Below are 121,469 nucleotides of genomic sequence, written 5' to 3'. Positions count from 1 at the left end.
TGACAAATAAGATTGTATGTTAGCAATACATGTGAATTGAATGACTTTATGCATCAGTGTGTTTGTAGTGCATTATTTATCATTTAATTAGTACATTTTAGGGGGTGTTAGTAGAAAACGGTAGTGATGGCCAAATGAGGCTTCCTGAACCACTGAGGCTTTCCAGCCCATTGGTTCGTCAAAAGGTTCAGTTACCCGAAGCCTCATGAGTGTTCTCTCTAGTGACACCTGCTGTGGAAAGCAATGTATTGCACACAAATCTATTCATTCTGAGCAACCAAATTGTCATGGTGTGGGCTTTATTTATTGCCTGTGTATTAAATAAAGTATTTTACTCTGCTTGTGTTAATTTGTACACACAACTCATACATACACAACTTTGTGTCCAACTATTCAGTAGTTCTTTGGGTTATTAACCGTGAATGCCCCGAATGAGTGTAAATAAATTATGAGTGCAGTGCTGACTGGGAATGCAATAGTGCAATGCTTATTGAACTGATGGGTGCAATAGTGCAATGCTTATGGGACTGGAAGTGTGAAACAGCAAACTGCAACACGGAAAAGTGTTTACTGGTTTTTATTTAAAACAAAAGTTTTTTAACAGTATTTGGATTGAAGCGGTTTCTCTTTTTAGAAAGCTCCTCTCAAGCCTTAGAAAACACCCTTTCACAGGGCACTGATGATGCTGGACAACATAAGAAGGTCAGTGCCAGCTTATATAAATTGGGATATTGGAGCTTCTGTTTGTTTCAATATCCCAATGGATCCTCAGTCCTCCTAGGCTATCCCTAATAAAGTCTAGTCTTTTTTTAATTATAATAATAATAATAATAACAACAGCAATACTATATATAATAATAATAAAACTACTACTAATAGGCGATATATATATATCATAATATATATAGCAAAATAATTACGTATTATAGGTATTAGAACTAGATATATGCTAATTTACTCTAATGATCTACTTTCCTAGGCTATGTATAATTTACTCTAATATAATCGTCAGTGTATATAATGTATAATACAGGCTATGATATATAATGATAACTATACTACAAACTCACTACAAACTCCACTACGTACAACCAACACCTCAACACCAATGCAAACGTACTGCAAAACCCACAAGAGGCGCGAGTTTCGAACCATTTTTATCCGGAGGCGATACTCAGAGTGAAGCAATGACGTATTCAACAGAAAACGAGGCCTCGTTTGTCATCGTCACGTGATTTTCACGGAAACGATACAAGCCTCGAATCGGGGCTTCATCTGGAACGCCCCTTTTTGCTCAACACAAGCTCCGGAGCTTCGCTTCAGATGTCACATCACTAGAAAACGGGTCAGGCTAGGACAAGCTGTGGATAACTTTAGCAAACACACAACAAACCACGAACAGCCTTTTATTGGTAAATTTCGTTTTCTTAATGCAGAGTCATCCATTATTGTACATATTGTGTAATTAGAGAGGCTATTAAATAACGTGATGGTGTTATAAAGTGCATATTTATGCATCAAACGTGTATGTTTTTGACACTGGTTTTGCTGGTTAATAAATTAAATAAAATAAGTTAATTTATTAATAACTTGTCAAATGTAGATTAGTAATCATTTAAAGTGATGATGATGTTATTTCCCATCAGATGTTTATATTAACAACAAAAAGAAAACTACACTAAGCCAGAAATATTATTATAATTTATAAATTAAACAAAGTGCTTTCCCAGCTAACAATTTTTGGTTCCAAAACGTTTTCCTAACGTTAGTTTTTGGTTCTAAAAACGTTCCCCTAACGTTAGTTTTTGGTTCCCATAACGTTATTTTTTTAGGTTTGTTTTTGGTTAGCCAGGAAAGTTTTCTTTACGGAAATAGAACGTTATTTTTAGGTTAGTTTAACGTTATGATAACGTTATAATAACGTTAGGAGAACGTTAGTTTTAGGTTAGAATAACGTTAGAAAAACTTTAAATTAACCTAAAACTAACGTTCTCCTAACATTATTATAACGTTAGAATAACGTTAGGGGAACGTTAAACTAACCTAAAAATAACGTTCTATTTTCGTAAAGAAAACTTTCCTGGCTAACCAAAAACAAACCTTAAAAAAATAACATTATGGGAACCAAAATCTAACGTTATGGGAACGTTATTCTAACGTTAGGAGAACGTTTTGGGGACCCAACATTTTTGCTGGGAGTATGCACAGTTGACATGGAACAAAAACAGTTTAATGATCTACAGGACAGTGCGCGTTGCCGCGGCTCCGTGCACGCACTGAAAGAGCGCGCAGAGCTCAAGATTCTAGGCAAGGCAAGGCAAGGCAAGGCAAGTTTATTTGTATAGCACATTTCATACACAGAGGTCATTCAAAGTGCTTTACACAGAGATGAGAAAACAATATATAAAAAAAGAAAAAGAAAATGTAAAATTAAGATATACACGATAAGATCACAATAAAGACAAAGAAACATGAGAATTTAAAATAACAATTAAAGAAAATAAATGTGATTTTAATAAAACAGTTTAAAATATTAAAAAGAATAAAACAGGAGTAAAAGTGACTTGAGTTAAAAGTGCAGTCAGTGTGAAGCAGCACAGTGCTCATTCAGTAAATGCAGAGTTAAACAGATGTGTTTTTAATCTAGATTTAAAAGTGTTTACTGTTGAAGCACATCTGATCTCTTCTGGAAGTTGATTCCAGCTAGAGGTGGCATAATAACTAAATGCTGACGCATCTTGTTTTGAGTGAACCCTTGGTATTTCTAACTGACCTGATCCTAATGATCTGAGTAATCTGTTAGGTTTATATTCAGTTAGCATATCTGTATGGAATAAATTTCCCGCCTAATGTATTGAGGTCACGGATTAAAAAATAATATGCATGAATAAAATAATAATAAGCGCAAATCAGAACTTTAAACAGATTTAAAGTTATATTGCACAAAACTGAAAAACGAATGCAAAGTTATCCAAATTGCATACAAAATGACGTTTTCTTTGATTATATTTTTCATTTTTTTCTTCTCTCTAATATATTCTGCTCATATTAATTTTTTTTGTATGCTTGTGTTGTTTTTCCCTTGCTCTTATTTCCACACTCTGCGCTTGCATTTCCAAAAGTTGCAGTTAGAGTTTCATGCAAATCAGGGCAGACTTTAAGTGTCGCCATTGGTCCGCTAGTTTTAGATTGACAGCTCCTCCTCTAGCCAATCAGTCGAAGAGAGGGTGTTGACGTCACTTCGGTGCGACTCAAAGCAGGCGATCGTGCAGGTGAAGATGGATAACCGTCAGATGGGCTTTGATAATTTCAGATAACTTTTTGTATATTCACCGGTAGTGAAGTATGCATGTACAGTTTCTTTAAATATAATTATTGGCATTTATAGAGTCCGTTTTGAGAGAAAATTGAATTTTTCTACTGTTATTGAGCTTAGTTACACTTAGCGGTTAGCGCTTAGCGTATTTACCTCAAAGTTTACTTCAGTAATATTACCTTTATTTAAGTAATAATAGTACAGTTTGCATATCAATCCTGCTTCTTTATGTTTATTCATGAATTTATGCTGTTATGTGAAGTCATGAGAGCTATATTTATTGTAATACGAGACATTAAATGACGTTATATGAATACTTTTGCTTTTAATGTGCTCATTATACACTCACAGTGGCATTTTTGTGCTGGATTTAAATGCATGTTTATATATTTGTTTTTACGTTTATATTGCAAACGTTTTGGCACAATATTACGTGGTCTTATTGCAACAGGTCCTATAAAACTGTACACTGTACACGTACCTTCCCGTGTACAGTTTGAAACACATGTAGCCTTTCTACAACCCTGCCTGTCACCTAATAATCTTAATATATGTGGAGATAAATAAACCTTTGCACTAAATCTGGCTACTTTGATCCATTTCTGTGTTCTGGCACTGACACATCAAGAGACATGCTGGAGATTTTAAACATCTTTAAACCAATCTCCTTATGTCCAATATTTATATATGTCCAATATTTAAAGTATATTATGTGTATCTATTTATTCACACACGTCATATGCAAGAAAGTAATGCAGTGTTTTTAAACTTATTTTCTTTGTATGCTGTCAGAATATGAATATTGGCTCAATAAAGGACTATTAATGGAAATTCACAATTCAGAGATTGTATATATTTAGTTTTATTTTGTGCAGCTTACTGGATTGGAGCTTAAAGCATCAGTTTATAATTTATGTAAATTTAGCATACAGTTATTTTAATTTGTGTCATTTAACTCGGTTAGGCAGTTCCTAGCACAGATAATAAACAAAGCCTTTTCTGTATTGTTGAGTTGTATTATTTATTATTTATTTGTATTAATACAAATAATGTAATGCCCGAGTAAACACAATGGGTCTGAAAATAAAACAAAAGCAATTGGTTTGAAAATGCTTTATTTCTTATCAATATTGGGAAATCCCCTACAGTAGTGTTAAACACAAAGCTTCCTTTTATAACATGTTATAACTACTGTACATTTATTCAAAATAAAAACCTGAAGCACCACACTGATATTCAGGCCGTTTGCTATTATGTTTTTTTTTTAGTCAAGATCGTTCAGATGTACAACTTGGCTGAAGTCTACCAATGGTAATTTCATAAATATATTTGTCCTAAAAAGCAGACAGCCATCTATGAAAGGTCTGAATGCTTAAGATGTCGTAATATTTTTTGTTTCATACTGTATACGTTTGCACATAACTTAACTATTATCACTTTATCATTATAGTGTACTGAGCATAGAATGTGTAAAGCCAATGTATGTAATTCATTTTAGCCTTAAACTGCAAAGACTCACTCCACTGCCTAAACCTAAACTAGCTAAAAGGATTCGTGTTAACAGACTTTCATTTACTTGGATGACACATTATCTTAAAGAACTGACAAAGAGTACTCACAACAGACATAAGTGTATTTCTGTCAAACACTAACAATATTTTGTTTAATGATATTTAATTGTCTAATATTTGCCAGCTGACGGTTATCCATCCTCTCCTGCACGACTATGCAGCCGGGAGTCGCACTGGAGTGACGTCAACTTCCTCTTCAACTGAGTGGCTAAAGGAGCTGTCAATCTACAACTAGCGGACCAATGGTGACGCTTAAGTCCGCCCTGATTTGCATGAAACTCTAACGGCAACTTTTGGAAAAGCAAGCGCAGAGTGTGGAAATAAGAGCGAGAATAAAAACAGCACAAGCATACAAAACAAATAAATATGAGCAGAAAATATTAGAGAGAAGAAATAAAGGAGTAATATAAACAAAGAAAATGTCATTTTGTATGCAATTTGGATAAATTTGCATTCGTTTTTCAGTTTTGTGCAATTTAATTTTAATTCTGTTTAAAGATCAAATTTGCGCGTATTATTTTTTCATTCACGCATATTATTTTTTGAACCGTGACCTCAATACATTTGGCGGGAAATTTATTCCATAGTTCTGTCATGTATTTGGGTCCTAAGCCATGAAGTGATTTATAAACGAGTAACAATACTTTAAAGTCTATCAAATGTGACAGGAAGCCAGTGTAAGGACCTGAGGACTGGAGTAATGTGCTCAGATTTTTTGGTTCTGGTCAGAATTCTGGCAGCAGCGTTCTGTATGAGCTGCAGCTGTCTAATGGTCTTTTTGGGGATCCCCGTAAGGGGTCCATTGCAGTAATCCACCCTGCTGGTGATGAAGGCATGAACAAGTTTCTCTAAGTCCTGTCTTGAGACAAAAAATCTAATTCTGGCAATATTTCTGAGATGGTAGTAAGCTGATTTGCTTATTGCTTTCACGTGACTACTGAAATTAAGGTCAGACTCTAAAATTACACCAAGATTTCTGACTTTATTTTGTGTCTTTAGACCCCTAGAGTCAAGGTATGTGTTAACTTTGAGAGTTTCATCTTTATTTCCAAATACAATGACTTCAGTTTTGTCTAACTGGAGGAAGTTTTGACGCATCCAACAGTTAATTTCCTCAATGCATTTACATAGAGAGTCAATGGGGCTGTAGTCATTGGGTGACAGGGCTAAGTATATCTGGGTGTCATCTGCATAGCTGTGGTAAGCAATTTGGTTCTTTTTCATTATTTGACCAAGTGGGAGCATATACAAATTAAACAGAAGTGGTGCAAGAATTGAACCCTGTGGGACTCCACATGTCATTGATGTCCACTCAGATTTATGGTTACCTATGTTCACATAGTAACCTCTTCCTTGTAGGTATGTTTTAAACCATTTGAGGACCATCCCAGAAAGTCCTACCCAGGTTTCCAGTCTATGTAAGAGTATGGTGTGATCTACTGTGTCAAAGGCAGCACTAAGATCTAGTAGCACCAGCACTGATATATTACCTGAATCAGAGTTTAAGCGAATATCATTTATTATCTTTATGAGCACTGTCTCTGTGCTGTGATGCTGACGGAAACCAGATTGAAAGTTGTCCAGATAGCCATTTGAGTTTAAGAATTTGTTCAGCTGATTGAAAACAACCTTTTCAATGATCTTGCTTATAAACGGAAGATTTGAGATAGGTCTGTAGTTGCTAAGTATGGTTTTGTCTAGGTTACTCTTTTTTAGGAGAGGCTTAACAACTGCTGTTTTTAATGACTCTGGAAAAGTGCCTGTGATCAGAGAGGTGTTTACTATTTTTAAGAGGTCAGTTTCTAAGCAGTTAAGCACCTTTTTGAGAAAAGATGTGGGGAGCGTGTCAAGGCTGCAAGTTGATGCTTTAAGATGTTGTACTGTTTCTTCCAAGGTTTTTATATCAATTATGTCAAATTCTGAGAGAATGGCTAATTTCTGAGGTTGTTGCAATGCTATCTGACTGACCACAGTACAATTTGAGGTCGTATTGATTGCCATTCTGATATTACTGATCTTCTCAGAGAAAAAAGTTGCAAACTCATTGCATTTGTTGTCAGAGAGCATTTCACTAGGAACTTGATTTGGGGGGTTTGTTAGTCTCTCTACAGTAGCAAAAAGAGTGCGAGTGTTGTTTATGTTGTTGTTGATAATGTTTGAAAAGAAGGTCTGTCTAGCTGTGCCTAGTTCTACATTGAAAGCACGAAGACTGTCTTTATAGATGCTATAATGTACTTCAAGTTTTGTTTTCCGCCACATACGTTCAGCTTTTCTGCATGTTCTTTTCATGCGCTGTACTGCTGTAGTGTTTCTCCAGGGTGCTTTACGTCTGCCAGTGATCACCCTGACCTTTACTGGAGCTATATCATCAATAGCATCTTTAACTTTTATGTTAAAGTTTTCAAGGAGAATATCAACAGAGTCTGCCGATATGTTTGGCAACATTGACATAGCATTCATAAATACCTCACTGGTGTTCTCATTTATGAACCTTTTTTTGACATAGACAAATCTAGCATCAGTGGCAGGACAGATCAATAAATCAAAGTAAACACAGAAATGGTCAGATAGCGCTTCATCCTTGATTACAGTGGATGAAATGTTTAGACCCTTGCTAATGAGCAGATCAAGAGTGTGTCCCCGATTGTGTGTAGGACCTTGCACGTGCTGGGTCAGATCAAAAGTGTTTAAAACATTTAACAGTTCAATCGCAGTATTGTTTTCTGAATTGTCTATATAAATATTGAAATCTCCAGCAATAACAAAATAATCAAATTCAGAGGAAATCGTTGATAAAAGTTCTGTAAATTCATCAACAAATGCTGAGGTGTATTTGGGAGGTCTATAAATAATTGTAAACAGAATGCGTGGTGTACCTTTTAGAGCAATACACAGATATTCAAAAGACTGGTAATCACCAAGTAACACTTGCTTGCACTGAAAGGCATCTTTGAATAAAGCAGCTATTCCTCCACCTCTTCTAACAGCTCTACAGACACTTATTAAAGTAAAGTTGTGTGGGGCTGATTCATTGAGGACTGTAGCACTGCAGCTGTCATCCAACCAAGTTTCATTTAGAAACATAAAGTCCAGGTTGTTAGTGGTGATAAGATCATTAACTAAAAAGGATTTGTTCTTTAGTGAACGGATGTTCTGAAGTGCTAACTTAACAGTAACTGGATTTGGAACTGTATCAATCTCAGAATGATGTATAATAGGCAGTAGATTAGATAGAATTGCTGTGCGGCTGGAGACGGCCTTCGTCTTTCTATCACATGTCAGGACAGAGATAGGGAAAGCTAAAGGGACATCGGGCGCCCGCTTGTTCTTAAAATATTTATGATTGTTACTGCTGACGTAGCGGGAACCCAACACACATCAGTTACCAGTGCTGTTTGCAGATGAGGGCTGGTGTGATCCCTGACGTTGAGGCAGAGGTCGGAGTGCTCTCTCAGAAAGAGGGGGAGGGCGGGCTGGGCCCGAAGGCTTTGGTGGATGAGGAGCCCGCCGTTTCTTGGTTGATATTTGGGGACTCGCAGCAATAGAGTGGGATAGCTTTGTTCCAGCAGATACCAGTTTCTCCATTTTCTCTGAAAAGCCCAGAAGTGGTGATGTTGGAGAGAGGGAGAGAGAGTGTGACGACATCAGCTGTGATTCTGGTGTTCCTGAAGGCTGGGGGGGAGTGTTATCAACAGAAACGTCCTTGGGTGTTGATTCACAATCCAGCTGTAGCGAGGTCTGTGGGCAGGGCTCAGCCTGAGCTGTGTCTGTGAACAGTAGTTGTGACTGCAGAGTTTTATCCTTGTCATCTGAATGTCCATCCAAGTGCTGGTGTGAAATCCTGTGGTCATTTCCGCTGTTCAGTAGTGGACTGGCACACTCAGCTGATGGATGATGCATGGAGAAAAAGATATTGTCTTTAAGCAACCTAGCACCTAGTTTGTTTGGGTGGATACCATCTGTGTTAAAAAGTTGCCTTTGACTCCAGAAGATATTGAAATTGTCAATGTAATTCAGTCCTCTCATAGTGCAGGTTTTTTGCAGCCATGAATTTAAGCTTAGTAGACGAGAAAACATATTTGTTCCTCGGGCTGGAAGAGGTCCACTGATGAAAGATTGAACTTTCAGTCTTGTAAGTGTTTCAAAAAGTTCATTGAAATCCACCTTAAGGAGCTCAGACTGCTCTTTCCGAATATCATTCTTTCCCACATGTATGACAATCCGACTGACAGACTTATGTTTCATCAGAATGTTGCAAAGTTCCTTGTTAACATTAGAAACCGTTGCCCGAGGAAAACAGTATGTACGGGTAGCCTTGCTTTCAAAGTTTCTGATAATATTGTCACCCACTATCAGCGTGTTTGGCTCGGCTGCTGTCTGAGCGGAGCGCCGCTGCCTGTATGATATTGAGCGTCTGTTAGCTCTGTAAGCTACTGGCTGATGTGATCTGTGTCCATTAACATTTGGGGAGTGAAGTATGGCACGTCTATTGGTACTGCAGTGAAGTATGGCACGTCTATTGGTACATTCCATATTGTGTTTTTTCTATCATATCTATCCAAAATAAGTTAAACAACACATTTCCATATAAAAAGGAATAAACCAATATATTAATAACAACATTTATAACAATTAAATTATTTTATTACTGAAAAAATGTCTATTGAAACATTAGATGAATAACACAGGTTATTTTAAATAAAAAAAACTCAACCCACCACACATTGAATTTAGATAGCATTGTATTTTATCAAGTATATAAATGACTTCAACACAACAAAGAAGACTTATAACAGATATTTATTGAAAATGAATAAACATTTAATTTACTTTGGATCAAAAAATCTTACCACATCAGTTAGCCGCCTCTCCATTACAATAATCAAAAACATCCTCTTTTCATATAGACGGGAATCACTAAAATATATATTAGTTCTCACATATAAGTTACTAAATGAAGAAAGAAAATAAACCTCTAGAATAAATGTTAGACTGAGGTAAAACCTATTAACAACAAATATATAAGCATTTCATTCACTTCAGGTTAACAAATCAGTTTAACGTTAGCCGAATAGCTCTCAGTTTTTACAACAATCAAAAGCTTCTAACATCACATTCTCCTTCATGGAAATCATTAAAATATATTTTCGTTTTCACATATTAAAGTTACTAATGAAGAAAGAAAATAAATCGCTTAAATAATGTTAGACTCTGAAGTAAAAACCAAATTCCAAATAAATAAACATTTCATTCACTTTAGGTAAAAAGATCTTACCACAGTTAGGCGGCTATTCGTTTATTCGACAATAAAAAGTTTCTAACATCATATTATCCTCATATTCTCCTCAAATCGATCGGAAATCACTCATATATACATTTTTTCTCACATATTTAAGTTAATTAAGAAAGAAAGAAAGAGAAAAAAGAAACGCTAATATAATGTATGTCTCTGAGGAAAGAAAACCGCTAACGACCGTTATTTTTTAAATTATGCGAATTCGCGTACAAGAGAAAGCGGGTGCTCGTGAAGAGCGCGAGGTAAGCGCGTGCTTTTACTTAATTTCCTAAAAAAAAAACATAACCAAAAAATAACCATTAGAGAACGTTAGGTATAAGTTATTTTTAGGTTATTTTAAAAATAACCACCCAGCAACGTTATGGGAACGTTATTTTATGGTTCCCAAAAAATAACCAAAAAATAACGTTCTGTATAAGTTATTTTTAGGTTATTTTAAAAATAACCACCCTGCAACGTTATGGGAACGTTATTTTATGGTTCCCAAAAAATAACCAAAAAATAACCAAAAAATAACGTTCTGTATAAGTTATTTTTAGGTTATTTTTAAAATAACCACCCTGAAACGTTATGGGAACGTTATTTTATGGTTCCAAAATAATAACCAAAAAATAACCAAAAAATAACGTTCTGTTTAAGTTATTTTTAGGTTATTTTAAAAATAACCACCCTGCAACGTTATGGGAACGTTATTTTATGGTTCCCAAAAAATAACCAAAAAATAACGTTCTATATAAGTTATTTTTAGGTTATTTTAAAAATAACCACCCTGCAACGTTATGGGAACGTTATTTTATGGTTCCAAAAAAATAACCAAAAAATAACGTTCTGTATAAGTTATTTTTAGGTTATTTTAAAAATAACCACTCTGCAACGTTATGGGAACGTTATTTTATGGTTCCAAAAAAATAACCAAAAAATAACGTTCTGTATAAGTTATTTTTAGGTTATTTAAAAATAACCACCCTGCAACGTTATGGGAACGTTATTTTATGGTTGCAAAAAATAAAACCTAAAAAGAACGTTACCAGAACGTTATTATTTGGTTCCCAAAAAATAACCAAAATATAACCAAAAACTAACGTTAGGGGAACGTTCTGTGTTTGCTGGGTTGTAAGTCTTTTTTTATGTTGTGCTTTGTATATTCATAAATTAAACCAGTATGAGTTACATACACAGCACATTCACTTTGTATATTATTAACAGTAAACGTACATTAGTACACAGTGTGATGCATTTTATAGCTTTAAAGTTACTAAAGGCAGCGTAAAACATGTTAACAAGGGACATACCAGCAGATGACCATACAAATCTTCCTAAATTGGTGAATTTAATAAGTCAAAAAACATTGTTTATATAACTACATAACAATACTACCTTCACATTTTGATGTGATATATAAATATTGTAAAAAAATATGTTTCTTGACTATAAATTAAGAAAAATAACAGCTCTTTGCCTCTAACTCAATGTATTACAATGGCTCACTATGGGCTTCTAGGAACTAACTGAAGTCTCCGTGAATCACGTGATGGGCGAGCTTCTGGACTTCCGGTGGCACAACTCTGTTTTTCAATAGCCGTTTCTCAAAACCAAGTACGCTGAACTCGGACTTGTGTCCTTCGTAGTTCGAACTTGTAAGTTCAGACTCGGAAGAACGAACTCCTGACGCGAAATGCATTCTGGGAAACTTCGCTGTCATAAGTCCACACAAGTCTCCTCTGATGCATCCTCGATAAAATGGGCGGATCAAGAACACATCCGGGGATTTTATGTGAACTTGGGCTTGATGCGAACTTTGAATTGGAACAGTACTTGGGCCGCGACTGATGACGTTTCACAAGTCCGCAAGAACACAAGTACAGACAAGAACGCATATTGAGAAACGGCTAATGGCTCTGGGTCACGCTATATTCAAATGCTGGCGCTCTGTCTTTTGCCACTCAGTGGGCGTAACCGCAGGCTTTCTTCTTATTCTTCTTCTTCTTCTTCTTCTTCTTCTTCTTCTTCTTCTATGGATTTATTGGTGGGTCGCATACCAACTTTTTGGTGCATACCGACACCACCTGTGCTGGAGTGTGAAGTGATTTCAGTCTAGTAGTATGTTAAAGATGTCTATATTCTATTTCTAAGACCACTATACTTAATACATTTTAAAATTGACCTTATAATTTCCCCAGATTCTAGTGTAGTGTTTAATATGTTGTTGATTGAAAATTCTTTGCATCCCATTTCATGTAGCTTTCTTATTAACTCATTCCTTTCCTGTTCATACCTAGGACAGAATAACATCACATGCTCAACTTTTTCCTTTACTTGACCTATTTCACATAATCCTGTTCCATGTTTTCCAATAATTTGAAGTGTTGACGGTGAGGGTATGCACGTGATGTCACCTTCGGCGAAAGTGCCTGCGGTTACGCCCACTGAGTGGCAAAAGACAGAGGCAGCATTTGAGTACAATGTGAATTCAGCGAACAAACACGGGGAAAACGCTTCTAAATGGGAAACAGCTGTTGTGCGATAGACTGTACGAACAGATTTAATAAGAATTCAGAGCTATCATTTTACAGACTGCCAAAAAACACAGAAAGGAGAAGTAAATAGATCGTTCATGCCAACATCCACAGACCACAGGTTGGTTGACAAGTTGCTAGGGTCACTATCAAGCAGAGGTTTTACTTTCTATTTAAAAGTATTTTTTCAAGTATTTGTATTTTATCAGTATTTTTCTTTGCAAAACATACATTCCAAAGAATATTATCATAATTTTTACTCATTTACATTTTATAAATACAAGTTTTTGTTTTACATTTAATATTTAAGTACATTACCGTACTTAAACTCAAGTAAAGTACACAATTTTAATGTAAGTAGGCAGAGGCGCGGGAAGATATTTTCGGTAGGGGGTGCTGGGGTGCGGATGCGGCGGCGGGGGGTGGCGGGGTATAGAGTTATATAATTCTAAAGTTGTTCACAAGCTTTTTATTCTGCAGACCACTCTACCTATGTTTTCTTTTAAAAACTCACCCGCAACTCCAATCCATAATGTACAGCTGAGCTGACGGTGCATAAAAACTATATAGCCTATTGCAACATAGTAGAGTTTAGATTATCTGCCAGGGTCGTTATTTTCTGCTACTATCCTCTGGCCGGGCCGGACCGTTGATTAAGCATATTTTTTATCATTACTTTATTAGCCTCATTGGGTGGGGAGAAAACTATGCGATATAATCAGAAATATTATATATAGACTATATTTAGGCCAAAGTAACAAATGTGTCCAAAAAGTTACACAAATTACAAAATGATTTGTAAAAGTTACAAAATGCAACGCGAGTCATGTGTGGAGTCTCCTCTGGCACCCATCACGCACGGGTCTGCTGTTCTGTATGGTGTATAGCTTAAATGCAGCATTGAGTTTGAAGATGTAAAGAAAAAAAAAGAAAAACAGGAGAATTAACTTTGAGCAAGTTTGGAGGAAAGTCGGAGGAATGGGACCAGTTATACATTCACTCGTGCCAGTATCCTACGCCGCCTTTTGTTTTCTTTTGTTTAAGTTTTTAATATTTATAAATTCTAACATGGAAACTTTATTGACATCACTCGAGTTAAGGTAATTAGTGGACCTTTCAATTCACGGGTTTCATTTAATTCTATTTTTTAAACGTAAATGTAATATTTTTGTCTTAAGTTTTGTTTCAGTTTGCCATGCCTCCTGCACAGCGGTGTAAAAATAAGATATTTTTCGACTTTAAAATTCAAACATCATATCCTAAATTGTCGGAATATATTCCATATGTATTAATTTGGATTTACAGATGTTTAACATTAAAATCGATGCATGGGAATAATTTATATTAATTTTTTTTAAATACCCACCACTCTTAAATGCGCATGTTCCTTATTGTACATCGATGTTTTACAATTTAGTTTCTTTCATGTCGTTTTAATAATTTAATTAAATCTTCTTTACTTTAAATGTTTACTTTAAATGTTCTGTTACATTTACATGTGCGTTAAACATCGCGAAACAATTTGGCTATATTTTTAAATAGTTTTTTGAAAAGATTAACTTTTTCTGATATGCAGGATAAGGAGTCATTTGGAGAAATAACGCTAGTCCTCGGGACTTTTGGGCTGTGTGATTGAAAAAAATAAAAAAATATCTTCTGAGACATTGCGAATCTGATAGATAGACTACAGATAGCCTAGTAATTTTACAGTTTTTACACTTCGTGCTATTTATAAGCATCTTCAGGAGACTGTATTGCAGCATCAGCTGAATCGCAATCACGTCGTCAAAACAAATCTGATTGGCTAACACACACTGAAATGAATTAAATCATTTTAAAATTACTAAATTAATAATTCTCTCTTCATCACACAGCCCAAACATGACATACAAAATGTCTGGAACAGTAACAAACAACAATCAGAGATATTTATAAGCTATCATTTTATGGGCATTGCAGTTTTAAATATTTGCCACCACGGGGGGCTGAAGCACCTCCAGCACCCCCACTTCCCGCGCCCATGTAAGTAGGTATTAAATAAATTTTAATATGCAATATTAAAGAATACACAGTATGATTCTATGCTTTAGAATGTAGTGAAGTGTCGGAGCCAATGGTGTAGTGGGCAGCGCTCCAACATGTGGGGCTTTCGCACTTTCTGCGACCCGAGTTCGATTCCCGGCTCGTGGCCATTTGTTGATCCCATACCCCTCTCTCTCCTCCCTGTACTTTCCTATCCTCTCTAAACTCACTTTTAAATAAAGGCAAAAACTGGCCAAAATATATACCCTAACCTAATCCTAACCCATATACAAAAAAAATTCCCAATACAAACACTCTAATAATAACAATAATAATAATAACTTTAATTTATATAGCGCCTTTCAAAAACCCAAGGACACTTAACAAAACAGCAAGGGAAGATGGGGGGGGGGGGTGGAGCTAAAGCCCAGGCCTCAGCGAAGAGGTATTTCTCTTACGTATTTCAGAAATCATTTAAACCTTTCTTTCTTTTTTTGGCACAGCGACATTCAGTACTGTATAACCAACCAGAGATGTAGAAGTAAACAGGAACAGATGAATATACAGCCCTTAGAAATACTTTTTCTTGGTGGTAAGTCTGTTGTTAAAATATATTTCCTTACATATGGATACAAAAATGACATTGTAAAAAGGGATACTTTTATGAGAGATTGTAAGGCTGGGTTATATTATATTATCTTAAATATATTGTACTTTGGGTAAGTCATTCTTAAAAAGAAAAATCATTCATTATCATTGACTTGCCTGTTGTTTTTCAGATCAACTGCTATTGACATTTTTTAATTGGGACCAATGACAAGTGATTTGGAAAAAAAAACGTTGGCAAAACATCCCTTCCAGGTGGCTAATTTCTGTCCTTTTGAGTTATTCATGTAAAAAGCAGTTTCTTATTGTAAAGCTGTAAGGGACTTCTAGTTATCCTTGCACACACCATTTGGCATAATTTCTGATTTCCTAAAATCTCCTTAACAGAGGGGAACCAGGGGCCTATACCATGAAGCCAGTTTAGTTGGTTAGCCAGTAAAGTTTTGGATTAATTTGTGCAAATCCTGGGGTTTGGGTACCATGAAATTAGCTTGTACCAATGGCCTGTTGACATTGGCTTGGTTTTGTCAACTTGAAACTAATCCTGTAACCCTGAGTTTGTTTAACCATTTTCATACAAGCCCCTGAAGTTATTAAGACCACAATAGACAAGCAATGGAAAATGCTCTAGGTTTAAATAAAACACAATTATCAAAGAAAACATATCTTTAAAGACACACAGGTTGCTTTATATCATGAGCCTGTTCTAATCCTATTTTCATTGTCACTTGGAGAGTGCTGTGACAGATAAAACTTGATGATGACACAGTCAAAGCTTTTAAAGGTAAACTGAGAAGTTAACAAAACTTTCATGCATGCATATCTATGCCAAAGGCAAATGTTCATTCATTATTGGTTAATTTTGTATGTATTCTGTTTCCTTTTCACAGTCCTTGTGATAAAGCGGATTTCAATTACTACAGTGTCTGAATTGTAAGAAGAAGTGACCCTCCACTTAAACATGTGACATCTAAACTGTTTTGTGTTCTGCTTCAGCTATTGGCAGGTTTATCTTAATTTGGTTTTATTGCACTTAAATTTTTTCAGTAACTTTTTGTGCAGTGAATTACAATAAGATTATTATATAATCATTGATTATATTTATACACTCTAAAATAATTTGTGGTAAATAGCACAAAAGCTCGTAATCATATGGGAACCATTTTTAGCGCTATAAAGCACTTATGAAGAACCATCCGGGGGTGATATAGAACCACTATAGCACAAGATTCGGTTCTATATAGCAACAATAGGGTTCTACACAGGTGCTACACAATTAGCCTACTACATAGGTGCTATATAGCACTTAAAATGGTTCCCCTATGATTACGAGCCAGTCAACCACTTTTAGTGCTATTTAGCACCATTTGTTTGTGTGAGTGAATTGCATATTCATAGTGTACTTTTCATTAATAAATGTAATGTTAATGTTGTACAACAAGTAGCACTGTAATTGCATTTCTCTGATATTTGTTTTATATTGTTTCTCTCTGGTCAAGAGATTGTGTATGTCTCTGTGCTTGCTTGCTTGATTAATTTACTTTAGATATTTTTGTAATGTACACAACACAATATGAAGTGTATTCAATTGTTCTGGATTCAGAATCTGTATGTGTGTGTCATAATTTTTTATATATTATATATATATATTTTGCATATTTTAATATAACTTTTTAAATATAAAAAGCTTTAGTGGTGATAGTAAAATAGTAGTGTAATACATTTCTATTAATGTAATGCTAGTATATTTCTCTTAATAGTGTAATGCTAGTATATTTCTAATATGCTGAAGTATCATTGAAGTCAGGGGCGTCGCACTTTTCCCGGTGAGAGGGTTCAACACCCACACTTTTTATGCAGTTTTGCAAGAACGCCTTATTAAAGTCGCTCCTCCGTTTCTCTGGCCGCTCTGCTGCGCTGCGCTGCATTCTCTCCCCCTCCCCTCTCAAACATGACGCCGGCTTTGAGTGTTACCGGCTGATGATTGGCTGTTCTAAGTCCCGCCTCTCTTGGTCGGATTGGTTGATCGGTCAGCTCGCGCTGAGGAGGCGGGAACTTTGTTTATTTACATCTCCCTTTTTCAGGTAGGCTACTTTGAATGAGTGTTTAAAAAACTTTATTAAACACTTTAATCAACTCTATGCTTTTGAGGTTTTTGAATAAGCTTGATATGTGTTTGGGACTAATGCTAATTGGGTTATTGTTCAGCAGCTGGCTAAATTCGGTCATGTAGACAATGTGGCATGCAATGTATAACCTGTGATGAAGAAGGCAGGGAATTGACGAGGATGAGGGACAAATTGCAATCGATTTGATATTTTGAGCATTGTTTGTTGATTAGCTGAATACTTTGTTAATACTACCTGTTGTGTATGATTGTACTTGTTGAGGAGAAAAAAATGAGAAATGATGACATAGTTCTTCAACAGGTAACTTATGCAAACAATGAAAGAAAAGTGTAGCCTATATTATTTGAATGTTAAAACGGTAAATTGTTACATCATTTAGACCACCAGAGAAAAAGCTTTTCAGGGCACAAGTAGCAAAATTTAGCAGTAACAGTCCTGTCAGACCCATGTCACTATCGAGCTTACCATTATCTTTTTGTCACGCAGTATCAATAAGATACAGAAAAAAAAGAGGCAGGAGAAGATTGACACCTTTTTCAAGAGAAATCCTGTAAGTGAAGTTGAAAGCTGGACGTTGATAAATGTTGACATTAAACAACAGTAGCCTATTACCATTATATATTTTTGCATTAATTTAATATATTACTTTTCAAGTTTCAATAAGGTTTGCTAGTACCACAGCCTTATTCCTTTATCACCTTGTTTAGAAGATGAGGTTGCTGGAGGCATCAGTTTAAAGAGAGAGAGAGAGACACAGAACGTTTCACAGGTGAGCAATGAAAAATGAATGTTACAGTTTGTGAAAGAGGTCTATGAAGGAAGAGAGGGTGTTGTGTCATGTGTGGTGCTTAATTCCATCCCAGGTGCACATACGCGTGTTTCTGGTGCGTTTATATCAAATTTAAAATTATATATATCCATCCCCCACACTTTTAAAAAGCTTGCTACGCCCCTGATTGAAGTGTACTTGATGCACAGTAAAATTAAGCTTTAAATATATTCTAACTGTATTTCAAGTGTATGAGAAGTGAATTTCAAATGAATTTTAAAGAAGTACATTTAAATTGCACTAAATGACAAGTTGTTCCAATTTAACATAATTTCAATATATTTGACGTTGTTTTAAAATAATACATTTAATATGTATTTAGTATAGTATCATTTAAATATATTAAGTATGTCCCATTTTTCACCTGGGGCTACTCTGTTAAACACGGATACCCCGGGGAGGCAGCCTTTTTGGGCTTTACCTAGCTTCCTCTTCTATACGTTGCTTTAGTAATACGTGCAATTATAATATTGAGTCATAGCCGCAGCAAATTTAACTGCTCATGCTATCATGTTTTTTGTTGTGCTATCTGTCGTTTTCTGTGCTTTTCACTGCTTCTATTTATGTAAAGCTGCTTTGAAACAATTGACTTTTGTGAAAAGCGCTATATAAATAAAATTGAATTGAATTGAATTGAACTTTTGTGCCGTCAACACAATGTTCTCCGCTAGGTGGCGTAAATATGTAAATTTTCTCACACGTGTCACAGTTGTGGTTAAACCTTGTACGACGCATCTCAGCGCATACTCGCGGAGAACAGCAAGTAAATCACAGTGCTCGGAATCCACTAAGTTATATATGACTTTGCATTCTTAAGTTGTAAGTATAGGCTACACTAAAGATTTTCTTTATTGGAGATATTTTATTAGATAATTATAAAGACTCCTTTCTTGGCAGCATTTTTCGATTTTAAAGGTAGGCTACTTCCAAAACTGAGAGATTAACTTTGAAGATTCGTTTGGATTGTGTAGCCAGTTCAACATGTTTTTATCTTAATACAATTTACAACCGATTGATGCTATTAAATATAACTAAAAACTTATTAAGTTTAATGTAGGCTAAGTCATAAAAGGTGAACACAATACATAGATATATGGTTAAATACTACGTTGGCTTTATGGGTTCGGTCACAAAATTATAAATGACCGAAGAAGTGTAATTTACCTTTATATAATAAATAAGACGACTAGTAAATGTTTTATTTTAGACATTTATGTAGTAATGGATATGTTTTTGTGATGTCCGGCGGGCACGGAGACAGCAAGATAGTGTAGTAGAGCACTGATTTATTTTTATTTTTAGCTACAAAACAGAAAAATTGTATCTCGTATCAAGAATTGCTTTAACAGATTAATCTTTTAAACATAGTCTTTGGTATGACTAGCCTATGCTTGGGTGTAACCTCCTCTTTCTTCCAAGTTCACAAAGTATTGTTATTGGTAACTTAGTATGGGATAGTGTCAATCTATGGAATAATCTTACAGTAGTAAATAACTAGGCCTGTTTTGCATATCTTGTTTTGCTTGTTTTAAATAGCAGTAGCCATTTTGTTTTCCTGTGTTTCTAGCTACTAGCCTACTAAAAGCTGTCAGTTATTTAAAAATCAATAATTTTTTATACAGTACTGTGCAAAAAGTTTTAAGCCACCATCACCAGCTTTGTTGTTTTAGCAAAGTTGTAATGTCCATCCATATTTATTTTTAAATCGTTTTATTAAGATACAAACAGAAAATACAGGAAATATGTACACAAAATTTAAAACAAAACAATTTTCAAAACTAAATGTCTTCTTCAGGCATCAGTCAGTATTTTGTGTGACCTCTCTTGGCACAAAACGCATCTAGAGCTTTTTTGAGCAGACTGAAGTCCTAAAGTCAATCGATTAGAATTGCCTGCTACTGCTCAAGTGGAGTTTACCCAAAATACTTAACTTGACACTTCCACTTATACTTTAATACTGTTTTAATACTACATACACATTTCCTGTATTTTCTGTTTGTATTCTATTAAAGATATATATTTATATATTGCACAGTAATATATATATATATATATAGTTTTTAAAATTGCTTTTGTTAGGGCAAAGTAGAAATGTTACTTTCACGATACATATCTGTATTCTGTTTAAACTATATTACGTGATTAATCTAGTAGTTGTACTCTGGCCAGCCAAAATGTCATAATTTCATAATAGCAGAGAAAGTTTTGTTGGACATGTGTTGTCCTGTGTCCCTAAAGTAAGTGACACAGTTTGAGTTCTTTTAACTAACTCTATCCGGCCTCTCCTCTGCTCTTATTACAGGTGACCGGCATTAAGGTGACACACCATAAGAGATAAAAGGTACCATGAATTGGGCTTTTCTTCAGGGTCTCTTAAGCGGGGTTAACAAGTACTCCACTGTGTTTGGGCGTGTGTGGCTGTCCATAGTCTTCCTCTTCAGGGTCATGGTCTTCGTTGTTGCTGCAGAGAAAGTGTGGGGTGATGATCAGAAGGATTTTACATGTAACACCGCTCAGCCTGGATGCCATAACGTTTGTTATGATCACTTCTTTCCAGTGTCCCACATACGTCTCTGGGCGCTGCAGCTCATCTTCGTCACCTGTCCGTCTTTTCTTGTGGTGCTCCATGTGGCGTACCGCGAGGAACGAGAGCGAAAGCACCGTCTGAAGTTTGGTGATGGCTGTCAGCGGCTGTATGAAAACACTGGAAAGAAGCGTGGTGGTCTCTGGTGGACGTATGTCCTTTCACTGGTATTTAAGATGGGTGTGGATGCAACCTTTGTGTACTTGCTGTACTATATCTACGAGGGCTATGACTTCCCATCCTTGATAAAATGCTCTGAGCCTCCTTGCCCCAACGTGGTCGACTGCTTTATTTCTCGGCCCACAGAGAAGAGGATCTTCACCATCTTTATGGTGATGACAAGTCTGGTGTGCATTCTGCTCTCCCTTTGTGAAATTTTCTACCTGGTGGTCAAACGTTGCTTTGAATGTGTCCAGAGGTTGCAGGGGTCACGACAGGTACACAAGGCAAAGTCTATCTCCAACATGAGGAGCTCAACTGCTCTCTTGGAATCAAACAGCAAAAAACTGGCCAGCAAAGACCAGCCAGCGCCTGCATACAGTGTGGTCATCTCAGATCATAATTGAGACTCTAAATTCTTCATGTTCACCAGAATGTCAGCTGAAATTGTACTGACTCAGCAGGCAGTTGGCATTGGAGGAACCTGCTTATAGGCTTGCTTTATATCCACTGGATTTTTTTCATGTTTTTGCAGGAAAGTTGTGGCATCATAAGCAAAAACTATGGGCATCAACTTTGTAGTATTCAGAATATTGTAATGTTTTTAAGTATGAGTAAAGCAAGGTAATTTATGATTTAGGTAAAGCATCTATTAGTCCGAGTTCCAACCAACAAGCAGTTTGGTTCTTTATACTTTTTATTTTTTTATGCAACACATACCAACGAACAGAACAGACAGGTCACTGGTGTATCACATACAGATAAGATGTTCATGTACAGTTAACTTTATGTCAGGGGTTGCTCTCCAAATAATATCGGAAAAGCAGTTTGGTTCTTAATTCAACTGTGAAAACAAAACAACCAACATGTGCCCAATAATAATAAGTTAATAACATCAATCACAACTGACACTAACTAGCAAAACATGACAAAGTGTTGCTAAAGCACACTTCCCTGCACCTTAAATAATTATACATTATAAGAGAGGCAATATCTTGAATAAGCATTGACATTAAAAATGTATTCTCTTTGCTGGATGTGAGAGGAGTGAGAGTTATTGTATTGTATATCAGATGGTGCCTAATCAAATTATTATGTCTTGTGGCAGGAAAATGCAGTATTTTAGGGTGCAAGAGTTTATTGAGAAAGATTTATAGTTCTGCCAGATGATCAATTTCAGGTGTACATGTGTTGAGTGTTTTCCTGTATACCTCAGTGGTAGAGCATTGCACAAAAGGTCATGGGTTCAAACCCAGTTAACACAAATACTGATAAAAATGTATAGCTTGTAATGCACTGTAAGTTGCTTTGGATAAAAGCGTTTGCCAAATTCATAAATATAAATGAGTGAGAGAAAGGTCAGTTTTCAAGTTCACTGATAAAGATGCATTTTTTTGTAAGTAAAAAAGTCAACCTTTCAATATACTAACAATTACATCCTTTTTACTGTGTTTGGAGTTGTTTACATTGTGAGATTTATTAAAGTCTGTTTTTTATTTTCTTATAATTCTGGTGTCTGTTTGAATCTGTGATGTCTTCATTTAAAGGATCAGGAAATTAATCACTCTTAAGAAAAATGGTTCTATATAGTACCAAATAAGGGTTCTTCAGCTTGTTACAATAGCAGCACCCTTTTTGGTGCTATATAGAACCTTGCCTTGAAAAGTGCTACATAGAACCCCAGTGGTGCTATAAAGAACCTTTAATTTATTAGCAGTCAGTTTTTTGTTATTTATGCACTTTTTTCAGCACTTAATAAGATTTAACAGTTTAAAAACAGAACTGCATGACATCAGTAAAAGACTTTTATTTTAACTTTTTTATTACATGAGGTGACATGCAATAGTAAATATGGGTATTAAAATCACATTGTTAAGTTAAAAATATACATCAAAATAAATATATGAATTATAATGCAAATATAACAAATCACTACTCAAATGAGATATGGATGTTAAATAACTGCATCAATATTAAATAAATTAATAATACAATTTGGCAAAGACAAGCATTGTAACTAGACAACAATTACATGAAATCATTGAAATCCTGACATATGCCATATGAAAATAAATACTAAATATTAACATATTAAAACATAACATTCAGATGTATACATTTTAGCACAAACAAAGAGGCAGCATAGAATACAAATTAATTGGATGTAAATAATTATTACTTATATTAATAAATTACTATAATAACTGTAAAAATAAAAGTCAATAGGATTGTGTCAATGTTTGTAAAAGCTAGCCAAAAAAGTCCATATTATATTGTTTGCTGAATCATTGTACAGAACATGCTCCATTCAATGTTCTTTGTTTTGTGGCAATGATGCTGAACATTTAGTCAGATAAGAGTTAAGAGATGGTCTGCTATTGTCATGTTGATCTTGAGACACAGGCTGTGATTACCACAGATTCCCATCACCTTGCAGTGGTCATCATCTGGTGTACTGTACAAGGTTGAGCATCAGGCTGAACAAGATTTGGGTCTGTCGGTCATGGGTAAAAGAATAAGACATACACTCCCTGACAAAAGTCTTGTCACTTAACTATTTTGTAGAAACACCTGCTATTAACCTGACTTTTAATAATCACTTGGTGTTAGAAATAGCTCACATGAAAAGCTAAAACTTTCCCAAATGAGGTTAAATGCACTGAAATAAATTAGTTTCACTGAAAAAGATTTATCATTTAATCAAGACAGAGAGGTCAAATTTTGGCAAGACAAAAGTTTTGTCGCCTATACAGAAATTGAACAAATTTACTGCAAATACAAAAATATGCCAGCAAATTAAGTAGTGGTGCTGTGAGATCCAAATGTAATATCTTGTATGACTTCCATGAGCTTGAAGGACTGCATCCATGCGGTATGGCAAGGATTCATACAATGTATTGATAAAGTCATCAGGAATAGCAAAGAAAGCAGTCTTGCATGCCTCCCAGAGTTCATCAGTATTCTTTGGTTTCGTCTTCCATGCTTCCTTTTTAATCCTACCCCACATATGCTTAATGATGTTCATGTCTGGTGACTGGGCTGGCTGATCCTGGAGCATCTCGATCTTCTTCGCATTGAGGAACTTTGATGTGGAGATGGAAGTATGCGATGGAGCACCATCCTGCTGCAGAATTTGGCCTCTTTTATGGTTGGGATTATAAGAGATAGCTAAGATTTCTTGGTATTTTAGACTATTGATGTTGCCTTCCACCCTGCAGATCTCTTGCACACCCCCATACTGGATGTAACCAGACCATGATTTTTCTGCCACCAAACTTCACTGTTTTCTGGGTGAATCTCGGATCCATGTGGGCTCTAGTAGGTCTCCTGCAATATTTGAGGTGACTGTGGTGTAATTCAATAGAAGATTAATCTGAAAAATCAACCTTCTGCTTTTCCAGCATCCATCCTTTTAGCTGGATGTGGGCCTTGGCAAATGCCACATGGTGTTTCAATTGTCTTTTGTTTAGTGCTGGCTTCTGGGCACTGATTCGACCATGGAGGCCATTTTGAGACAAAAATCTGACAAACTGTTCTGGTTGACACAGGGAGTTCAGGTGACCAGGTCTTGTGGAGCTCTCCTGCAGTGGAAAATGGGCTGACCTTGGATTTTCGAGCCAACAAACGGTCCTCTCGAGCAGTTGCCTTGCGGGGTCTGCCTGACCTGGGCTTGTCAAAAACATCTCCAGTCTCTTCAAATCTTTTTTTTATCTTCTGTACTTGATGCTGAGACACATCGAAGGTGTCTGCCACATCAGCAGTGGATCTGGTCTTCAGTCTCTTAAACCCTGAAGCTATTTTGGGGATTTTCGCCAGGATTTGGCCTACCCAATTTCAAAAGCTTCCCATACCCACATGCAGAGGTTTACATACAAAAGTTTGGTATCATTTTACAGGAAACCCTTGGAAGTTACATAAAATACTGTTGAAAGTGCTAAACATGGTTGTATGTGTTGTCAGTCCTCTAATAAACACAAAATTAAATAGGCGCTTTTTGATGTTTTTTTTCTAAAGTTTTTATTTGAAAGTATATAACTCTGGCCCTGGGTATCTCAGGTCCCTGCAGACAGTTTTGTTTGATTCCAGCAATTGTCAGCTTACAGAGGAAAAAGGAATTTTTTCTCTATCATAATAAATGCAAAAGTTATTTTACTCCAACTGAAGGGAGGAATAATACCCTTTTTGTATACAATTTCTGTCTAAAAATATTTGAAGTGTCCCCATAACCACATACAGTGGAATAAATGCAAAATCTGTATATCATTTTGCAGAAAACCCTTTGAAGTTACATAAAAAGCTGCGGTTTGTGACAAATAGTGTTATTTATGTTGTTTTACATATGATAAAACACCAAATTTTCTTTTTTATGTTGTAAATACTGTCTTTGATAGTGTATAACTCTGGTTCTGTGTGATCTAGCAGACTGCAGACAGTTCTGGTTGATACCAGCAGCAGACAGTAAACACCCAAAAAAAGAATGAACTCTTTATCATGTCGCATTCAAAAGTTATTCTCATTTTACTGAAGGGTGTGAAAATACATTTTTCATATAAATATTAATTTTTTGTTTTGTACATATAAAAAATAGCAAGGGATTATTAATGAACACAACCAAAGAAAATGCTGTGAATGGACTCATTGTTTAGAGTAGGACCTAAAATAAAAGATGGTGTATCATTTGTGGCTATCTGTGCTATGTGAGGCAGTCCACACTCAAGTTTCACATATGTTTACAAAAGACCATTTTTTACCTTATTGTTCATTCGAGGACTGTTGGATATGTGTTGATAATAGAACAAAAATAACACTGTAGCCTTATTCCTGAGAATGAGAGCTTTCATTTGATATAAGACTTGTCCATGTTTGTCATACTTGAAAAATATGAAATATGTTCTAAGGACAAAAAAATCTTCCCTCCCTGTTATCATATGAAATGTCCTGTCTCTTTTTTCTTTATATATCCATGTCTCTGCCTAGGAACAGTGAAAGGGGTATGTGCATAGATTCATGTAAAATCAAGTTTGTGGTTGCTGTTGAGTCAGTTACGTTCTAAAGGTGTGGCAACTCATCAGTCAAGTCCTTTTCAAAAATGCCAAGATTACACTCCCTGTCATTTACTCCTTTATACACCAATAATGTTTACAGCTGATAAACATACAGATATGTACATAGAAGGCTTGGTTAAATGCACAAAATGTACCTACTTATAATTTAAAAATCTAGAATAAAGTCTTAAGGTTAATAATTTCCCTGCATAATTCAGTGCAAACTATTGATTCCTATAAACTTTTAGGAACTTTTGATTACTAAACAACTGCAATATCTGCTCCAGTTTTGTTCTGCAAAGTTTTTCTTTTCAAACAAACAAGTTCGGACACATGAACTGAATTACTAAAACCAGACCATAGTTCCTTTTGTTTTTTGAGAGTAGTCTTAATGGCAACCCAAAAAATAAAAATGCATAACACATAAGAGTTCACATTTTTTATGCCTGAATCAGAAAACCCATAGTGGTATGGGTTTGGCATCCTGCAGACAGAGGTATTTATGAGTGAGTCAGAGGACCTAACACATGTTCAAACAGAGTCTCCCCTGCTACACTTTGATGGTAAAGAACTGCAGTCCAAGGACTGTGTTACAGAAACTTTCTAACTCAGAATCTTATCTGTTTAGCATAGTGATTTTAACTTAGGACTTATGACAAGAAGTTTCTGTAGTATTGCCCCAGTCCTTAATTAATCATACTACTATAAGAATGAAGTTATGAGGAAATTCAGCTGCCAATAGGAAACATTTAAAGTGACAAACATAAGGCAACAGGTGCAGAAAATAGATAAATTACACCTGATAACTAAACACATCTGAATTAGGCACAGAAGTTGTCTGATCGCAACACAATACTATATTGTATATTGGGCTAAATATTTCCGTTCACCCAGTTTCTCCTGTTCAAAAAACTTCCTGTCTCCACAGACCCACAGTCACATGTTTCTTAGGAACAAAACACCTCAGAAGCTGTTTTCAGGACAGGGTGTGGTCATTTACAGGATTGTAGACATTCATGGACAAGTCTGAACACAGAAAAGACATTGGGAACATCACAAATTAAGTAACATGCAAAGTGTGTACCTGACGGGTTTTAAACAACCAAAGTCGTATTAATAAGATGCAAATGTTATTAGGCTCTGTTTGTCCCATAAAAATGTGCTAAACAATTTGTAAATTAGTTAAATTTACAGTTACATCACATAAAGCTTACAGTATAACTTTAGACATAAGCTCCACGTATTTCTACATGTAACATTGCGTGTATAGGAGAAATGAGATTTGTGAGTATTTTACGCACATAAGGTTTGTTGTCCTTAAAGTTTTTTTACACCAACCTCCAGCCTACAACTGAACTCCACCCTCACTGATCTCTAGAGGCGTGTTAACAAATCTCAGATCCACAGAGAAGAGAACTTCAAAGCTGAGTTTACCAGACTTTTATATTTGAACAACTCGCACTCCAAAAGTAAGTAAATTACTTAAAATGAGTGTACAGATGCTATCGTTTACAAGCGTTTTTTTCAGTTCGTCGTCATTTAGTTATAAAAAATGCTTCTAATTCCCGCGTGTACCGCGCATAATTCGATTACATTTTGGTAAATATAAGTTAATCATTCATCTTTTCGCGTTTTAAGAATTGTATCAAAACCGAAACGACTAAAAGCCATAAGGAAAAATCTGTTAACACCGAAAGTAAAGGGATAATAGTATTACAGGCTTTAGTTTGATCTACAGTTTACACAAAACTCAACTCATGTCTACAGTTATAATTTGAAATTAGCTATGATGATGCACAAGAGGCCTTTGTAATCTTCATCACTTTTGTTGAAGAAAACTTTTTATGGTATATATGTAATTCAAGCAAGGCTCCAAAACTGCTAACTGTTAGAGAATTATTTTGGAATGCTTTCCTGATACAGAAAAAATGTCCCTGATGAAAACAATAAAAACCATTACAGAAATTGTACTTGTAATAGTTATAATGGGAATTGTATTGGTATTAATGGGAACTATGACAGTCTCTTTCTGTGGGTCACTGTAATATGTTGGATTCTATTGGTGGGATGTTATCCTGCTGATAGGAACCAACAGAACACAAAATACTACAGGAAATGACCCAAAACACTTTTAATGGTAAAACAACTGATGTCTTTTGTAATAGAAATCATGAGAATTTGTATTGACTGCCTCTTTGGCATACTTTACAACAATATTTTTAAAAAAGTCATGTCGTTTGTGCTTTTAATTAAAGCTGTAAGTTGTATTTGTGAGTGATCATTTTTTTCTTTCATTTTTTTAAATGTTTGGCTCCAGGATGCTATAGCGTTACCTGTATTTCTTAGACAAATACAGTGTCAAAGTGATTCAGCAGAAGCATTGAGAGACAACAAGAGCTTTGAGCCATGGACTGGAAGACGTTTCAAGCCCTACTCAGTGGGGTGAATAAATACTCCACTGCTTTTGGCCGGATCTGGCTCTCTGTGGTTTTTGTGTTTCGAGTGATGGTTTACGTTGTAGCTGCAGAGAGAGTTTGGGGTGATGAGCAGAAAGACTTTGACTGCAACACTAAACAGCCGGGTTGTGCGAATGTCTGTTACGACCACTTCTTTCCCATGTCCCACATTCGGTTGTGGGCCTTGCAGCTTATCTTTGTCACCTGTCCATCGCTGATGGTGGTGATGCATGTGAAGTACCGTGAGGAGCGTGAACGGAAATACCGGGTCAAACACGGCGAAAATGCCAAGCTGTATGACAACACAGGGAAGAAGCATGGTGGACTGTGGTGGACATACCTGATCAGCCTGTTTGTGAAGACTGGTATAGAGATCACCTTCCTCTATATTCTCCATCATATCTATGATAGTTTCTACCTGCCACGCCTTGTTAAATGTGATGTGTCACCTTGTCCCAACATTGTGGACTGTTACATTGGGAGGCCCACAGAGAAAAGGGTCTTCACTTACTTCATGGTTGGAGCTTCAGCGCTGTGCATCGTGCTTAGCGTCTGCGAGATTATTTATCTCATCTCTAAACGCGTTATTCTCTGCGCCAACAAATTAAAAAGAAACCACAGGAGCAGCACACCAATTCATGGACGATACAGAGATGAAGACAGTAACTGCACCCTGCCTATGCATGAGCTGGAGAGTAAACCAGAGTCTAAATCAGAATTTAGGTCTGAGTATAAGCCTGAGTCTAAAGCACAGTTTAAATCTGAGGCCAAGCCAACCTTTAAACCAGCCTACCGGCTAAATGTGGACATGAGAGCTTCTGCTCCAAATCTCTCATTACCTATGTATAAGATACAGTCGGATATACTCTAGAAAATCAGAGGATCATGGATGGAACTATATTTTGTGCATTCCTATCAACAATTAATCTGGGTGCCTAATCAAGCATATTTCTAACTAGTCTTTCATCCTGTATTGAGAATCAAAACTGCCTTGGGTCCTTGTCATTTAGCAGATACATTTGTGAAAGACTTTACACCAGCTTCAGGAAATAGTGCCCTGGAAAACCAGCTGCAGGAAACATTGGCCCGGAAATACCAGGGCTTAAATGTCTTGCCCATTGCCGCTGTGGTAATTAACCAGGATTGTGTTTACATGTGACTTGTGATGCTTCCGTGACTTACTGGAAGCAAACCTAGAGTCTTTTGAATACCTGCCTAGTTCATTTAGGCTTTAACACCACATCAAAATAATGCCTTTAATATCATTACAATGTTTATAAGAATGTGCTTTCATTTTTCTTTCAAAGCATTTCTTTGTTTAAAAACAACAGAAACCATCAAAAGGTTATCAAATAACCAGGAACGCATAAATAGAGAACACACCTTGCATACAAACCCCACCATCACACGCACACAAAAAGATTAGTAGTGGAGTACAGTATATGGGAAATACAATAACAATGCCTCATTGGTCTCACTTCCTATTGTCTTCATTTTTGTTGCTAAGATTAAATCAAAAGCATACATTAGAAATAAATAAAGCACAGGTGGACTCTAATGGAACCTTTTGATTTGAACTTAACATTGAGAGGTACAGCTGTGTCCATAAAATGTTGACTACTAGCTGAGATTTTTAAGGTGCTAGACACACTATTGCCCTGTCAATGGACTTATACATAAAGTGTTATTTTACACAAAGTAACTGCTTTTTTAAAGATCTGATTCTGAACAGATCTTGCAAAATCAGTACTCAGTTGTTTTATATCTTTGAAATATGCAGTCATTTTGCAAATTTTGTTTATTTTATAATGTATTAATAATATATAGTTTTAATTTTTTCATAAAAACTGAATTTTAAAAGATAATATTTGAGACAGAGATATATTTTTGCTGTGGTCAGTAACTCACATGTGTGATCTATCAATACCAGGTGGAATAAAAAAAAAGTAAAACGACACAATTTCACTTTGAGCATTGCTACTTTTGACCCTGTCAGCAGGTACAAAAGTAACACACAGGTGGGTCAAAAGTAACACAACAGAACAAGATAGATTTTTGTGTTACACTTGTTTTTAGTAAATATACATGACTATGATCTTGTTGATATGTAACTGCAAACATATTTTGTAATTTATCTTTGTAAAAAATAATAAAATTACATTTTCAATTTAAGTTTTATCAAATGTTTCAAAAGCAACTGACAGTACAAACTTAAATTGTTGAGAATAAAAAAAATCAACATTATGAACATTATGAAAGTGAAATTAAATCAAATTATTATAGTATCAATTTTCAACATACAGTATACAACAGTATTAGCAGCTGGAAAAAAGTAACAAGTGTTTATTTCTTCCCGACAGCAACTCCTGACATTTAAACCTGATTTACTTTTATTTTGAAAAACTCCGAATGCAAACGTCAGGATGTGTAGATCACTAAATAACCTGTAAATTGATCAGTATGTAACACATGAAACGAGAAACACAACGCGTTATAAAAAAACGTCCGCTTTAGGAATTTACTTATCATAGTAGAAAACACATTTATCGATCTACATGCGGAAACGGTGAGTAAGTTAAATAACGCCATATGTGTCACGTCTGTTGCGTGCTAAAGATGCTGTCATAGGGCGCACTCATATTATCCAAACCAAACCATGCCCCAGCGCGATTGTCTCCCCCCTAGTCCCTAAAGCACCCACTCACACTGTACTTATAATAAAGGCTAGATGTTTTTGTCCGCGCTGCTGGCTAATAGAGGTCGACGTTCGCAACTGGTGGCCATCTTGTCACAGTCAGCTCGCTCACTCGTAACACTGTGTTTTGATGGTGCCTGCCTGCCTGTACTTTTTTTAAATAACCATAACTTGCTCAATTTTTTAACAGATTTTCAAACTGTTTTGTTTGTTATAAAATGTCAGAGATCTACGTATGACACTGCGTACTTCTGAATAATTATAACCATGGAATTCCATATGAAAATAACATTTAACAGAACAGATAGGTGCAATAAATATACACACACCGCAAAAATGAATGTCTTACTTCGTATTTTTGTCTTGTTTTCTAATAAAAAATATCTTAAAATTCTTAAATTGATATACATTTACTTGGTAAGCAAGTGGGTTAAGATATCAAGTCTTGTTTATTGAAATGAATGATGTAAATCAAGAGTTTTTAATTTATTTAAGTCAAAATATCTGCTACTGCAGTAAGAAAAATAAACTTAAATTCAGTTTCAACTTAATTATTTCAATAAACAAGATTTAATATCTTAAGCCACTTGCTTACCAAGTAATGTGTCTCGGTTAAAGAATGTTCGAAGGTATTTGTGTTAAATCAATATATAGGCTACTAAAAGTCAGTACAGAATGGCAACATACATACATACATACATACATACATAAAAATTTATAATATGAATATTATTATGAATATTATAATTATACTAAAATATTTTGAATAATTAACTTCTTCAGGGTCTTCATCTTTCTGGTTTTGGGAAACCTTAAAAACGTGAGAAACGTAACCGGATATATAAATTATTGTCAAAATTTCCAACCCCTTTTTCCTTATTTCAACATTAAGGGCAAGGAGAAAATACACATTTAAATCATCATATTTTTGGGGGTAATTGTATGTATGAATCTGTGTGTGCGCATGTACGGTATGCATCATGCATGCATGTATGTACTCTAGAATTAGACAGCCACACTAAACTTATAAAAAAGTTGTCAAAAACAAACGTGTAAACAAACAGAGAAACAGTAATACTATTATGTCATAGCCCCGCTGTTCCTGTGTAACAGGACCTGTATTGTACATACATCTAAGTAACTAACGATTATCCCAAATATAATCATAAAACTGTCATATCTTACAGGTGAAAGGTGATCCCACGGGCTTTCATTTTGAGACTATTGCGATTGGAGCATCTGTAGGCTGCACAAAGTCTGGCATCTTCTTCTATAAAGTTGTCATAAAATTGTTATTGGTGTCAGTAAAACTTGTATAATTGAACAGCTCAATTGTGGCCTCAGCCTTGATAACTTGCGCAAGTAGCCGTGATACACAACTATTGTATGCTGCATGATTTTTGAAAATAGAAGCTGCAGTTTCTACATGTTCAAGCATCCAGAATTATACTCATGTTAATAAAGTTGGTAAGAAACCAAATCTGTCAAGATTTCAGCGAGATAAGAATGTTTGTGTACATATTCAAGATCTATACCTTGAAAAATTACATTACATATATATAAACATTCACACTATACAAAATACAGCCACACTTCAGTATAAGATGTGCGTGGAGCTCATGACATTTCAAACGTTTTTAAAAATGTACGTTGTACATTTTTTCCGAAGGTGGGTATATTATGCCACAAAATGCGTCATGTGCTTTACTGGTTGAACCAGTTATTCAACTGTTAAGATACAAAAAGGAGTGCTTTAACAGTAAGGATGTTGTTGTTTTGTTACCACAATTAAACAAAAGAAATGTTTAAATGCTTGTGTAACATGTACAGGGTGTGACTTCAAAAACAAGGTTAAAGTGGTAGTTACAAAATAATACAAATTCTGTCATTTATTCACCTTCATGTTGTTATAAACCTGCATGAGTTGATCTTCTGATAAACACAAATGAAGAAATTGTACTAGGTAACCACACACAGGACCCATTGACTTCCATAGTAGGAAATATAAGGTCAGTGGGTACCATCAACTTTGTGCTTATCATTCATCAAAATATTCAACTAAAAACTCACACAAGTTTAACATTTTTATTTTTGAGTGAACTAAGTGGTTAAAGCAGGGGTCTCCTACCTTTTGTAAGCAAGGGCTACCACAATGGATAAAACAGAGGGCTACTTTTTGATATCTACGTAAAACTTTTTTTACTTGTTTATTTCATTTCATTTTACTTGTTGATGTGTTTTATTATTGTTCCAAATTTTAACAAAAGAATGCGGGGACCATGTTGGAGACCAATGGGTTAGGTAGTTGGGCTTGTAACCCAAGAGCTTCTAGATGGAATCTCACAACCAGCAGGTTGTGACTAAGATGCCCTTGAGCAAGGCACCTAAAACCCAAATTGCTCCCAGGGCGCTGCAATGATAGCTGTCTACTGCTCCATGTGTGTTTACTATTCACTGAATGGTTTACATGCAGAAGTGACATTCCAAGTATGGGTTATTTCAATTATTAAATAGTTTTTTTAATGACTTCTAAATTAACTATTCTATACAATTCTGTAAAAGCTAAAGACCAAAATATATATATATTTAATTCAATTTTGATCTCAAATTAAAACCACAAAATAATATCAGCCAAAAATAAGAAATAATAAAATGTAATTTCACCAACTTAACCAATAACAGCAGGAAGTCTACATTCACTTTATTTATGTTACACCAAAAGAGATGTTTGCTTGTATTATTCATAACATTTTATGACATCAATTTTATGAAATCAATCATATTTTTTAAATATCCTATTCCAGCAAGCTATAAAACATACTTAATTTAATAAAAATATACACATGAAAGACACCAAAGATATTTTTTTTACAAACAATCAATGCATTATTAGTTTGGGCTTGCCTGATTGTGAATATTGGGATAAGTTGGGTCATGAGGACCAGGACAGTTTTTTAGCAGCAGCGGCTCGTGACTGCTTATCCGAGGGGCGCAAATTCAAAATAAGTGTTCGGACTGTCATGTGTGTTGCTTGTGTTTTCAAAATATGTGTTCTGAGTGATCCTATGTGCATCACATGTTTTTTTCTAAATACAGTTAAGTGCCTGCTGCACACGTGTCAAAACAGTTTATGATAAAAGAGACGCTCACATTCACAAAATAGTTGAGGTGGGGGAAAAAAAAGAGATTCTCAGATGCATCGCAATGCGGGAGGTGGATGATTCTGAATCGATTCACAAATGTAAAAAATCGATTTTCTGAAAAAAAATTCTAATAAAGTGATATTGATGGAATGCAAAAGATGGAACTCTGAAGCGCGGAAGTGCAGTGCCCAGACAGCGAAATACGAACACCCTCCTTAAAAGCTGATGTGTGGAAATATTTTGGCTTCTATTAAGTTGAAAGAAGAAATGAGCTAGACAAAAGCCATACTATTTCTAGGTTATGTCAAACAAAACAAAAATATTTCGGAAACACGACAAACATGAGAAACCATATTACACGTTTCCACTCGGAGATGTCTGCTAGTTCAGACACACATTTATTTTTCTGTTGGTTCTTTGCAATGTTAATAAAATGTAATGTAAGTAAATTCTTTATGGGTCATAACTTGGTACTTTTAAAGCAAAGTATCTATAGTCACACAAAAAAAGATTGTTACTCAATCGATTATCGTTTTAGCATCGCTGCCCTATGAATCGTAATCGAATCGTGAGGTGCCCAGACATTCCCACCCCTACAAAATACATGCAAGACACTACCTTAATAGTTAACTCTGATTACAAATGAGATTATGTGAGTATCTGGCAAACACGAGCGTCTCTTATCATAAACCCTTTAGATGCGTCTGCAGCAGGCACTTATTTTGACAAGACACGTGATGCACATAGGATCACACAACGCGGAGATTACACACTTTGAAATTATGAACCACACACATGATGGGTTACATACATGTTGCGACAAACTTCGCATTGAGCGCCCTCGAAAAAAGAAGTCACAGGCTGCCACTGTTCAGCAGGAGGTCTGTTCAGTCCTGTACTGACAGATACTTTTTATTGCAGACATGTAGTATATCAACAGATTTACATTTTAAGGGGCAACAGTTGCTTTCATCATATCAGGCACAATGATGCCTAAAATCACTTGTTTCAAAGCTTACAGGAAGCCTGAGCTACTTTTGAATTGGTCCTTCTTTTGAGTGAGCGACAGATGTATGAGCCAGCATCCAACAGTTTGGGCAGGTCCACTCCCTAAAACACAAAAACAGTGGATTATAAAGCAGAGGTTTTAACTGCACTGCAGAATGCAGGTACTATTTTTACAATTTATATTTACATGAAATAAGATCTTTTACAGTTTTTCCTTAATTGCTAAAACAAAATAACCAGGCTTTTGAACTAAAATTTCCAAAAAGGACACCCATTTTGCTCAACTAGTCCGATTTGGTGAACTGTTAGTGCAAAAATCTCATTTCTCAGTGCTTACACCATGTGGTCATATGGAAAGCACTAGCAATTCAATACTGTTCACTCAAGTCACCACAGCTTAGGCTCAATTAGCAAACAATTACCAAGGTGGAAACACAGTGTCAAAATTGAACACATCAATCAGATCCTTTAGTAGATAGATAAAAGGGCCTGAATCCATTCACTGAGCTTTGGAACAATGGATCCACAGAGAAATGAAGGAATAGGTCGAGGAGGAGGCAGAAGAGGAGGGAGAGGAGGCGTTGGGCAAAGAGGAGGCAGAGGAGGAAGGAGAGGAGGAGGACATGGTGAAGGAGGAGGAAGAGGAGGACGACGTGGTGAAGGAGAAGGGAGAGGACTTGCTAAAGGAAGAGGGAGAGGAGAACGTGGTGATAGAGGATAAGGGAGAGGAAGGGCAAACAGTCTCAGATGAAATTCGAGCCACTCTAGTTGACCATGTCCTTTTCCATGGTATGACAATGGGGGGTGGGGGGGGATGGGGATGGTGATCAACGGGTACAGCCTAATTTGAGTTGCTTCACTATTTGCCTCCATCTTCAGAACCTTCAGGGAGGAAAACATGTAGGTGTACTTACAGTAAGATGCTCTGTACAATAACTTTAGAGTGCATATGCTGTTGGACTATGCTACTGTAATAAACAAATGCATCAAATTGCCTTGCATACAGATAGACATCTCAGTAGATGAATGCCAGGAGTGGATCATGCAAGAGGATTTACACTTGCTGTTTGGCTAGGGCCAATATAGCCTGTGATGTGGACAATATTCTATTGCCTGACCCAGAAAAAAGATGGGATGTTGAGGCAGAGGTGTAAAGTACTTGAGTAAATGTACTTCGTTACTGTACTTAAGTATTTTTTAGGCTACTTTGTACTTGTACTGAGTATCAAAAATATAGGCAACTTTTACGCTCTACTCAATTACATTTTTGATTGGGTATTTGTACTCCACTATATTTGAAATGACACTTAACGTTACTTGCTACATTGTTTATTCGTCAAATAAAAACGAGACGAAAGTGTCAGAGGGTGATGATGGATAGAATCTGTGGTCGCGAGCAGGAGTAAAATCTTTGCGTGGCAGGGGCAGCTGCCTCACTACCCGCCACACCTGCCTCGCTACCCGTCACACTCTTTTGCGCCTGCCAGTCGACCCATCACCCCAGCCTCGCTATCTGCAACACTTTTATGTGCCTGCCTTGCTATCTGTCACCGTTTTACGTGCCTGCCTCACTACCTGTCACCATTTTTACGTGCCTGCCACGTGTACCCGTCACATTCATACTCCGCAGTTGTAAGAGTAAATAAAAAAGAAATATTGTTATGATGGCAACATTTTAAATGCATGTAACAAATAGGCTATAGCCCTTTTTGATTGTAATTTTGTTTACCACACACACACACACACACACACACAGTAACCATGTGCAGCGCATTTCTAGATGTTTCGAATTATAAACTCGATAGACATTTTAAAAGTTTTCGTGATTTTCTTTATTTATATCAGCTGGCACTGTTGTGAACTTTTTCCTATATACACTTCTTATCATTGCAGTTAAGATGTTTAAAATGCACGCAATATTTAAAATGATGTGCATAATAACTTTTGCACTAAAATGTTTCTTATTACCTTTTCGTTACATTTATTTGGCTTCTTTTGAACTGTTCGTCAAATATCTCTTTTTTTTAATAACAGAGCACTGTTATTTGAATTTTAAAACGAATATCTGATTCTTTTAGATGAAGGTTAAAGTTTTAAAACAATTTTGCTAATTTTGCTACGTTTGCGCAAACGCTAGTGGGGCACAGATAATAATGAGCTCAGCAAGATGTTGTAATACTTTGTTTTTCTTACATAAATGGCACAGTGCTATTGAATTTAATTGAAATTTATTTGACAGAATTTCATAAAAATGTATAAAATAACAATTATCCCATACACTTAAAAAAACTGCAGAGGATATAGACACAAAAAAGCCTAAGGCTTATTTCCATTGTGGTCCTCGCTGTAAATAAAGCATACAGGCAATTAGCAGAAATAATGCAAAACCCCACAGATGACAGAGACTACAAACGTTTCTCCTAAGTCCACTTTACATCATATACAATAACACTGCAAACATTAACACATTTGTCATACAGTATCTTCCATCAACCACTTTTCAATACCCTTTTAAAATGCTTCAGCTCTGTTATGTTCTTTATAGATGTAGACAGTTTATTCCATGCCATAGCACTAGTATATAAAAACGAATTTTTCCCTACTAAACTTTTAAATCCACAAGGATTAAAATCCCTGCCCCTAGTATTGTATAGATGTTGGGTTCTCACCATATTATAATAATTCACTAAATATTTTGGAACCATATTGTTTAAAATTTTACGCGACATACCCAATTTTAAAAATATCACTCTTTTTTCGACATTCAAGAGACCCAACTCTTTAAAACAATCATTATTTATGTGTGTACGCGGGTGCATTTTTAGGATTGTTCTGACTAATTTGTTTTGAGACTTTTGTAATTTATTTTTCCATCTCTGTGAACAACTACTGTACCAAAATGATGATGCATAATCAAAATGAGGTTGTACCAAAGCATTTGCCAATAATCTTAAAGAATAAGTGTCCAGTAAGTTAGCTTGCCTAGCTAAAAACTTCACCTTCCCACAAATCTTTGCAATCATTTTACTAGCCATATAATCACCTGTTAGTTTATTATCTATAAAACAGCCCAAATATTGTACTACACTTTTTGACTCCAAAATCATGTCGTTACTTTTAACTACAAAACTACCCTGTTTATTTAATTTCATTTTGGAAGCAAAAAGAATAGCTTCCGTTTTACCTAAGTGTAAAAATAACTTATCTAAAAAACATTTTGAAATCTCCTCTAACTGTAAAGACATTGTTTTCTCCACCATCTCTTTATCTCGATGGGCAACCACAATTGCAACATCGTCAGCATAAAGAAAGAGTTCCTCAGGACACGCTACCTTTAAATCATTTATGTAAAAAAGGAAAAACAAAAGGTCCTAATAGGCTCCCCTGAGGCACACCACAATTAATAAATAAGGATCGGATAATGTACCCTTAATATCAACTTGTTGCTTCCTATCTTTTAAATAAGATTGAACCCACTTAAGAGAATTTCTATCAAATCCAATTGCCTTAAATTTGTATATTAAAATTTCATGATCTATGGTATCAAAAGCCTTCTGCAGGTCCAGCATAACCATCCCACAGAAGTCTCCTTTATCTACTGCTTTCCTTATGCTGTCAGTCAGATGTATTATACAGGTTTCAGTGGAATGTAAGGGTCTGAACCCGGATTGTTAAGCATACAAAATACTATTTTTAACAATATAATTTTCAATTTGATTATATATAACCTTTTCCATAATCTTAGATGCCACACATAAAATAGAAACAGGCCGATAATTTGTCATGTCTGATTTACAACTCTTTTTATGTAAGGGAACTACTCTAGCACTTTTAAAATCTAAAGGGACTTCCCCTTGTTGAACAGACAAATTTATTATGTGTGCTATAAGGGGTGCTGTTACCTTTGCTGAATCCTTAAAATATTTGACAGGAATATTATCAATTCCAGGAGCCTTGTTTATGTTTAGCCCACTCATAAGTTTATAAATGTCACTATCAATAACTGGACATAATTTAAAAGCATCAGAGGCTACTCCTTTTTGACCATAATAAAACTGAGTCGTCTTCTCATTATACTTATTTATACTTTGTGGAATTTGCTTTCGCAAATTACTAGCTAACGATATAAAATATCTGTTAAAACTTTCAGACACCTCCTTTGGGTTAGAAACTAAATTCCCTTTTATCTTAAGATTAATATTTCCTGATTTCCCTTTCACTGTATCAGAGTAGCCTAAGTTCTTTAATACTCCCCATAGCTTTTTTGGATTCTGACTGTTTTGTTTTATTTTATCCTTAAAGTAATTGATCTTAGCCTCCTTAATCACATCTCTTACCTCATTTCTTCTTTGTTTATACTGCTCAAAACTTATAGAATCCTTCTTTTTCCTAAGCATCTTAAAACAACATTCCTTGATCTAAGAAGCTGATGTATATCATCCGTAATCCATGGTTCAGATTTTTGTTTTACTCTTACTTTCTTAATCGGTGCTACCATATCTAAAACCTTGCAAAATAACTCCTTAAAACAAGCCCAAGCAATATCTACATTTTTACAGTTTCATACAGGTGACCAATCAACTCTCTTCAGAACCTCACAAAATGCCTCTGGGTTCTAAGTCTTCGTCGATCTCAATAAAACTGTATTATGACCATTATAGTTTTTCTTCTTAATCTTTCTGCATAAGTAAACCATACAGTGATCACTTAAGCAACAATCAACAACCCCACTACTGACAATCCTATTATGGACAGATACCAATATCAGATCATTAGGGCCCGAGCACCGAAGAGCAGGCCAGAATGGCCTGCACCGTAGGTGCGAAGCCCTATTGTTTTTGCTCGGATTATTAGGGCCCGAGCACCGAGGAGCAGGCCAGAATGGCCTGCACCGTAGGTGCGAAGCCCTATTGTTTTTGCTCAGATTATTAGGGCCCGAGCACCGAGGAGCAGGCCAGAATGGCCTGCACCGAAAGGTGCGAAGCCCTATTGTTTTTGCTCGGATTTATTATTAGGGCTCGAGCACCGAGGAGCAGGCCAGAATGGCCTGCACCGTAGGTGCGAAGCCCTATTGTTTTTGCTCGGATTTATTATTAGGGCCCGAGCACCGAGGAGCAGGCCAGAATGGCCTGCACCGAAAGGTGCGAAGCCCTATTGTTTTTGCTCGAATTTATTATTTTTTTTTTTGTTTTTATTTTTTTTATTTTTATTTTTTTTAACACTTTTGGACTTTTTGGGGGCCTTAACATACTCGAAAACTCTTGAAATTTGGCACAGACGTCAGAGTCGTCCGTCATCGCAGAAATCCAAAGGCTGGAACACGGGCGTGGCACAGGGGCTCTGTAGCGCCCCCTGTAATGCAAAAAAAAACATTGATGCACAGATCGGGCAAAAATGTACGCACATGTACGGGACTTTGTACGCTTATAGATCTCATCGACCCGAACAACTTTCGCCCTCTAACATTTAAGCTCCGCCCAACAGGAAGTCGGCTATTTTGTATTGTTTCAACAATGCATGCGGTGAACTTTTAATACTCCTCCTAGGGGATACATGCAAATGACACCAAACGTGGTGATCATGATGCCGAGACATTGTACTTGCTAAATTGCGAAGGGATTTTTGATATCTCGAACGATTCTGCCATGGCGAGGCGACAAATTCATGGCGAAATCAGAGAAACAGGAAGTGTCTAATATCTAAGGCAAAAAATATCTTATTGTAATGCCATACGGGTAGTTTGTTCGTCTGAAGATTCCGATCGCATCGATGTGCCTATTGTGACTCCCGGGTATAGCGCCACCACCAGGCGCCAGGAAGTATGTCAGTCATGAACTTTTAAATACTTCTCCTAGGGAATTCATACGATTGACACCAAACGTGGTGAACATGATGCTGAGACATTGGACTTGCTAAATTGCGAAGGGATTTTTGATATCTCAAACGGTGTTGCCATGGCGAGGCGACAAATTTATGGCGAATTCAATGAAACAGGAAGTGTCTAATATCTAAAGCAAAAAATGTCTTATTGGGATGAAACGCAGTGTGTATGTTCGGCCAAGGATTCCGATCCCATCGATGTGCCTATTTTGAGTCTCGGGTATAGCGCCACCAACAGGCACCAGGAAGTGTGGCAGTCACAAAAGGTGGATTTCTTGACAGTTGCATGTGGTGAACTTTTAAATACTCCTCCTAGGATTTTCATGCGATTGACACCAAAAGTGGTCAACATGATGCTGAGACATTGTAGATGATAAATTGCGAAGGGATTTTTGATATCTCTAACGCTGTTCCCATGGCAACACGTCAAACTTTACTTTCATTTTCAGGCATATTTAAGCTCTTGGCGTGCACTTTGGGTGCCTTAACATGCTCGAAAACACCGGGCATTTGGCACAGATGTAAAAGTCACGTGCCACTAGGCTCATGCAAAGGCTGGAATATGGGCGTGGCAAGGGAGCTCTGTAGCGCCTCCTGTAATGCAAAAACAAACATTGGGGCACAGATCGAGCAAACATGTACGCACATGTACGAGAGTTGGTATGCATATAGATCTCATCGACCCAAACAACTTTTGCACTCAAACATTTTAGCTCCGCCCAACAGGAAGTCGGCTATTTTGGATTGTTTCAAAAATGCATGCGGTGAACTTTTAAATACTCCTCATAGAGGATTCATGCGAATGACACCTAACGTGGTGAACATGATGCCGAGACCTTGTAGATGATAAATTGCGAAGGGATTTTTGATATCTCGAACGGTTCTGCCATGGTGAGGCGACAAATTTATGGCGATTTCAGAGAAACAGGAAGTGTCTAATATCTAAGGCAAAAAATGTCTTATTGTGATGACACGCGGGGTGTTTGTTCATCTGAAGATTCCGATCGCAGCGATGTGCCTATTGTGACTCCCGGGAATAGCGCAACCACCAGGCGCCAGGAAGTGTGTAGGTCACAAAGGTGAATTTTTTTGTCAGTTCCATGCAATGTTCTTTTAAATACTCCTAGGATTTTCATGCGATTGAGACGAGAAGTGGTCAACATGATGCCGAGACATTGTAGATGATAAATTGCGAAGGGATTTTTGATATCTCAAACGCCGTTCCAATGGCAATGCTGCAAACTTCACTTTTATTTCAGGCATATTTAAGGCTCTTGACTCGTTTAGATTAACATTAATGTTGACACACACATCAGAGTTTTCGGCTGTTAAGTGTGCACAAAAAGGTCAGACATAGGCGTGTCTCTTAAGTGGCTCACTAGCGCCCCCTTTTGTCTAAAGTCTGGGGTTTCTTTTAGCTACAGTCCCCAAATGGCTCAGTAACAACATTAAATAGCCCACTGATATTTACCCACTTGATGCCCTTGCCCACCGTGCATCGTTTTCTCGGACGCACCGTGTAGCGGTAAAAAAAACGTGCGAGGGCCTGCCATTGCTGCTTGCAGCTATATTTTTTATTATTAGGGCTCGAGCACCGAGGAGCAGGCCAGAATGGCCTGCACCGAAGGTGCGAAGCCCTATTGTTTTTGCTCGGATTTATTATTAGGGCTCGAGCACCGAGGAGCAGGCCAGAATGGCCTGCACCGAAAGGTGCGAAGCCCTATTGTTTTTGCTCGGATTTATTATTATTATTTTTTTTTTTTTTTTTTTTTTTTTTTTACGTTTCAGGGCAATTTGGGGGCCTTAACATACTCAAAAACTCTTGAAAATTGGCAGAGATGTCAGAGTCGTCGGCCATTAGGACCCGGCAAAGGCTGGAATTCGGGCGTGGTAAGGGAGCTCTGTAGCGCCCCCTGTAATGCAAAAACAAACATTGGGGCACAGATCGGGCAAAAATTTACGCACATGTACGAGACTTGGTACGCATATAGATCTCATCCACCCGAACAACTTTCACCCTCTAACATTTAAGCTCCGCCCAACAGGAAGTCGGCTATTTTGGATTGTTTAAAAAATGCATGCATTGAACTTTTAAATACTCCTCCTAGAGGATGCATGCGATTGACACCAAACGTGGTAAACATGATGCTGAGACATTGTACTTGCTAAATTGCGAAGGGATTTTTGATATCTCGAACGGTTCTGCCATGGCGAGGCGACGAATTTATGGCGAATTCAGAGAAACAGGAAGTGTCTAATATCTAAGGCAAAAAATATCTTATTGTGATGCCATGCAGGGTGTTTGTTCATCTGAAGATTCCGATCGCATCGATGTGTCCATTGTGACTCCCGGGTATAGCGCCACCACCAGGCGCCAGGAAGTGTGTCAGTCACAAAGCTGGATTTTTTTGACAGTTCCATGCGATGTTCTTTTAAATACTCCTTCTAGGATTTTCATGCGATTGACACAAGAAGTGGTCAACATGATGCCGAGACATTGTAGATGATAAATTGCGAAGGGATTTTTGATATCTCGAACGCTGTTCCCATGGCAACCTGTCAAACTTTACTTTCATTTTAAAGGCATATTTAAGCCTTACAGTTCCATGCGATGTTCTTTTAAATACTCCTTCTAGGATTTTCATGCGATTGACACCGAAAGTGGTCAACATGATGCCGAGACATTGTAGATGATAAATTGCGAAGGGATTTTTGATATCTCGAACGTTGTTTCTATGGCAACGCGTCAAATTTTACTTTCATTTTAAAGGCTTATTTAAACCTGACAGTTGCATGCGATGTTCTTTTATATACTCCTTCTAGGGAAATAATGTGATTCACCCCAGAAGTGGTCAACATGATGCCGAGATATTGTAGATGATAAATTGCGAAGGGATTTTTGATATCTCAGACGCTGTTCCCATGGCAACGCGTCAAACTTTACTTTCATTTTAAAGGCATATTTAAGCCTTTCAGTTGACACCGATGTTCTTTTAAATACTCCTTCTAGAAAATTCATGCGATTGACTCCAGAAGTGGTGTACATGATGCCGAGACATTGTAGATGATAAATTGCGAAGGGATTTTTGATATCTCGAACGCTGTTCCCATGGCAACGCGTCAAACTTTACTTTCATTTTAAAGGCATATTTAAGCCTTTCAGTTGACGCCGATGTTCTTTTAAATACTCCTTCTAGAATATTCATGCGATTGACTCCAGAAGTGGTGTACATGATGCCGAGACATTGTAGATGATAAATTGCGAAGGGATTTTTGATTTCTCGAACGCTGTTCCCATGGCAACGCCCCAAACTTTACTTTTATTTCAGGCATATTTAGGGCTCTTGGCGTGCTTGGATTAACCTAAAAGTCGGCACACACATCAAAGTTGTAGGCTGTTAAGTGTGCACAAACAGGTCAGAAATAGGCGTGTTTCTTAAGTGGCTCACTAGCGCCCCCGTTTGTCTAAAATATGGGGTTTCTTTTACCTACAGTCCCCAAATGTCTCAGTAACAACATTAAATAGCTCACTAATATTTACCCACTTGATGCCCTTGCTCACCGTGCATCGTTTTCTCGAACGCACCGTGTAGCGGTAAAAAAACGTGCGAGGGCCCGCCATCGCTGCTTGCAGCTATATTTTTAGGGCTCGAGCACCGAGGAGCAGGCCAGAATGGCCTGCACCGAAAGGTGCGAAGCCCTATTGTTTTTGCTCGGATTATTATTTTTATTATTATTTTTTTTTTTATTTTTTTTAACACTTTTGGACTTTTTGGGTGCCTTAACATACTCGAAAACTCTTGAAAATTGGCACAGACGTCAGAGTCGTCCGTCATCGCAGAAATCCAAAGGCTGGAACACGGGCGTGGCACGGGGGCTCTGTAGCGCCCCCTGTAATGCAAAAACAAACATTGGGGCACAGATTCGACAAAAATTTACGCACATATACGGGAGTTGGTACGCATATAGATCTCATCGACCCAAACAACTTTCGCCCTCTAACATTTAAGCTCCGCCCAACAGGAAGTCGGCTATTTTGGATTGTTTAAAAAATGCATGCGTTGAACTTTTAAATACTCCTCCTAGAGGATGCATGCGATTGACACCAAACGTGGTGAACATGATGTCGAGACATTGGACTTGCTAAATTGCGAAGGGATTTTTGATATCTCGAACGGTTCTGCCATGGCGAGCCGACAAATTTATGGCGAAATCAGAGAAACAGGAAGTGTCTAATATCTAAGGCAAAAAATGTCTTATTGTGATGACACGCGGGGTGTTTGTTCGTCTGAAGATTCCGATCGCATCGATGTGCCTATTGTGACTCCCGGGTATAGCAACACCACCAGGCGCCAGGAAGTGTGTCAGTCACAAAGGTGGATTTTTTTGACAGTTCCATCCGATGTTCTTTTAAATACTCCTTCTAGAATATTCATGCGATTGACACCAAAAGCGGTCAATATGATGCCGAGACATTGTAGATGATAAATTGCGAAGGGATTTTTGATATCTCGAACGCTGTTCCCATGGCAACCTGTCAAACTTTACTTCCATTTTTAAGGCATATTTAAACCTTACAGCTGCATGCGGTAAACTTTTAAATACTCCTCCTGGGGAAATAATGTGATTGACTCCAGAAGTGGTCAACATAATGCTGAGACATTGTAGATGATAAATTGCGAAGGGATTTTTGATATCTCAAACGCTGTTCCCATGGCAACGCGTCAGATTTTACTTTCATTTTAAAGGCTTATTTAAGCCTTTAAGTTGACGCCGATGTTCTTTTAAATACTCCTTCTAGAATATTCATGCAATTGACACCAAAAGTGGTCACCATGATGCTGAGGCATAGTAGATGATAAATTGCAAAGGGATTTTTGATATCTCGAACGCTGTTCCCATGGCAACCCCGCAAACTTTACTTTTATTTCAGGCATATTTAAGGCTCTTGACGTGCTTAGATTAACCTTAAAGTTGGCACACACATCAGAGTTGTCGGCTGTTAAGTGTGCACAAAAAGGTCAGACATAGGCGTGTCTCTTAAGTGGCTCACTAGTGCCCCCGTTTGTCTAAAATGTGGGGTTTCTTTTACCTACAGTCCCCAAATGGGTCAGTAACAACATTAAATAGCACACTGATATTTACCCACTTGATGCCCTTGCCCACCGTGCATCGTTTTCTCGGAAGCACCGTGTAGCGGTAAAAAAACGTGCGAGGGCCCGCCATTGCTGCTTGCAGCTATATTTAGGGCCCGAGCACCGAGGAGCAGGCCAGAATGGCCTGCACCGAATGGTGCGAAGCCCTATTGTTTTTGCTCGGATTATTATTATTATTTTTTTTTTTTTTTTTTTTTTTTTTTTTTTTTTAACACTTTTGGCCCTTTTGGGTGCCTAAACATACTCGAAAACTCTTGCAATTTGGCACACACGTCAAAGTCGTCTGTCATTGCGACCTGGCAAAGGCTGGAACACGGGCGTGGCACGGGGGCTCTGTAGCGCCCCCTGTAATGCAAAAACAAACATTGTTGCGCAGATCGGGCAAACATGTACGCACATGTACGAGAGTTGGTACGCATATAGATCTCATCGACCCGAACAACTTTCGCCCTCTAACATTTAAGCTCCGCCCAACAGGAAGTCGGCTATTTTGGATTGTTTAAAAAATGCAAGCGTTGAACTTTTAAATACTCCTCCTAGAGGATGCATGCGATTGACACCAAACGTGGTGAACATGATGTCGAGACATTGGACTTGCTAAATTGCGAAGGGATTTTTGATATCTCGAACGGTGTTGCCATGGCGAGGCGACAAATTTATGGCGACATCAGAGAAACAGGAAGTGTCTAATATCAAAGGCAAAAAATGTCTTATTGTGATGACACGCGGTGTGTTTGTTCGTCTGAAGATTCCGATCGCATCGATGTGCCTATTGTGACTCCCGGGTATAGCGCCACCACCAGGCGCCAGGAAGTGTGTCAGTCACAAAGGTGGATTTTTTTTACAGTTCCATGCGATGCTCTTTTAAATACTCCTCCTACAATGTTTATGCGATTGACACCAAAAGTGGTCAACATGATGCCAAGACATTGTAGATGATAAATTGCGAAGGGATATTTGATATCTCGAACGCTGTTCCCATGACAACCTGTCAAACTTTACTTTCATTTTTAAGGCATATTTAAACCTTACAGCTGCATGCGGTAAACTTTTAAATACTTCTCCTGGGGAAATAATGTGATTGACTCCAGAAGTGGGGAACATAATGCTGAGACATTGTAGATGATAAATTGTGAAGGGATTTTTGATATCTCAAACGCTGTTCCCATGGCAACGCGTCAAACTTTACTTTCATTTTAAAGGCTTATTTAAAGCCTTTAAATTCACGCCGATGTTCTTTTAAATACTCCTTCTAGAATATTCATGCGATTGACACCAGAAGTGGTCAACATGATGCGTAGACATAGTAGATGATAAATTGCGAAGGGATTTTTGATATCTCGAACGCTGTTCCCATGACAACGCGTCAAACTTTACTTTCATTTTAAAGGCTTATTTAAGCCTTTAAGTTGACGCCGATGTTCTTTTAAATACTCCTTCTAGAATATTCATGAGATTGACACCAGAAGTGGTCAACATGATGTCGAGACATTGTAGATGATAAATTGCGAAGGGATTTTTGATATCTCGAACGCTGTTCCCATGACAACGCGTCAAATTTTACTTTCATTTTAAAGGTTTAATTAAGCCTTTAAGTTCACGCCGATGTTCTTTTAAATACTCCTTCTAGAATATTCATGCGATTGACACCAGAAGTGGTCAACATGATGCCAAGACATTGTAGATGATAAATTGTGAAGGGATTTTTGATATCTCGAACGCTGTTCCCATGGCAACGCGTCAAACTTTACTTTCATTTTAAAGGCTTATTTAAGCCTTTAAGTTCACGCCGATGTTCTTTTAAATACTCCTTCTAGAATATTCATGCGATTGACACCAGAAGTGGTCAACATGATGCCGAGACATTGTAGATGATAAATTGCGAAGGGATTTTTGATATCTCAAACGCTGTTCCCATGGCAACGCGTCAAACTTTACTTTCATTTTAAAGGCTTATTTAAGCCTTTAAGTTCACGCCGATGTTCTTTTAAATACTCCTTCTAGAATATTCATGCGATTGACACCAGAAGTGGTCAACATGATGCCAAGACATTGTAGATGATAAATTGTGAAGGGATTTTTGATATCTCGAACGCTGTTCCCATGGCAACGCGTCAAACTTTACTTTCATTTTAAAGGCTTATTTAAGCCTTTAAGTTCACGCCGATGATCTTTTAAATACTCCTTCTAGAATAATCATGCAATTGACACCAAAAGTGGTCAACATGATGCCGAGACATTGTAGATGATAAATTGTGAACGGATATTTGATATCTTGAACGCTGTTCCCATGGCAACGCCACAAACTTTACTTTTATTTCAAGGCAAGGCAGGCAAGGCAAGGCAAGTTTATTTGTATAGCACATTTCATACACAAAGGTCATTCAAAGTGCTTTACACAGAAATGAGAAAACAATATATAAAAAAGAAAAAGAAAATGTAAAAATAAGATTTACACGATAAGATCACAATAAAGACAAAGATACATGAGAATTTAAAATAACAATTAAAGAAAATAAATGTGATTTTAATAAAACAGTTTAAAATGTTAAAAAGAATAAAACAGGAGTAAAAGTGACTTGAGTTAAAGGTGCAGTCAGTGTGAAGCAGCACAGTGCTCATTCAGTAAATGCAGAGTTAAACAGATGTGTTTTTAATCTAGATTTAAAAGTGTTTACTGTTGAAGCACATCTGATCTCTTCTGGAAGTTGATTCCAGCTAGAGGTGGCATAAAAGCTAAATGCTGACGCACCTTGTTTTGAGTGAACCCTTGGTATTTCTAACTGACCTGATCCTAATGATCTGAGTAATCTGTTAGGTTTATATTCAGTTAGCATATCTGTCATGTATTTGGGTCCTAAGCCATGAAGTGATTTATAAACGAGTAACAATACTTTAAAGTCTATTCTAAATGTAACAGGAAGCCAGTGTAAGGACCTGAGGACTGGAGTGATGTGCTCAGATTTTTTGGTTCTGGTCAGAATTCTGGCAGCAGCGTTCTGTATTAGCTGCAGCTGTCTAATGGTCTTTTTGGGGATCCCAGTAAGGAGTCCATTGCAGTAATCCACCCTGCTGGTGATGAAAGCATGAACAAGTTTCTTTAAGTCCTGTCTTGAGACAAAACATCTAATTCTGGCAATATTTCTGAGATGGTAGTAAGCTGATTTGCTTATCGCTTTCACGTGACTACTGAAATTAAGGTCAGACTCTAAAATTACACCAAGATTTCTGACTTTATTTTGTGTCTTTAGACCCCTAGAGTCAAGGTATGTGTTAACTTTGAGAGTTTCATCTTTATTTCCAAATACAATGACTTCGGTTTTGTCTTTGTTTAACTGGAGGAAGTTTTGACGCATCCAACAGTTAATTTCATCAATGCATTTACATAGAGAGTCAATGGGGCATTTCAGGCATATTTAGGACTCTTGGCGTGCTTAGATTAACCTAAACGTTGGCACACACATCAGAGTTGTCGGCTGTTCAGAGTGGACAAATAGGTCAGGCAAAGGCGTGTCTCTTTAGTGGCTCACTAGCGCCCCCATTTGTCTAAAATGTGGGTTTTTTCTTTTACCTACAGTCACCAAATGGCTCAGTAACAACATTAAATAGCCCACTGATGTTTACCCACTTGATGCCCTTGCCCACCGGGCATCGTTTTCTCGGACGCACCGTGTAGCGGTAAAAAAACGTGCGAGGGCCCGCCATTGCTGCTTGCAGCTATATTTAGGGCCCGAGCACCGAGGAGCAGGCCAGAATGGCCTGCACCGAAAGGTGCGAAGCCCTATTGTTTTTGCTCGAATTTATTATTTTTTTTTTTTTATTTTTTATTTTTTTTATTTTTATTTTTTTTAACACTTTTGGACTTTTTGGGGGCCTTAACATACTCGAAAACTCTTGAAAATTGGCACAGACGTCAGAGTCGTTCGTCATCGCAGAAATCCAAAGGCTGGAACACGGGCGTGGCACAGGGGCTCTGTAGCGCCCCCTGTAATGCAAAAAAAAACACTGATGCACAGATCGGGCAAAAATGTACGCACATGTACGAGACTTGGTACGCTTATAGATCTCATCGACCCGAACAACTTTCGCCCTCTAACATTTAAGCTCCGCCCAACAGGAAGTCGGCTATTTTGTATTGTTTCAAAAATGCATGCCGTGAACTTTTAAATACTCCTCCTAGGGGATACATGCAAATGACACCAAACGTGGTGATCATGATGCCGAGACATTGTACTTGCTAAATTGCGAAGGGATTTTTGATATCTCGAACGGTTCTGCCATGGCGAGGCAACAAATTCATGGCGAAATCAGAGAAACAGGAAGTGTCTAATATCTAAGGCACAAAATGTCTTATTGTGATGCCATGCGGGGTGTTTGTTCATCTGAAGATTCCGATCGCAGCGATGTGCCTATTGTGACTCCCGGGTATAGCGCCACCACCAGGCGCCAGGAAGTATGTCAGTCATGAACTTTTAAATACTTCTCCTAGGGAATTCATACGATTGACACCAAACGTGGTGAACATGATGCTGAGACATTGGACTTGCTAAATTGCGAAGGGATTTTTTATATCTCAAACGGTGTTGCCATGGCGAGGCGGCAAATTTATGGCGAATTGAATGAAACAGGAAGTGTCTAATATCTAAAGCAAAAAATGTCTTATTGGGATGAAACGCAGTGTGTATGTTCGGCCAAGGATTCCGATCGCATCGATGTGCCTATTTTGAGTCTCGGGTATAGCGCCACCAACAGGCACCAGGAAGTGTGGCAGTCACAAAAGGTGGATTTCTTGACAGTTGCATATGGTGAACTTTTAAATACTCCTCCTAGGATTTTCATGCGATTGACACCAAAAGCGGTCAACACGATGCTGAGACATTGTAGATGATAAATTGCGAAGGGATTTTTGATATCTCGAACGCTGTTCCCATGGCAACACTTCAAACTTTACTTTTATTTTCAGGCATATTTAAGCTCTTGCCGTGCACTTTGGGTGCCTTAACATGCTCGAAAACAACGGAAATTTTGCACAGATGTCAAAGTCATGTGCCACTAGGCTCATGCAAAGGCTGGAATATGGGCGTGGCAAGGGAGCTCTGTAGCGCCCCCTGTAATGCAAAAAATAACATTGATGCACAGATCAGGCAAAAATGTACGCACATGTACGGGAGTTGGTACGCATATAGATCTCATCGACCCGAACAACTTTCGCACTCTAAGATTTAAGCTCCGCCCAACAGGAAGTCGGCTATTTTGGATTGTTTAAAAAATGAATGTGTTGAACTTTTAAATACTCCTCCTAGTGGATTCATGGGATTGACACAAAACGTGGTGAACGTGATGTCGAGACATTGGACTTGCTAAATTGCGAAGGGATTTTTGATATCTCGAACGGTTCTGCCATGGCGAGGCGACAAATTTATGGCGAAATCAGAGAAACAGGAAGTGTCTAATATCGAAGGCAAAAAATGTCTTATTGTGATGCCAAGCGGGGTGTTTGTTTGCCTGAAGATTCCGATCGCATCGATGTGCCTATTGTGACTCTCGGGTATAGCGCCACCACGAGGCGCCAGGAAGTTTGTCAGTCACAAAGGTGGATTTTTTTGACAGTTCCATCCGATGTTCTTTTAAATACTCCTTCTAGGATATTCATGCGATTGACACCAAAAGTGGTGAACATGATGCTGAGACATTGTAGATGATAAATTGCGAAGGGATTTTTGATATCTCGAACGCTGTTCCCATGGCAACGCGCCAAACTTTACTTTCATTTTAAAGGCTTATTTAAGCCTTTCAGTTGACGCCGATGTTCTTTTAAATACTCCTTCTAGAATATTAATGAGATTGACACCAAAAGTGGTCAACATGATGCGGAGACATTGTAGATGATAAATTGCAAAGGGATTTTTGATATCTCGAACGCTGTTCCCATGGCAATGCCGCAAACTTTACTTTTATTTCAGGCATATTTAAGGCTCTTGACGTGCTTAGGTTAACCTAAAAGTTGGCACACACATCAGAGTTCTCGGCTGTTAAGTGTGCACAAATAGGTCAGACAAAGGCGTGTCTCTTAAGTGGCTCACTAGCACCCCTGTTTGTCTAAAATGCGAGGTTTCTTTTAGCTACAGTCCCCAAATGGCTCAGTAACAACATTAAATAGCCCACTGATATTTACCCACTTGATGCCCTTGCCCACCGTGCATCGTTTTCTCGGACGCCCCGTTTAGCGGTAAAAAAAACGTGCGAGGGCCCGCCATTGCTGCTTGCAGCTATATTTTATTATTATTTTTTATTTATTTTTATTTTTTTTAACACTTTTGGACTTTTTGGGGGCCTTAACATACTCGAAAACTCTTGAAAATTGGCACAGACGTCAGAGTCGTCCGTCATCGCAGAAATCCAAAGGCTGGAACACGGGCGTGGCACAGGGGCTCTGTAGCGCCCCCTGTAATGCAAAAAAAAACATTGATGCACAGATCGGGCAAAAATGTACGCACATGTACGAGACTTGGTACGCTTATAGACCTCATCGACCCGAACAAATTTCGCCCTCTAACATTTAAGCTCCGCCCAACAGGAAGTCGGCTATTTTGGATTGTTTAAAAAATGCATGCGTTGAACTTTTATATACTCCTCCCAGGGGATTCATGGGATTGACACCAAACGTGGTGAACATGATGTCGAGACATTGGACTTGCTAAATTGCGAAGGGATTTTTGATATCTCGAACGGTTCTGCCATGGCGAGGCGACAAAGTTGTGGCGAAATCAGAGAAACAGGAAGTGTCTAATATCTAGGGCAAAAAATGTCTTATTGTGATGACACACGGGGTGTTTGTTCGTCTGAAGATTCTGATCGCATCGATGTGCCTATTGTGACTCCCGGGTATAGCGCCACCACCAGGCGCCAGGAAGTGTGTTAGTCACAAAGCTGGATTTTTTTGACAGTTCCATGCAATGTTCTTTTAAATACTCCTTCTAGGATTTTCATGAGATTGACACCAGAAGTGGTCAACATGATGCCGAGACATTGTAGATGATAAATTGCGAAGGGATTTTTGATATCTCAAACGCTGTTCCCATGGCAACGGGTCAAACTTTACTTTCATTTTAAAGGCTTATTTAAGCCTTTAAGTTGACGCCAATGTTCTTTTAAATACTCCTTCTAGAATATTCATGAGATTGACACCAGAAGTGGTCAACATGATGCCGAGACATTGTAGATGATAAATTGCGAAGGGATTTTTGATATCTCAAACGCTGTTCCCATGGCAACGCGTCAAACTTTACTTTCATTTTAAAGGCATATTTAAGCCTTTCTGTTGCATGCAGGAAACTTTTAAATACTCCTTCTAGGATTTTCATGAGATTGACACCAGAAGTGGTCAACATGATGCCAAGACATTGTAGATGATAAATTGCGAAGGGATTTTTGATATCTCGAACGCTGTTCCCATGGCAACGCGTCAAACTTTACTTTCATTTTAAAGGCATATTTAAGCCTTTCAGTTGACGCCAATGTTCTTTTAAATACTCCTTCTAGAATATTCATGAGATTGACACCAGAAGTGGTCAACATGATGCCGAGACATTGTAGATGATAAATTGCGAAGGGATTTTTGATATCTCAAACGCTGTTCCCATGGCAACGGGTCAAACTTTACTTTCATTTTAAAGGCTTATTTAAGCCTTTAAGTTGACGCCAATGTTCTTTTAAATACTCCTTCTAGAATATTCATGAGATTGACACCAGAAGTGGTCAACATGATGCCGAGACATTGTAGATGATACATTGCGAAGGGATTTTTGATATCTCGAACGCTGTTCCCATGGCAACGCGCCAAACTTTACTTTCATTTTAAAGGCTTATTTAAGCCTTTCAGTTGACGCCGATATTCTTTTAAATACTCCTTCTAGAATATTAATGAGATTGACACCAAAAGCGGGCAACATGATGCCGAGACATAGTAGATGATAAATAGCGAAGGGATTTTTGATATCTCGAACGCTGTTCCCATGGCAACGCCCCAAACTTTACATTTATTTCAGGCATATTTAGGACTCTTGGCGTGCTTAGATTAACCTAAAAGTCGGCACAAACATCAGAGTTGTTGGCTGTTCAGAGTGGACAAATAGGTCAGACAAAGGCGTGTCTCTTTAGTGGCTCACTAGCGCCCCCGTTTGTCTAAAATGTGGGGTTTTTCTTTTACCTACAGTCCCCAAATGGCTCAGTAACAACATTAAATAGCCCACTGATGTTTACCCACTTGATGCCCTTGCCCGCCGTGCATCGTTTTCTCGGACGCATCGTGTAGCGGTAAAAAAACGTGCGAGGGCCCGCCATTGCTGCTTGCAGCTATATTTAGGGCCCGAGCACCGAGGAGCAGGCCAGAATGGCCTGCACCGAAAGGTGGGAAGCCCTATTGTTTTTGCTCGGATTTATTATTTTTTTTTTTTTTATTTTTTTTTACGTTTCGGGGCAATTTGGGGGCCTTAACATACTCAAAAACTCTTGAAAATTGGCAGAGATGTCAGAGTCGTCGGCCATTAGGACCCGGCAAAGGCTGGAATTCGGGCGTGGTAAGGGAGCTCTGTAGCGCCCCCTGTAATGCAAAAACAAACATTGGGGCACAGATCGGGCAAAAATTGACGCACATGTACGAGAGTTGGTACGCATATAGATCTCATCGACCCGAACAACTTTCACCCTCTAACATTTAAGCTCCGCCCAACAGGAAGTCGGCTATTTTGGATTGTTTAAAAAATGCATGCATTGAACTTTTAAATACTCCTCCTAGAGGATGCATGCGATTGACACCAAACGTGGTAAACATGATGCCGAGACATTGTACTTGCTAAATTGCGAAGGGATTTTTGATATCTCGAACGGTTCTGCCATGGCGAGGCGACAAATTTATGGCGACATCAGAGAAACAGGAAGTGTCTAATATCTAAGGCAAAAAATGTCTTATTGTGATGCCATGCGGGGTGTTTGTTCGTCTGAAGATTCCGATCGCATCGATGTGCCTATTGTGACTCCCGGGTATAGCGCCACCACCAGGCGCCAGGAAGTGTGTCAGTCACAAAGCTGGATTTTTTTGACAGTTCCATGCAATGTTCTTTTAAATACTCCTTCTAGGATTTTCATGCGATTGACACATGAAGTGGTCAACATGATGCAGAGACATTGTAGATGATAAATTGCGAAGGGATTTTTGATATCTCAAACGCTGTTCCCATGGCAACCTGTCAAACTTTACTTTCATTTTAAAGGCATATTTAAGCCTTACAGTTCCATGCGATGCTCTTTTAAATACTCCTTCTAGGATTTTCATGCGATTGACTCCAGAAGTGGTCAACATGATGCTGAGACATTGTAGATCATAAATTGCGAAGGGATTTTTGATATCTCAAACGTTGTTCCCATGGCAACGCGTCAAACTTTGCTTTCATTTTCCAGCATATTTAAGGCTGACAGTTACATGCTGTGAACTTTTGAATACTCCTCGTATGGGATTCATGCGATTGACACCAGAAGTGGTCAACATGATGCTGAGACATTGAAGATGTTAAATTGCAAAGGAATTTTTGACACATCGAACGCTGTTCCCATGGAAACGCGTCAAACTTACTTTTATTTCAGGCATATTTCAGGCTCTTGGCAGCGTAGATTAAGTTTAAATTTGGCACACACATCTGATTTGTCGGCTGTTAAGTGTTGACAAAAACGTCAGATAAAGGCGTGTCTATTTAGTGACTGACTAGCGCCCCCGTTTGTCTAAAATATGGGGTTTCTTTAACCTACTGTACCTAAATGGGTCAGTCGCAACATGAAATAGTACACTGATATATACCCACTTGATGCACATGCCCACCGTGCATCGTTTTCTCGGAGGCACCGGGTAGCGGTAAACAAACGTGCGAGGGCCCGCCATCGCTGCTTGCAGCTATATTTATTATTATTTTTTATTTTTTTTATTTTTTTTTAACACTTTTGGACTTTTTGGGGGCCTTAACATACTCGAAAACTCTTGAAAATTGGCACAGACGTCAGAGTCGTCCGTCATCGCAGAAATCCAAAGGCTGGAACACGGGCGTGGCACAGGGGCTCTGTAGCGCCCCCTGTAATGCAAAAAAAAACATTGATGCACAGATCGGGCAAAAATGTACGCACATGTACGAGACTTGGTACGCTTATAGATCTCATCGACCGGAACAACTTTCGCCCTCTAACATTTAAGCTCCGCCCAACAGGAAGTCGGCTATTTTGGATTGTTTAAAAAATGCATGCGTTGAACTTTTATATACTCCTCCCAGGGGATTCATGCGATTGACACCAAACGTGGTGAACATGATGTCGAGACATTGGACTTGCTAAATTGCGAAGGGATTTTTGATATCTCGAACGGTTCTGCCATGGCGAGGCGACAAATTTGTGGCGAAATCAGAGAAACAGGAAGTGTCTAATATCTAGGGCAAAAAATGTCTTATTGTGATGACACGCGGGGTGTTTGTTCGTCTGAAGATTCTGATCGCATCGATGTGCCTATTGTGACTCCCAGGTATAGCGCCACCACCAGGCGCCAGGAAGTGTGTCAGTCACAAAGCTGGATTTTTTTGACAGTTCCATGCAATGTTCTTTTAAATACTCCTTCTAGGATTTTCATGAGATTGACACCAGAAGTGGTCAACATGATGCCGAGACATTGTAGATGATAAATTGCGAAGGGATTTTTGATATCTCAAACGCTGTTCCCATGGCAACGCGTCAAACTTTACTTTCATTTTAAAGGCATATTTAAGCCTTTCTGTTGCATGCAGGAAACTTTTAAATACTCCTTCTAGGATTTTCATGAGATTGACACCAGAAGTGGTCAACATGATGCCAAGACATTGTAGATGATAAATTGCGAAGGGATTTTTGATATCTCGAACGCTGTTCCCATGGCAACGCGTCAAACTTTACTTTCATTTTAAAGGCATATTTAAGCCTTTCAGTTGACGCCAATGTTCTTTTAAATACTCCTTCTAGAATATTCATGAGATTGACACCAGAAGTGGTCAACATGATGCCGAGACATTGTAGATGATAAATTGCAAAGGGATTTTTGATATCTCGAACGCTGTTCCCATGGCAACGCCCCAAACTTTACATTTATTTCAGGCATATTTAGGACTCTTGGCGTGCTTAGATTAACCTAAAAGTCGGCACAAACATCAGAGTTGTCGGCTGTTCAGAGTGGACAAATAGGTCAGACAAAGGCGTGTCTCTTTAGTGGCTCACTAGCGCCCCCGTTTGTCTAAAATATGGGGTTTCTTTAACCTACTGTACCTTAATGGGTCAGTAGTAACATGAAATAGTACACTGATATATACCCACTTGATGCACATGCCCACCGTGCATCGTTTTCTCGGAGGCACCGGGTAGCGGTAAATAAACGTGCGAGGGCCCGCCATCGCTGCTTGCAGCTATATTTATTATTATTCTTTATTTTTTTTTTTTTACGTTTCAGGGCAATTTGGGGGCCTTAACATACTCAAAAACTCTTGAAAATTGGCAGAGATGTCAGAGTCGTCGGCCATTAGGACCCGGCAAAGGCTGTAATTCGGGCGTGGTAAGGGAGCTCTGTAGCGCCCCCTGTAATGCAAAAACAAAAATTGGGTCACAGATCGGGCAAAAATGTATGCACATGTACGAGAGTTGGTACGCATATAGATCTCATCGACCCGAACAACTTTCGCCCTCTAACATTTAAGCCTCGCCCAACAGGAAGTCGGCTATTTTGGATTGTTTAAAAAATGCATGCATTGAACTTTTAAATACTCCTCCTAGAGGATGCATGCGATTGACACCAAACGTGGTGAACATGATGTCGAGACATTGTACTTGCTAAATTGCGAAGGGATTTTTGATATCTCGAACGGTGTTGCCATGGCGAGGCGACAAATTTATGGCGAATTCAGAGAAACAGGAAGTGTCTAATATCTAAGGCAAAAAATGTCTTATTGTGATGACACGCGGGGTGTTTGTTCGTCTGAAGATTCCGATCGCATCAATGTGCCTATTGTAACTCCCGGGTATAGCGCCACCACCAGGCGCCAGGAAGTGTGTCAGTCACAAAGCTGGATTTTTTTGACAAATCCATGCGATGTTCTTTTAAATACTCCTCCTAGGATTTTCATGCGATTGACACGAGAATTGGTCAACATGATGCCAAGACATTGTAGATGATAAATTGCGAAGGGATTTTTGATATCTCAAACGCTGTTCCCATGGCAACCTGTCAAACTTTACTTTCATTTTGAAGGCATATTTAAACCTTACATCTGCGTGTGGTAAACTTTTAGAAGCCCTATTGTTTTTGCTCGGATTTATTATTAGGGCCCGAGCACCGAGGAGCAGGCCAGAATGGCCTGCACCGAATGGTGCGAAGCCCTATTGTTTTTGCTCGGATTTATTATTAGGGCTCGAGCACCGAGGAGCAGGCCAGAATGGCCTGCACCGTAGGTGCGAAGCCCTATTGTTTTTGCTCGGATTTATTATTTTTATTATTATTATTATTTTTTTTTTTTTTTTTTTTTTTAACACTTTTGGACTTTTTGGGGGCCTTAACATACTCGAAAACTCTTGAAAATTGGCACAGACGTCAGAGTCGTCCGTCATCGCAGAAATCCAAAGGCTGGAACACGGGCGTGGCACAGGGGCTCTGTAGCGCCCCCTGTAATGCAAAAAAAAACATTGATGCACAGATCGGGCAAAAATGTACGCACATGTACGAGAATTGGTATGCTTATAGATCTCATCGACTCGAACAACTTTCGCCCTCTAACATTTAAGCTCCGCCCAACAGGAAGTCGGCTATTTTGGACTGTTTAAAAAATGCATGTGTTGAACTTTTAAATACTCCTCCTAGGGGATTCATGCGAATGACACCAAATGTGGTGATCATAATGTCGAGACATTGTACTTGCTAAATTGCGAAGGGATTTTTGATATCTCGAACGGTTCTGCCATGGCGAGGCGACAAAGTTGTGGCAAAATCAGAGAAACAGGAAGTGTTTAATATCTAAGGTAAAAAATGTCTTATTGTGATGCCATGAGGGGTGTTTGTTCGTCTGAAGATTCCGATCGCATCGATGTGCCTATTGTGACTCCCGGGTATAGCGCCACCACCAGGCGCCAGGAAGTGTGTCAGTCATGAACTTTTAAATACTTCTCCTAGGGAATTCATACGATTGACACCAAACGTGGTGAACATGATGCTGAGACATTGGACTTGCTAAATTGCGAAGGGATTTTTGATATCTCAAACGGTGTTGCCATGGCAACCTGTCAAACTTTACTTTCATTTTTAAGGCATATTTAAACCTTACAGCTGCATGTGGTAAACTTTTAAATACTCCTCCTGGGGAAATAATGTGATTGACTCCAGAAGTGGTCAACATAATGCTGAGACATTGTAGATGATAAATTGTGAAGGGATTTTTGATATCTCAAACGCTGTTCACATGGCAACGCGTCAAACTTTACTTTCATTTTAAAGGCTTATTTAAGCCTTTAAATTCACGCCGATGTTCTTTTAAATACTCCTTCTAGAATATTCATGCGATTGACACCAGAAGTGGTCAACATGATGCGGAGACATAGTAGATGATAAATTGCGAAGGGATTTTTGATATCTCAAACGCTGTTCCCATGGCAACGCGTCAAACTTTACTTTCATTTTAAAGGCTTATTTAAGCCTTTAAGTTGATGCCGATTTTCTTTTAAATACTCCTTCTAGAATAATCATGCAATTGACACCAAAAGTGGTCAACATGATGCCGAGACATTGTAGATGATAAATTGTGAACGGATTTTTGATATCTTGAACGCTGTTCCCATGGCAACGCCACAAACTTTACTTTTATTTCAGGCATATTTAGGACTCTTGGCGTGCTTAGATTAACCTAAACGTTGGCACACACATCAGAGTTGTCGGCTGTTCAGAGTGGACAAATAGGTCAGGCAAAGGCGTGTCTCTTTAGTGGCTCACTAGCGCCCCCATTTGTCTAAAATGTGGGGTTTTTCTTTTACCTACAGTCCCCAAATGGCTCAGTAACAACATTAAATAGCCCACTGATGTTTACCCACTTGATGCCCTTGCCCACCGGGCATCGTTTTCTCGGACGCATCGTGTAGCGGTAAAAAAACGTGCGAGGGCCCGCCATTGCTGCTTGCAGCTATATTTAGGGCCCGAGCACCGAGGAGCAGGCCAGAATGGCCTGCACCGTAGGTGCGAAGCCCTATTGTTTTTGCTCGGATTATTATTTTTATTATTTTTTTTTTTTTTTTTTTTTTTTTTTTTTAACACTTTTGGACTTTTTGGGAGCCTTAACATACTCGAAAACTCTTGAAAATTGGCACAGACGTCAGAGTCGCTCGTCATCGCAGAAATCCAAAGGCTGGAACACGGGCGTGGCACAGGGGCTCTGTAGCGCCCCCTGTAATGCAAAAAAAAACATTGATGCACAGATCGGGCAAAAATGTGCGCACATGTACGAGAGTTGGTACGCATATAGATCTCATCGACCCGAACAACTTTCGCCCTCTAACATTTAAGCTCCGCCCAACAGGAAGTCGGCTATTTTGGATTGTTTAAAAAATGCATGCGTTGAACTTTTAAATACTCCTCCTAGTGGATTCATGGGAGTGACACCAAACGTGGTGATCATGATGCCGAGACATTGTACTTGCTAAATTGCGAAGGGATTTTTGATATCTCGAATGGTTCTGCCATGGCGAGGTGACGAATTTATGGCGAATTCAGAGAAACAGGAAGTGTCTAATATCTAAGGCAAAAATTATCTTATTGTGATGCCATGCGGGGTGTTTGTTCGTCTGAAGATTCCGATCGCATTGATGTGCCTATTGTGACTCCCGGGTATAGCGCCACCACCAGGCGCCAGGAAGTGCGTCAGTCACAAAGCTGGATTTTTTTTGACAGTTCCATGCTATGTTCTTTTAAATACTCCTTCTAGAAAAATCATGCAATTGACACCAAAAGTGGTCAACATGATGCCGAGACATTGTAGATGATAAATTGCGAAGGGATTTTTGATATCTCAAACGCTGTTCCCATGGCAACGCGTCAAACTTTACTTTCATTTTAAAGGCATATTTAAGCCTTTAAGTTGACGCCGATGTTCTTTTAAATACTCCTTCTAGAATAATCATGCAATTGACTCCAGAAGTGGTGTACATGATGCCGAGACATAGTAGATGATAAATTGTGAAGGGATTTTTGATATCTTGAACGCTGTTCCCATGGCAACGCCACAAACTTTACTTTTATTTCAGGCATATTTAGGACTCTTGGTGTGCTTAGATTAACCTAAACGTTGGCACACACATCAGAGTTGTCGGCTGTTCAGAGTGGACAAATAGGTCAGGCAAAGGCGTGTCTCTTTAGTGGCTCACTAGCGCCCCCATTTGTCTAAAATGTGGGGTTTTTCTTTTACCTACAGTCCCCAAATGGCTCAGTAACAACATTAAATAGCCCACTGATGTTTACCCACTTGATGCCCTTGCCCACCGGGCATCGTTTTCTCGGCCGCATCGTGTAGCGGTAAAAAAACGTGCGAGGGCCCGCCATTGCTGCTTGCAGCTATATTTTTTTCTTTTTTTTTTTTTAACACTTTTGGACTTTTTGGGGGCCTTAACATACTCGAAAACTCTTGAAAATTGGCACAGACGTCAGAGTCGTCCGTCATCGCAGAAATCCAAAGGCTGGAACACGGGCGTGGCACAGGGGCTCTGTAGCGGCCCCTGTAATGCAAAAAAAAACATTGATGCACAGATCGGGCAAAAATGTACGCACATGTACGAGACTTGGTACGCTTATAGATCTCATCGACCGGAACAACTTTCGCCCTCTAACATTTAAGCTCCGCCCAACAGGAAGTCGGCTATTTTGGATTGTTTAAAAAATGCATGCGTTGAACTTTTATATACTCCTCCCAGGGGATTCATGCGATTGACACCAAACGTGGTGAACATGATGTCGAGACATTGGACTTGCTAAATTGCGAAGGGATTTTTGATATCTCGAACGGTTCTGCCATGGCGAGGCGACAAATTTGTGGCGAAATCAGAGAAACAAGAAGTGTCTAATTTCTAATGCAAAAAATATCTTATTGTGATGCCATGCGGGGTGTTTGTTCGTCTGAAGATTCCGATCGCATCGATGTGCCTATTGTGACTCCCGGGTATAGCGCCACCACCAGGCGCCAGGAAGTGTGTCAGTCACAAAGGTGGATTTTTTTTACAGTTCCATGCAATGTTCTTTTAAATACTCCTCCTAGAATGTTTATGCGATTGACATCAAAAGTGGTCAACATGATGGCGAGACATTGTAGATGATAAATTGCGAAGGGATTTTTGATATCTCGAACGCTGTTCCCATGGCAACGCGTCAAACTTTACTTTCATTTTAAAGGCATATTTAAGCCTTTCTGTTGCATGCAGGAAACTTTTAAATACTCCTTCTAGGATTTTCATGAGATTGACACCAGAAGTGGTCAGCATGATGCTGAGGCATTGTAGATGATAAATTGCGAAGGGATTTTTGATATCTCAAACGCTGTTCACATGGCAACGCGTCAAACTTTACTTTCATTTTTAAGGCATATTTAAGCCTTTCAGTTGACGCCGATGTTCTTTTAAATACTCCTTCTAGAATATTCATGAGATTGACACCAGAAGTGGTCAACATGATGCCGAGACATTGTAGATGATAAATTGCGAAGGGATTTTTGATATCTCAAACGCTGTTCCCATGGTAACGCCTCAAATTTTACTTTCATTTTAAGGCTTATTTAAACATGACAGTTGCATGCGATGTTCTTTTAAATACTCCTAGAATATTCATGAGATTGACACCAGAAGTGGTCAACATGATGCAGAGACATTGTAGATGATAAATTGCCAAGGGATTTTTGATATCTCGAACGCTGTTCCCATGGCAACGCTGCAAACTTTACTTTTATTTCAGGCATATTTAAGGCTCTTGACGTGCTTAGATTAACCTTAAAGTTGGCACACACATCAGAGTTGTCGGCTGTTAAGTGTGCACAAAAAGGTCAGATAAAGGCGTGTCTCTTAAGTGGCTCTCTAGTGCCCCCGTTTGTCTAAAATGTGGGGTTTCTTTTAGCTACAGTCCCCAAATGGCTCAGTAACAACATTAAATAGCCCACTGATATTTACCCACTTGATGCCCTTGCCCACCGTGCATCGTTTTCTCAGACGCACCGTGTAGCGGTAAAAAAACGTGCGAGGGCCCGCCATTGCTGCTTGCAGCTATATTTAATAGATTAGAATTACTCCAATGTCTCAGTCGGCTCCTTTATCAGTTGCTTCAATGAAAAAAAATCTGAAAAACCTTTAAAATGTTTGTATATCGAAGAGTCTTGTTTTAACATGTCCGTATTTAAGTCTCCACATAATATAACCTCAGATCCCTGTAGTTTTGAGCAGTTATTTAACTCGTCTTCCAACACATCATAGAAATCACTTTGGTCGGGAGGTCCACACATGACCAATTAAAATAGGTTTGCATTTTGGGAACAATATATCCATCCACACAGCTTCAAAAAGAGCATTGTCCAAGTCCTTTCTTATGTTGAATGCCAACTCCGTGTTTAAATATACAAATACGCCTCCGCCATTACGGTTCCTATCTCTTCTTATCAAACTATAGTTTGTAATTTCGATTTCAGAATCCATGATAGAAGAATCCAGCCATGTTTCTGAGACAGTGGCTCCATAACCCCAATGTCTCTTTACAGTTTCAGTATCATTCACTATAAAATTTATGGCGTACAAAACCACAATGTGGGATCGCATAAACACGTTTAAAATAATTATGTAAATAAAAAACAGGAGAGTAGTTAGCGTTCCCCGTCTCCATGCCGCCATCTTGCCAATCCAAGAGTCGCGAAATTTCTGAGTTTTTATTGTTAACATCACCAGAAGCAGCATAGGTACCTTTTTGTTTAGTTTTCACCCACCACCTTTAACTACTGGCCGTGCGAGCTCGCCAAAGTCTGTTATTTGTAAAATCATCGTGTTTTTGCTGAAGTTGAGTAAAGTCATTCTTGAAATTGTAAAGACATTTAGTTTAATTGCTAAACTACAAGTGAACGAAATTTTGATAAATTTGAACGACAACCACGAGAGTTTTTCCTCCCCCCAAATCTGCTTGAATGGACAAAGAATGTGAAGCAGCTGTATAGCCATAGTAGATGTCTGTATATATAGACTGAATAGAGAGTGTTATTTGGTGTAATTAGTGGTTTGTTTTTTATATATCTGACTTTTTAGAAGTGGAAAATGTAGAGGATATATCAAACAGCTTATCCTGAAAGATTCAGGTCAATATCTCAAAAATGTAAAAAGTTATAGCAAAAAACTTCAGAATTTTCATGATTCGGTCACACATTTTCTTGAATTTTAATGGAAAACATAGGACAAAATAAAGTCATGATTTTTGAGTTTCTAATAGGGCTGCAACTAACGATTATTTTAATAATCGATTAATCTGTCGATTATTTGTTCGATTAATCGATGAATCGGATAAAAAACAAAAAAAGCATTCATTTCCAACCCCTTATTCAAAACAGAACTAAAATCTTTAGAAAGTGCACAAACGTGTTGCTCATTGAACACACCTGAGCTGTTACAATAATAATAAAATTAAATTAAAATGGACTAACACAAAAAATACACATGTATGCTTTACATCTGCCAAATATATAGACTTTTTATGATGCATTTCCCATCAAGAAGCCTCTCTTGGTGGGATCAAAAAGATAGTATACGAGTACACTCTCAGAAATAAAAGTACAAAAGTTGCCACTGGACAGTACCCTTTCAAAAAGGTACACATTTGTACCCAAAAAGTGCATATTAGTACTTCAAAAGTACATATTGGCAGTTCAAAGATACATATTTGTACCTAAATGGTACATATTAGGACCTTTTATAAAGGGTACTGCCCCAGTGACAGCTTTGTACCTTATATTTGACTTTATGTGTTTTCTCTGATCGGATAGCTATCACATTTGGTAAAACTGTTCCATTACATTTGGCCACATAAATGCGTCTTGTGAAAATGGAAAATGCGTTTTCTACTCCCGCGCAAAATGCAAATACACCATTCATTACTTCGCCTTAAAAAATGTAAGACGATGTTTATGCAACAAAAGGTGGCACTTACTGTATGTTGTACTGTATGTTGGGCCGGGCACGCGCGTCTCCTTGCTCTGCATGAGCTGGAGCGCGCAGTACAAAACAGCAGGAGAGTGACGCCGCGATGATTTAACATACAGGTCCATGACGGGGAAAAGCGTTCATACAACTCTCTCTCAACGTTTTATTTCTTTGTTTAATATCATTAGAGTTTGTCATTGGAGTTTTTTTTCGTTCTAGAAACTTTTTTTACTCGCTGTCGTCGCTCCATAAAGCATAAGCGTGTCGTCTTTGTTTGATTACCTCTTTGCCAGCTATAACTTCCAGGTGACGCGCTTACGTTTGGGAGGAGTAAAACACTGACATGTGGTTTTCCTCTACCTTTGCTGTTTTTTTTATATTTTCCCCGCCGCCCTGTAATTTCTCCGCCCTGTCTATGAGGCGCCGAACTCTGCAAGCAACAGTGCGCGAGAGAGACCGACGCTCCGTCCCAAACCGCATACTTCCATACTATATAGTAGGCGAAAATCACTACTTCTCGTACTCTTTGCCTACTATATAGTAAGGAATTAGGCGGTTTGGAACGCAGTGCGAGTGTGTTCACTCCACTTCGCGCTTAACTGAAGTTTTTCCTTTTTTTTTTTTATTAAACGTCTCTGCGTCACGCAACACAACGAATCGATAATGAAATTCGTTGCCAACACTTTTAGTAATCAATTTTTATCGATTTAATCGATTCGTTGTTGCAGCCCTAGTTTCTAATGGCCAGTATTTTGTTATTCTTGAACCAATAAACATGATCTTGGTCTCATTTAAAAGCTTTTTTCAAGCTCTTTCTATCTGAACAACTAGTTTTAGCATTTAACCATTTTGATAATTTTAGCAACATACCTACATGTAGTATGCGGCAATAATAATATGTATAGTAAATTTGATCTTTAATTTGATCATTCGAATTCGGACGGCCTTACTGACTTAAAGGGCGTGTTGCAGGGTACATTTTTCAACGAAAACGTGAAAGATGTGCTTAATTTTGCTGAGTAGACTGTGTGACTTGTGACCTTTGAATATATCGCTCTCGCCGGTACTTGATGTCATGCGCAAATAATGAGCTTTAAATGTAATAAAAATTCATATTTTCTAATTATTTGGTTAACCTTATTATTTTAGTGGGAGGACAAGGCTAAAATATCTTTTAATCCATTGAAACCATATTTGGTAACAAGGAAGCCCCACCCTCTTGCTAATCTTAAAGTATTGTGGTTCCCCTGTCTGCCGGTAGGTGACTGTCAAACTCCACCTATGCTGGCTGTCTTATAAGTATGTGACGGGTAGCAAGGCAGGCGTGAAATAGTGTGATGGGTACACTGGCAGGGACGTAAAAGTGTGACGGGTAGCGAGGCAGGTGTGACGGGTCGACTGGCAGGCTCGTAAAAGTGTGACAGGTAGCGACGCAGGTGTGGCGGGTAGCGAGGCAGCTGTCCCTGCCACGCAAAGATTTAACCGGCTCTCGTCGCGAGGTTACACACAACAATCGTATGAAATCAAAGTACTGCGAGAGCGAATCAAATGCATATGGAGAAGTCTGGTCTTGCGGTACTTTGATGTCAAACACTGAATGGCTTGCGTTGAGCCACCGTAGCGGGACATCTGCGTGCTGCGTATGTCATAAACTGTAGAGAAAAGTTCGCGTCTGGTCTGAGAGAAGAGATAAAGAGCAAACATATGGATGCATATCACATTTGCTTCAGTCAAGGGACCCTTTGTTAAACATGTGATGCTACAATCAAAACAAAAGTGAAGCGCGATTGCAGGAGGGTCATCCCGCAACTCAAAGGCAAGCACAAATGTTTATATACTCTGATGCTACTTTATCAGCTAACCTGAGCTGGTAACTTACATAACTTGATATAACTTACTATATAAGCCAAAATAAACCAGCGAGGTCCTGTACTGATTGCCCGAGTAACTTAAGTACATTATAAGATTGATAATAAGTGTACAATTTCACTGTCCTCACATTTAATCAAGTATGCTGTAATGTATTTACTGTAAAGAGGGATGCCTGACAGAAGAAATGTAGTGCACTTAATGTGAGATAGTGGTGTTACGTACTACATGTGTTTACAATTAATCTCTCAAATGAACAACTTCACGTTTTTAATATGCATTATCATATTTCTGTTAGTGTAATTTTAGTTTACCGGAATTTTTTAAATATTAAAATTATATCTTTTTTAGGATAGGCCTATATAAGAATATTTGGTAACACTTTACAATAAGGTTCATTAGTTAACAGTAGTTAATGTATTAACCAACTTGAACAAACCATGAGCAATACATTTATTACATTATTTATTCATCTTTGTTAATGTTAGTTAATAAAAATGTAAGCTTTAATTGTTTGTTCATGTTAGTTCAGAGTGCATTAACTAAGGGCCGATTCACACCGGCTGCGTGGCGTGTCCGTTTTTATTTAGGCTTCCATGTTAGCAGGTTTGACCGTGCACACCGCCTGGATGACACGCACGTCTCAGGCGCGGCCCGAAAACGCGTGCATGCTAGGAATAGGACCAATGCCTATTTTTCACGCCACACCTAAGCGTCTTGGAAGCATTTCCAGCCAAAATGTGTCATCTATAGTTACAGCAGCGCGTCAGCGCCAAGTCAGGCATGCTTCTGGCATGTACAGACACAGAAAACGCGACGCAGCCGCAACGCAACTGACACGCAACAGATACGCCACGCAGCCGGTGTGAATCGGCCGTAATGTTAACAAGATTTTAATAAAGTATTAGTAATTGTTGAAATTAACATTAACAAAGATGAATAAATGCTGTAGAAGTGCAGTTCATTATTAGTTCATGTTAACTAATGTAGCTAACTAATGTTAACTAATGAACCTTATTGTAAAGTGTTACCATATAGGTATATCACAAAGTTAGGCTATATATTTTTCAGTAGGGATGTCCCGATCCGATCACGTGATCGGAAATCGGCCCCGATCACGTGGTTTCAGACTCGATCGGAATCGGACGTTACCTCCCGATCAGGACTCGGATACATATGCAGGGTTTAAAATCCGGCGTCAAGGTCTTGCTCTGCTCCGCGCCAGTGTACGTGCTGCGCTGGTGCGTGTGAACTGACGAGAAGAGAATAGGCTTGTTCGACTTCATGTGGCGCCACAAGAACCGGCAGCCGGATGACGTCAGAGTTTCGCGAGAGCGATTTAAAAGCAAACTCCTTCATATGATTTCGCGGCTCACTCTCGCGGTAGTTTGACGTCACCCGGCTGTCGATCTTTGAGGTGCTGCATGAAGTCGAACAAGCCTATTGACATGTTTTCATCCATAGGCTTCAAACTTGTGCGTGCAGGGAACCCACGACAAAACCGGGTTTTTCCCGCTCATTTAAACGACGCGTTGATCGTTTTTGTCATCATGTGCTCAGACGCAGCTCCGCGTCTCACTCAGAACCAAGAACGCGCATTCGCGCAGGGTCATTTGACATTACTGTAGAGATGAGAGATAGAGAGAGAGGTAAGAATGGTGCCCACGTCGAAAAAACTTAATAGAAGTCTAGAAACAAAGTATTAAAGTATGTATAGCCATGTCACTCATCTCATTACACTAGATAACTGGATACAACTTATTGTATAGTTTAATAAAATAATGTATTTTGATTATACAAGTTAATTACAACCTAACTATAGGTATTTTTTAACTAACTGCTGACCAGCTTAGGGAATCTCTATGGCTATTTTATAAGACATATTGCTGAATCAGTATGTTGTTTTTCTTGTAAAATTAGTATTTTTTGGGAAGCTTATCTTATGCCTAAAATTAGTCAAGGAGGTTGAGTAGGGCTGCATGATTCGGAGAAAAAATCTAATTGCGATTTTTCTGATCAAAATTGCGATTCGCGATTTAAAGTGCGATTCATTGGTATATAATAAAAGAGCTACATCCAGGTTTGTTGTGGTGGTTTTAATAGCACCAAAGAAAGATGCTGTGCTACTGTTTATTTAAAACCTCTTAAACATTGTGCCAAGTTGTCTGCAGGACTTTGCTCTTCTGCAGACCTACTTTTTTTTAATCTAAGGACATTAAAATACAATTTAACATTTTTTTTTTGAAAGTTTTATTTAAAATAACATATAGGCCAACGTATTTTGGCTGTCACTACAACAATGCTTCTGACAAGCAAATGTTTAGTTTTTTCTTTTAATCATAAGACTATACTCATCTTGTTTTACTTTTCAGGCATCTGTAATAAATGTAAATATATTAGTTATTAGAATCTATGATTTAACATAAGCAAAAAATACAAATAAAACACTGCACAGTCCTCACTGTAGGATTTTAAATGTGGAGCTGCAGAAGCTTGTTCAGTTAAGAGTAAGGAGTGATTTAAATTTTTGGTGTGTAATAAACATTTCTGACACAGAAAGCACCAGGTTACTGTCTGTCACTTTAAGACACAAGACAGCTTTAAAACTGCTCTGCTTCAATATACTGATAAACATCCAGCTGTTTATGTTCACTTAGACAAGAAAGAAAACTTAAGTTTAGTGATCACGCGTGTGCTGACTGCTCTCTGTGTGCGCGCTTCATGAACCCTCATGCCTGTAAATATTCAAAGTGGTGCAGATGTGCGCGTGCAAGAAACTATACTGTACCTCTTTCGTCTGCTGTGTTCCGGGCTTTAATGAAACCTGGTTATAGTCTGATGAGGCGCTTGTCATTGTTTGCGATGCATGACGAGAAACGGACGTTTATACACACCTTTCTTTAAGTCCAACATTACACAAAAGGGAAATGTTTTCGCGCATTTCTGTCGTTTCATTTGCCGGTTATTGAGTTATAATGGGTTTTTAAAATGACTGAATCCAAAATCTGCCAACTTCATGACATTCCGCGTTGTGCAGTTAATTCCATTTGTATGCATTTCGCGATGCTGTCCGTGTTTTCCGCATCGCGGAAATCATATGGCCGTACACTTTTTTGAGGAGTTGAACTGCTGCTCGCGCTCATGTTTTCCAAATGGTGTTATCTGACGTGTAGTCAGCACCTCAGTGTTAATGCACTCTATTGGTTTAAACTGCATCAAACGTAAAATGCGCATGAAGCGAACTGTCAAAAACTGCGTACTAGATGATTGTTATATTTGATAGTTTTGAATCGAAATAATCGCAGCTCTTGCGATTCGAAAATCGCATCCATTCACATCGCGATTTCGGTTTAAAAACGATTAATCGTGCAGCCCTAATTGAGTCTTATAACTTCCTTCAAAGTTTGATCAATTGTGCATAATGACATGTGCAACAAATGCATATAGGGTGTCAGACTCATAGATTTGCATAATTTAAAGTTCAGGTTTTAAAGTTTGGGTCAACCTGTGGCACAGCTTTAAAACTGAAACTTAAAATCATATCAGAGGTACAAAATGTCATTGAAACACACAAGTGGCTTTGCTGTCATCAGGATTAAACATGTTACCCCTCGAACCCTCCCTCCTAACAGAGCATCCCCACAAAACAAATCCCAATTTAACCCTTGTACATATATATTCTCATTATTTTTTAACACATCTATAGTTATGCGCTGGCACAGAGTTAGACTCTTTTGACTCCACACAGAAACAGCAACGCGTGCGGCTGTTTTTCGCTCTTCTTTATTCTATTTTTATGTATAATAGAAGTATCGGATCGGGACTCGGTATCGGCAGATACTCAAAATCAAATGACTCCGACTCGAGGGCAAAAAAACCTGATCGGGACATCCCTATTTTTCAGCATGGCACATTCAAGTACACAATGACACTAGACTAAAATTAAAGGGATAGTTCACCCAAAAATGAAAATTCTGTCATCATTTACTCACTTTCATGTTGTTACAAACCCGCATAAATTTCTTTGTTCTGATGAACACAAAGGAAGATAATTTGATAAATGTTTGTGATCAAACCATTTGTGGACCCCGTTTACTTCCATAGTATTCTCTTTCCCTACTATGGAAGTGAATGGGGTCCACAAACGGTTTGGTTACAAACATTTCTCAAAATTTCTTACTCTGTGTTCATCAGAACAAAGAAATTTATGCAGGTTTGTAACAACATGACAGTGAGTAAATTATGACAGAATTTTTATTTTTGGGTGAACTATCCCTTTAAATGGGTTTAAATTCAATTTAATGTAGATTTCTAGACTAAAATCTCATGGCATTTAGTTGAATAAAATTAGACTAAAACTAAATCAATTCAGATGACAAAAAAATGACTAAAACTAAATTAAATTTTAGTCAAAAGACTATGACTATGTTTAATCTGTGTTTGTTCTGCCAGGTCAAAATTTTGAGGTGTTTGATTTCTTTTCTATATTAGGAAATAAAACCTCATAAATAAACTTTCTTAGTTTTCAGTGCCCAGACCTACAATGTCTCTTTGTGTTGAGGACTAGTGCATCTTTGAGCCAACATTCAGTACGAGTAAAAATACTTGAGTACTTTTAAATTAGGTTACTTTAATACTTTTACTCAAGTCGTATTTAAATTGGTGACTTGTAACTTGTAGTGGAGTAATTTTTACAGTAAGGAATTTGTACTTTTACTCAAGTATGGCTTTCAGCTACTCTTTACACCTCTGTGTTGAGGCGGAATAATTAGGACCAGAGCACAGAGGAGCAGGCCAGAATGGCCTGCACAGAAAGGTGCAAAGCCCTATTGTTTTTGCTCACATTTATTATTTTTAGGGCCCAAGCACCAAGGAGGGAGCCCTATTGCAAAGCAGTATTGCGAAAGGTGCAAAGCCCTATTGTTTTTGCTCGAATTTATTAGGCCCCGAGCACGGAGGAGCCTGCACCGAAAGGTGCGAAGCCCTATTGTTTTTGCTCAAATGTATAATTTTTTCCCCCATTTTTTCAACACTTTTATGCACTTTAGGTGCCTTAACATGCTCGAAAACTCTTGAAATTTGGCACGAAATCAGAGTCGTCCGTCATTTCGACCGGCAAAGCCTGGAACACGGGCATGGCAGGGGGGCTCTGTAGCGCCCCCTGTAATGCAAAAACAAACATTGGTGCACAGATCGGGCAAACATGTACGGAAGTTGGTACGTATATAAAGCTCATCGACAACTTTCGCACTTAAACTTATTAGCTCCACCCAACAAGGAGGCAACCATTTTGGATTGTTTCAAAAATGCACGTGATGAACTTTTAAATACTCCTCCTAGGGGATTCATGCGATTGACACCAAATATGGTAATCATGATGTTGAGACATTGGACTTGCTAAATTGCGAAGGGATTTTTGATATCATGAACGTTTCTGCCACGGCGAGGCGACAAATTCATGGCGAAATCAGAGAAACAGGAAGCGTCTTATATCAACGAAAAAAAAAGTATTATTGTGATGACACGCGGTGTGTATGTTCAGCCAAAGATTCCGCATCAATGTGACTCCCGGGTATAGCGCCAACATCAGGCGCCAGAAAATATTTCAGGTCATAAAGGGGGATAGTTTGACAGTCGCATGCGGTAAACTTTTAAATACTCATCCTAAGAGATTTATGCAATTGAGAGCAGACTTGACCATGACGCCAAGACATTGGAGATGCTAAATTGCGAAAAGATTTTTGATATCTCAAACGTTGGTGTCAAAGTTTACTTTTATTTCAGGCATATTTAGGGCTCTTGGCATGCTTGGATTCACGCATTAAAACGGGTCAGGGGTGAAAAAGGTGATAAGGGTGCTCGAGGGGCGATGTGGCCTCTGTAAACATTTGACTAGTAACCAAAACCATGTTAAATTAAATGGGTTGATAAATGTGGAAAGCTGTAACAAGTAACATTCCCTTACTATTTTACATCTGCAATAATTTTATTTTGCCATAATCTGACCATCAGTCGCAGGGCCATACAAATTTTAAGTTGGCCTTGGAATAGGGTGGACCTGAAGGCCTACATCTAATTTAAAATGACTACAGTACAATACAGTACTGGTTAAAAGAATTACATTATGGTTTTTGAGTCATGGGTTGAATAATTTTCAGATAAGCAAAAAAGTGATGTGGGAAAATAAAATAAGAACAAATCAAGAAATTACAAGCATATAAAATCGAAAAGAACAAAGTAGCAGTATTGATTAGGTAGAGAAACAGTATCAAATTAAATATAACACTGTTTTTATTATACATGTCAATATAATTTATCTTTTTAAAGATATAAAAGTGATTTTCCTTTTGTCTTCTGTAGTTAACATAGATTAACATAGTGACTCAAACATAAGCATTTATTATAAGAGGAACTGTCCCTTTAAAAAAACCGGTGGAGGAAGCGCTGATCTATACACTGACACATATGATCAACTGCTCACTTATACTGTTTTAATGAGAATACTTGCAGAGACTGTGGTAGTACAATATAGTTTGTGCGTATATCTCCTGTGAAGCCCAAAGAAATTATGTATTTGCGTGATTTTTCAGTGCGTTGGTTTTGGAGTTTGTGCACGTATGCGCACCGAAAACAGTTAACTTTAGCATCTTTGTCGCTCAAATAGTCTAAAATCGCTTTAATGTTACTGTAAACGGTAAACTTTCTTATTAACAGTATTAGTAACAGTATTTTCTTATTACAGCATTTCATGCAATATTTTGCAGTTTCACCATATTTACATTTAAGTACTTACAGCCGTAGACTAGTAGACTAAATGTAGATTGTCAAAATCACATCCTTTACACCTGGTTTTCTTAAAAGAAAAATCACTCTTTTAATGAAGTCTCTCAAACTTGTAAAACATGTAAAAGGTACATGTATTGTTAATGTCTATGAGTCTGTATTTGGCGTCTTGTACATGTCTTTTATTTTACTTTTTAATAATTTTACTATTTTGTTTTTTTGTTTTTGTTATTCAACTTTGGAAGTTTCTATTTTTGACGCCTGTTTTCTGTAATGATGTTCATATGTTCTCTACAAAAAAAAGAACAAAAGCAGACTTATCATGACTTCGATTCACTCTCGTGATACTTTGATGTCACCTGCCTGCCTGTCGGTTTTTGCAGACTCAAACAAACCTAATGTCTGGGATACATGTTGGATGACGGCGAAGGGCGAGTCTACGAACAACGAGCACATACCCCCCTCCCCCAAAAAAAGGTTCTCTCATTGAATCTACACAATTCACTTGAGTCACCTTTTTGGCTTCAAAACGGCGAATTCCGCCGAAAAGTGAGGGATTTCCATGCCTGTTAGATTAACCTAAAATTTGGCACGCACACATCACAATTGTTGGCAGTTAAGTGTGGACAAACAGGTCAGACATAGGTGTGCCTCTTAAGTCCCTCACTAGCGCCCCATTTGTATAAAATGTGGGGTTTCTTTTACCTACAGTCCCCAAATGGGTCAGTTACAACATTAGATAGTCCATGGATATTTACCCACTTGATGCACGTGCCCACCATGCATCTTTTTCTCGGAGGCACAGTATAGCGATAAAACGTGCAATGCCTCCCAATCGCTGCTTGCATCTATATTAGTATTTTAACTTTTGGGCACTTTTAGGTGTGGTTGCCCTACACCCGACAGGTTTTGGAAAAAGTTTAATTTATTTAATTTATTACCAATCGTCTGTGAGAAACTGGGGAGGCCAAAGGCCGGCAAGGCGTCAATTAAGAGAAAACGCTTCCCCGCCAATGACGAGATTTTCCGTCTTTCCGCAATACCGCTATTATCCACCAGGTGGCGCCCTTCCACAACTTTTTAAAACCGGAAGTATTGCCCTATGTCAAGCGGCTGCATGTCCGTGTCTGTTTTAAAGATCGCTCTGAATGTGATCTCTATGAAAAGTCAGTCACAAAAATTGAATTATTTTTGCTTTTTGCTCAAAATATGGTGTTTTTGCAAAAACCTACCCATATTCAAAAGCTGATTGCAAAAGAACCACTAAAGGTAGGATGAAACGTTTTTTTTTGTTTGAAAGCAGAGGGTCTGTTCTTTCATTTGGTATATTGTATGTTTATTTATTTAAAGAAGAACATTTTCTGGAAGGCATTAAACTTTGGTGAAAATCATGAAAAACGCTGGCGCTGGCTGGCAACTTTTTTTAAAAACGCTGGCGGTGAAAGAGTTAAGCTTTGTATAGTTAGAACCCCAGTCATGTTTTTGAACGGTCATGCATAATTTCCTCTGCCGCTGACACAGTAGAAATACAGATTTCAGTGTTGCACCTCCTTCTTTCAATGATGTAAAAATCATCATTTTGCATCATTGAAAGAAGGAAGTGCAATATCTTTGTTGAGGGAGTAAGACTACAAACACCCCTTTTCTTGGTCAAATAGGAACCAATTTCTAAATGTATGTTACATTTCGACTACAAATATGACACACTTCCAATAAAGATTAATGTTTCTACGGGTGAAATGCTCCTTTAAGGATGCAGCAAAACTCGGTCTGTGTGTTGCACAGCTTGGCATGCACAATCATCCAGAAATCATGGAGGGGAATTTCATTATTCACAGTTAATGGTGAAGGACACGTGGGCAATCATTCTTTGGTGACGTTTTTGATTAACCAGAAATTAAGGTAGGAAGATTTAATTTACATTATGGTTAGGGCTAGGGATTCATGATTAATTGAAAAAAGAAACACAATCTCGATTCATACATAAATGCGATCTTCATTCTAAATGAAGGCGATTCACTTTCATATAGTATTTCCCTGTATTCAGATGCTGCATTCACGTATTTACATTACAATCCAAGATGCTATAATATCAGTCAAACTTGCGAACACACACTCATACAGGGTAAAACCAAACCCTATTCATTCACCAATCAGAACCGATCATTTCTCTCCTCTCTGATCTCATTTGTGGCGTTCCGCTGTCACTCGTGTGACGTATAACAAGGAGGCAGACCTAAACACAGTCGTTTACTTGGTGGATTAGGTTCGGCAATTTTCAACAACAAAAAAAGAGTGGATAAACAAGCGACATTGTGGAAAATCCTACTGGCGACGGAGAAAGTGACAATGCAACAACATTGGTTCTGAAAGAAGGCAAGAAAATTAGTTACCTCCGGACGTTTCTAAATCGAAAGGGTGCCTCCGAGGTCGCATTTGCAGGCTGCATACATCATCAAGCCTGGTTCATTCGAGTTAACGGGTGCATTACATTTGCAAATCATAAACATTCTACAACAATTTATGATTAACAAAAAATAGTAGTCAACTTTATAACGTTAATTGTTAATATTCTGAAATTAGACAGTCTTTCTGATGTGCATGTTAGAAATGCAACCTCCAGAGGCTGCAGCCTTCAGATTGAGAAACGCCCTCTGTGTCATCGCCACAAGTTCCCTATTAGAAAGGGTTTTTAGCATGAGGGGAACATTGTAACATATCTGCGTTTCTCTATGATGCCTCAAAATGTTGATCATTTAGTCTTTTAAAGGTTTAGTGTTTTTAAAGTTTTAAGGTTGGCCAGTTTGATAGCTGTTAAATAGCACCTGTGCTTTTTGTTCTAACAAATTTAAAATTACTCTAAATTTTAAGGGGTCTAAAATAAGGAAAAGTGACTTTTAAGACACGTTATTATAACTGAAAGTCTTGTAGCAACTTTTTTTTTTAAAGTTAAGTGCAAAATAAATGTTTTTGTAAAAAAAAATAGAGAATCGGGTGAGAGAATCAGGATCTCAATTCCCATGGAGAAAAATTGTGATCACATTTTAGCATGAATCGTGCAGCCCTAGTTAGGGCTGTCTGGTGGAAGAGTTTCTAAGTTTGAGAGGAGTGAGGGGCTTCCTCCACTTAGACGTGAGTGGAAAGACGCCGCAAGGAGAGTGTTCAACTAGCTCTGGTCCGATTTACCTCACATAATCTGCAAAAGTAGTTCACAGCCAGGTTCACTCCGGTATTTTGCTCTATGGATTTGTTTTCGCATCATACGCGTGTTTACAGTGGTAGTGTGTGTGTTTGAAAGCTTGTGTGTGATGTCTGAGGGAAAAGTTTGGTTTTTCAGTAAGAGTAAATGGTTTTAAGTGTAGAGCTTCATTTTGACCTGAAATTAGGATGTTTTGAGAATTGGGTGAGAAGATATGGATTTGTCTTTACTGTTTGGGAATATGAGGCATAGTTTCAAGAAATGTGTTTAAGTAACTGAAAAAAAACCCGTAAAAGTAGAATAAATGAAATACAAGAACAACAAATAAATAATTGTATCATTTCTTTTTAAAATGTAGCATTTCAATCCCTAAAATCCTGTTTCTGTAAATTCCTAGTACCTTACCACAGTAAAACCTGACAGAAAGTAAGCAATAAATCTGACATAGACATGCTGTACTTACAGTATGGATTCCTAGTCCATTCAGCATATAGACTACATCCTCTGTTGCAACATTCCCAGAAGCCCCTTTTGCATAAGGGCAGCCACCCAGTCCCGCAACGGAGGAGTCCACAACACTTACCCCATTCTTAACACAGAGGAAATGTGTAACTAATTTTAGGCATATGAAATACGAAGTCAAAATGTACTGCATTAATAAAATGTGTCGCATAAAAAAAGAATAACAGAGTACCAATGTGTGCCTGATGCTTTAGAAACAGCAACACAAATACATGTATATCTCCATTATTATGTGCATCACAACAAAGGCAGAGAAGTAGAGCAGGGCGATAGTACCATTTTTCAGAAATACTTAATTTTAAAAGAAAATGTTTAAGACAGAGATATATTTGTGCTGTGGTCAGTAACTCACAAGTCTGATACATCAATGTCAGGTGGAATTTTGAACAAATGTAAAACAAATTCTGTATAATTTCACTTTAAACCCAAGTAGTGAATTGTTACTTTTGACCCTGCCAACTGGGACTAGGGCTGTCACTTTTGAGAAAAATCAAATTCGAACGGATTTCGAATATCATGCAATGTATCCGAATATATTCGAATTTTCAAATCACAAAATTATGAACAGTGGCAGTCATAAACTGGGCTGTCTGGATTACCTTTTTACTTAATGTTTGAAACAGCAGGTTATCAACTTATGAATACAAAACTTGTATATGAAAAAATGATTCAGAACAGTTACAGACAATAACGTGACAACTTAAACAGCAGCAGGAGTATAGGAGCCCAAATGGAATTCGCGCCCGCAGATTTCGGAAGAAAACTCAGCGGAATTCTGCGGATTTAATGCCCGTCATTGACAAGCACACATATCCCGCGAATGAGCGTGTTTGTGAGAAGTAATCTCATTGACAACAAGGACACATACATAGCCTATCTCACGCGTTTGTGAACCGTCAGTGACAAGTACATTAACCCTGCGCGTGCTTGCCCGTTTTCAATGATAGAGAGCACAAACCCTTTGATACTTGAGATGAAATAAAACTTACCGCTGAGTTAAGCAGATCTCACTTGACTCTGTCGTCTATGTGACGCGTGACAGTCAGCACATGATCATTTAAAATCCGTTTACAAGACAAATGCTGTTGTTGTTTAATATAAAGTTTACATTGCGTGGTAAAAATAATAAAATTATCTTCATTCATGCTAATTTCATAATGCGAACGTATTAACACAAGCTTTTATTCTGCTATAATATTTAACACTATAAACAACAATATGTCATTTTATATACAAACTATAATTCTATCTTGACATGCACATTAGGTTCATGTTGGTCCAATTTGATTCCCTCTCTTGCGCACAGTTGCCGTCGTCGGTCTCACTCTCAGCCTCCTTCCTATTACGAGGTGTTACTGTAAAAAATGCGCTACACATGGCATTTAAAAAAACGGATGGTTTATTTAAAGTTCGAATACGGATATTTCACGTCATGTTCGAATGCATATTCGAATATCGAATAAAAAGTGACAGCCCTAACTGGGACGAAAGTAATGCTGCGTTCCAGGCAACCTGTAAACCGTTAATCACAACTTCAAAACCACGACTCTGAACTGGGAGAACATCGATCTAGTACGAGTTCACGGGTGGGAAGTCACGGGTTTGACTGCCATTCCAGTGCACTTTCACAGGTAGAAGGTTGTAAAAACACGGGTTACAGGCTGCCTGGAACGCATACTCCCAGTTCAGAGTCGTAAGTCGTGGTTTGAAGTCGTAATTCACAGGCTCAAAAGCCTGCCTGGAACGCAGCATAACACATGGGGGTCAACAACGCGGTATAAGAAAAAAACAACTGCTTTAGGAATTTACTTATCATGGTTAAAAAATGCTTTCTGGACCTAGCCGCAGAAAACGGTGAATAAATAATGCAATATTTGTCAGCTCTGTCAAGGGTTGCATGCTAAAGATGCTATCATAGTTTGGAATGCAGATGTTATCAGGGCTCAGAGAAAATCGCTTTGTTACTTTCCTCCCGTGTTACTTTAGCCCTGGTTCTCCCGTACAATTCATTATTATAGACCAATTCTGATATACTCACCTGTAATGCTACAAGTATGTTAGCCAGTGCTTGTCCATATGTGTCATGACAGTGAACAGCCAAAGCTTCCACAGGAACCTCTTTTTTAACAACATTCAACATCTCTGTCATGCCACCCGGGGTTCCCACACCAGTGGTATCACCAAGTGAAATCTCATAACATCCCATAGAGTATAGGCGCTTAGCAACCTCCGCTACTTTGTTTGGCCATACCTTTCCTTCATATGGACAACCTAGTACACATGACACATAGCTGCAAAAAAAGAACATGGAAAGAGAAAGACATTTTCAGGGATACTAGCAAGAGCACTGTAACTTTAAAATCTTTAAAATCTACACTGGCTTTTACAGTACAATAATATATCTCAATGCACAAATAGACACTGTCCCAAATTCATCAAACTGGTTACTCACATAACTTTATCAGAAAAAGCTAAATAATACATGAATAGTTTTCTGATAAGCACAATTAAAATTAAAGACATACAAACAGTCTAAAAATCTGTGGCAACTTGCGCACCTATAACACCTATACCCAAATTAAAATTGTATTATCAGAAATGCATCTATGATACATTTAAATTATGCCTTCTGTAAATAATTTGGTTATATAATAATTATTAACTACTAATTGGTATCTTACGCTCTGACAGGAACTCCCTCTTGTTTGGCTGCTGTCATCACCTCCTCGAAACGCACAAGACTTTCCTCTATTGAACAATTTATGTTCTTCTTGGTGAAAAGCTCTGAGGCAGCCCCAAATATTGCCACCTCTTTTGCACCAGAATTCATCTTAAACAACAAATTATAACACACCGTTCATTAAAAAACAAGCCATCTATATAGGGCACATGTAAACAGCGACTGTTTAAGAGCAGTACACTATACTTGAGCTGCAGTGACCCTCTAGCCACTGTCATAGCAAGATCATTTACAGTTGGTTTTAATGGTTTAGCAAACATAGATCTAATCCAACACTGACAACATAAAATTTGGCACATAACAGACTGTTGTATTTTACTTACAGCAGCTTGGAAGCCCTTAAGATTGGGAGTCAAAACGGGGTAATTCACACCAGGTTTCTTGTGAAGCCCACGCATCACTTCGTCCTGATCGGCCATCTGCCAAGTAAACCCATGTTATAACAAACTACAATGTTAACATTAGAGATGCATTTATGTGTTGAAAAAGTTTTAACAATAAAATGCTTTTATGCCATGTTGCCTTTAAGAGTGAGTGCTGCACGTCACCTGAGGGACCCACTTAGGTGAAACAAAGCTTGTGGCCTCTATGACAGGAAGTCCCGCCTCAGAGAGCATATCAATCAGACGGATCTTCACTTCAGTTGGAACAATGGCCTGATGGATGCAAAGTTTATTTAAAAACTAAGAACAGAAGCTGGCAGTAAACATAAGCATAAAAATGGCATTGCTTAGGATGCTAAAGGGATGACTAAGGCTTATAATGGTTTTAAATAATGTTCAGTTTCCAACACAGACTAATGAGTAGGCTTCATAAGACCTGATCATCCCGCCAGGAGCTGGGAATTACTTGTGTGTTGCCTGTATCGGTTTTATTTAAAACTGACACGGTTCCTGGGAATTGCATTATATGGATCACCAAGAACTTAGCTGTCAGTGAAAAACAAATGTGTTTAAAATATATATTCTGCCTCCTCTCCTAAAATGAAACCTATTATAAATTATTGGCTATGTTAAACAGTTTGAATGCATGTTAAAAACACTACACAAAGATGCCATGCTGGGTTTTAAAGACCAAGTAAAGTGTCTTGATATGGATTGCTTTGATTGATTGCTTTTATAGAATTATAGAAGTTTTATAAAAGTGGCTCCTCTCCCTTTTGAAAAGTGCCAAAGCAATTAGTTTAGCTCACAGCCTGGAATCTAATGATAAACTTAAATGCATATTAATGTCATCAAAACATTTCACACAAGTGAGAGACTGTAAGGTCTAGGGATGTTAACAATTAAATCAATGTTCGATAAAATGGCATCCTGGCAAAACACATACAGCTGGAGAAAAAAAATGAAGCGAGCACACAGAAGTTAAACTAGCCATGATCCCACCAATGCTCCATGCCAAGCACACACCTGGGGCCGTATTCACAAAGAATTTTAAGGCTAAAAGTAGCTCCTAACTGGCGAATTTAGGAGCAACTCCTAAAAATACTGGGCGTGTCACTCCTAAATTTAGGACTCCTAATTTTTTTCACTAAGAGTAATTCACAAAGCATTTTAGCCCTAAAAGTAGCACCTAAGTCTGAGACAGCTTAAAAGAAGTCGAGAGGACTCCTAACTCACTAAGACCTATTCACAAAGGATCTTAAAATGTCTTAGGTGCTGATCCTCCTTAACATGGACAGTTTCACCAACTCAAAAGCATTGCACATACTTAAAAGCACACTTTAATGTAAGCATATTGTTTGTAACATTTGTTTCATAAATCATTACATTCATGGCAAGCAGGAAGTTTTTTAGAATTCATGAAACAATAATGAAATTAAATATTTAATATTATAGGCATACCTGTTGCCATGCTAGTCTGTTTAAAGGCTGCAATCTCAACCCTCTACTGCAATTGTAATGCATACCACTGCCTCTCGCAGTCGTCCGGGGTCCGCGACACAAGCGGGAATGCTGCATTTATCTGCAACAAATCCTCTCCCATCAGTAATGCGCGGGTTGATCCGAAATGAGCGGATGTCTGAGGTCACCAGCGGATTTTTTGCGGTCCGACTTGCGGGCCGGTTAGTCAGGGGCGGATCTAGAAAATTATTTATGGGGTGGCAAGGGGGTGGCATGAGAACTACAAGGGGTGGCAATGAAGTAAGCGTCCTTGCATGGTTGTCGTGGATTCAAGAAATTATATACTGTATATACTATTTTCGGTGAACACTGGACCTCAAATTTTTATAACATTAATAAACGCAACAACAAATGTTCCTATAAGTAAGTACCCAAGCAGCAACCTTTAGCATCTCTGTAGCACCCTTTGTCTTAATACTAAGTTAATACATACAGCTTATCAATATATAAAAACACTGACTGGTTGAACATAATGGTATAAAGACAGTTTTATAAATAAAATAGGATTGCCTAGTTAATATTCATGTAAAACATATTTGAAAGGCAAACATCTCTTTCTCTCATAACCCTCTTCTTTAATCCTTTCACTCACTTCATGATGGATTTCTGTCTTTTCACTTCTTTTTAGCTCTTTGCCATCCATATGTTTCTTTCCTTCATGACTTCATCTACTCCTCTCCCTTCCACAATATATTTTTCTGTTTTATTTGTACCTTCCACTCCCATAGTATTTGATTTTTCTATTATTTTTGGTAAAAAGAATGGATATCAGCCTTTCTTTTCATAATATCCTGGAAAATGCCGCATTAAGTTGTCTTTCAAGCTTTCTAAACATACACAACACTGAATAGTTTTGTCTCCTTAACAAAGACAAATAAAAACATCAGACTATATCATAACGAGCGATTTCATATGCACGTATGGAATATTTTGATTGCTGCAGTAGCTAAGACATGACGGGCTAACTCTAGAAAGAACTGCTTAAAATATATTTACTGCTTACACAAACCTGCAGTTCAGTTGTTTTAACTACCAAGCAACTACCTCGTGCAATATTTAACATCAGTTTAATTTTTGTATTTTTATCCTGATGCAACATTTATCTATAAATATGACCGTATTTAGTACTCTGATTTGCTGATGTGATGCTCAACTTAATCACTTTAAGACAATAAAGAGAATTTGTTTTGGCAGCATGTGATGATGTGAGGTGGTTTATTAGATCAGAATTACTCGCTACAGACGTGAAGAGACTCTTTCTTCATGGGCATAAGTTGCACGTTCATAAACATTCTTGCCTTTAACCTCAACGATGGAAAAGTAACGTTTGTGCTTTTCATACTTTGTGCTTGCGTCCGCTACCTTTGTTTTGAGATCTTTGTACTTGCCATCGCTCTGTTGTTGCGGGTTTGTGCGACTCGGAAGGGATGGACTGCAGCGCGAGAACCGGGCTGCATGTGAGTGCCTTGGATGGGGCGATGCATCCTTTCACCGCAGTTTCCAAACGTCTCCAACCACGCCAGAAAAGATCGCTAGATTTGTCCTAGTCGCTTTTTTAATAAAGTCGCTAAAGGGGTCTAAAAAGTTTCTTAATCTAGCGAAAAAGTCACCAAGTTGGCAAATCTGCGCGGACTTTTTTTTACACTGTAAAAGACTTTCTGCTCGGACTGGCTGCATGCTTGTGTATGAACTCTGCTGCCTCTGGTTGGCTAATGATGGAAATTAAGCCAATCACCATCAGCTATGTGGTTGTCCCACCCCGTCTAAGACACACACACCAATCATCGTCAGATGTGTGTCTCCCACCCCCAAACACACGCAGAGAAAAACTACATTGCCTTTCTGGTTAAAAGAGCCTACTCGGGTATAAATTATATATATTAGGATACCCGCGCTGGGGTGGCAATGCTTTTATTTAGGGTGGCAACTGCCACCCCGTGCCACCCCGGTAGATCCGCCCCTGCGGTTAGTTGAAAACGTTGGTCGGGTGCCGGTTGTTTTGTACATTGACCCGCGCATCATTGTCTCGCATGTCTCACGCTTAGTTTTGCTTGATATCTCAGTGCCGAATTTCCCTTTTATAACGTTTCTTTTTTCCAGCACCAACTGGGACAGCAGGAGTAACTGATCCTGCATCCAGTAGGGCTTTCTTTTCCGTTTTGGCGAGTTCATAATCCACCGTCATTTATTTATTACATTAGGCTTCTTCAATATGGGCAACATTTCCTTGCTTTAAGTAGTCTATTTAGGCTAATAGGATGTACATTAATCAAGCAAGTGTTAAAGCAATGTCGTTTTTTATTATTAGGCAATTGGCGGTTTTCATTTGGGTATTAGGCTACCTTGATTTAATTTCATTTCATTCACGACATTTCGATGGCATTACTATTATTATTTTGTGTAGGACACAGACATATTTCGATGTTGTAATTCCATGATTTGATGCGTCTGTGTTATGTTCCGCATGACAGCCCTGTCATCTAACAACCAATCACTGTGGTCATTGCGAGGCAGCTCGTGCATGAGAATTGACGTCAGCCGTAGCAACGAAGACTCACTCTTAGTTTAGGAGTTATCATTTTTCCTTACTAAAAGTAGGTCTTGAAAGGCGTTGTGAATAACTTTTAAGAGAAAACTCCTAGCTAAAATCTTTTAGTGCAATTTAGGAGTACTCTTAGTGGTAAGATAAAATGCTTTGTGAATACGGCCCCTGGGCTTTTTAAAAATGCGAGACGAAGCTGGCTGCCAACGCAACGAAATGGCATCCGCAGTGGATCTGATAGGGTCTGATAGAGAAAGTGCAAATACGGTTAGCATACTGAAAACAAAGACCCTCTCTAGGTAAGCCTGCAAGCTTAGCATAGCAACGCTGCTGTACACAGGGAAGGAGACCAGAGGTCGTTTTAAATGAACAGATTTAAATGTAATCTTAAATTCTGGCAAGAAGCTGTTTAATGTAAACTGTAACTGGGCGTCGTAACACTCTGAACACTCCCAACAGATGTCACTGATCATTATTCAGGGTTCCCAGTCCAAGCCAAATATCAATTTCCCTGACTTTTCCATGACTTTCACTGACTAAAAAGCAGAATTTTTATGACCCATGTCGGAGATCCTGTGAGCCTGATAATGTAGTGTACACTGTGAGTTAACAAAAACTGTTGCTTAAATGCTTAAAATGAATAAAAATGCCAATAAGCGGCTGTTTAAATTGTAGTCTCACTTGAAATCAGTGGAGGCTTTGAGCCGAAAATTACATTCCTTACCTAAAAACTTAACAAGCAGATTACATTTTGAAAACGCAAACTAATATTTAAAGCGACAAAAAAGAAAAAAAAAAAGACAAAAATAGTAAAAAAAAAAAATCTGACTTTCAATGTCTGGAATAGATCTTTTAAAATTCCATGATATTCCAAAATTTCCATGACCCGTGGGAAGCCTGACTGGTTGAGGCACTGCACACTAGTCAAGTTGACCATTTCGGGGTTTTGCCATCTCCATAATATAAGCATCTTTGGGGCTTTTTACACCTGGTCACTTCATACATTTTCTCTGATGAGATAGCTATCAGATCGTAAAAAGACCAGGTGTAAACATTTCAGAGGGCATTTTCGAGATGTATTTAAATTCGATTGCTCAAACCACTCCAGGAGGTGGTTTGGGATGCAATTCAGACTAACTGGACAAGTAAAAATATATCTGGTTGATGAAACCACATGTCAGCGCATAAATCCTCCCAAATGCAAACACGTCACCCGGAAGTTAACCGGCAAAGAGGCAAACAAAGACCAGGGTTCCCACACCATAACTTCAAATTCAAGGACCTTTCAAGGACTTTCCAGGTCCAATACCCTCAAATTCAAGCACTAAATGTTACATTGTGTTACCTTTTAAGATACATTGTTACAGTTCCCTTTCGAGGGAACTCACGCTGCATCACTGCGGTGACACTTTGGGGACTCCTCCAAGGTTAAGTGTGTCTGAATGTATATATCAAATTTAACCAATGGGGTGGCTTAACGACAAAGACAGGAGCAGTTTCTCAAAACCAAGTACGCCAAACTCGGACTTGTGTCCTTCGTAGTTCGAACTTGCAAGTTCAGACCCTGAAGAACGAACTCCTGACGCGAAATGCATTCTGGGAAACTTTGCTGTCATAAGTCCACACAAGTCTCCTCTGATGCATCCTCCATAAAATGGGCGGATCAAGAACACATCCAGGGATTTTATGTGAACTTGGGCTTGATGTGAACTTTGAATTGGAACAGTACTTGGGCCGCGACGGATGACGTTTCACAAGTCCACAAGAACACAAGTACAGACAAGAACGCATATTGAGAAACGGCTAGGGTGACAAGGGAGCCAGGAAGTATATCTATCACTATCTGAAATACTGCCAAAGACGACGTTACAGGGACGCAGGAAGAAAAACTTTTTGGTATAAATCAACATTCGCATACAGAAGCAGGGCTCGCAAAATTTTAAAATCCCTGGTAGCCCTTCGGGCAGACACTCTTTAATTTTTGGTAGCCCGAAATGAATATGTAGCTCGGATAAAAAATACACTGTTTAATGTAGAATATTGATAAATCCTGGATTTCCTTGTAAGCCAACTATTTCTGCCCATCCCCAGCTAACAATTTGGTTCCCAAAACGTTCCCCTATTTTCCAAGGTTTTTGGTTAGACAGGAATGTTTTCTTTAAGAAAATAAACATTCCCCTAATGTTATTTTTAGGTTATTTTAACGTTCCCCTAACGTTAGAATAATTTAATTGTTATATAACTAAAATATTATATGAATGTATTATAACACAGGTTATTTTTTTTTTATAAAAAATACCTCAACACATCACACATTGTATTTAGATAACATGGTATTTTATCAAATATATAAACAACCACTTTAACACAATATAGAAGACTTAAAGCAGATATTTATTAAAAAGGAATAAACATTTAATTCCCTTTAGGTTAACAGATCTTACCATAGCCGTTTATTTTCGCTAGAATAATGTTAGACTCTGAGGTAAAACGAAATCACAAACAAACATTCTATTCGCTAGGGCTGTAGTCAACCAAAGAAATGCTTAGTCGACCAAAGTCCTGTCATGCGCATCGATTAGTCGACTAAAAATAAAAAAGACGCAATGTTTTGCATTTTGATTGAACATTTATTAAACAATTGTCATAGAGAATTTATAAAACAGCAACGAAAAAACATCAATAATAATACATAAAACTATAATATTAAACACAATTATTTAAAAATTAAGTGATTTTTTTTAACTGCAAAGTGAGGAGCTCTGAACTAGGTCTATAGTGACAGTCACAATCACGCACCTGACCACACCCGCACGCTACAAAAAATATAACTGCTAAAAATGCCAAATAATGAAAACTCCTAAAAGCTCTCGTTTATACAGGCTGTATATTCTTCTTTAATTTGAAGCTATCTGTTGACTTTTGTCAAGCCGATCTAGGCATTTTAAAACAAACACACACACAAACACACACAAAAATAGCCTAAAACAATACTAATAATAATAATAGGCTGTATAGCAGGATGGACTATAGGTTTATTTTCGTTTTGTTACATTATTTAGGCTATTTTCAAACGCGTCAACTGTACAAATAAAAACAAAAACATAAGTCCAGCAAACGCCGAATCGGAGGACAAATGGCTCCTTAGTTTCAAAATGGTTTGGGTACGAGGTGATTGTGTTGAAAATAAAGGCGTTTGTCTAAAGTTAGAAGCTCATTTGAAACATTGCCGCAGCTCATTTAAGAAAATGACAGCTGAGAAGAGACTCCGCTTTAGATTGAGGTAGTGCTACAATAAAGAAAGAAGATGGTCACCGTATCTGTTACCACTGAAATTTAGATGTTATATATTTCCAAATCTAAGCCGTTGTATGCGGAATGTTGCTGAATAGACTGCAACACGTTAAAAATAATGGATACAATAGGCACCTTAAGAATGCGTAAAAAGACGCACCGGCCAAGGCGGGTCTAACTCACTGTATGTGAGAAAGCTCTTGTCATCTTCTAGAACGAATGCAGAAAAGATATTTAATGCTAATGTATGAGGCATATAGGCATACACTGAGTTTTATTAATTTATAATGAGGTGCGTTCTAGTTAATGCAATGCAAGTGAATGGCCCGTGCCGGCGCCTCCATGCGCGGTTATTATATTGTCTGCTATATTTGCTTTTTATTTATTAAATACATGCAGTTGGTTGATGAAACATTTATTAAAATTAAGAAACAATTTATACAAAACTAAATTCACTTTAAAGAAATGTTTTCTATAAAGCAAAACTTAAGTGGTAAAAATAATGTCTGAGGATTTACAAAAACAAAACTTAATCTGCAATTTACTTATAGCCTAAAATACGTAAATGTTAATAATTTGGAACACAATCAGGAGAGACTTTCATTTTAATTATTTTATTGCTGTATTTTATTTACTATTCGAATGAAAGAATTTACAAATAAATAGACTGTACCATTTACTTTACGCAAACCTTGTGAGCAGGCGAACTCAAACTCCGTGACCTTTTTTTGAAAAAAACAGCCAGACAAAAGATTTAGATTTCTTGGACATTTTGCTGACTAAAGCCAAAACAGGTAGTGTTTGAACTAAATGAATACAGCAGAACTACCTATATTCCTTTCGGAGCAAAGTAGCAGTGCAGCCAGCCACAGGTGCGGTTCCAGAGTGTTCTATGTGGTGCGCTAAACTGTGGCGCTGTTACAAAATAGCCTAAATTAAAGCATTTAAAGTTGGGGATAAAACATGGGCTAATTATATTTAGAATACAGTAATATTTAATTGCTTATAAAGGAATAAATATCAAGGAGTAAATCAATGAAAATTTCTTTATCGGGGAAAATAAATTAATTATGCAACTGGTCGACCAATGAAAATGTCAGTCGACCAAGACTGCATCGACCGATTAGTCGACTAAACGACTAAAGTTGACATCCCTACTATTCGCTTTAGGTAAACAGATCTTACCACTAGGGCTGGGTATTACTTAAACTCTTTCGATCCGGTGCCATTTCTATACCTCCGTTTCGATGCCGGTTCCTAACGATACTTTTTTCGATACCATGTTTTAAAATCCATTGAAACATTAACAAAAATACATTAAACACATAACTTTTATTTTTCACCTTAATTAAAACAAATTCTGGTAACACTTCTCACTCAGGGTAACATTAATAAAACTGGTTGTGCTTTTTGGATAGGGGTGCACCAGCAGACACACTTATCAATTTTTTGTTATGAAAATAAGGAAACAAAAATAAAGAAATTAAGAATATAATTAACACTGCTTTATTTTATGAAATGTAAAATGGTATTTAGCTTGGACTAACAGTATTTGTGGGTTCATTATAGCTGCAACTTGACAAAAAGTTAAAATATTTAAATGGGTGACTGAGTTTTACTGGGAAGATTTGTATGCATGTTTGTTTTTTGTAAACAATACTCAACTTCATAATTATCCAAATATTAAATACATTTGGGATTTTTAAAACGAGTAGAAAATGCGTTCAATGTCATTTCATTCAAGTGAAATTAGCAAACCAGTTAAATGGAATTTTAGTTTGTTTAAAATAACGAGCCAGGCTTTGGGCTGCGCATGTGCGTCAAGTTTAAACCATAGACTGTAAAAAATAGGTTTAAACGCATCGTCCATTTTGCGAGACGAGGGCATGAAGGCTTTGCGATGCGGAGAGACAGGCGAGAGTATTTCATAAGCATTGAGAGACACAAGCTGCGTGGGTGGGTCAAGTTTAAACACCTTTTCGAGACTGTTGTGGGAGACGCGCGCGCAAAGCCTTGCCATGCGGAACCAGGCACGAGTAAATCAAGCAGAGACACAGGCTGTGCGCGTGCTTTAAATCGAAACCCCTCGTCACTTTAGGAGAAGCGCCGTTTTGGTTGATGTGCCTTTCACGGAGACAACAAGGCCATGCTTGCGCTAACTTTATTTGTAAGACTGTCACAAAGACTCTTATCATATTGTATCCTTTCTACACTTGTGTTGGGTGACTGCGAGGTGGACTGCGAGTATTTTCAGAAATCCTCCCCGTCACGTGGTGGTGGACAGCCAATCGCCGGCACTTTAGGTCCTTACACACAAGTACAGGCTCACAGACACAGCCGCTTTTGGAATCGAAATTTGGCATCGAAAGATAAATCATTTTTCAATACTCAAAGTATCGAAGTTTTTCATTCGATACCATAAATACATGCAATATAATGATCTAACTAAATCTGAGACAAAGCAAAAACATTAAATTATTATTTCCTCTCCAAGATAGCCCGACGGGCAGGGCAGAGATACATTTTGGTAGCGAGAGAGAGAGAGAGAGAGAGAGAGCGCGAGAGCGAGAGAGAATGTTTACTACTTAAAAACATCAATGCTAAACATCATATCTAGTCAAACCGCATAACGACATCGCTACAAATACAGTATCGGCGCATTCACACGGGGCGTCAGCGTTAATGCTTCCCATTCACTTTTAATGGGTGATGTCATGCGTTGCCGAACTGAATTGTGGATCCGTCGGCGCCGCGTCAGTGCCGTTGCTCGCGGCAGAAGTTGAACATTTTTCAACTTTTAAAGCGGCAACGCGTGCGTCAGCCAATCAGATCACCTTACGATTCATTCACACAGGGCGTAAGCGTTAACGCTTAACGAAAGGCTTGTCTGAAGCGTGGCCAACAGCCAATCACAGTGGCTGCAATACATGCTCTGGTCTTCCATAAACGTAATTGGCTGGCTCAGTCTATGTTATTTGTATAAGGCGATCTGATTGGCTGACGCACGCGTCGCTGCTTGAAAAGTTGAGAAATGTTCAACTTCTGCCACGAGCAACGGCAGTGACGCGACGCCAACGGATCCACAATTCAGTTCGGCAACGCATGCTGTCCACACCGCATATGAGAGAGTTGCAATGTAACGCCGCGGTGGCTTTATTTTTATAAGTGACTGGAAACTTGACTTTCACCTGGACATTTGATAATATGCAAGTTTTTCATCAACATTATCTGCGTGAAATATAAACATGATGATCATCTGCCAACTCGACTGTTTCAGCACGTCCTCTATTAATTACGGAGAGTCTGCTTTATTAACGGCTTCACTATGCGCGTAAGTTAAACATTTCTGTTCTGTACTTTATTACTCGCATATATTTCTACATATTTTCAACCAAGGAACACACAAAATATAATACAAGTTGTTGTGAATAGTGTTTAAAGGGATAGTTCACCCAAAAATGAAAATTCTGTCATCATTTACTCACTCTCATGTTGTTACAAACCCACATAAATGTCTTTGTTCTGATGAACACAAAGGAAGATATTTTGAGAAATGTTTGCAACCAAACCGTTTGTGGACCCCATTTACTTCCATAGTATTATTTTTTCCTACTATGGAAGTGAATGGGGTCCACGAATGGTTCAGTTACAAACATTTCTCAAAATATCTTCCTTTGTGTTCATCAGAACAAATACATTTATGCGGGTTTGTAACAACATGAGAGTGAGTAAATGATGACAGAATTTTCCTTTTTGGGTGAACTATCCCTTTAAGCTTGACAAAATTTAAATGACTAATGATCTTTCCCACTTATTTTGGCTTAAATAAAGATTAATTCGCTTTCATACTTTATTAGAAACACGTAAATGTATCTACTCATATATTATATAAAATGCCGTATATTAATATGCATTGTCTATGGCATTCGTTTTGTACATTTACGGGCGCACAAATATACTGGTTAATTTTGATTTCATTAAGACACTGTTGTGTTCTGTATTGACTGAGGCTCTGTAAATTTTTTTGTAAATTTAATTAATGTATGGTACATAAAATAATTTGTAAATGTATACATGGATAGTTTCTTGACTATGTTTGTGTTAATAGCCTACACACGCTGGCTGTTGAGTCATTTTGCACTTCCAGATATCTATGTGCACTTTTTTTCCTTTGCATATGAATTTAAGAAATTATGTTTAATGTATTAGTGTTTATAACATTCGTTTTAACAAAAAATATGCTGTGCATGATTTTTTAGATCATTGGGGCTTTGTGCTGCGCCCTCTTGTGGGCTTTTAGGAGTATTTTCTCCAAGATAAAGTAGGTCTTTATAATTCGAATTTTATTATTTTTCAAGGACGAATTTCGAATGTACTTGTTCAGCCATTTTGACAGCCCTACAAGACAGCATGCATGCGTCAGGAAGTATGTGTGCAAGACTGTTCCATAGCCGTTTCACAATACAAAGTACACCAAACTCGGACTTGTGTCCTTCGTAGTTCGAACTTGCAAGTTCAGACTTGGAAGAACGAACTCCTGACGCAAAATTATTTGATTTGGAACGATACTTGGTTCCACGACTGATGACGTTTCACAAGTCCACAAGAACGCATATTGAGAAATGGCCCATGTCTTAAAACAGGCAAAGTGTAGTGCCCTTAACCCACACTCTCTCGAATACCGCTTCGGAGGTATTCAAGGCTAAGGGTCATCCCATCATGCATTATGTTCAGGATGTAAATCGTGAGACTTTCGCGCAAACCTTGTGAGATGTCGCTAACACTCTTATTTGTAAGTTAATAAATGGATTACACATTTTGGTAGTAAAACAAATTGTTGCACATTTCATTGGTGCAAAAATTTATTTTGTAAAACATCTGCAATTGCTTTTATTACATAACCAGAAACAACATTAATTGTGTCGTTTATTCAGAGATTACTGAATAAACAAACTTAATAAAGCTGCATGCACAAAATGAAGAGTTTATTTTACAGGTGCAAAGAATTCTGCTACTGAACGTTTCACATAAGTGTAGATAATAATCTTTAAGTTCTGCCAATGATTACTCTTATTCTGTGTAATTGCAAAGTTTTGTCAGTGAGCCTTCATTAAACAACATTCATTTATGATGAGCCTGGTGTTCTACAAAGGAGGGATGGTTTAATAGTGTTAGGCAAGACCAGTGGTGTAGTCTACGTGATACGCAGGTATACGCCGTATACCCACTAGAAATTGTCAAGGATTTCCGTATACCCACTAAAAATAGCGTGAGGATGCGTAACAGCATGGTTTTGTGACATTTTTAAAGTTTAGTCATAATATAGATGTGAAGCATTGACCATTAGCATGCTACACTTGCTACTTTAGCGGGTTGAAATACATATTAGGCTATATACTTCATACCAAACTGTGCGATCCGATCGGCGTATGAATTTCTATGAAATCAGATTACTATAGTGACGCGAAAGTAACTGGGGAGCAGACTGGCGAGTGACAGCAAAGTACCGCGAGAGAGACTCCAGTTATCACATGGAGAAATCTGCTTTGACTCGCTCTCGCGGTACTTTGACATCACCAAGAGGTCTGCTTAGCACCAAATGAAGTCGAACCTACAGTGTAGCTGCTCACGCGACACTGTAAACAAACAGTCCAGAGAAGTGAACGAGTGCTGCAACATAAACTCCATATAGTTTACAACGCACATGTGAGTAAACAACATTTAAATCATCAGTCCAGTTTATTACTTTATCTGGAGGTAAGGCTCCAAATGCAATAAAATAAGCCCGTGATTATACCCTGATGGTTTTTAGCTGCCTTCAGTTCCTCTGCATGTTTGCTTGTGCTTCACAGTGTTAAACTTCCCTTCTCTGTGTTCATTTATATATCTACGTTCAAGATGTATATGATCTTAAACTTCTGTTTGGTTTGGTTGTCTAATATTAGGCTACATGATGGTCTTGTAATAATAATTATGTATAAGCCTATTTTCATTTTTAGACAATGCTTATATTATATGCAAAAATAAGCTTTTATATCAATGACTATGCAAATTAGAGTTAATTCATGGTCATCTTAAATGTGTATTAATTAAAAACATTTACACCATTAAATTACACATGGTAATGTTATCAATAGTTGTCAGATAATAGCTATTGAAAGAATTTAATATTTTTTCTCCTTTAATGCATGTGTTAGCCACAGATTGAAGATTTATTTAATTTTAATTAACAGTTAAATAACTTTTGTCCCCGAGTTAGATGTTGATTAACTCTAAACCAGTCTAAAAATCAGTCCAGTTTCCCCAGCTGTAAACCCATTGGCTGTTAAAGTCTTTTTTTCTTATAATAAACTGACATGTTGATAACACGTTCAGTTTATGTGTTATGAGTAGGCTACACTTTCAGAATGCTCTTAGTTACATGAATATCTATACTGTATGCATCTGTGAGTGTGGTGGAGCTTATGAGGTGTCGCGCTAGGACGAGTAAGCATAAGGGTGAGAGGGAAAAATCACAGTATACTCACTACAAAAATCTAGACTACACCACTGGGCAAGACAAACATAATGTCAGGAAAAGCAATGTCTGGCCATATACCAATGTCCACAGACTACTGGTTGTTTGGCAAGTTAACGGTTAAAGCCAACTAAATTCAATTTAAGTGCAAAGATAGCACGTGCGGGTATTTAGACGCGAGTGGTCGGGATGTACACTCCAAACAACTGCCATAAATCTTGTATTATTTTGTATTAAAAAACAACAACGAGATGGCATTGTTGAGAATCGACCCATCAATGCCAAACAAAATATCACGATACTAACACGTGTTGTAAGTTTTCTTACACCCCTAGTCACAAAGGCCAAACAAGTTAATAAGGACTTTAAAGCAAACTGGACACAGAACTCTTTACCTTCTCATTCTGCAGCCCATCTCGCGGTCCAACCTCCACAATCTTCACTCTCTCTGGAAGTGTCTGAGTCGCAGACAGACTAACCTGTTAAAGCAGCGCATACACAGACACGCAAGCATATAAACAACAAAAGTAACATAACGTGACTCCACGTTCACGCAAACTATTATGACATTTTTGCTGAACTTACGGCTCTGAGTGCGGCGGTGGCGGCAACTAAACGCAGAGCGGGCTGTTGAACACGAACAGAAGCAAACTTACTAGAACCAACTTTCATCATGACAGCAGCCATCTTTACACGCCCCCTTTATCTTGATGACGCCAGGAATTCGGATTAGTGATGTTAGGTTCTCGAACGAATCGTTCTTTTGAGCCGGTTCTCAGGAAGTAACCAGTCGAGCCGGCTCACAAATCGAACTGAATCGAACTTTAGTTTTGGGCATAGGTTCCGGGTTGATGACGCAGGACGCACAGCCGAAATAGCAAGTCGAACTAAAAAAGAACCGAACGAAGATTGTCGATGATTGCCGAGGCGAGGGTTGCCGATGATTCTGACGGATGAGTTGCTGACACTGCGTGTGAATCACAGAGGAAATTTGAACGAGCCATTCTTGTTTTATTAGTTTCTTGATATGCTTGTTTTATTAAAGAGCTTTAGTTTTAGTACGATTTATTGTGCATGCAAATCATATTGTAGTTGTTTAAGGAAGACCAATGAGTTTAAAAGACAAGTTTATTTATTCTTTATACTTACACATCCGCAATTGTGCACCAGTGTCTTTTAGGAATCTTATTCAAGTTGTAGGCTAGTCAAAACTGGTAATTTGGCATTTACAATCCGCGATTGAAACTGTGACCACAAACATTACTAACTTGTGAATGAAAGGCAATAAATCAGCTATGCCTTCACAAAAACAACTTTTTATTTGAATGTTTTAATGTGTTGACACAAACGACTTTATTTGAATGTTTCATTGATAAGTAATTAGAAAATAAATGCGTTGCAATGTCATTTCTTGATGACCCCAGGAACCGTTGAATCGGCTTTTTGAACCGGTTCAATAGCCGAACTGTCCGAAAAGAGCCGGTTCGCGGAAATGAATCGGACTTTGCATCACTAATTCGGATATTGTTTAAAGCCTCGCGATAACACATATGTCAACAAGAGGTGTTCGAGATCATCTGGGCTGCGTTCAGCCCCGACAAGACGTTGCACAACGTTTATTAAACAGAAACGGTATGGAAGGCCAACAGGGCAAAAACGTGTTAAAAATACGTGTTAACACGCACTACGTGTTAACGCGTAAATCACGTGTTAACACGCACTACGTGTTAACGCGTAAGTGCGTGTTAACACGTAAATCACGTGTTAACGCGTTAGAAATCATGGACATGGAGTTTTACCACCATCTAGTGGTGTGGCGAATCTGACCTAAATACACTGAACGGACAGATAGATAGGATTGTAAATTGAAGTATTTTATCCTAAATATATATTTTTAAAAGTAATTAACAGTGAATAATGATCATAAATAGTTTACAGCTTGGACTATATATAATAATTATAGTATCATTTAATTTTGTTATAAATAATTTTGTTAGCTTTGTGAATTAGGCAATAGTCCCAATTTCTATTTACTTTGTGTCTAATGTCTTGTTCTTTTAGTACCTGCCTATGGAAATAATTATATTCTTAAAAACATAGGTGTTAAATGATGACACAGTAGTGTCACACAATTCTTATAAACAGTAGAGGATGATTAATATTGCAAGAAAAAATTCTTTAAACACTACTTAACCACAGGTAATCTAATTAAGTTTATGTTAATAACAATTGGTTAATAGCAAGATTATGAACGTAAATGGAATGTATGCTCAAGCAGATGGTACATCTGCATCATTTTTGAACACACACACACACACACACACATTATGATGTTCTATGTATGAAGTCTTTGGACTACCTGCCATCATGATCTGATTGCACTTAAAGCTAGTTCAGCTAGTTTATAAATGCCTTATAAAATTTGTTTTTCACTAGTGTCATACACATATCCTTAATAATACAGTGTAGCAATACCACACTATATAATTACAACCAATTTAGCATATGAACATCAGATGGAACTCTATATGTATGGCCTAATGGGAGAACATCAATGTCATTGTATAGAGCAGTTAGGCTTTAAAACATGCTTTTTGAGTTTAATTAATAATCTTATTTTGTCTGAAGGAGGCTCTCTACTACAAACCTTTTAAGCTTTTTTTTTTACTTTTTGGCACGCGTTGCCTCAGACAAAGTTTCCATATCAGAAAGTATGTGTCATAGATCAATCTGAAGCTTCCAATGGATTAGTCACGCTCAGACTGTTTCTTTGTCATAGTAACTAGAACTACTCTGCAGCAGATACTAGAACAATTATGCAAATGTAATAAACTTTTGATGCTTTTTTTCTGTGTATTTTCTGATCTATAAGACACTTTGGATGAATGTATTTGCTAAATGAATAAATGCATATGTGATGACTGGAAAAAAAGAAGAATGGCAATAAAACACATGTCTATAGCTTTGATTGGAATTAAAAAAAAGTGCTTTCTTGTTTTCACCTTTAGTTTATTTCCATCTGATCCTTTTTAAGGAAAAGTAAAAGTGACATAATGACCAATGTATGGTAACCCATACTTGAAATGTGACGTCTGTATTTAACCTATCAAGTGAGTGGTGAACACGCACTGCACGTCGTGAACATACACACCCACAGCAGTACTGCAGTGCCCGGGAAACACTGGGAGACAGGTGGCTGGCTCAAGGCACCTCAGTCGCAACCTGTCAGCCGCGAGACTCGAACCAGCAAAACTCTCAGGTTATAAGGTCGACTCTAACTATTGGACCATGACTGCCTATTATTTTATGATGTAAATATTATGTTATATTTAAGAAGTTAAGCTTTTTTGGTAACTGTTAACAGCCTTTTATCAATTCATTGTTTCACATATTGATACAAAGTAAAAGCGTAAGTGCAATTGTTTTTAAATTAAGCGAGCCCAAACATATATTTTAGTCTAATAATTTTAGGATAAGCCCCTAGGATAAGTTAAATAATGAAATGAATATTTATGATGAACACTTGCTGTTAACAAGAAAGATAAAAAGAAGAAGTCATCCTAACAGTGATTAGTTTTACCTTTACTTAGCTGAGCACTTGACCCCAAACATTTTATTGTTTGTCTTGATGCATTGTGATAGTTCGTAGGAAGAATACAAAAAATTCTGTGGTAATTTTTAACACCTTGGGTGTGGATCTAAGCAGTGTTGATTTAACTCTGGAGCTTTGCTGAAATTAGAAGTAGTTTCAACTACCCTAACCTAAAGGACTGAGTGGCAAGGTAAGGAAAATAACAGGACAAAGAGTACACTTCTATTAGTAATCATAATAACTTCTTACATTGAACTGATTATACTTTGATTTCTGTAATTTTGTTATTATATTTGTGTGTAAGTATGAACAGGGTTGGGAGAACTACTTCAACATAATTCCAGTACAGTTACAAATAACCTTAAAGAGATGCAGTAACCTAATTCAAGTATCACAAAATGAAAGTAATCAAGACTTAGCTTTAGACTACTTCAAATATGTAAATAAACTTAATAGAAAAGCATCAGAAGAGTCTTTCAAACTCCAAGCAGATATGAGACAGATAGGCTACTCACTACAGGGGGCTGCAAGAATAAAACAAAAATATTTATTTTTGATTATGCCCTCGATAATCATGATAATTAATGTTGATTAATAAACTACATTAAAATGCTTAATTGCATTTTTATAGGTAATTCATTTTATAGGCTAAAACGTTTGAATGGTTTTTGCTTGCTTACTAATTTAAGACATCACAATGACTTTCTGAGTGACATGGAAACAAAAGGTTTTTCAAACTTGGACTAAATTGTATAGAAATTGGCTACACTGCACAATAAAACTCCCTTTATAATGGATGACGTGGGGATTACTTGGCCCGTCTGACCTTTGGATTATAATCAGTACAATCAATGTACAGTAGAGAACACAGCAAAATTGTATTGGGAGCAATTTAGGGGCAGTTTCCCGGACAGGGATTAGACTAGTCTTAGACTAAAATAAATGTAAGAGCTGTACAAACTAAAAAAAAAATGCATGACATATCTTAAAATACATCAGTGCTCTTTGTTTTGCCTTAAAATGCACACAAGTAATGTTTTTAGTAAGGTATGTTTGTTTATTTTTTCCTAATTAGGCTTAATCTTGGTTTAAGAAAACCCCTGTCCGGGAAAACACCACTTTGTTTGTCATTTAGTGTTTTGCGTTCATATTCTTAACTTCGGACATAGATTTATTAATATATTATTAAAATGATAAGATCATTAATGCATTGTCGGTAAACCATGCTTTCAATGAAACTGGCTTTAAAAACAATAACTCGTTTTAGTCATTTGTGCATTGCATGTCGTTACCACTAATGAGCACAAGATGGCAGATGACTTCTTCGCCACTATCATTTTGAGTCGTATTTTAAAGGAAGATTTACAAGCAATAGCATGCAATGATTTTACTATAGCCAACTTATTAAATGAAGATCCAAAATCAGGAAGCCAAATGCAGTTTGAGATTTATTAAGAATAGTGTGTTATATAACAGGATATAGAAGAGGCAGATCATTATTTTCACACTCCATCACAGCAGGTGGCGGTATGCACCTTTAAAGTTGGTTCGTAACCCGCCATTAAACCAAAAGAAGAAGATGAAGATCGTAACGTCAGCTCATCGTAAGCATTAGGTAAGTGCTCGCTCACAAGCTTATGAATAATTATATTGCAGCGAATGCGTTACGACAGGCACTGTCATTGTGTGAATAATTAATGATATAGTGATCCAAGCATTACGTCGAGTTTGCCGTAAGCTTACCTCATAGCCATCATAAGCCAGGTACGCTGACGGAAGGGTAACGTAACCACACGGAAGAGCCAAAAAGTACTATGGAGGAATACAAACACAAAAGAAGCAGCAGTAACAACAGAAGACAGTTTTGTCATGTAAATGGGCTTGGGCAAAAGTCTTTATAACTGCAATAACATAAGTTAGTGGAAACAGTGTCAGGCTTTCCCAGATGGAGACAATATAGTGAGGTAAAATTTTAGTGCTGTTTAAATGAATGCGTTGTGTTCGTTATTCATTTAAAAATATGAACATAAAGTTATGACTCATGACAAACTGGCAAGAGAGTTAATAACACAGATCTGTCCAAATATGAGGGAAACTATATTCCTTTGTAGGCCTACTGTGTAGCATTATTAGAGTACGTTGATCTATATAATTTCCTTGTTGATTTTACATTAATACTATGATTTTACATTTGAATAACCATTGTTTCAAAAATCATAAAAACAAATCTGATTCTAGTTATTACTAATACAAGCAACTTTTTATGGTTTTCTATATGCTTGTCTTTCACAGATTATTCACCCAGTGTTTATTCACAAGATTGACCAAATCTTATTTAGATGACCAAATTATGAACAATGACCCACCCTGAGGCTGTAAGAGTGTGCCTGATGAGAGAATGCATACTTGAACCAGTTATAAGACTTAATATATTCAAGAAGACCAAGCGATCCTTATAGGACTACATGCAAAGCAATGTACTCCAGGCCGCACAACTGGACATACAAGTACTTTTTAAAAAGCTCATTATTCTTCTTAACTTAAACATGCATGCTTATTCTTTTTGCTATTGTCTGTTTTATTATTAGTAAACAGTTTTGTTTTAAATTGTTAAAACATCTTTATCCTTTTTCAGATTATATTTTTGTTAAAGATTTTTATTATCTACATGTCATGTCTGTGTTTATTTCAAGTGCAAACAGTAGAACTGTCACAAATGAATATATCTATGACTTTGCACCTGCACTTAATTTAGATATTTTTAAGCATTTTAGATCAAAATCAGAGTGTAACTTTTACTTTTCATACTAAATGAAATATTCAGCCCCAAATAGCACTTGATTACAGAAGAGTTTTCACTTGTTAACCTGGCCGATACAGCAACCATCACACCAAACATTCCAAAACCTGTTTCATTAGATAGAAACAATCAATGAATTTGGGCAACCAGTATGTGATTGAATACTATAGCTAAAAGTGTGTCACAGCTTTGTTCTGATCGGTTGTTTCTGTTTATGTGTTTTGTACGCTGTGTGTTTTGTCATTGGTTTGTTTTGACAGGTGGCCATGCACGTACCAGTCATTGTCTTAAGCCCAGGATACACTGCAAGATTTTTGCTCTCCTATAATATCATTACCTTATCACACTGTGCGACATGGATCATTTAAACTTGGGTACGACAAGCATGTAGACTGTATAATGATGACACCTATTGACTCATAGGTTGTGATGAGTGTGACTCCAGTTAAGTGCAATGTCACCAGAATGTGCTAGTGTTAAACAAATACTGGTACGCTGGTCGACATAGGACCACCGAAGAGCCACGATCACAGAAATTGCCACAAATGATGGTAATCTTTCATTTGGGACTGCCAAAAATCATGCAGTGTATCCCAGGCTATATACTCCCCTCCGTCTAGTCATCATCTCATTAATTATGAGATGCGCTGTCAGTGCTTTTTCTTTCTGACTCTTCTCTGTTCTCTCCAGATTGTGCCCTGATGCCATCTGCCCCGTTCTCCCAGCCTCATCTTCCCTCTCTATGCCTAGCTTTAAATCGGTTGGCTCTTCTTTTGGCTCTCTTCATCCCGTCTGCCTGCCTCGCTGCTCTCCCTGATAACATTTCCTGACTGATGCCTTGCACTCTGACTCTTTCTGCAAGGTGCCATTCTGAGCAGTGACTCAATTTAGTGCCACTCTGCTGCTTGGTGAGTCTCTGCATTCTGGAATTGAGATTTTCATTGCCCATTCAATAAACTGTTTGGTGCCTACAGTTGAGTCTGTGACTTTTTTTTGACCAAGTGATGTAAGTAAGGTCTCAACTTTATACCTTTTAATATTGATTTCTAGTTACACAGTTGTCTTTATGATGGGCCTAGCATTTTTTAGAGAGTCTGTATTTCTGTTTCCTATGTCAATACTACCTATTACAATGTTTTTGGTTGAAAACAATTATATGACTTTGTTGCCAATGTTTGTTGTTTATGGGTTTTATTAATAATCAAATATTAAATAAGATTCATTTATAACTGAGCAAAAAAAATCCTTTTGGAGTTTATATTCCATTATAATTTGCCTAATTCTTACTAGAGTACATGTAATAAAGTTCTGTTTTCTTTTTCATTTATGTTTTTACTACAGTACATTCTGATTGTATGAAGTTATAAGACTTAACAGTTTACAGGCTGTGATGTGCATTAAGCCTACATATACTAACATTCCTAGGTCACCCATTTCCCAGGGCAGCACAATAAACTTTACCATTTATGTGTTGCAGGCATTGCACTTCTGAGGTCATCACCATCTTTCTTCAGCCAACCAAAATGATTCTCACCAACCACCCCAGCTCTGCTAAGCTTGATGTTGGAGGTCTGCTGTTTTTGAAGCAGGGGACCACTGTCCATTAAAGGCTTCATAAACCATTTAACAAAATCACATAAGATAGGGTAGTTCATACTCCATGCGATGTGCCATACAATGGAAGGGCCATGTTCCTTATCACATCTGGATGCTGCAAAGCTCCTGTCTCCTCAACAATTTACGAACTAATCAATTATTAAATGAAGAAATGCTATGTAAATGCAAAGATATTTCTTCCTGTGGAATTTGAGTCTTAAATTTAGTAATTACTGTTTTATGGCATAAATAAAAGTTAAATATTATATTATTTTAAAAGCATCATGTATCTTTTTTCATTCCTAATGTATTCTACTAGTAGTGTGTCAGGCACTTTAACCCTTATGAAAAAAGCCAAGGAAAATAGAGAGCATCATATCAAAACAACTGTTTATTTGCACATGCAACATTAAACTATGGTATACATCTCTGTTTTCCTAACAATACTGAAAAGGATGAGTATTTAGAGTCTACAGTACTGCTTGCTCAATCTCCAGCAAAGATAAAAACATCCTAAGAAAAAGGACTCATTCACATAGTATTCCTCTTTTTACAACCGCGACACATTTTACACAGACAACACAGCATCTGGAGGACGTATATGATCCTCACCAGTGTTATTTATTGTTTTTTCCTGTGTGTGTCTAATGATAATAAAAAAATTATAATTGATCAATTATACTTTGAAGGATAAAGCAAAACTACTATATTTACTATAAAGCTATCTAAACCAATAGCAGCTTCATAAGACTTAAGGTAGTTATCAAAGGAACTAACAAACAAATATAATGCATATGGGTTGACCTGTGAAAACATAATGTCCTGTTTTCATTTGTCAGTTACCAGTTAGGCTTTAGAAACATGATAAAGTTAAAGTGTATTTAAAAATATAGTTTGAAGAAATTTGTGAAAGTGGTCATGAATTTCAAGGGTTGAATGATTATAGTTAACTGTTTAAAAATATGTAGTTGTAGCCTACTAATGCTTTTATAAAATGCTCAAAATATATTTTAGATTACATCCTGTGATATCCAAGCCTTCTTTGTTTCTGTGTTTTCAAAGCTCCACACCAGTAGGTGGTGGTAAAGAAAACAGTGTAGGTACGCGTTAACACGTGATTTACGTGTTAACACGCACTTACGCGTTAACACGTAGTGCGTGTTAACACGTGATTTACGCGTTAACACGTAGTGCGTGTTAACACGTATTTTTAACACGTTTTTGCCCTGTTGGCCTTCCATAAAACGGTGATGCATTGAACACCCTGTTGTGATGACGCAACAGTTGCAACTACGGTAGCTGAGAGGCCATTCTTTGTGTTCTTTTTTAAATGTTTTTGAAGCCTGATGAAATCGTTATAAATGTGTGTTTAATACTGTAAAATACCCTCGATGTTACAGGCACTGACCTTGCCGTCCAGAATGAAAGACAACATTCCAACTTGAACCCATTGAGCGAGCTGTCTCTTTACTATCGCGTGGTTTTATACATCTTGCCACTGATTGGGCCGACATTTCTGACACACCCACCAAACAAGAGAAAACGCTTCTAAAACCTGTTGCACACCGTTTCCAGGAAACATGTCGTTCAACCCATAGATATGTATATAAAGGCTAGATGGCTCAAGGCGGAGTCAGCTGTGTCGTCACTTGGCGGCCATCTTAGGTCAGTGCTGCCATAGTGCTGCTCCCTGCTGCTGTGGACGGAAGGTGAGTGACATACGCCAACTAAAATGCTCGTAACTTGCTGAATTCTTGACGGATTTACAAACGGTTTGGTTTTTTACAAACGTTATTAACGTGGCTATAATTATGGATGCTTTAACATGTTTCATGAATTTTTTATTTATTTTTAGTATACGTATTCAGTGTCATAGGTACATCTTTGACGTTTATAACAAACCAATCCGTTTGAAAATCGGTAAAAAAATTAAGCAAGTTATGGTCATTTAAAAGTACCTGCATCATTAAAACTTAATGCTACGAGTGAGCGAGCGCCCTGTCCTAAGATGGCCGCCAAAATGCGGACGTTCAACTCAATTGGCCATCAGCGCGGACGAGCCATCTAGCCTTTATATACATATCTATGGTTCAACCCGGAAACCGTAGCAAAACGTTGCGCACCGGTGTGAGATTGAACGTGAACTGAGCTAGCCTAGAAATCTAGACGCACCCTAGCGGCCGCAAAATATATTTGCTGCCAGGGTAAGGCACTCACAATACACTTAACCGGTCCAAAAACCAAAATTTGGTCAGGCCAATCACATCGTGTGTAGCGTCTGTGGGGCGGGCTTAACATGATGACGACAGAGCTGCAACGGTTCCTACTTGAAAACAGAGAATGGCTGCTGCTGGCGAACAGCTATCTTTTGAAGCGGCTTTGGCCGCGACTCTGGAGGACTGGAGACTTATGTTTTTCTTTGAGAGAAGAGCAAATAAACCCTACTGAATTCCTTTTTAAGCAAGAAAGATATGTTTGGAGTTTTGCCGACTGGTTACGGTAACTACGTCACCTTCTTCGTTGCTCTGATCCGTCATAGCGCTATCCTATAGAGTGCCGAAGTCATGACGTCACTTTGTAGGCCAACCCGGAAGTTAGCGGCGCATGGGTTCCCTCGATCGAAAAGCCATTCATTTTTCCCATAGACTTTTGGAAAATCGCAAAAAATAAGATCTGTGTTCAACAAAGAGTTATGAACCTTACACGTTTTGTCTATCAAGATAATCTTTATAAGTTAAACGAAAATGTATACATTTTGAAGCCTAAATAAAGCCGTCAGATATAACATGCTAACGGTATGCTATAAACGGACTACAGCGCACCGGTCGCGGATCAACGTCATCATCAAGCTTCCTCAAACTTTATTTAAATAACACGCTCGCTCATTATGATCTGCGCTGTTTATGGACACTTATCCACTTTTTCATGAGAAATATTGCCCATTCGTTATTTCCAAAAATGTTACAAATGTTGTTTACGCGTGCCTCTTTGAGATTTTTTGTTAATGTTTTATTTATTTCTTAGTTTATTATTTCGTTAGTTTATATAAACCTTAATATTATTTTCTTTGTGATTAAGGTTATTATGCATGATCATTGCGGCCCAAATAAACTTTAAAGATTATCTTTCACTGTATTATGTTTGATTGTATGTTTGCATACCATTTGCTAATTCGCCAGAAAAAAAAACATCTCAGAAGCCCTAGCTATTGCTGTATCAATTTCCAATCTTATGTACTTTTTCTTACTTAGACGATAGAAAACCATAGATCGAGGAGAGAACCACTATAAATCTGGACATAACAGTGCAGCTTAGATGCTGGTTTACTTACCGGTATTGTAAGGGTCAGCATGAGGGACAAGGTTTATCAAGTCTCATTAAGTAAAACTATGGAGAGATAGAGGACTTAAATAAAGTGTTCTATGTATTTATAAGATAACTATACAATCTCTGAACAAACAGAACACAGTTAAATTCCAAACATTTATTATAATGGTTATATATATAATTATATATGTTGAATTTAAAGAGAATTGTCCAATAGCATCAATGCTTAAATACAATATATTATAATTAAACCATACATGTTCCCTAAATAAACCATATATACTAATTTTGTTCACATTTTCTATATATTTTTACCTGGTAATCCACAAGCCCTAATGTGAGAGCCTGTGTAGTAAATTTTATCTCACATTACTGTGAGCTGACTGGTGTATAGTTACAATAGTTTAACATTTAATTTTTGGTATTTGTTAGACAAGTGACTTACAGTGCATTCAAGCCATAGATATCAGCGTGTTCTCTGGGAATTAAACAAAAGTTAACAAAATGCTCCAATCACTGATCCACAGAAACATTGCAGCAAGTTTTGTAGTAAACATCTTTATTTTCATAAAATAAGTAAACTGAAAACAAACTATATACTATATAATTCACATGAAAAGTCTCTACAGGGAAAGAAGGTATTTTTGCAACACAATGTGAATGCCCACATGGAAAATGCAAGTGCAAGTGTGTATAGTTGTGGCGAATTTTAATCAAGGTCCTCAAGGATGATTTCTTTGGGTCTCCTCCATCCAGCAAAGTACGTAATGGAATCCTCAAAATGAGCAACATATTCACACACAGCACTGAAAGTATCCCTATCTGGCAACCCTGTCTCCATTCGAATCACACTTTCACTCATCTGAAAAGCTGAATACCTGTCATGACAGTTACTCGTTTGCCTTTGGAGTTACTCTTTGAGAAGCTGAATCTCTGTTATGGAATGCTCTAACTCAATCTCAAGCTGGATTCTTCTTCTTCATCCAGACTGCAGCTCTTCTTTAGTTGTGCTTTTATTTGGTTGTTCCTCAGAATTGATAGTGAGTGTTTGATCAGCAGGAGATGGTTCATCATCTTTGTCAGCCATAAATTGTAGCCATTTCCTCCTCTTTATAAATGGGTGGTGGAACATTTTTGGGCACATCAGCCCTATCCTGTCTCAGGGAATATGAATGATCTTCCAAAATTTGTCCAGTGGGAACATCATTTGTGGATATAAACAAAACGGGGACATTTTATCCCCTGCAGGAAAATGACAGCTGCAGATGCGAGAATGGACACTAGGCATCCGGTCAGCTCGTCTAAGGATAAATTCAAAATAAGCAGTGTTAGTTTTATGGAAGTTACACCTTTACAAATTAAAATTACAAAAATCACACTTTACTATTAAAATAACAAAGATTAATATCATTGTTATCTAATGCCTAACTAGTGCTGTTTACAAATAACTACAATCATTATTATTAGTGGGTAAAGCAAAGTCGAATAAAAGTCAATAAACCAGGTATTATTTTGAATATTTTAATTAAACACATTTCTCGAAGTAACGTTAGCCTTTAATCAAACTGCAGCGGATCTAATCTATTAAACAGCAAAGTAAACAAGCTTTAAGATATTTTAAGAGAAAGACACAGGTAAGTTATTTTAGCTGTTGATTTTGTAATGAAAAACGTTTATTCTTGCTAACTTAGCCTTTTTAATTCCATCTGACCGTCAAAGTATCATATCATTCGCGTGTTGGGCAATATGCACCATTAAAGTTTGGTCGTGGCCACATTAAGGCAGTAAATACGGTGTTCACATGGAAATCATCGTTGTGTTAGCTTACCTTACGGCACGAACAGTCTCCGCTGGGGAACATCGGACGGTAAACGAGCATCTTTCATCGACGACTTGTGGTTGCATCTCCGGACAAAACAAAACATGTCAAACTACAGTCTCTCCACAGTACAACAATATTTGGAAAAACTACAATTTGAAAAGACTAAATATATAACGTTATGTATATTAACTGAAAGGTAAACTTCTGAGAACGTGAGGCTGAAAGGATAGTGACAGATTTCCTGTCATGATGACGTCTAAACTCCCCGCCAAGGATGTAGTCCCTATTAGCAACTTGTTAGCAACCACCGTTTTTAAGGCACAATAAAGTTTAAAAAAGTCACAAGCAGATTATAACTGGTGTATTTTATGTCATAGAACAAAACGTGAAAATATTTAGAGGTTTTGTTAACCACAGACCTTATTTCAGGCGATTTAGCAAAAACCCATTCAAAAAACCCATTGACTTCAGGGCGAGGGAACCCGTAGTGCTAAAATGCTAACTCACTTCCGCGTTTTAGCCTACAAAGTGACGCAATTACTTCGGCACTCTATTGCGTGCAGAGGCATTTTGAGGGACAACCTAGACATTTATATAGAATTCAAAAAGAGGTAATAGTTAAAAAATACAGTGGGTTGAGTAGGCAGGAGGAAAATATGATCACAAGACTTAGAATAGGGCACACAAGTTTAAATGGCTGTTTAAAAATAATAGGTAAACATGAAACTGGATTATGTACACATTGTGGAGAGGAAGAGAATGTAGAACACATACTTCTAATATGTAGAGAATATTCTGAAAGAAGGAAAGAACTAGAAAAGGCAGCAAAGAATGTATTGTGTTTAAAAAACTTATTAGGTGATCAATCTTTAATTAGGGCCCGAGCACACTAGTGTGAGGACCCTATTGTTTTTGCTTCGTTTATTATTAGGGCCCGAGCACACCAGGGTGTGAGGACCCTATTGTTTTTGCTCCGTTTATTAGGGCCCGAGCACACCAGGGTGTGAGGACCCTATTGTTTTTGCTCCGTTTATTCTTCTTCTTCTTCTTCTTCTTCTTCTTCTTCTTCTTCTTCTTCTCCGAAATGGATCGCATTTTTGAGGGCCTAAACATACCCGAAAACTCATGAAAATTTGCACACGCGTCAGAAGTGACGAAAATTTACATGTAGTATAGGCGTCAGAAGTGGGCGTGTAAAAATGGCTCGATAGCGCCACCTGCAAATTTCAAGAGAACAGCCCCCCCACTACGAAAAACTTACAGATACGAAATTTGGTAGGATCATCTATTACTCCAAGACCTACAAAAAAGTCTCTTGGAGCTAAGCTGTAAACCCCACAGGAAGTCAGCCATTTTGAATTTTCCCTGTCATTTTTTGACATTTCCAAGCGTCGTACTTTAACGAACTCCTCCTAGAGATTTAATCCGATCATCATCATATTTGGTCAGTATCATCTAAAGGCCTTTGCGATGCTAAATTGCGGAGCTTTTGACTTTTCATTGGAGGGCGTGTCCGTGGCGGCCTGGCAAAGTGTAATGTTTCGCCATGAAACAGGAAGCTGATGTAATTCAGGCATACATTGTCCGATCTGCCCCTGACTTCACACGTTTGATAAGGGTCCAGGCCTGAACACATCAACATGGCATAATTCAGTAACACTCATAGCGCCACCTAGAGGCAGCAGGAAATACCATGTTTGACGCTGTGACTTACTGCTCTTAGGTATTTAACCATATCAACATCATATTTCACCAGTGTAATCTCAAGACCTTGTGTGATGATAAAAAGCAACGACCTTGACTTTTCATTAAAGGGCGTGTCCGTGGCGGCCTGGCAAAGTATCGCTAATTGAATCGCATTTTGACAGGCTAAACAAGCTCAAAAAGTCATAAAACGTTGCACACACGTCAGAAGTGGCAAAAATTTACATGTGGCATAGGCGCCAGAAGTGGGCGTGCAGAAATGGCTCGATAGCGCCACCTGCAAAATTTCAAGAGAACAGCCCCGCCGCTACGAAAATCCTACAGAAACGAAATTTGGTAGGGTCATATATCACCCCAAGACCTACAAAAAAGTCTCTTGGAGCGAAACTCTAAACCTCACAGGAAGTCAGCCATTTTGAATTTTTGCTGTGATTTCTGTGCAAATTTGGTCATTTCCAGGCTTCGTACTTTAACGAACTCCTCCTAGAGATTTTGTCAGATCGTCATCATATTTGGTCAATCTCATCTAAAGGCCTTTGCGATGTTAAATTGCGGAGCTTTTGAATTTTCGTTGGAAGGTGTGTCCGTGGCGGCCTGACAAAGTTCAGCGTTTTCGCCATGAAACCGGAAGTTGTTATAACTAAGGCATACAATGTCCAATCTACCCCACACTTCACACGTTTGATAAGAGTCTTGGCCTGAACACATTTCAATGCCAATATTCAGCTTCAGTCCTAGCGCCACCTAGAGGTAGCAGTAAATGCCTTGTTTTACGCTGTGATTCACTGTTCTCAGAGATTTAATCAAATCATTATCATATCAGGTGAGACTGATCTTAAGCCCTTTGCGATGATAAATTGCGAAGATCTTGACTTTTCGTTGAAGGGCGTGTCCGTGGCGGCCTCGCAAAGAGTGATGTTTCTCCATGAGAAAGCTGTTGTAACTCAGGCATGCAATGTCCGACCTGTCACAGACATCATACGTTTGACAAGGGTCCTGGCCTCAACACATCAATGTTACAACAATCAAATACAATCATAGCGCAACCTGCTGCACAAAGGAGGTGTGGCACTTCAAAGTTCCTTTGAATATCCGCTTATATTTACCCACTGAAATTTCAATCCCCCTGGTTCATTGCTTTACTAAGGCCATAGAGTGGCGGTGCACATGCGTGCGAGGGCCCTTCCATCACTGCTTGCAGTTTTAATTAGGGCCCGAGCACACCAGGGTGTGAGGACCCTATTGTTTTTGCTCCGTTTATTCTTCTTCTTCTTCTTCTTCTTCTTCTTCTTCTTCTTCTCCGAAATGGATCGCATTTTTGAGGGCCTAAACATACCCGAAAACTCATGAAAATTTGCACACGCGTCAGAAGTGGCGAAAATTTACATGTAGTATAGGCATCAGAAGTGGGCGTGTAAAAATGGCTCGATAGCGCCACCTGCAAAATTTCAAGAGAACAGCCCCCCCACTACGAAAAACTTACAGATACGAAATTTGGTAGGATCATCTATTACTCCAAGACCTACAAAAAAGTCTCTTGGAGCTAAGCTCTAAACCCCACAGGAAGTCAGCCATTTTGAATTTTCTCTGTCATTTTTTGACATTTCCAAGCGTCGTACTTTAACGAACTCCTCCTAGAGATTTAATCCGATCATCATCATATTTGGTCAGTATCATCTAAAGGCCTTTGCGATGCTAAATTGCGGAGCTTTTGACTTTTCATTGGAGGGCGTGTCCGTGGCGGCCTGGCAAAGTGTAATGTTTCGCCATGAAACAGGAAGCTGATGTAATTCAGGCATACATTGTCCGATCTGCCCCAGACTTCACACGTTTGATAAGGGTCCAGGCCTGAACACATCAACATGGCATAATTCAGTAACACTCATAGCGCCACCTAGAGGCAGCAGGAAATACCATGTTTGACGCTGTGACTTACTGCTCCTAGGTATTTAACCATATCAACATCATATTTCACCAGTGTAATCTCCAGACCTTGTGTGATGATAAAAAGCAACGACCTTGACTTTTCATTAAAGGGTGTGTCCGTGGCGGCCTGGCAAAGTATCGCTAAATGAATCGCATTTTGACAGGCTAAACAAGCTCAAAAAGTCATAAAACGTTGCACACACGTCAGAAGTGGCAAAAATTTACATGTGGCATAGGCGCCAGAAGTGGGCGTGCAGAAATGGCTCGATAGCGCCACCTGCAAAATTTCAAGAGAACAGCCCCGCCGCTACGAAAATCCTACAGAAACTAAATTTGGTAGGGTCATATATCACCCAAAGACCTACAAAAAAGTCTCTTGGAGCGAAGCTCTAAACCTCACAGGAAGTCAGCCATTTTGAATTTTTGCTGTGATTTCTGTGCAAATTTTGTCATTTCCAGGCTTCGTACTTTAACGAACTCCTCCTAGAGATTTTGTCAGATCGTCATCATATTTGGTCAATCTCATCTAAAGGCCTTTGCGATGTTAAATTGCGGAGCTTTTGACTTTTCGTTGGAAGGTGTGTCCGTGGCGGCCTGACAAAGTTCAGCGTTTTCGCCATGAAACAGGAAGTTGTTATAACTAAGGCATACAATGTCCAATCTGCCCCACACTTCACATGTTTGATAAGAGTCTTGGCCTGAACACATTTTAATGCCAATATTCAGCTTCAGTCCTAGCGCCACCTAGAGGTAGCAGGAAATGCCTTGTTTTACGCTGTGATTCACTGTTCTCAGAGATTTAATCAAATCATTATCATATCAGGTGAGACTGATCTTAAGCCCTTTGCGATGATAAATTGCGAAGATCTTGACTTTTCGTTGAAGGGCGTGTCCGTGGCGGCCTCGCAAAGAGTGATGTTTCGCCATTAGAAAGCTGTTGTAACTCAGGCATGCAATGTCCGACCTGTCACAGACATCATACGTTTGACAAGGGTCCTGGCCTCAACACATCAATGTTACAACAATCAATCACAATCATAGCGCCATCTGCTGCACAAAGGAGGTGTGGCACTTCAAATTTCCTTTGAATATCCGCCTATATTTACCCACTGAAATTTCAATCCCCCTGGTTCATTGCTTTACTAAGGCCATAGAGTGGCGGTGCACATGCGTGCGAGGGCCCTTCCATCACTGCTTGCAGTTTTAATTAGGGCCCGAGCACACCGGGGTGCGAGGACCCTATTGTTTTTGCTCGGTTTATTATTATTATTATTATTATTATTATTAGGGCCCGAGCACACCAGGGTGTGAGGACCCTATTGTTTTTGCTCCGTTTATTATTATTAGGGCCCGAGCACACCAGGGTGTGAGGACCCTATTGTTTTTGCTCCGTTTATTCTTCTTCTTCTTCTTCTTCTTCTTCTTCTTCTTCTTCTCCGAAATGGATCGCATTTTTGAGGGCCTAAACATACCCGAAAACTCATGAAAATTTGCACACGCGTCAGAAGTGGCGAAAATTTACATGTAGTATAGGCGTCAGAAGTGGGCGTGTAGAAATGGCTCAATAGCGCCACCTGCAAAATTTCAAGAGAACAGCCCCCCTACTACGAAAAACGTACAGACACGAAATTTGGTAGGGTCATCTATTACTCCAAGACCTACAAAAAAGTCTCTTGGAGCTAAGCTCTAAACCCCACAGGAAGTCAGCCATTTTGAATTTTCTCTGTCATTTTTTGACATTTCCAAGCGTCGTACTTTAACGAACTCCTCCTAGAGATTTAATCCGATCATCATCATATTTGGTCAGTATCATCTAAAGGCCTTTGCGATGCTAAATTGCGGAGCTTTTGACTTTTCATTGGAGGGCGTATCCGTGGCGGCCTGGCAAAGTGTAATGTTTCGCCATGAAACAGGAAGCTGATGTAATTCAGGCATACATTGTCCGATCCGCCCCTGACTTCACACGTTTGATAAGGGTCCAGGCCTGAACACATCAACATGGCATAATTCAGTAACACTCATAGCGCCACCTAGAGGCAGCAGGAAATACCATGTTTGATGCTGTGACTTACTGCTCTTAGGTATTTAACCATATCAACATCATATTTCACCAGTGTAATCTCAAGACCTTGTGTGATGATAAAAAGCAAGGACCTTGACTTTTCATTAAAGGGCGTGTCCGTGGCGGCCTGGCAAAGTATCGCTAAATGAATCGCATTTTGACAGGCTAAACAAGCTCAAAAAGTCATAAAACGTGGTACACACGTCAGAAGTGGCAAAAATTTACATGTGGCATAGGCGCCAGAAGTGGGCGTGCAGAAATGGCTCGATAGCGCCACCTGCAAAATTTCAAGAGAACAGCCCCGCCGCTACGAAAATCCTACAGATACGAAATTTGGTAGGGTCATATGTCACCCCAAGACCTACAAAAAAGTCTCTTGGAGCGAAGCTCTAAACCTCACAGGAAGTCAGCCATTTTGAATTTTTGCTGTGATTTCTGTGCAAATTTTGTCATTTCCAGGCTTCGTACTTTAACGAACTCCTCCTAGAGATTTTGTTAGATCGTCATCATATTTGGTCAATCTCATCTAAAGGCCTTTGCGATGTTAAATTGCGGAGCTTTTGACTTTTCGTTGGAAGGTGTGTCCGTGGCGGCCTGACAAAGTTCAGCGTTTTCGCCATGAAACAGGAAGTTGTTATAACTAAGGCATACAATGTCCAATCTGCCCCACACTTCACATGTTTGATAAGGGTCTTGGCCTAAACACATTTCAATGCCAATATTCAGCTTCAGTCCTAGCGCCACCTAGAGGTAGCAGGAAATGCCTTGTTTTACGCTGTGATTCACTGTTCTCAGAGATTTAATCAAATCATTATCATATCAAGTGAGACTGATCTTAAGCCCTTTGCGCTGATAAATTGCGAAGATCTTGACTTTTCGTTGAAGGGCGTGTCCGTGGCGGCCTCGCAAAGAGTGATGTTTCGCCATGAGAAAGCTGTTGTAACTCAGGCATGCAATGTCCGACCTGTCACAGACATCATACGTTTGACAAGGGTCCTGGCCTCAACACATCAATGTTACAACAATCAATTACAATATAGCGCCACCTGCTGCACAAAGGAGGTGTGGCACATCAAAGTTCCTTTGAATACCCGCCTATATTTACCCACTGAAATTTCAATCCCCCTGGTTCATTGCTTTACTAAGGCCATAGAGTGGCGGTGCACATGCGTGCGAGGGCCCTTCCATCACTGCTTGCAGTTTTAATTAGGGCCCGAGCACACCAGGGTGTGAGGACCCTATTGTTTTTGCTCCGTTTATTCTTCTTCTTCTTCTTCTTCTTCTTCTTCTTCTTCTTCTTCTTCTCCGAAATGGATCGCATTTTTGAGGGCCTAAACATACCCGAAAACTCATGAAAATTTGCACACGCGTCAGAAGTGGCGAAAATTTACATGTAGTATAGGCATCAGAAGTGGGCGTGTAAAAATGGCTCGATAGCGCCACCTGCAAAATTTTAAGAGAACAGCCCCCCCACTACGAAAAACTTACAGATACGAAATTTGGTAGGATCATCTATTACTCCAAGACCTACAAAAAAGTCTCTTGGAGCTAAGCTCTAAACCCCACAGGAAGTCAGCCATTTTGAATTTTCTCTGTCATTTTTTGACATTTCCAAGCGTCGTACTTTAACGAACTCCTCCTAGAGATTTAATCCGATCATCATCATATTTGGTCAGTATCATCTAAAGGCCTTTGCGATGCTAAATTGCGGAGCTTTTGACTTTTCATTGGAGGGCGTGTCCGTGGCGGCCTGGCAAAGTGTAATGTTTCGCCATGAAACAGGAAGCTGATGTAATTCAGGCATACATTGTCCGATCTGCCCCAGACTTCACACGTTTGATAAGGGTCCAGGCCTGAACACATCAACATGGCATAATTCAGTAACACTCATAGCGCCACCTAGAGGCAGCAGGAAATACCATGTTTGACGCTGTGACTTACTGCTCCTAGGTATTTAACCATATCAACATCATATTTCACCAGTGTAATCTCCAGACCTTGTGTGATGATAAAAAGCAACGACCTTGACTTTTCATTAAAGGGCGTGTCCGTGGCGGCCTGGCAAAGTATCGCTAAATGAATCGCATTTTGACAGGCTAAACAAGCTCAAAAAGTCATAAAACGTTGCACACACGTCAGAAGTGGCAAAAATTTACATGTGGCATAGGCGCCAGAAGTGGGCGTGCAGAAATGGCTCGATAGCGCCACCTGCAAAATTTCAAGAGAACAGCCCCGCCGCTACGAAAATCCTACAGAAACTAAATTTGGTAGGGTCATATATCACCCAAAGACCTACAAAAAAGTCTCTTGGAGCGAAGCTCTAAACCTCACAGGAAGTCAGCCATTTTGAATTTTTGCTGTGATTTCTGTGCAAATTTTGTCATTTCCAGGCTTCGTACTTTAACGAACTCCTCCTAGAGATTTTGTGAGATCGTCATCATATTTGGTCAATCTCATCTAAAGGCCTTTGCGATGTTAAATTGCGGAGCTTTTGACTTTTCGTTGGAAGGTGTGTCCGTGGCGGCCTGACAAAGTTCAGCGTTTTCGCCATGAAACAGGAAGTTGTTATAACTAAGGCATACAATGTCCAATCTGCCCCACACTTCACATGTTTGATAAGAGTCTTGGCCTGAACACATTTTAATGCCAATATTCAGCTTCAGTCCTAGCGCCACCTAGAGGTAGCAGGAAATGCCTTGTTTTACGCTGTGATTCACTGTTCTCAGAGATTTAATCAAATCATTATCATATCAGGTGAGACTGATCTTAAGCCCTTTGCGATGATAAATTGCGAAGATCTTGACTTTTCGTTGAAGGGCGTGTCCGTGGCGGCCTCGCAAAGAGTGATGTTTCGCCATTAGAAAGCTGTTGTAACTCAGGCATGCAATGTCCGACCTGTCACAGACATCATACGTTTGACAAGGGTCCTGGCCTCAACACATCAATGTTACAACAATCAATCACAATCATAGCGCCATCTGCTGCACAAAGGAGGTGTGGCACTTCAAATTTCCTTTGAATATCCGCCTATATTTACCCACTGAAATTTCAATCCCCCTGGTTCATTGCTTTACTAAGGCCATAGAGTGGCGGTGCACATGCGTGCGAGGGCCCTTCCATCACTGCTTGCAGTTTTAATTAGGGCCCGAGCACACCGGGGTGCGAGGACCCTATTGTTTTTGCTCGGTTTATTATTATTATTATTATTATTATTATTAGGGCCCGAGCACACCAGGGTGTGAGGACCCTATTGTTTTTGCTCCGTTTATTATTATTAGGGCCCGAGCACACCAGGGTGTGAGGACCCTATTGTTTTTGCTCCGTTTATTCTTCTTCTTCTTCTTCTTCTTCTTCTTCTTCTTCTTCTTCTTCTTCTCCGAAATGGATCGCATTTTTGAGGGCCTAAACATACCCGAAAACTCATGAAAATTTGCACACGCGTCAGAAGTGGCGAAAATTTACATGTAGTATAGGCGTCAGAAGTGGGCGTGTAGAAATGGCTCAATAGCGCCACCTGCAAAATTTCAAGAGAACAGCCCCCCTACTACGAAAAACGTACAGACACGAAATTTGGTAGGGTCATCTATTACTCCAAGACCTACAAAAAAGTCTCTTGGAGCTAAGCTCTAAACCCCACAGGAAGTCAGCCATTTTGAATTTTCTCTGTCATTTTTTGACATTTCCAAGCGTCGTACTTTAACGAACTCCTCCTAGAGATTTAATCCGATCATCATCATATTTGGTCAGTATCATCTAAAGGCCTTTGCGATGCTAAATTGCGGAGCTTTTGACTTTTCATTGGAGGGCGTGTCCGTGGCGGCCTGGCAAAGTGTAATGTTTCGCCATGAAACAGGAAGCTGATGTAATTCAGGCATACATTGTCCGATCTGCCCCTGACTTCACACGTTTGATAAGGGTCCAGGCCTGAACACATCAACATGGCATAATTCAGTAACACTCATAGCGCCACCTAGAGGCAGCAGGAAATACCATGTTTGACGCTGTGACTTACTGCTCTTAGGTATTTAACCATATCAACATCATATTTCACCAGTGTAATCTCAAGACCTTGTGTGATGATAAAAAGCAACGACCTTGACTTTTCATTTAAGGGCGTGTCCGTGGCGGCCTGGCAAAGTATCGCTAATTCAATCGCATTTTGACAGGCTAAACAACCTCAAAAAGTCATAAAACGTTGCACACACGTCAGAAGTGGCAAAAATTTACATGTGGCATAGGCGCCAGAAGAGGGCGTGCAGAAATGGCTCGATAGCGCCACCTGCAAAATTTCAAGAGAACAGCCCCGCCGCTACGAAAATCCTACAGAAACGAAATTTGGTAGGGTCATATGTCACCCCAAGACCTACAAAAAAGTCTCTTGGAGTGAAGCTCTAAACCTCACAGGAAGTCAGCCATTTTTAATTTTTGCTGTGATTTCTGTGCAAATTTTGTCATTTCCAGGCTTCGTACTTTAACGAACTCCTCCTAGAGATTTTGTCAGATCGTCATCATATTTAGTCAATCCCATCTAAAGGCCTTTGCGATGTTAAATTGCGGAGCTTTTGACTTTTCGTTGGAAGGTGTGTCTGTGGCGGCCTGACAAATTTCAGCGTTTTCGCCATGAAACAGGAAGTTGTTATAACTAAGGCATACAATGTCCAATCTGCCCCACACTTCACATGTTTGATAAGAGTCTTGGCCTGAACACATTTCAATGCCAATATTCAGCTTCAGTCCTAGCGCCACCTAGAGGTAGCAGGAAATGCCTTGTTTTACGCTGTGATTCACTGTTCTCAGAGATTTAATCAAATCATTATCATATCAGGTGAGACTGATCTTAAGCCCTTTGCGATGATAAATTGCGAAGATCTTGACTTTTCGTTTAAGGGCGTGTCCGTGGCGGCCTCGCAAAGAGTGATGTTTCTCCATGAGAAAGCTGTTGTAACTCAGGCATGCAATGTCCGACCTGTCACAGACATCATACATTTGACAAGGGTCCTGGCCTCAACACATCAATGTTACAACAATCAAATACAATCATAGCGCCACCTGCTGCACAAAGGAGGTGTGGCACTTCAAAGTTCCTTTGAATATCCGCCTATATTTACCCACTGAAATTTCAATCCCCCTGGTTCATTGCTTTACTAAGGCCATAGAGTGGCGGTGCACATGCGTGCGAGGGCCCTTCCATCACTGCTTGCAGTTTTAATTAGGGCCCGAGCACACCGGGGTGCGAGGACCCTATTGTTTTTGCTCGGTTTATTATTATTATTATTATTATTTATTCTTCTTCTTCTCCAAAGTGAATCGCATTTTTGAGGGGCGAAACATGCTCGAAAACTCATGAAATTTTGCACACATGTCAGAAGTGGCGAAAATTTACATGTGGTATAGGCGCCAGAAGTGGGCGTGTAGAAATGGCTCGATAGCGCCACCTGCAAAATTTCAAGAGAACAGCCCCCCCGCTACGAAAAACGTACAGATACGAAATTTGGTAGGATCATCTATCACCCCAAGACCTACAAAAAAGTCTCTTGGAGCGAAGCTCTAAACCCAACAGGAAGTCCGCCATTTTTATTTTTTGCCTTGATTTTTGTGCAAATTTGGTCATTTCCAGGCTTCATACTTTAACGAACTCCTCCTACAGATTTAATCCGATCATCGTCATATTTGGTCAATCTCATCTAAAGGCCTTTGCGATGTTAAATTGCGGAGATCTTGACTTTTCGTCAGAGGGTGTGTCCGTGGCGGCCTGACAAATTTCAGCATTTTCGCCATGAAACAGGAAGTGGCTCTAACTCAGGTATACAATGTCCAATCTGCCCCACGCTTCACACGTTTGATAAGGGTCTTGGCCTGAACACATTTCAATGCCAATATTCAGCTTCAGTCATAGCGCCACCTAGAGGTAGCAGGAAATACCATGTTTTACGCTGTGATTTACTGCTCTTAGAGATTTAATCAAATCATCATCATATTTGGTCAGATTGATCTTAAGCCCTTTGCGGTGATAAATTGCGAAGATCTTGACTTTTCGTTGAAGGGCGTGTCCGTGGCAGCCTGGCAAAGTGTGATATTTCGCCATGAAACAGGAAGCTGTTGTAATTCAGACATACATAGTCCGATCTGCCCCCAACTTCACACGTTTCATAAGGGTCCTGGCCTGAACACATCAACATGGCATAATTCAGTATCAGTCATAGCGCCACCTAGAGGCAGCAGGAAATACCACCTTTTATGCTGTGACTTACTGCTCTTAGAGATTTAACCATATCAACATCATATTTCATCAGTCTAATCTCAAGACCTTGTGTGATGATAAATAGCATCGACCTTGATTTTTCGTTAAAGGGCGTGTCCGTTGCGGCCTCGCAAAGTATCGCTAAATGAATCCCCTTTTTGACAGCCTAAACGAGCTCAAAAAGTCATGAAACATTGCACACGTGTCAAAAGTGGCAAATATTTTCATGGGATATAGGCTTCAGAACTTGGGGTGTTAAAATGGCTCTATAGCGCCACCTACAAAAATTCAATAGAGCAGCCCCCCCGCTACGTTAATCGCACAGATACGAAATGCGGTAGGATCATGTATCACCCCAAGACCTACAAAAAAGTATCTTGGAGCAAAGCTCTAAACCCCACAGGAAGTCAGCCATTTTGAATTGTTGTCTTGATTTTTGTGCAAATTTGGTCATTTCCAGGCTTCATACTTTAACGAACTCCTCCTACAGATTTAATCAGATCATCGTCATATTTGGTCATTCTCATCTAAAGGCCTTTGCGATGTTAAATTGCGGAGATCTTGACTTTTTGTCGGAGGGTGTGTCCGTGGCGGCCTGACAAATTTCAGCATTTTCGCCATGAAACAGGAAGTGGCTCTAACTCAGGTATACAATGTCCAATCTGCCCCACGCTTCACACGTTTGATAAGGGTCTTGGCCTGAACACATTTCAATGCCAATATTCAGCTTCAGTCATAGCGCCACCTAGAGGTAGCAGGAAATACCATGTTTTACGCTGTGATTTACTGCTCTTAGAGATTTAATCAAATCATCATCATATTTGGTCAGATTGATCTTAAGCCCTTTGCGGTGATAAATTGCGAAGATCTTGACTTTTCGTTGAAGGGCGTGTCCTTGGCACCCTGGCAAAGTGTGAGGTTTCGCCATGAAACAAGAAGCTGTTGTAATTCAGGCATAGATTGTCCGACCTGCCCCTGACTGCACACGTTTGATAAGGGTCCCGACCTGAACACATCAATATGGCATAATTCGGTAACAGTCATAGCGCCACCTAGAGGCAGTAGGAAATACCATGTATTAAGCTGTGATTTACTGCTCTTAGAGATTTTACCATATCAACATCATATTTAATTAGTCTAATCTCAATACCTTTGGTGATGATAAATAGAGACGACCTTGACTTTTTGTTAAAGGGTGTGTCCGTGGCGGCCTCGCAAAGTATGACTAAATGATTCGCAATTTTGACAGCCTAAACAAGCTCAAAAGGTCATGAAACGTTGCACACGTGTCAAATGTGGCAAACGTTTTTATTTGAAATAGACTTCAGAACTAGGTATGTAAAAGTGGCTCTATAGCCCCACCTACAAAA

General features: G+C 38.4%; 3 protein-coding genes and 2 long non-coding RNA genes across 9 annotated transcripts; 4 read left to right on the top strand and 1 right to left on the bottom strand.

The window, feature by feature from the left end:
• The first annotated feature begins 954 nt into the window (after positions 1-954).
• LOC135760291 (uncharacterized) lies at positions 955-16,852 on the top strand. The gene is made up of 5 exons (XR_010537363.2): positions 955-1,412; positions 15,225-15,313; positions 15,501-15,582; positions 16,062-16,111; positions 16,218-16,852. It is a non-coding gene; the product is annotated as an uncharacterized lncRNA (long non-coding RNA).
• A 2,136-nt stretch (positions 16,853-18,988) lies between these two features.
• gjb10 (gap junction protein beta 10) lies at positions 18,989-22,535 on the top strand. 2 transcript variants are annotated; one of them, XM_065245114.2, is made up of 2 exons: positions 18,989-19,104; positions 20,588-22,535. In XM_065245114.2, the coding sequence occupies exon 2, from the start codon at positions 20,632-20,634 to the stop codon at positions 21,433-21,435; it is 804 nt and encodes a 267-aa protein (XP_065101186.2). In that variant the 5' UTR covers positions 18,989-19,104; positions 20,588-20,631; the 3' UTR covers positions 21,436-22,535. The 2 variants fall into 2 exon arrangements, with proteins under 2 accessions (XP_065101186.2, XP_065101187.2); XM_065245115.2 differs by having other exon boundaries at positions 19,061-19,200.
• A 4,857-nt stretch (positions 22,536-27,392) lies between these two features.
• gjb3 (gap junction protein beta 3) lies at positions 27,393-30,696 on the top strand. The gene is made up of 2 exons (XM_065274273.2): positions 27,393-27,542; positions 28,391-30,696. The coding sequence occupies exon 2, from the start codon at positions 28,480-28,482 to the stop codon at positions 29,398-29,400; it is 921 nt and encodes a 306-aa protein (XP_065130345.1). The 5' UTR covers positions 27,393-27,542; positions 28,391-28,479; the 3' UTR covers positions 29,401-30,696.
• Positions 30,697-33,900: 3,204 nt separating this feature from the next.
• Positions 33,901-95,766, bottom strand: hmgcl (3-hydroxy-3-methylglutaryl-CoA lyase). 3 transcript variants are annotated; one of them, XM_065274268.2, is made up of 8 exons: positions 95,615-95,766; positions 95,425-95,508; positions 81,321-81,428; positions 81,096-81,191; positions 80,714-80,862; positions 80,071-80,323; positions 77,974-78,099; positions 33,901-35,477 (listed from the first exon to the last, which is right to left on the bottom strand). In XM_065274268.2, exons 1-8 carry the CDS (start codon positions 95,714-95,716, stop codon positions 35,376-35,378), a joined length of 1,020 nt encoding a protein of 339 aa, XP_065130340.1. In that variant the 5' UTR covers positions 95,717-95,766; the 3' UTR covers positions 33,901-35,375. The 3 variants fall into 3 exon arrangements, with proteins under 3 accessions (XP_065130340.1, XP_073668446.1, XP_065130342.1); XM_073812345.1 differs by lacking the exons at positions 95,425-95,508; positions 95,615-95,766 and having other exon boundaries at positions 81,295-81,430; XM_065274270.2 differs by lacking the exons at positions 95,425-95,508; positions 95,615-95,766 and having other exon boundaries at positions 81,334-81,428.
• Positions 95,767-100,085: 4,319 nt separating this feature from the next.
• LOC135760297 (uncharacterized) lies at positions 100,086-103,288 on the top strand. 2 transcript variants are annotated; one of them, XR_010537366.2, is made up of 4 exons: positions 100,086-100,236; positions 100,914-101,128; positions 102,112-102,329; positions 102,899-103,288. It is a non-coding gene; the product is annotated as an uncharacterized lncRNA (long non-coding RNA). The 2 variants fall into 2 exon arrangements; XR_010537367.2 differs by lacking the exon at positions 100,086-100,236 and adding an exon at positions 100,253-100,585.
• Positions 103,289-121,469: the final 18,181 nt, after the last annotated feature.

Source organism: Paramisgurnus dabryanus, chromosome 17, assembly GCF_030506205.2.
Source record: "Paramisgurnus dabryanus chromosome 17, PD_genome_1.1, whole genome shotgun sequence".
In the NCBI taxonomy this organism is placed as follows: Eukaryota; Metazoa; Chordata; class Actinopteri; order Cypriniformes; family Cobitidae; genus Paramisgurnus; species Paramisgurnus dabryanus.
The sequence above is the reverse complement of the archived record's forward strand: the minus strand, read 5'-3'. Positions and strand labels throughout refer to the sequence as shown.

Coding starts and splice junctions, on each gene's coding strand:
- gjb10 (XM_065245114.2), top strand. CDS start 20,632: ATGAATTGGGCTTTTCTTCAGGGTCTCTTAAGCGGGGTTAACAAGTAC.
- hmgcl (XM_065274268.2), bottom strand. CDS start 95,716: ATGGCTGCTGTCATGATGAAAGTTGGTTCTAGTAAGTTTGCTTCTGTT. Junction 81,429..95,424: donor ATGGGCTGCAGAATGAGAAG/GTAAAGAGTTCT, acceptor TGCATCCATCAG/GCCATTGTTCCAACTGAAGT. Junction 78,100..80,070: donor ACATACTTGTAGCATTACAG/GTGAGTATATCA, acceptor CTCTGTGTTAAG/AATGGGGTAAGTGTTGTGGA.
- gjb3 (XM_065274273.2), top strand. CDS start 28,480: ATGGACTGGAAGACGTTTCAAGCCCTACTCAGTGGGGTGAATAAATAC.